General features: G+C 41.0%; 4 protein-coding genes, 2 long non-coding RNA genes and 1 other non-coding gene across 11 annotated transcripts; 2 read left to right on the forward strand and 5 right to left on the reverse strand.

Moving 5' to 3' along the window:
- Nucleotides 1-8,073: 8,073 nt before the first annotated feature.
- Nucleotides 8,074-20,508, forward strand: LOC134615952 (protein NLRC3-like). Its single transcript, XM_063460638.1, has 6 exons — nucleotides 8,074-8,185; nucleotides 11,758-13,591; nucleotides 14,237-14,410; nucleotides 14,599-14,772; nucleotides 15,608-15,796; nucleotides 20,406-20,508. The coding sequence occupies exons 1-6, from the start codon at nucleotides 8,074-8,076 to the stop codon at nucleotides 20,506-20,508; spliced, it is 2,586 nt and encodes an 861-aa protein (XP_063316708.1).
- Nucleotides 20,509-33,018: 12,510 nt separating this feature from the next.
- On the reverse strand, nucleotides 33,019-82,227 carry lrp6 (low density lipoprotein receptor-related protein 6). 4 transcript variants are annotated; one of them, XM_063460209.1, is made up of 23 exons: nucleotides 81,952-82,227; nucleotides 76,513-76,909; nucleotides 57,002-57,199; nucleotides 56,724-56,920; nucleotides 55,544-55,675; nucleotides 53,254-53,650; nucleotides 52,802-52,973; nucleotides 48,023-48,239; nucleotides 47,645-47,934; nucleotides 46,377-46,603; nucleotides 46,118-46,302; nucleotides 45,660-45,986; nucleotides 45,213-45,415; nucleotides 43,186-43,397; nucleotides 41,934-42,124; nucleotides 41,096-41,305; nucleotides 40,892-41,017; nucleotides 38,721-38,957; nucleotides 38,364-38,474; nucleotides 37,748-37,978; nucleotides 37,482-37,618; nucleotides 36,985-37,082; nucleotides 33,019-35,665 (listed from the first exon to the last, which is right to left on the reverse strand). In XM_063460209.1, the coding sequence occupies exons 1-23, from the start codon at nucleotides 82,004-82,006 to the stop codon at nucleotides 35,365-35,367; spliced, it is 4,851 nt and encodes a 1,616-aa protein (XP_063316279.1). In that variant the 5' UTR covers nucleotides 82,007-82,227; the 3' UTR covers nucleotides 33,019-35,364. The 4 variants fall into 4 exon arrangements, with proteins under 4 accessions (XP_063316279.1, XP_063316277.1, XP_063316278.1 ...); XM_063460207.1 differs by having other exon boundaries at nucleotides 38,712-38,957; XM_063460208.1 differs by having other exon boundaries at nucleotides 55,544-55,678.
- Nucleotides 82,228-85,713: 3,486 nt separating this feature from the next.
- Nucleotides 85,714-97,093, reverse strand: mansc1 (MANSC domain containing 1). Of its 2 annotated transcripts, none has more exons than XM_063460239.1 (4): nucleotides 96,610-97,093; nucleotides 92,028-92,354; nucleotides 91,004-91,144; nucleotides 85,714-88,685 (listed from the first exon to the last, which is right to left on the reverse strand). In XM_063460239.1, exons 2-4 carry the CDS (start codon nucleotides 92,278-92,280, stop codon nucleotides 87,655-87,657), a joined length of 1,425 nt encoding a protein of 474 aa, XP_063316309.1. In that variant the 5' UTR covers nucleotides 92,281-92,354; nucleotides 96,610-97,093; the 3' UTR covers nucleotides 85,714-87,654. The 2 variants fall into 2 exon arrangements, with proteins under 2 accessions (XP_063316309.1, XP_063316308.1); XM_063460238.1 differs by having other exon boundaries at nucleotides 96,582-97,093.
- On the forward strand, nucleotides 88,928-89,000 carry trnat-ugu (transfer RNA threonine (anticodon UGU)). The gene has a single exon. It is a non-coding gene; the product is annotated as a tRNA-Thr (tRNA).
- An 835-nt stretch (nucleotides 97,094-97,928) lies between the features above and the next one.
- On the reverse strand, nucleotides 97,929-106,964 carry lg17h11orf98 (linkage group 17 C11orf98 homolog). The gene is made up of 4 exons (XM_063460260.1): nucleotides 106,888-106,964; nucleotides 100,430-100,554; nucleotides 100,255-100,352; nucleotides 97,929-99,408 (listed from the first exon to the last, which is right to left on the reverse strand). The coding sequence occupies exons 1-4, from the start codon at nucleotides 106,921-106,923 to the stop codon at nucleotides 99,293-99,295; spliced, it is 375 nt and encodes a 124-aa protein (XP_063316330.1). The 5' UTR covers nucleotides 106,924-106,964; the 3' UTR covers nucleotides 97,929-99,292.
- Nucleotides 106,965-134,960: 27,996 nt separating this feature from the next.
- Nucleotides 134,961-136,289, reverse strand: LOC134615677 (uncharacterized). The gene is made up of 3 exons (XR_010091313.1): nucleotides 136,148-136,289; nucleotides 136,013-136,069; nucleotides 134,961-135,188 (listed from the first exon to the last, which is right to left on the reverse strand). It is a non-coding gene; the product is annotated as an uncharacterized LOC134615677 (long non-coding RNA).
- A 2,388-nt stretch (nucleotides 136,290-138,677) lies between these two features.
- On the reverse strand, nucleotides 138,678-140,364 carry LOC134615680 (uncharacterized). The gene is made up of 2 exons (XR_010091317.1): nucleotides 140,273-140,364; nucleotides 138,678-138,748 (listed from the first exon to the last, which is right to left on the reverse strand). It is a non-coding gene; the product is annotated as an uncharacterized LOC134615680 (long non-coding RNA).
- Nucleotides 140,365-144,179: the final 3,815 nt, after the last annotated feature.

Raw genomic sequence — 144,179 nt, forward strand, 5'->3', positions numbered from 1 at the left:
CCCAGTACCATGCGTTCTTTTTGGAAAGAAGATCTCACAGGGCTTTGTCTTTTTCAGCTAAATGGGGGATGAACTTGCCCACTTGATTCACCATGCCCAGAAAACTGCGCAACTCTGACACATTAGTTGGCTCTGTCATTTCTGTAATTGCCTCCATTTTCTTTGGGTCAGGACTGATTCCTGTATCCGCTATGATGTGACCCAAGAAAGCAACCTTGCTCTGGGAGAGCTCGCATTTTTCAACATTCAGCGTTATGCCTGCTTTTTCCAATCTTTGCAGTGTAGCATGGAGACGGGAATCATGCTCCTGATAGTTACGTCCCCACACCAACACATCATCAATGTGACACACCACTCCTTCGAGACCCTCGATGACCTCCGCCATCATGCACTGAAAGTGTTCGGGCGCTGAGTTGATCCCAAATGGTAGGCGGTTAAAATGGAACCGCCCAAAGGGTGTGATGAAGGTGGTGAGTTTGGCAGACTCATCGGACAGGGGAATCTGCCAGAAGCCCATGTTGGCATCCAGTTTGCTAAACACTTTGGCTCCTGCGAGCATTCCGAGACTTTGTTCAACTGATGGCAGCACATATTTTTCTCTGCACACATAGTCATTTAGTCCGGTAAAGTCTACGCAAAGTCTCAGCCTAGGGCTGTTTTTCTTTGGAACAACAACCATGCCGGCACACCAATCCGTTGGTTCCTCAACTCAGGTAATGACACCAAGCTCTTCCATTCGTTGGAGTTCCTCCTTTACTCTTCCCATTAGAGGCAGAGGAAGCCTTCGCGGAGTTTTGAGCGAGTACGGCACAGCGTTCGGTTTGAGTTTAATGTGATAGGCCCGCTGCACTTTCCCTAGACCATTGCAAAGTTTAGGGTAAGTAGTCTTCAGAGTGTCCATTGAAACCGTGTCAACTCGCACCAGCAGGCCAAGAGCCGTGATTGCGGGCAGGCCTAGCAGTGGAGTGCTCAGGCTTCTTACAACATAGACCTTCTCTGTTGTCTGTTTTGCTCCGTAGTTGAGCTGTAGCTTTGTAAAACCTGCAACGTCCAGTGGTGTTTTTCCAGGGCCTAACAAAGGTTTTTCTGGCTGCTGGAGAACTGGTCTGTGTTCGTTAGCAAAAATCTTTGATAAGTCCGAGTCAGCTATTACAGTCACATCTGCTCCAGTATCCAGTTTGAAAGTGATTTTTGCATCTTTCACTTGTATGATGGCTGTCCACGCCTGGCCGTCACTGGAAACTGAGCCTAGGAAGAAACCTTGCTCCTCTTTCTCCTCAATACTCTGCACTGTCTTGCTTTGTCTGCAGACGCGCTGGTAGTGACCTTTTTTTCCGCATAAATGACATTTTGCATCATTTGCTGGGCACTCAGGTTTCGGATGTGGAGAGCCTCCGCACTTGTAGCATTTATTACTTTGTCTCTTGCTATATTGCTGTTGTGTTTTGACAGTTTTATTTTTGAACATGTTGAACTTTGTTTTGTCGTGCTTTTGTATCACTCTGTCAACTGTTTTCGCATTTACTTGCATTACATTTGTTTCACTTCTCAAAGCTGACTGTTGCTTTTTGATTTCTTCTGACTGCCTGGCCATATTTATAGCTTTATCCAAGTCCAAGTCTTTTTCCATCTGCATGCGCTCAGACAGCCTCGTGCCGGCCAAGCCCACTACTATTCTGTCTCTTATCAGCTCGTCGTGGAGCAGTCCGTAGTTACAGTGCTCTGCTAATGCATGCAAGGCAGTCACGAATGCATCAACAGTCTCATTCGGCTCTTGTTTGCGCATATTGAAACGTGCGCGCTCATAAACAACATTTTTCCTGACAATGAAAAAGTTGTGGAAGCTATCTCTCACTTTAGCATAGTCCCGCTGGTCTACATCACTTAACTTTAGTCCTCTCAGGACGTCATCAGCTTCGTCTCCCATACAATATATGAGAGTGTTCACTTGATTTTCCTCCGAGCTCGCAGACAGATTACTTGCCTGACGGAATCTCTCGAAGCGACGGACCCATCTTGTCCATTCGTGTGGTTTGGAAAAATCAAAGGGCTCCGGTGGTTGGCTGCTAAACGTAGCGCTGGGAGTGCTAGCCGCAGTGCTAACTCCTGCCCTCGGACGATCGTCTGCGTCGTCATTCGGCATTTCGTTTCCACCTTCCCCTTCTCCTCACACTCGGCAGATGTATGGAGTCTCACAAGTCACACAGCACTTCTGACACCATGTGTGATTCTTACTCTGAATCTGAATAAGTACGCCGGGGTACTGTGTGCGGTAAGACCAACTCTTTACTCACTGTATTACCGTCTCCCGGCATGCATTGCCAGTGCGTAACACGTAATTACACAATCAAACAATGAACACATACTGCCCATACAACAAATGTACCAGAGACAATTATGAATACACCACAGTTTGTACTGAAGAGTAAATCAGAAAGATGATGATTTTAACCAAGAGCAACATTTTTTTTTAAATATACACAAAACCTACACAGATCTTAGAAACATTTTTATTATCAATTGAATTGTATGACAACATTACAGTTACATGAGGAACTCTTAGCTGTATTTGTCAAACTTAGAAAAACAGAACGCAATTATTTTAAATTTCATGAACCCACAGTTTAATTACAACAGAGAAAGCATCAAATGTTTAAACTTAGAAAATGTTTACTTTAAGAATAAAATGAGGTAATTTTGAATTTCCTCATAGCAACACATCTCAAAACAGGGCAACTGTGTCGTATCGCCTCTTCTTAACAGCAGTCCATGAATCAGTCTGGGAGCTGAGGAGAACAGCTCTCAGACTGAATTTTAGGAGAGGATTGTTGTCCCATTCTTGTCTGATGGAGGATTCTAGCCACTCAATCATCCTGGGTGGACGGGGGCAACAACAAGCATGTGTTTAATGCACTCCAACAGCTATCTGAGTTCGTTCTGCCACTGGAAAGTAGGGGTCTGAAACGGTGAGATAAAAGTGACACTCGTGACTATGCAGCTTCACTTTTATCTCGCTACCTTTAATTGCCATCACAACAGCAAATTTACCCCAGACCACAAACATCAGCTTGGAGAGAACAAGGTGTTCAACCATGCAAGCAATTTTTTATGCTGAAGCTGGTACTCCAGGTAAGAATGAGTCTGGTAGTACCAGTCACCGTCAGGCATCAGGTCAGAGTAACTGACGTCCGTGGTCTGTTTTTTAATGTAAAACGTTCTGTGTGTTCACAGCATTACAATTACATTCAACATTTCATTTAAAAATTTAACAAGTCTCTTACATACGGATTGGATAAGGTCTAACATGGTCGTACACAACAGTTTCCTTTCAGCTGCTCTTGTTAGTGCATCAAAGGAATCTTTGTTCCGCCATTTTGCTGCTTCAGTTGAATATGCTGTGAATCCCGTAGAGTAGACTCTTGTGCTGTTGTATTCCATCATCAAGTTCTTATTTAAAAAGTTAATTAGTGTATATTCTGCATATATATTCCTAAGCATAATGTAGAACATGCTCTTACTTGGTCGTCTGAGAGAACTGAAATAAAAGGAAAGAAGTGTATTGATGTCAACAATAATAATTAAAGGTTAATTAATTAATAATTAACCACAACACACTGTTGTTTTCAAACAGAAGACTTTTGAAGCTCACCTGGACTGAAAAGAGAGGAAGCCACATACAGTTTCATGTGTCATATACTGCAAAACAGGAAAAAAAAAACTTGATCGGCAGCATTTATATGTTCGCAGAGGCAGCAATGATGACGTGTCAGCAAAATACTCAGTTAAATCGCCTTCTGTCCATTGCATTTCTTACAATAACTGATTCTGCTTATAACAATTTTTTAAAAAATTAATTCAAAGTAATGCAGTACATTACTTAATTACTGCCAGGAAAAGGAATTAGTTACACTGCTTGTTACATTCTTTTTCATGTTTCTCCGTAAAACAACCTGAAGCACATCATCAGTCATCAGTATAAACCTACAGGCTATAGTCCCACAAACCAACACAAATTCCAAACCTAATGAGGATACACACATGGTCTTTGTATTTAGGTATGAACACAACACAAAACAAAGAGGAAAACCAATGCAAAATGACTTTAGAAGTAATCGCCACTGGATTCTACAGTAGAACCATGAACAGGTGGAAACATAGGCTGCAGCCTGACTGCTTATCCATTTGTTACATTTTGAAGTTCAGGCTCTGGCTGCTGGGCTGGGGCATGCACTCAGCTTAATACCGTAGTTTCTGTTCTGAATGCAGCTTGCACTTTACTTTTATTATTATTACTATTATTATATTACTATTACCATTACTTATTATTACTTATTATTATTACTATTCTTCCCTCGGTTCTGAAGGACAAGCTGGAGAACTCTGGAGTGGACCATCACCTCACTACCTGGATTCTGGACTACCTCACCGACCGACCACAGTATGTGAGGACTCAGGGCTGTGTGTCGGACAGGGTCGTCTGCAGTACGGGGGCCCCACAGGGAACGGTTCTGGCTCCGTTCCTCTTCACCATCTACACTGCAGACTTCTCCCACAACTCCACCCAGTGCTTCCTGCAGAAGTTCTCTGATGACTCTGCTATAGTCGGCCTCATCACTGATGGGGACGACAAGGAGTACAGAGGACTGACTCAGGACTTTGTGGACTGGTGCCAGCTGAACTACCTCCAGATCAATGCCAGTAAAACAAAGGAGCTGGTGGTAGACTTCCGCAGGCACAAACATCCTCCACTGCAACCACTGAACATCCAAGGTATGGACATTGAGGCTGTGGACAGCTACAGGTACCTTGGTGTTCATCTGAACAGCAAACTGGACTGGACTCATAACTCAGACGCCCTCTACAGAAAAGGGCAGAGCAGGCTGTACCTGCTGCGGAGACTCAGGTCGTTTGGAGTGGAGGGCCCACTCCTGAAGACCTTCTATGACTCTGTGGTGGCCTCAGCCATCTTTTATGGTGTGGTCTGCTGGGGTGGCAGCATCTCTTCTGGGGACAGGAAGAGACTGAACAGGCTGATCCGCAGGGCCAGCTCTGTTCTAGGATGCCCTCTGGACCCAGTGGAGGTGGTGAGTGACAGGAGAATGGTGGCTAAGCTGTCATCCCTGTTGGACAACATCTCCCACCCCATGCATGAAACTGTGACAGCACTGAGCAGCTCCTTCAGTGGGAGACTGCGGCACCCACGGTGTGGGACGGAGAGATTTCGCAGGTCTTTCCTCCCCACTGCTGTCAGACTCCACAACAAAGACTTTAACTGATCATACACACACATCCACAAATGTGCAATAACACTAATGTGCAATAATCTTTTCTGGCATCGTTGTATTTTTACTGAGTTGTATATAGCACTTCTATTCTATTTTTATCTTATTGCATATTTTATTCTATTTTATTCTACTGTATATAGTATTCTATTTTTATTCTATTCTGTACAGCTGTATACTGTATTTATTCTTATTTTATTTTATTCTAATTTTTGCTTCATAACTTTTGCACTGTCCACTTCCTGCTGTGACAAAACAAATTTCCCACGTGTGGGACTAATAAATAATCTTATCTTATCTTATCTTATCTTATTTTTATTGCACAAAAGGATGATAGCACAATGGTAATGTCCTATTCATTCTGTAAGTGGAACCAATAAGCAGGATTGACAGAAGCAGATTAGCAGTTTCAAGCAACTGAACTACTGGAATCTGGTACTCTACAAGAACCGGTTCTTGAGTCCCATCCCTAATCAAATCACAAAGGCAGTCACCTCAAGGCACTACAATAATAAAGAGAAAACCCCAACAATTAGACGAGCCTATATGTTCATGCACTTGAGAATAGCGGGAAGGAAGAAGTCCCTTTAAACTAGAGGAGGATCAGGATCAGAGAGGGGTGGACAGGACATAAGACACACTTTGAGAGAGATAGACAGAGATGAATAATAACTAATGACTAAAATGCTCATTTGGGGTGATATAATACTACAAGGTCTTTAAGATAAGATAAGGCCTAAATGACTTTAAATTTGATTCTGGATTTAAAAGGTTAACTGTGTAGAGAAGATAATATGGGAGAAATATGCTCTCTCTCTGTCTCTCTCTTGTTCCTGTCAGTACTCTCTGATGTCATATATAAATTATTCATTTTATGTTTAAATTATTTTGGATACTGAGGTTTTTACATGCTTGTTTTATCTGTAAATGTGTACATATGTACAACCCAGATTGTAACTGCTGTTCAAAATAACATCCACTCATTGCTAATTAGAGACTTTGAGATGAACTAATTAGATGAACTCTGTAGTCTGATTTGTTCTTTGTGAGCTTCACTGTGTTTATCATGTCTCTCCCTGCTCCTTTTAGTGTTGCTTAGCTTGCTCATCCATCATCTATTAATTTCACATTGACTCTAATTTTGTTTGATCAGAGAGAGTCACATAAAATAAAAATGTTATTTTAAGAAGGAGAAACTAATGTGAAAGACAACAGTAAAGATTCTCACTGCGAGCTGAAATACAAATAGTGTTTTTTACATTTTTCACTGTATCGATCTTCATCATTTGTTATTTGTCATGGCTATTGGATCTGGGAGCTGTCACCATATTTCAGTGTCTCATCCTCTCTGTCTTCATGTTTAGTTTCCTTGTGCCACATTCAGCTTGTCATCTGGTCACACTTATTTAGTATCCTTACTGCCTATGTCTGCTTCCTTGTAGCTATGTCCTGTTTATACTTTGAAAGGCTTGTTTCCTCTATGCCACGTGAAGCTTTACTTACTTTCCTTGCTCTCACTGATTTGCTGTTTAGTTCACCACTTGTTTCCTCCTCGTTTGTTATCCCTTGTATATATTGTGTCCAACTTCCTTTGCCCTTGTCGCCTTCTCTACTTATCTATGCCTTTAAGCTGTGTTCTCCATGTTTCCAGAGTTTGTATTTCCTGTGCGTCTGCAAAACTAGTTTACCATCTATAGAGCCTATTATGACATTACTAGTAATGTTAGATTACTGCATCCCTATCCCGAATTACAAGCGATGCGAAAAGCTGTTGGATAAATTATTATATAAAAATCAAATAGATCACCAAAAATATGAGGTATAAACAGTTAAAACACGAAGAAATATAAAATGCCACAAAACTTTAACAATGTGAATAATATGGCACATACACTAAATCAATAACATAAAATAATTAAACAAGTCGAAGAACTGATAGATGGGACTTTTTTTTTAATTACCATAAAATATGAAGTTTTGAGGAATGATTTCAAAGTCCTGGGCCAAAGATCACATCCAGATTGCAGAAATACTTGGGGGTTAGGGTCTTAGATGTGGGAACACTGAGCTTAGGGAAACATCATAGTGACAAGCCGCAAAATTAAAGTCGGTATTCATGTCACTACCCCTTTATCATTCACATTGTAATGGAAATGAATTCTGTGTTTACAGATGATCTGACGCAAGAGACGCATATAGGAAAATCTTGTAGCTCTGAAAGAAGCTGATCTGTATCTCAACACCTGTAATTTAGTCAAATGACTGAATGGATGGAGGGGCTGCCCTGCTCAAGCAAGGACAGACTTCATTTTACAGTCACAGAGCAGAAGGAGGAAAACAAGGTGAGTGTTACTGTGCATTTCTGTGGTGTCAGAATTTATCAGCAGAATAATGTTCACAGGAGAAAAAGTCACATGACTGTCTTTCATTTTGGAACAATAATTTGGAAGTCTATGAAAAAAAGAGGGACAGAAATTGGCAACAAACGTTGATGTGTTTTAGACAGAAAAATAGTGGATGAAAGTAAATGTTTGGGTGATGGTCAGTCCAACATTTTCCTTCTTCTGCTGAGTCAGCTGTCTCTCTGTGGACTGTAAGAGATCTGTTCATTTATGAGGTACAGGGGCAACTGGGTTTATTACAGGCGAGACTGTGTGTTGTTGTGTGTGTGAGTGTGTGTTGTATTTCCTGTCCTGCTAGTCTTCAGGGTAATTATTGAACAAACGTGTTTGTCATGATTCTTCCTCTGTGCACACACTTAGTGTTGCTTGTTTCTCTCTCAGACTGAAAAATGAGTGATCTGAAGAAGGACAAGGATCGACCAGGATCCTCATCCTTCACTGGACCCAGGCTTTTGTCTATAAAGCGTGGCATTTCCAGAGATGTTCCTCTGGCATTCAGTGGTGAGTCTAGCCCTTCAGACAAAAAGTAAGAGACTGTTTCTACTGGCAGTTGTGATGAGATGTTTGCATTTATTCATCTTTGGCATTTATGTCATGGTTACTGAGTTTTTAAAGATATCTTTGAACTGTTATTTTTCTAACGTGGGATCGCTGTTGGGTTGCCAACTTTTTAACTATCAAATAAGGGATACTTGCGTGCCAGAAGCACAATGCACCAATTTTGCTCATTATATGAGATGTCTCAGCTAAAACAGGACAGTTTGCAACCGTAACTGTAAACAACATACATCTTTAATAACTTTCTAAACATAAATCCACTAAATCTGCTTGTTGGTTGTCATTAACATGTGGGCCCTCGGGTCCGAGGTTATTACAGCCTCTCAACCTCATTACGAAGCACATTTGTGAAAAAGACACACACAGAGACACTCACACACAAAAGCAACACAGTTGTTGATTTGTGTTTGTGTTTTTCTTCCCATATTTTTCCTCTTCCAGGTGCTGTTTGTTTTTTGTATGTTTTTTCTTTCTTCCAAGGGCAGCAGTTGTTGTCCCATTGTGCTTTTCTACTTTTGCTCTATTCTTTTTTATTATATTATCTTTCTGATTTTCTTTTTCTCCTATAGTTCTGGATATTTGACTATTATTTTTGGCAGAATTGCTAGTTAATTCAAAATCCTGGCATGGGCCTATTGTTCTGTTGGAACAGCCAACTGTGTCCATGTTTCCAAGGTCAAGCTGACAAATTTAAATGTAGTCCTCCTTCATTATTTCATTCACTTTATGCAATCTACAAATCTATCTAAATTTGATTCTGAATTTAACAGAGAGGCAATGAAGAGAAACTAGTAGGGGAGAATTATGCTCTCTTTCTAGTCCCTGAGTACTCTCAGTGCAGCATTTTGAAACATCTGAAGGCTTTCAGTGAGTTTTAAAGACAACCTGAACAGTCTAGTCTAGTGTAACAAATGCATGAACAAGCTTTTCAGCATTACTCTGAGACAGGATGTCTGAATGATATATCCTGGTCAAAAACGACTCTAAAATTCCTCACAGTGTTACTGGGGTTCACAGAAATGCAATCCACAATATGGATCTAGTTAGATACCATATTGCAAACATTTTTAGGGGAGAGTACAATGTAGAAGCAGGAAATTTGAGACATTCCTGCAGTTTTACCAATTGCTATGTGTCATCTGGCTTCATGGATAGATAAACCAGGTATCCATACCTGTAAAACCTAAAGCGTGCTCCCATCTCTGTAATAAAATATTACAGTCAGCAGTATTGAACACTTCACTGAGGTCTAGCAGGACAAGCGCAGAGATGAGTCCACTGCCAGAGGCCATAAGATCATTTGTAACCTTCAACAAAGCTGTTTCTGTGCTTTGATGAGCTCTGAAACCCAACTGAAACCATTCCTCTGCAGATGATCTGTTAGCTGTTTGACAACTACTCTTTCAAGAATTTCTGAAATAAAAGGAAGGCTGGAGATTGACATATAATTAACTAAGACAGCAGGGTGTGGCTTTTTAACTGAAAGTGGAACAGGCCAAGAGCATGATGTTATCACCACCATGCTCGACAGTTCCAACATGTTCTCACTCCCAAAGCGTAACATTTTACACTAGGTGACAAATCTTCGGTATGTTATGCTTTCGGCCACCCATATAAGCATACACGTCCCTATATTATGACGTCGGAAAAATGAGGAAACATGAGAAGCATTTGGAATGAATCTACACATTTATTTTACTGTAATTGCTTTGGAAAACACTATCTAACACAATTAAGGTGGTGGTTAAGGATAGGGATAAGGTTAGGGTTAGGATTACGGCTAGTTAACACAGTTAACACAGATTCACTTTTCACATTCACTCTGTTATCTCAAGATAGCTCTTCACTCTCAGACTGCAGGCTTACTTGTTGTTCCTAGAGTATTTAAAAGTAGAGCGGGAGGCAGAGCCTTCAGCTTTCAGGCCCCTCTTGAGTGGAACCAACTTGTAGTTTGGATTCAGGAGACAGACACCCTCTTAAGATCGGGCTTAAAATGTCAGTTTTTGGCCATGAACCATATCTTAGCTTCTCTGTGCTTCTAATGATAAAATTGGCTTTTCTTTTTAGCTCATTTTTTCCGCTGTGTTTATCCCCACTTTGCATTTAACCATTAGTAATTTTTGAACTCTGTGTCCTCTCCCATAGTTTCCATTTTGTCCTGTCTCTCTCTCCACTCTCCCTGTGCCATACTGAGCCTGGTTCTGCTGGATGTTTCTTCTTGTTAAAAGGGAGTTTCTTTCTGTCTAATGTTGCCAATTGCTTTCTCCGGGGGAGTTGTTTGATTTTGGGGTTTCTTCCTAATATTATATAGACTATGATATTAGAATATATAGAGCCTTTACTCCATAATATAAAACACCTTGAGGTGAATGTTGTTGTGAATTAGTGCAAAATCTAAATTGAATTGAGCTGAATAGCATTTACTCCTCCAGACATAGCTGTTGTCATTGTACCGTAATGGCTCAGTCTTTTTTTTACCTGACAATAAAATATTTCTGCAGAAAGCATTTGGCTTGTCCATGTGGGCAACTACAAATTTTTAGTTAATCTTGAAAACCTAGATTTTAGAGAAAGTTACGACACTCTTACTCCATGACGGTGTAAAATTTGGTTCTCAGGGGACAGTAAACCAGTTCATGGCAGGCTCATTCCTGAATATCCTTTAATTTTCTCTCATCTGAGGGTGACAGTTCAGGTCTTCTTCCAAACCATGGCAAAATAGTGACATATCCAAATAACTTGTACTTATGTACAATTGTTTGAACTGATGATTTAATTAGAAATGGTTCTAAAAAACTTACCAACCTGTGTACAATTCTACAAATCTACAATTCTTTGTCTGAATTCCTTGGACATCAGTGGACCCAGAACCGGAGCTGAACTCCAGACTACCGGTAAGAGCAGCAGTGCATAAAGTAAGACTTAACATATATCTGCTGATGGTCTCATTTCTGAAAAATGGACTTCTTATTGTGATATTTGTTTTCTTTCACTATATTTTGTTAGGCTGGGTCTCATTTACAACAATGCATACACAGAAATCACAAAAAAACCCATGACTTATCGATATTTTTGTACCGGAATTTGTTCGCACTTCCCTCTGACCACTCCCTACATCAGTTGTAATGCTGTTTTTACCTGATCTCCTTGCTTGTGATCCCTTTATTTATATAAACTATAAGAACAAAACGCACCCAGTCATATGTCGACAATATAAATTTAACACTACACTCTTTTTTTCACTGCATTGAGCTTCTCACATGGGGTTGATAGATTACGGTTCGTGGTTCTTACTCTTCTTTTTTCTTCTTTTTCTTGTATTGTGTTAGTCTGTTGTTTCTGAACAACTCTGATGTACTAACAAACGCACAGTGGTAAGAACAAAAGAGGCCAGTAATCATGTTTCATAAATCTGGCATGCTGATTTTGCATGGGAACACTTTATTTTTTCGAAGGGTAACAATGATTGCATGCAAATATTAGTTAATAAGGCCAATGATTATTGTTTCTTTTAGCAGATGCTGGCCTGCAGGAGGTATTAGATGAACATAAGATCAGTCTGAGGAGGAGATGTGAACGTGTGACTGAAGGAACTGATGAAACAGGAAGTAGAACCCTCCTCAACAGGATCTACACTGAGCTCTGTATCACAGAGGGACAGAGTGAAGAGGTTCATACCCAACATGAGGTGAGGCAGCTGGAGACAGCTTCCAAGATCCTCTATGACACTCCAATCAGGTGCCAGGACATCTTTAAAGCCTTACCTGAACAACAGAGACCCATCAGACTGGTTCTGACAAATGGCATCGCTGGTGTTGGAAAAACCTTCTTAGTGCAGAAGTTCACTCTGGACTGGGCAGAAGGTTTGAAGAACCAACATGTCAGTGTGGTGATTCTGCTTTCATTCAGGGAGCTGAACCTGATCCGAGATGAGCAGTACAGTCTTCTGGAGCTGCTCCATGTTTTCCATCCAGCATTGCAGAAGGTCAAAGCAGAGAAGCTCGCTGTCTGTAAACTTTTGCTCATCTTTGACGGCCTGGATGAAAGCAGACTTTCATTGGATTTCACCGACAGGAAGCTCGTGTCTGATATCACACAGAAGTCATCAGTTAGTGAGCTGCTGACAAACCTAATTGAGGGGAATCTGCTTCCCTCGGCTCTCATCTGGATAACTTCCCGACCTGCAGCTTCCAATCAGATCCCTCCCATATATGTTGACAGGGTAACAGAAGCACAAGGCTTCACTGACGCCCAGAAGGAGGAGTACTTCAGGAGGAGATTCAGTGATGAAGAGCTGTCCAGTGGAATCATCTCACACATGAGGGCATCCAGGAGCCTCCACATCATGTGTAGAATCCCAGTCTTCTGCTGGATCACTGCTACAGTTCTGGAGCACATGTTGACTACAGAGCAGAGAGGAGAGCTGCCCAAGACCCTGACTGACATGTACTCACACTTCCTGCTGGTTCAGACAAAGAGGAAGAAGAACAAGTACCTCGAGGGACATGAGATGAGTCCACAGGAGCTGATGAAGGCTGACAGGGAAGTTCTCCTGAAGCTGGGGAGGCTGGCCCTTGAACATCTGGAGAAAGGAAACATCCTGTTCTACCAAGAAGACCTGGAGCTGTGTGGTCTGGATGTCACAGAGACCTTAGTGTACTCAGGAGTTTGTACAGAGATCTTCAAAAGAGAGTGTGTGATCTTCCAGAAACCAGTCTACTCCTTTGTTCATCTGAGCATTCAGGAGTTTCTGGCTGCTGTCTACATGTTCCACTGTTACACTGAAAGGAAGACACAGGTGGTGGAGGACTTCCTGATAAATATTTTTCCTCATTTATTCGGTGGTGATGGTGATGATTATAATGATGATGACATGAAAAGCTCCTCTTTGGATGTGTTTCTCTGGAGAATCACGGAAAAATCCCTCCAAAGTAAAAATGGCCACCTCGACCTCTTTGTTCGTTTCCTTCATGGCCTCTCTCTGGAGTCCAACCAGACACTGCTACAAGGCCTCTTGGGTCAGACAGAGAACAAACCAGAAATCATCCAGAGAGTCATCAAGAACCTCAAAAAAATGAATAGTTATGAAATCTCTCCTGTCAGGAGCATAAACATCTTCCACTGTCTGATGGAGATGAATGACCTCTCAGTGCATCAGGAGATCCAAGAGTACCTGAAGTCAGAAAACAGATCAAAGCAGAAACTCTCTGAGATCCACTGCTCAGGTCTGGCCTACATGCTGGAGATGTCCGAAGAGGTTCTGGATGAGTTGGACCTTGGGAAATACAACACATCACCCGAGGGACAGCGGAGATTGATTCCAGCTGTGAGGAATTGCAGAAAGTTTCGGTGAGCCCAGATGTGATAATAATTGTGCTTATGCTTATCCTGTCCCAGATCATGGGGGGCACTCTCGGATAAGACTCCCAATCCTCTCTTTAAAGCTTCCTTCCAGTTGGACATCACCTCACCTAGGAGGCATTCAACAGTCATTTTAATCAGATGCTGAACCACCTAAATTGGATCTTTTTAATGTGCAGGAGCAGCAGGTTATTTACAGTTGTCTCAAGGCACTTTACATTTTAAGGTCAAGACCCTAAAATAATACAGAGAAAGCCCTAACTAGCAGACGACCCCCTATGAGCAAGCATTTGGCAACATTAGGAAGGAAAAACACCCTTTGAACAGGAAAAAAAACTCTTGTAGAACCAGATTCAGGATTTATCATGAAGGTTTTTAGATGTTAAAAATCCACATCCACATATTTAATTGTTATCATATTTAATCAGGTTCAGATCTGGTACTGTCAAATGTTTGGTTTAATTTCTTTACTGCTTGACAACAGGCAAAGAGATCATCTTTCCAAGTGGAACTGATGAACCACTGATATGAATAACAAAATGCCAAACAGCAAGACTCCAACTCAAATGTACAAAATAAATATAAAATGTCCTATTTATAATAACATGTTTTCTAATATTTTTGCCATTACAGACTTTCTAACTGTTGGCTCTCAGCAACTCACTATGAAATTGTGGCCTCAGCTCTGAAGTCCAGCCCTTCCCATCTGACAGAGCTGGATCTGAGTGGAAACCACCTGAAGGATTCAGCATTGAAGCAGCTATGTGCTGCTCTGGAGAGTTCAAACTGTAGACTGGAGACTCTAAGGTCATTTCAATGGGATTGCTTTTTTTTCTGGAGATATCTCAGTTGTTTGACTTGTGAATTAAATTAATCTCCTTACAAAGGAGTCCATTGCTGTCCAATATAGGTCATCAATGGTCGTGGAAATGAAATGATAGGCAGCTATTTGAATTATTAATGACTTTATCTGTTTTTTTTTTTCCTTTATTCAGATTGAAAAACTGCAGGTTGTCAGAGATCAGCTGTGCTGCGCTTGTCTCTGCTTTGAAGTCCAACCCCTCTCACTTGAAACATCTAGACCTGAGTGACAACAATCTGCAGGATTCAGGGATCATACAGCTCTGTGGTTTTCTGGAGAGTCCAAAGTGTACACTTGAGACTCTGATGTGAGTTCATTTAGAGTCTGTTACTTATAATTACAATTATGTTACAGAAGTCCAATGTGCCTGCTCAAACTTGGGTAAAGAAAAACATGAAATTCAGTATGAAATATCTCATGATGAAGTCCTGACTTGTATCTTATTGGAAGCTTTGGGATATAGTGGAATCAAATTTGGAAACAGCTAGAAACTATCTGGAACTCCCTAACAAAAGAGACTGTTAAAAGGTGCAGGAAAAGAATGCCAGCAGGAATGCCAAAACAAGAAATACAAAATATTAAGTTCTTTAGTTATTATTTGTATGCAAATACTGAGTATTTAATCATTTAGTTTATTTGCCTAATAAACAATATAATGCTTTGTTTTAAACAAGTTTTTACACATCTATTTCTTTCCCAAGCACTCTACTTCCATCCATAAAGCTGTAAATTTTCTTTTAATTATATTTTCATTTTTCTTTTCCAAAATTTAGTTTGTTTTCAAAGAAGGAAAATTTGATTTATTTAAGATAATGAAGGAGACACACACACACAAAGAAAGCGAGATTAAAATACATATTTTTATATGTTTAACATATTTATATTGTACTGATCCTGTAATCCTGTAAGAGACTTGACTGAGGTCACCAGCATGATATCTGTTGATATGAATATGTGTTTGAATGTCATGCTGACCTTTGCATGTGTGTAGCTGAGATGATTATGATGATAACAGAATGAACAGTCACTACTCATTTCACAGAAGCCGATTGATTTTGAATGCAGTAATCCTGAGCTGCACATTTAAAAAGTGAAATCATCTGAATGAATTATCAGTGATTTTATCTGCTTGCTTTATTCAGATTGGAGAGCTGTAATTTGTCAAATATCAGCTGTGCTACTCTGGTCTCTGCTCTGAAGGCCAACCCTTCTCACCTGACACATCTAGACCTGTGTAAAAACAACCTGCAGGATTCAGATGAGAAGCAGCTGTCTGATCTCGTGAAGAGCCCACAGTACAAACTACAGTTTTTTAAGGTCAGTAGAGAAGAGTTAGTCCATGGTGCTCTTAGCAATATTATTCTACACACATTTAGTGTAGGTATATTTTGTCAGCATTTTTGCCACAAAGAAAAGTGGAGGAGGAAGTGATTTGGATGAAGGTGTCTGCAGATGAGCAGCAAGATTTAAAGTATGTAAAGTGGAGGTTGTTTGGGTTGAAGATGATTGGACTAGTCTAATGTTGTCAGTAATCATGATGTCATGATGTCAATGAGCTTGAGAGTGTGAGAAAGTGAAAGTGAAAAGCATAGATAGCCACTAAACATCTGGGAAGCAGGGAGGATTATTATAGAGCATCCTTATTGAACTTAAGCCGGGGTTTTTTTCAAGGTTGCAATCAGTTTTCTAAGAATTTCAAGTGATCACAAGGAAGACCAGACAGGATGAATAAAACATGTCCATAGATTGCTCTTGTAAGAGTTTCTGTCTTCAGAAATGTTCAAATGTTCTAATATGAGCTGTGATATTAACTGTATTACTTCTCCTCAAGAGAGGAGAAGTAATAGAGAAGCAGAAGCAGTAGTATGGCATCACATTTATTAGTAACAAGTGAGATTTAAAAACAAAATCAAAATAATGTTTTTAAAAAGATGTTTTTGTTCACAAACTAATAATACTATTTTATCGGTGCAGTCAGTATTATGATTAGGCGATTGATTGATGGCATTACCTTTAGCTCCCTCAGTTGAGCTCTGTATTCATTTGCATAATGAATGCAACGCATAATGTGTAGGGATGGGGTGATCCGATATTACGTATCGGTATCGGTCCGATCCTGACCTAAATTACTGGATCGGATATCGGAGAGAAATAAAAAAATGTAATGCGATCCATTAAATATCACAAAAGCACCTGACAAAACTTGCGACATGGCGTAACCCAGCTCATGACCTTAGCACGTCGGAGCAGTATGCGTCACGTGATAGAGCGGCTGTGGCGTGTGAGACCTGTTCGCAGTCTAGTTGAGCATTTGGAGCCTCGCTATCAAACCAGCATTTCATCTCCGAGAAAGATATCCATGAGAAGTAAACCAAGTGTTACAGGCATGGCCCTTTAAGGGTGAAGCCTGATGGGAAATGTATTCAGGATGTGTGTAGCGGAACTGCCCGGGTGTGTGTGTGTGAAGAGAGAGAGGAGAAGGGAAAAAGTAACGGTTAGCAACAGAAGAGACGGAAAGAAAATTAGTAAAAGGAATATAATAACTCCCTCGGCAGCCAGAGTTGTGTCGGCGATGCTCGCTGTGAGTAAACTGTTTCAGCCCACTGTATGCGGTGTTCGTGCCTTGGAGAAGAAATAAAGTTCGGTGAAGCAGTTTTCCTACGCCTCCTTCGATCTTTTTACTAGCGGAGTTGACCTGTACAGTAAGCTAGTTGCCGGCTACGAGCCAGTCACGGAACCTTCAAGTAACTGCCAGAGGTTTCCTTACTACGGTTCGGGGCCGCGGATCTGGCGCGGTAACACAAGTGTGTAAGTTCATCACTGAATGTTTGTAAAGCATTCCCATGGTAAGCTTAACAACCTTCTCTCCCCTCCTGTTGCTACTTCAATCATGAAACTGATCAATGACTAGCTGATTGGCTTTTCTGTCGCGAGTCCCATCTCTCTTGTTTGTTTATCGCCCACTTTGCACCAGAAACGTTTAAGCTTGATAAGCTGTTGTTAGAATTTATTCAATATTACTTTCTATATACCTGGCAGTTGGTAACTGTGCAGGTGTGGGTGTAGCAAAGTTTTGCCAGTAGGGCATTAACAGGGAAACGGGGGCTCAAAGAAATACTTTTCTTTGTTATTCTCATATAAAGTGTCTAGTTTTTAAGAAATAATTATTTGAATTGTATTGTTTTGTTTTGTTTGTTTGTTTGCTGTTCTGTTTGTTGTTGAATCTTACCACCAAAGTTTTCATCTGATGTAAAATGTATAGAAGTCCATTAGTGTATATAGTAACTATTAAGTCTAATACATACCCTAGTAAGCTATATTACTTTTTCCTTTGGGAAGGTACCATCTGTGCAGTCTGCAATTCTGTTGAAGAAAGATGTTGAATCTATTTAATTATTTTTACAAAAATATTTGATTTCTGTGCTTTTATTTTACACGTGCATTAAATTAAAGTCAAATTTGACCCCATTGGTTTTCTAGGGAAACCATGGGTTCAAATTTGACCCCATGGGTTCTCCAGGGTTAAGCATCATGAGGCGGAGGGTGGGGGGTGGTTCCCTATTTTTTTGGCAACCCTATTAGTAAGTAAGTAAGGTTTATTTATTAAGTGCTTTTCGTAGACAGGCGTCACAAAGCGCTGTACACAAAGGTTAAAATAAAGAAAACATTAAGTAATAAAATAGACAATATGAATAATGCAAATTCAAAACAATTCAAAAAAGTGTTGATTAACGGAAGGCCTGTTTAAATAATAAAGTTTTTAACTGCTTTTTAAAGGATTCCACAGAGTCAACCAAACGTAATTGTAGTGGAAGACTGTTCCACAGCCTTGGTGCCACAGACTGAAAGGCTCTGTCCCCTTTCGTCTTCAGTCGTGTACGGGGAACAACCAACAAACTCTGAGCCTGTGAGCGAAGACAACGAGCAGCAGTGGATTTTATAAGAAGCTTGGATAAATAATCTGGGGCCTGGCCATTTAGTGCTCTGTATGTTAAAACAAGAATTTTAAAACTAATTCTAAAATCTTTTGGGAGCCAATGTAAAGAATATAAAATGGGAGTAATGTGAGCACGCTTGCTAGAATGAGTTAGTAGCCTGGCCACTGCATTTTGTATAGCTTGGAGGCGAGAAAGAGATGATTTATCCAAGCTGGTAAACAGGGCATTACAATAATCTAAACTCGATGACACAAATGCATGAACAATTTTTTCTAATTCAGCTGAGGAAACCATATGTCTGAGTTTTAGAGATGTTCCTTAAATGAAAGAAGCAGGAACGAGACAGGCCCAGAGAAGAGGGCCTGTTAGTTTGTTTGTTTAATATTTCTGCTAAGTAGAGGTATAACAGAATAGCTTTAGTGTTTTGTTTTTTAAAAACTCGAGTATGAACTTATACAAAATGCAGATATTTTTTAAAAAAAAAAGTTTTATTGATTATAAAATACACTATATCGGCTTCATATCGGTATCGGCAGATATCCAAATTTATCATATCGGTAACGGAATCGGACGTTAAAAAGTGGTATCATGCCATCTCTAATAATGTGTTCATCATTATGCTGGAATTTTAGATAAAAAAAAAAAAGAAATTAATGACTGAATATTAGTTCACATTCTGAAGCTGCTAAAATTAAACTAATTCCCAGTAAGGAAATTTGTGCTTGATGGTGTAGTGCAGTCATGCTGGCCTACTAGCAGCCCTATAAGACCTGAGATTGGCTGTGTGCAGTCTGTTTAGACTGTGAAAATCTGTAGAAAACCACCTATGGTTCTTAAGTGCTTAGGAAATGGTTATCTTTTTTGGAACAACCATTTTGTGTTTCTGACATCCCCCATTATATGAAACTTGGCCTTCAATTTGGAGACGGTACTCCAAAATAATGGCTCACTCAAAATAATGCTGCAACGCCAGTAGGGTGCATGCTACTATAGCAAAATGGAATTCCTCATGTTTTAATTATAAAATAATGTAATATTTAATGACAAATAAAAGGTTTTACAGTGAGTATTAAATTTGAGTTTTGAACCTTAAAGCTTTAACTTTGATGTTTTCTCTCTCAGACCAACTGACGATGTGGATGAAAAGGAGGACAGAGCAGAATCTCCAGGATCTAGTCTGTCTAGGAACTCTAAAAATCTTCCTCCACACTTCAGGAATGAACACGGACCCTCAGAAACAGAGAGGTGAAGACGACTGTGAGAATCTGTAAAGTTAACAGTAGGGTGGGGGAACCCTACATTCAGGAGTGGTGTCAGGAAATGACTCACTTACAAATAAGTCATGTAATAGTTTCTTTTCTAAGCTCCAGAATATTTTCTCTATTAACAACTCTTTGTTTAGTTTCCCAGTTACAGTAGATAGATCTTAATCTACCAATTGAGTCCATAATTTCATCAAAGAGAAATTAAAGAGTCAACAAGGTCTGCATTTGGAAAAACCTGTATCCAAAATGTAAATTGTTCTCACACATGAAACTGTAATACTTCATAAATTGGGTTCATTTATTTTCACTAAGAATGTTGCTGCTTTAGTTTTTTTCACTGTATACACTGATAATGTGAGAATGCTGTAACCAGTTTGATGTTGTAATAAACAAAATGACATCATCAACAAATAATTTAGTTTATTCACTGTCTGTCTCATTGTTTTTCTACAAATGGGTGTGTTACAGACCAATCTTTTGAACATGTTGGGCATGTTACTGCCCAACAACAGTAACATGCACAAGAGACCGAGAAAATTTCCTGACTGGACCTGTTGCACAGGTGACATCCTATCACGGTACCACACTGGAGTTCACTGAGCACCTGAGAGTGAGTCGTTCTTTCACAGATGTTTGTAGCAGCAGTCTGCATGCCCGGGTGCTGATTTTATACACCTGTGGCCACAGAAGTGATTCACCTAAATATTGTATTCTTCATTCAGACCATGGGACTTCAGGTTTTCAGATATCAGCTGTGCTGCTCTGGTCTCAGCTCTAAAGTCCAGCCCCTCCCATCTGGAACATCTGGACCTGCAGTCCAGATATAAAGCAGCTGTCTGATTTTGTGAAAAATCCACACTAGAGGATTTGAGGTCAGTATAGGGTTCAATTTAGTCCATGCGAATTTCAGCAGTATTGTGCTAAATACATTTGGTATTAAAGTAAAGCTCCTCCTTACTGGCTGTTTTTCACAGTGAAGCAATGAATGGAGACTGATGACAAACAATAGTCAGCCAGTTAGATCAGCCAGAAGCTTCTGGTAACCATGTGTCTGCATTGATGTGAAGATAACTGCTGTTGTTGGTAGTTTCATTGAGATATAGCATGACAGCATCCATGTTATTTATTTATTTTATTTTTTTTTGCCTGTCCCGTTTGGCTCTTTTGCCATCAGAATTATTGTCTAAAGGCGAAGAAAGATGCCCAACGGATTTACTTTACCAAATTGACCATCCCAGCCTTGCCGTAATGGTCTATTTGATTAACCTTTTATTGTTTATTTTATTTTTTATTTTCACTTGCTAGATACGGGACAGACTTGAATGAGGAGAAGAAAAGGGAGAAAGAAAGAGGGGGAAAAAACCAGCGGAGAAGAGGGACGGGGATAAAGGGCAAAAAACAAAAACCAACAAAATAAGCAGACAAAAAATACATATATCAATCACCTGGATCACCTGTTGAGAAAGAAAAAAGAAAACAAGCAGAAGAAAACGAGAGCAATAGAATAAACAACATCACGATGATATGTGGGAATATAACACTAAATACTAAATATTAAACATTATTGTGCAGCACGTAAGAACAACAGCGCACAGTGTGCTTTGAGGTAGGAGCCAAAAAGGGTGTAGTTTGTGTGTGTGAGCACCCGTGTGTACAACTGTGAGCATGAGCGCACTTGTTTTTAAAAGGTTCCTTCATGTAATGATCTGCTAGAGGGTGTGGGGGGCCACTGCCCCGTCCTCCAGGGCATGAAGCAGGTATGGAGGAGATCAAAACTCCAGACATCCAGAGGCCCTCAGAACACAAGAGACCAAGGAAGACCAACAGAGGGGCAGCCGCGCCACTGTCCCAGAAAGAGCTGAGGAGAGCCCCAGATGAGGGGTCACTCAGCAGCCGCGGAGCAGAAGCCAGGGGGGGTTGCAGTGACGTGCCCGTGAGCTCCGCCGGCAGCCAGCTGTGCCTGAGTGACCGAGCCCCAGGCCGAGAGGCCGAGGGCACCCCATCCCCGAAGTGGCCCGAGCGAGCCCCAGGCTCCAGGCCCCGATAAGCAGCCACCAAGGAGTGAGCCGGTGGGTACCCGGACGTCCATCCCCGGACACAAAGAACCACCAACGCACCGATGTCTGAGGGCGTCTGCCACTGGCAGGGGAAGTGGTGGGGGGAGATAGGCCTCCATACCTTGGAGGGCTTGAGACGTCCCCAGAGAGGTGGCGTCTGATACCCGACCTGACATATAGACACAGACACACAGGCACACACCGATACAAACATCCATTCCCACCCTCATGCTCTCATATGCAATTACTCAACACTCACCCAACGTGGAGACAGACATAGAGAGACACTGTACACACAATCACACTCCCCAAGCGTACGCTAAGCCCCGGGTCTGGGTACCCTTGCCCCTGGAGGGGGAAACTGCGCCCAGACCCAGGTGGTGTTACCCTTTTCCCTGCGGTGGGGAGAAGCAGACCGCCCCGACTCCGCAGCAGCAGGGAGGCCCCACATTCCAGACCCCAGTCGGACGGCCAACTCCTCCTCCTAGCCCCCCGGCTCCAGCAGGCCGCAGAGAACGGGGGTGTGAGAAGACTCCAAACCTCCCTCCACCCGCTCATATGTAGTGTTGATGTATGTGTGTTCTAAGGTGCATTTAAAACCCAGGAGGGCATGGAGCTACCTGCCAAAGAGCAGCAGGTAAGCGCATAGCCCCTCCTGCTAGCCCTCAATGTATACATGTCAAGAGATTTATTTCTAAAGACACTTCTTCAGCTAAGAGTCTAAGAGGAGAAACACACACAGACGTTGTGGTTTTAACTTGCAAGGGCGTTTCACAGAGCGCTCATATCAGAGTGGGGACCCTGTGAAGTGCGCGCTCTGCTCTTGCACTTGCCTTTATTTATACACAAGAAAAATGAATACATTTGTTCAGTGACGTGAGCATGTGTGTATGTGATTGTGTGTGTGTGTGTGTGTGTGTGTGTGTGTGTGTGTGTGTGTGTGTGTGTGTGTGTGTGTGTGCGAGGTCAGAACTGCTTGTTTGACTTCTTACTATCGCTGTGGGAAGGTTCAGATACAAATATCAGAACACGTTTTATAAAGAACAATCAGTCCAAAACAATGAAAAGTACAATCAGTTCTAAGCTAGGAAATGATCATCATGCAGCATTCTATCACAAGTAAACTTATATCATTAAAAGCTTATACTGACTAAAAAATACAATTTTCTATTGACAGTCCCTCCTGTTGTCAGTATAACCTTTAAGTGAGATATCAGTATGTAACATCTTGTTGTACATTTTCTGTCACATCATCATTAATCACACAAAGTCTTCACATTCCAACAGGTCGGGGTCATCATCATCATCATTTGTCACGGCAATGTATGCAGCTACAGTGGAAATGATTATGCGGTTAATCATGAGCTTTAGACATGGCAGGATACATGTTACAAAACACAAAATAAAAGTAAAAATACTCCAACTCCGATGAGTAAGATAAGATAAGATAAGATAGAACTGTATTAATCCTATTAACTGTAAAATTCGGTTTCCAAATAGCACAGCACCAACAGAAGTTACAGAATGTGAGCAGAATACTACATATACACATATATAAATACAGAGACATATATATAAATAAGAGTATACAAAAGGGATAAATAGAATAAATACGAATACAAAGGAATTGCAAGTATTTCAAGTATTGAAGTCTATTGCACCGTTGGTTATTAACAAAAAGTATTGCACAGTGAAAAGGCAGTAGTAGTCTTTTAGCACCTGTAGCCAGGAGCCAGTGTAAAGCCAAGAAAACCAGTCACTTGTATTACTCACATAGTCCTGATTTTGGGCCTGCTGGATCTGTCTCAAGGCGTTCAGGGCGTCAGTCATGTTTGTTGAGTGTACATTGTCTGGTATGTAAGTGCAGCAGGTGTTGTTGAAGAGGACGCAAAGTCCCCCTTTCTCTGCCAGTATCATGTCCAAAGCTACTCGATGTTGCATCACTGCGATCCATAATGCATTGATTTCCTGATTCTGCTGTTCGTTGATCTTGCACGAAGCGTTCAAGAAGAGTCCAAAGCGGTAGTCCAGAGTTTCAATCCTCAGCATGTTCTTTCCGGTTCCCACCCAGGGGAACAATGCGTGGAGTACTTTCTGTCCGGTAGTCCACAGTTTGAATTCCTTGGGTACGTTGCTTCCCCATATCGGGTCATGTGGTTGAAGTTTAGGGAACGTTGATCTTCTTTTCCGGCGTGCTGTAGAAGTGATGTTTACTGCGGTCATCCTGAAAGTGTGGTCTGACAGGAATATAGGAGCACATGTTCCTGTCCAGCCTGGGGGCAGTATGAAATATGCCCGTTGTCCACATAGCCAGGCCATTCCTTGCACCCAGTACGTGCCGTTAGAAAGTCCACTCATATTCACAGGGGCGCCCTCTCCGTGGCCTGCAGTTTGGAGACAGTTTGTTGTGTTTCCAATGGGTGTGTTACCTTTCTCTTGTTGATAACACATGGAGTGGTTCTTCCCTGGGAGTTGGTCCAGAAACACTGGGAAGTGGATGGAAGTATTCCGCTTTGTCACGTTGAAATCGATCCAGAAGAGTTGATCACATGTTCCATTACTAAGTTCAACAGCATGTGGGATTGTGTCGTTAGTGATGATTCGGCTGTGTTGGAATCCAATGCCAGCGAAGCTAGCTGCACACTTTGCTTGAGTCTTGTTCATATATTCACCATATAGTGTGGGGTGTGTCGATGTGCTGGGCATATAAGAACTGTATTTGCCGATTCCGCCTTGGTCCTGTCGTGGATATAACGGTACCAGGCATTGTTCATCCAAGGGTGTATGTGGTCTTGTGTCATGTCTCTTAGGTGGGAGTTGTCGTGTGTCCATCTTTTCTGTCTGCCTCATGGTTCAGCTGTTGTTGGCGTCAGCTGGGGTCCTGTAAGGGTGAACATCGTAGTCAAGGTAACCAAGAGGGTCCACCTTCCCATGGTTGTACACACCTGCACCTGGCTGCCCTAAAGTTGATCGGATGGAGATTGGAGTGCGGGCTTACCCTACGGGGGCCCAATCGGCACTGCCCCCCCTCACCCCCGAAGCAACCAAGCGCGAGTGAGACTTTCCTTTCCTTTGTGAAGGAAGTGGAATCCTTGGGGACCTCAACTTTTTTGCAGTGGCTCTGATGTATCCAGGAGGGTCTCCGCTATTTTGCAGGCAGTTGGAGTGGTCAGAAGCACTTGGTATGGACCCTCCCACCGTGGCGAGCTCCAATTTTTTCTTTGGAGTACTCGGACAAGGATCCAATCACCTGGCTTCAACCTGCAAGAAATAGGTGAAGAAGAGTCTTGCGGCAGTTTATTGTTCAAAACAACTTCTCTGTTTTTCAACAATTGAGTCATCCAATTTGCCAGAGTGGTTTCACGGATTGATTTATCTAGTGGCTCGCTAATAACTGGCAATGGAAAAGGTCGCCCATGTATGATTTCAAATGAGGACAGTTTGTTATTTCCTTGTATTATTCTCATCCACATTTTGACTATGCCTACACTTTCTAGCCACGTTCTGCCAGTTTCTTTCATTGTTTTCCTGAGCCTTTGTTTTATAGTGCCATTTGTTCTCTCCACTAATCCTGCACTCTGTGGATGGTAGGCACAATGGTGTTTTAAACTGAAACCTAGTGCTTCAGATACTTTGCTGATCACATCATTTACAAAATGGGTTCCATTATCTGATCTTATCAGAGTAGGAATACCATATGTTGGAATGAAATGGTTGCATAGACACTTTGCAACTGAGATTGCGCCTGCTTTTTTAACTGGGTAGATTTCTGGCCATTTTGAGAAAACAGCTATGATTACTAGAGCGTATTTTGAGTCCTGACACTCATTCAATTCAATGAAGTCCATGTGAATTGTATGAAATGGGTGAAGTGGTGTAGGAAAATGTCCTCTTTTTGGCCTTAAGTTACCTTGGGTATTGTGTTTTTGGCAGGTCATACATGTTCTCACATATTCTTTTGCTGAAGTTTCAAAATTAATAGTGTAAAACTGTTGGTCTATTATAAGGACCATTCCTCCCGTTGAAACATGGCTTAAGCCATGTCTCACTAGAGCGGCTGTTTTGTGCAATGATTTGGGAAGAATGGGTTTTCCTGTTACTTTCATTATGTCATCAGTGTCTAGTACTGCTCCGTGTTTTAGCCATTGCTTCTGTTCTTTGGGTGGTGCTGCTTTTTGTTCGTCCTGCAGTACAGATAGTGGAATGGTGTGGTGTTCATGAGTTGTTAACAAGACTGTGGTTGCTATAGCTGCTGCTTTTGCAGCTTTGTCAGCAAAATTGTTTCCCTTTGTAATTTCAGAGTCATTCTTCTGATGTGCTGAACATCTGCAAATTGCTAAATGTCATCTCACATAAGGAGTTTCCTCCCATGTAAACAGATGTGTGCCATGATAAAACCTTCTCCACACACTAGAAATAAGAAACTAATTTCAACCCTCTGTTACATTTTATTCATTTATTTTATAATCCAGTCATTTTTTCAAATCTAGTATCAATCAACTAATTTGCATATCAGCTCATAATGCGCTAAGTTGATAGGTCAACAGAAATGCACGTTCAAAATATTATCACAAAGAGAATTTCCTTCATACAGTAAATTACTTGTGTTGCATGAATCAAACAGAAAGCATCTCACAATTTATTGTATTACCGACTAAATTTATTGTCTGATTACTGCTTGGTCATACCAGACTCTCTTTGTATTTATTTTTCCTTTTCTTCTCTGTTTTCACAAACGTTTCACCTATTGTCCTGCAAGCTGGAGAGTTAAATGTCAGCAGTGGATAAATTCAGCATTTGATAACAAAACTCTGTTAAGTTTTTCCTGCTTTAACACCAATGAGAGATATAGAGGCGCATGTATATAGTGTGTGCTATAGTGTAAGCTGTTCTTCATTGTTCTTCATGTGTGTTAGTACGCTTGCATGCAGGGCCTCTGGGCCTGTCTCAACCAAAAGGGCATTTTCTTAACAGCTGCCTTTCTCTCATGTGTGTTAAGAAAGGCAAATGTGCTATTAGCAGCTGTGAGATTATTATGCTGCTATATATTACATTATACCTGTAATCAAAATGAGTGAATCATGATACTGCTGTAGGCCACATCATACTTCTTGTGTAATCAGTATGTAGTTTTAGTTCGCATCATACTTCTGAGTTAAAAGAATGTGAAAATCATTAGATTTATTAGATAAGGTTTGTATTATCCTATACTGCTGATTTACTGTGAGTGAGTTAAACTATTTCATGACATTTCATACTGCTGAGTTATAAAGAGACTATTGTGTTCAGAGAGTCAGGGCCCTTTTTTATTTTTTCATTGTAGAGACAACAGAGCACATTGCACGGGAGCAGAAAAACAGGGAGCCAAGGTCATAACTCAGGCTCACTGACAGTTAGAAAGAATGTAAATGCTTAGTTTTGTGGCTGTGGCGCATTTTGTATAGCTTCTTTTCTTTTGTTTAGTATATTTCTGCCTTCACCTGAGAGGGTGTGCCCTAAGTATGTGCCTTCAGGTCTCCACAATTAGAGTTTATTTAAAGATACCTTGTGGCCTTAACTCAGCCAAGTGACGTGACACAGCCATAGTATTTTGCTTACACCCTTCCTCTGTGTGGCCAGTCACTAAAATGTCATCTATGTAGAGTAGAAACTGTCTCTGCCCCTCAAAAGTGAAGCCAGACACTGAGAAAAAAACAAAAACAAAAAAGCGTTTGATAAGTCTATCACTGAGAACCATTGTTCTTTTGGAGTGACCTGATTCAGTATAATGTGGGGATTTGCTACTACTCGTGGCATCATTTCAGTGATTTCATTTATTGCTCGCAGATCATGCACTAGATGGTATTTTGTAGTATTAGCTTTCTTCACCATTTAAACAAACCATCACTCTTTGTTTGTTTTATTATTATTATTATTATTTTAAATTCTCCTTTCTCAAAAACAGAAAATGAAATTGTAGTTGTTCTTGGCTGAGGAACACAAAATCTCCTTCTTTTTTTTTTTCTCAAGACAAGAAACTAAGTTTTAACTTTTCTGCCTTATCACCTAAAGCAAAGCAGACAACCCAGCTCTCATCTGGCTCTGAACTTATCATCATCAAGGTCGCATGGTGAGAGCTACTACAGAAGTCACAGTACTCCTCACTCAAGCAACACGTCAAAACAAAAAAAACAAAAAACAAAAATCAGCACACTACACAGAGAACAACAGCCAAGACACAACTGAAGATGTTGTTCTTGTTTGTTCTCCTTGAATTTTAGAATAAACTTATTACATCTGCATTAGTAAATCATATGCCTAATCATTATGTGTCACTGTGATCCACGAGTGTGATCACAAATTTAATTAATTTTCAAACCAACAAAACAAAAAAAACCAAAAAAAAAAACAAAACAAAACAAAAACAAGTTGCTGATGGTATCAACGTCAGCAACTGATGGTATCATCCGACATGAGTCAGGATGCAAAAAAGGCTGCTGCCAAAGACAAATCAGAAGTGTGAGGGAAAAAAACTGAGCCCACAGACAGCTGCATGTTTGAGCCTTAATAGCTGTTTCCCTCCCTCTGATGTGTTCCTATGTAGCTCCTGCTGTAAAAAATGTGTAACCTGCTCATTAGCTTAGCAGTGACCACATATTTAATTCAGCTTCTCAATTTTGTAGCTTTAGCTGTTGTATACAGGTTTTAGCTTATTAGTTGTTAGTATAGGTGTGCTCTATATTTCAGCAATGTCTCATCTAGGATGACAGGTTTTCAAGCAGGTCAAGTGCCTCTATGCACTTAATTAGTTTAGATATTTTCTTTATTTTCTTCATCTCATATGTCATTGTACTGAATTTGAGCAATCTTAAGCTTGATGTAGACTACTTCTAACAATTATCCACCTCACATCATAACTGACTAAGTTGCCTCTTCATATTAATATTATTTCATTATTAATGTTATTATCTCTTTATATAACAGCAATAATATATCACAATATTTATTTATATTTTATTTGTATCCACCAGGGGCTGAGGGTGATCTGCAGTTTCACCCTTTCCCAAGCTGGAGACATTTTCCTTTTCACACACTTTCCTTGGCTGAACAATGACACAACCTTATGCATCTCTCTATTTCATTTAATATGTGTTTGTGTGAATCATTCTGTTCATTCTGGGCATGGTCTTCATCCCAACTATGTGTAATTGTTAATACCAGTTCACAGGTTGTTATCCTTGCTATCATCAACATTACAGTTAAGTTCTAATTCAATTTAGCCTTTTGTTTATTTTATTTTATTCCTCTTGTATTTATATGTATTCAGTCAGGTCTGTTTCCAGCCCTTTTTAAACTTCTACTTTGATCTTGAATTTTTCACTTGGTGAGGGGTTATTATGTTCTTCCTGATCTGAACTATTCTCTTCACCTGAGCTGCTATCCTGTTCTGAGTCACTGTCTTCTTTGTTTGTTAATGCTTTTACTCTTTTTCGCCTGTCTGCCTCTCCATTCCTCTCCCCTTCTTTTGGATTAGTCCTGCTCCGGCTTGTTGTTTTTCTAAGCATTCCTCATCAGGTGTTAATTTTGCTTGTTTATTCTCCATGTTCAAAGATTTTGCTGGGCCGTCACTGGCACGCTTGACTTCAGAGTGGTTTACTGATACGGCCTTTGACTTGACCCTAGAGGTCAAGCGGTATCAGTTTTATGAGACGAAGCTCAACCGTTCTCCTCTGTCACCAGTAAGTGACAACGTACTTCTAGACACATACACACATAGACATTTGCGCGCTAATTTGTCACGAAGTATTTTTACGGCTACCTCTAAAACCAGTCTAAACACAGTTCCTTTTGGCGAACTTAAACCTATTTTATCTCAGTTCCTTTTGGCCTTTTGGCAAACTTAAACCTATTTTACTTTGTCAAAATATTTCAATTTGTCGAAACGTACTTTAATTTGTCACGAAGTAATTTTGGCTACTTCTAAAACCAGTCTAAACGTATTTTAATTTGTCATGAAGTAATTTTGGCTACTAAAACCAGTCTAAGCGTATTTTACGTTTCTTTAAACAAAATAGTGTTTCTCACCCTCAGACGTCTCACTGGTGGTTCGGATCGCCAGACTGAATCCCACCGCCGTGGACCAGACTAAAAACACCGGCCTGGACCCGAATTTAACGTCCCAGGTCTTTCGGCCTCGTGTAAGAGGGCTGTGCACAGACTTCGGTGCTGGCTTCCCACGGCGTCAGGAGTCAGTGCTGGATCCTGGAACAGAGTCACAGATAACAGTTCTGATGTTTCTGCCTCGGCTACGTAGGACCAAAATAAATGTCAAGAGATTTATTTCTAAAGACACTTCTTCAGCTAAGAGTCTAAGAGGAGAAACACACACAGACGTTGTGGTTTTAACTTGCAAGGGCGTGTCACAGAGCGCTCATATCAGAGTGGGGGCCCTGTGAAGTGCGCGCTCTGCTCTTGCACTTGCCTTTATTTATACACAAGAAAAATGAATACATTTGTTCAGTGACGTGAGCATGTGCGTATGTGATTGTGTGTGTGTGTGTGCGAGGTCAGAACTGCTTGTTTGACTTCTTACTATCGCTGTGGGAAGGTTCAGATACAAATATCAGAACACGTTTTATAAAGAACAATCAGTCCAAAACAATGAAAAGTACAATCAGTTCTAAGCTAGGAAATGATCATCATGCAGCATTCTATCACAAGTAAACTTATATCATTAAAAGCTTATACTAACTAGAAAATACAATTTTCTTTTGACAATACATGTATTTAAAATTGAGAGGTGGGCAATGACGCCAGGGGTGAGGTGTACACCCTGATGGTCTTTTGGAGTCCATGTAGCGTGCCCACCCCCAAGATCCTATATGTATGTGTTATGAGAGTGTGAGTAATGCGAATGTCTAAGTTGTGAGATAAAATTGAGGCATAGGCAGCCCGAAGGGGACAGACGGGGGGGAGCATCCATGTTATAAGTCATCTGATATTTCAGAAATACATGAATGTTCATCAATACACAGAGACTCTTGTTTCAGCAGGGATTCAACATTCTTTTTTACTTTAGTATTCAGGATTGTCAGCGATTTATTCCACTGTGGACTTGAAATGTACTCAATACTAAAAGTTATCATGTCCGTTCTATCTTCTCTCCACAACTGACTTGGTGTTCCCATTAGTTCACTGCTTCAGTGACTGTGAACTATAGGAAGTGGTTATGTGGGTGTTTTGTGCCACAGCTCCACCCTGTGGAATGATGAAGAGCTGCAGTTGATGTTTCAAACTTCAAAAGTTGATGTCACACAGCCTACAGCCTAATTGGCATACACAGATTATCATTTCTTACAGTAGACAGTTGTATTCCCATTTTCTTTTAAACACAACAAAAGTTTTTGTTTTGTAAACATGGTTTTATTTCTGTTCTTAATGATCAGGCTAAGGATGCAAAAAAATACTACAACTAAAGACAAATGCCTTATGTCTGTGATTTATTGGTACCTTTTCATATTTTGATGTGTTGTCAAATCTAAAGAACCACGTTTTTGGCATTTCTGCCTATTAAACATGAATCAGGACACAGATGCAGAGTTCACTCACTTTATATTTAACAAAAAGAGAAAAAAAAAATCAGCATTTGATGAGTTACAACAGCTTATGGTGGCAGCTGGATGGGCTGTACAGGTCCATCTGGTTTACAGGTAAAGCAGTCATCGTATAAAAACAAAAACAAAAACGTACAGTTAGTGGAAATTAAACAAACATGACGAACCAAATGTTGGTCGTCTCCATGAAGCACCACAAGATCAAAACAGATCCCGACAGTTTTCCTGTCGACCCGCCAATAAACTAACAAAAGTGCTTTTAATGGGTTTTTTTGTTTTTTTTAAAAACACCTTTTTACATTTCTACTTCCTGGAACCATTTTCATCCACATTCCTCGCAATCTGCACAGAAACGTCCCTGGATCTGCAAAGCCTGACGGTAGTCAGAAGGGACGTTTTCTTGGTAAATTCCTCCCAAATACAACAAGCAAACTAGAGCTCCTACATCTCTTTAAACCCAGATTTATCCAAATTATTTTATTTACCAAGTGGAATTCCATGTAATATTAATCAGGACAAATGACTCATCCAATCAGTAAACTCATCATTTATTCCCTCAAATGTTTCTTTTGTACCTTTTAAATCCTTAAACCTGCCATCATATGAAAAGGTTTTGACTCCAATTTCAGTCAAGCTTTTAGATTTAGTAATTCTTAACAGTATTTTCTTCACATTTGACTTCCCAGATCACAGACTTGACACAAAGACTTTAATAAGCTCAAAAAACTCTTCATGGAAGCAAATGCCGATCAGAGGAGAACACAGAGGACCGAGCCGTTGCAGATTATCGAATCAAGGGTTCATGCTATGAGTTCTTGATTCGTGTCAGTCAACTTTTCTTTATCTGTCTTCACACAGTGTAGGTCAGCTACAACAGTTTGTACAGAAAAAGGTTTGATAAAGCTCAGAGAGCAAATGAGAACCTCTCCCAGAGCAGATCATTGTAACTAAAGAACAAAGAAGCTCTCGCACAGATGTGGACACATATCGAGACTGTTGTGGGGGAAGTGGGCAGCTAAAAATACTAGGATAGGACAAAACCGGAGTTTAAAGAGCAGCAAACAGGCAAAGGGGCCACAAGTCCTAGAGGGGGAAGAAAAAAAAATCTGAGATTAAAGTACTGTATGTTATTGCATTGATAAGAATATAATCCACCCCCGCCAATGCTAATATGCAGATGATGTGATTATGTTCATTTATCAAGTTCCTTATACCCAGAAAAGCTGCTTTTGTCTGTGGCAGCTAAGCATCTGTACAAATATCTTAAACATAAAACATATTGCAGGGGTGTTTATTAGGAAGAAAACAATTCTCACAGATTAATATATTGAAAGTCATTAAACTGTAACATGTCTCTGAACTTCACTGGCTCCGTAGAAGTTTGACCCCAGAATATCTTTCTACTTTCTACTGTCTGCAGATCATAAAGACAGTTTCTAGAAAATCCAGTGATGAAATGAGAAAACTTCAGTGGAAATATGAAATTCAGCTAGTCTCAACAGGACGCGTCAGAATAAAATCACTTTATCGCTACATGATATGTGCGGAATTTTGTCAGTGACTGAAAATTTGCCCTCAGTTTCAGACTCCTGAATCTCAAAGTCCTGGCTTTCTCTCTTTTTTTTTTTTTTAAATACAAACTCTATGATTAAATACTTTTTTGTTTTTGTTTTAATGAATAAAGGATGGGGGGGGGGGGGGGGGGGGGACAACACAAAACAATTATCAAGCAAAAAAGTATCAAGACGAACTGAAGTTTCTGCTTGCCAGTGGTTTGGGGTTCTGATTAAAATGTTAAAATGTCACGTTTTCACTTGCACCCTGTATGTGGATCCTGACGACAATAAGGTGAATAAAAAGCCAGAAAAATGTCTTAAAGACAGACACTAAAAAAAAAAATATGTGTAAAACATCAGATTGTCTTCAAATTCATGCTGGTGTTATTCATCTCCCTCAAAAGCAGGAAGGGAAACAAAACTTCTCTGACGATTCATGAAAAAAAGATTGAAGTTAACTCAGAGCGCAAAGACACGAATAGACTAACAGATGCAAGCGTCTCATGTTTCTCCTCTGGTCCCAACATCTGCCTCCACGTTGTTTGACAGAGAAAAAAAAAAAAAAAAAAAAAAAAAAAAAGATTTGGCACAACAGTCCTTCAAACATCAGAGCAACTTTAAACAGACAAGAAAACCTGGATATGTTCTTCGACTGGACTGATGGGAGATTGTCACCGTAAGTTTGGAGTGATTTTCTGTAGAAAAATATAATGAGGCAATATAAAAAAAGACGGAATGAAAAGTACTGCAAGAATTCAATGGATAGATTTACAATGATTTTCTATATAGCTTATAAATACGTTATCTACACAATATGTGGTACAAAAATACTATATAGCATTTAGTGGGCACTGGATTTCATTTGTGTGTTTTTCCTCAAAGTAACAACAACATAAAAAAAAAAAAAAAAAAAAGGATATGAAGCTGGTCAGGCACAACATCGTGTTCTTGAAGGGGAACGCTGCTTCCTCCACACGTGAGGAAAAAAACACAACAAAAAAAACAAAACAGAAGTGGAAACTGAAGAGCGCCTCCTGCGTCCACTGTGCAGCTTTGGCTCGCGTCAGTTGCAGTCGGGCATGAGAACGTTTCGATGAGAACATAAAACACAAGCGTACGTTTTGGTTTAAATCCTGTCTGAACATCAACGGAGGGGTTTGAGGATGTGAGTCATGCTGCCTCAACGCGTTTGTGTCGTGTCTACAGAGGCTCCGGAGAGACACGAGCGCACACGTGAAAATAAGAAAAAAAAAGAAAAGAAAAAAAAGATTATTTTTTTTGTCAAGCACTGCGTGGAGGTCAGTGTGAGCACAGGTGCCAGTGGAAGTGTGTTATAAATAAAATGTAACAGGGGCTCACACCTGTAGTTTACAATGCACTGCATGTAGTTAATGGTGCAGCACCAAGCAGTTTGCAGTGAGAGCCGTGGAGCTGAAATTTGCTGAATATAATATGCAGAACCTTACACGAAGTTTGCAGAGCGCAAAATATAGCAGGTATTGCGCTGCGGTGTCCGTGTAGTTTGTGGAGGGCAAATATGGAGCTGCAGTAACTCACAAGGACATCCAAGTCAAATCCTTGTCATGACTGTAGTTTTCCCATTGAAGCTTGTATTTGGCCTCATGCAGTACTTTGCAGTGCGTTAGAGTTTGTGCCAAAACTCTCTGCAGTGTTTGATACTTAAAAAAAAAAAAGTTCCTTGTGACAAACAGAAACATAGCCAAAGGGCAAAAAACAAACAAACAAACAAAACAGAAAAAAAAAATCCACGCTCGTGTCGTCTCTGGGGCTCTCAGAGACTGGACCACAGTTGTTTGAACCCCTGCAGCGTCGTCGATACTCAGAGTGGCTTCTGGTTTGATTTATTGGTAAATATGTGCCTTATTGCTCAGACAGAGTGTCCTGGATTCGCGATCCAGCACATGACTCACACCCACACAGACGAACCGTTCAGTAAAAGAAGGAGAGGTAAGTTCAAATCAAAGACCCAGTACCACATTCTCTCCAGCCGCTCCTCATCCAGTTTACATGGTAACTACAGAGCAGCGCGGCGATGGGAGGAGCCTCCGGGCAGAGCTCTTCTCGTCCCTGTAGCTGTCGATGTTTTTTATATTTGGCATCATAAGTTAAACGTCCCATTGATTTGTGTGCTTTGTGTCCTTCAGCCTCTTTTCTCCTGGTTTAAGGCAACTTATATTTGTGATGATTTTAATAAAACCTTTTCATAAAAAATGTACAAATTTCTTAATACAAACCTCTATGGCATTATCAGTAAACACTGTATAGAAAATATATAAATATGCTTTTCTCTTTTCAATGTACAAATGTTCTGCAGCTCCCGGTTCACTTTTCCCTTTTTCGTCCTGCATCTCGCTCCTCCTGTTACATCAGTCTCTCTTTCCCGTTTTTTACCTCATATATGCACAATTGCTATTTACAGTGAGGGGGCGGAGCTGTGAGGAGGGGGTGGGGGATCACAGGGGATTTGGCTCACGAGGAGTCCGTGCAGGGCGACGGTGGCGGCGGATAGAGGTGATGGGAGTAGCTGCGCTCGGTGTAAGGCGACGGCGGGCAGCTCTCACAGTTCTCCTCCGCCGACAGGTACTGGCTGCGGGGCGTCGGCGGTGGCGGGAAAGGCTCTGAGTCGTAGTTGAGGTCGCTGGTGTAGCCCTTGGCGGCGGCGCTGGACTTGAGCGGCGCCCGGCGTCCCGGAGTGTAGTCGCTGTCGCACACGTCAGTGCTGCAGGGGGTGGTGGGAGGGGCAAAGTGGCGGTAGGTGTAGGGCCGGTAGCTGAAAAAGAGAAATGGCAAAGTGAGAACAAAAAACATTTTCTTTTTTCTGCTTCTTTCACACTGTGGTGTAGAGAGGTCAAAGGTCACATGTGTTTTACATGCTTGAAAACCAGAGCAACAGCTCCAACTTGTGGAGAAAGAGTCAAATGCCCCCATGAGGCATTCAAGAAGGATGGAACTTCAGAGACGAGACGCAGACTGAGCTGTTGGGCCACAATGACAAGGTGTGTTTGGAGGAGTGAAGAACATCGGACCAACGGTCAAGCATAGTGGCGGTTCTGGAAATCATGAAGGAGGCTAACACCTCCACCCTTTGTGTACTGTGCTTAAAAGACGGGCCTGGAAACCAACCAATCTACCAAGAAGAGTTGCTGAATATCAGCCAGAATTATGCCAAATGCTTGTTAATGGCCACCAAATGCACCTGATTAAATGTTAAAATTTGCACCTGAACCAAATATTTGTGAGGGGTGTACACATATAGCTGAGCCTGTGTGAATTAGAGAAAAACAAAAATAGATTTAAAATTCAAACTTGTTTCTTAAAGTCCTTAAAGGTTTATGCTGTGCAATCATTCTACTGGGGAGAAAGAACTCCATGAAGTCATTAATGCCAGGACATAAGTGGCATCTCTTTACTTTATATGAATTCTTAACTTGAAGATGTCTGACTCTGTTCGTCTTCTGAATTATTGTGGCAACAAAGCAAACAGACAAAGTCACTTCTAGGATGTTTGTAACTGATTAAACTTCTAATGAAAAGCCAACATTCAATCATAATTTAGTTTTGCAACACAGAGGAAAGTCAGGTTGGGACTGACTATAAGGAAAAAGTTTCTGTTAGCTGCTGCAGTCGGTAAGAATCTGCTTGTTCAGTTGGATTTAAGAGGAAAATGGAAAAATGGTTTCACAATTTAGTTTCTTTGTGGCTCTGATCTGACAAACATTTAAAGCTGCTACTAAAATTTACTGTCATTATCAATTTGGTTTGTGGCCCAAAAACAAAACAAATATTTACAGCAGGCTGAGAAAAAGCAGCAGACGCAGCTTCTTTCCACAAGAATCTAAATGTCCTCCTACATTAACACACGCTCGGTCTCACGTGAAGAAACTGACAAACAAAAAGAGGCCGAGGGTCCCTGAAGGCATCTCCGAGGGGTAAACGTTCGCATCTGTGGCAGGAATTCTGATTACATTTCCAAACCAGCTCCATTACTCTGGAATCCTCTGAATACACAACCAGAGCACTTCAGGGATTTCAGGAATTCACTGCAGCAGACGCTGTTTGGAAGTTCCTGACAGACAGAAGCATACAGACCTGTAGGATCTGTGCGTGGAGGGGCTGTTGGAGGAGTAGCCGAACTCCACGGTGTACTGGGAGCGGACCGTGGCAGGAGACGGAGGAGGGTTCAGGATCTGCGAACCAAAAAAATAAGAGAAATTTACCAATGTGACCCAGGACCAGAGAGTCCACAAGGAGAGAGGCTTAACGTGCAGCGTTAAAAAGAGAAAGCTCAAATAACTCAGACACTGTAACGTTAGCTGCTTTTTTATCAGCGTGAATCCAAATCTACATTCAGCTCAAACTGAAAACAAAAAAATAAACAAATAACAGTTAATAACTTCACTGTTTCATTCTTTAACAAAAACTAAAACAAAGAGTTGTTCCTCAGACAAACAGTGGGGGGCAGTGTTTGCTAGTTTAGGCTCATTTACAGCACAGTCACGCTTCCAATCAATCAATGGATCCAGCTAAGGACAGCAGGTAGAGTCTTATAGAAGGAAGCGGGGAGAGTAAGCGTGTTTGTCTCTCACCGGTGGGAAGTACGTTCCCTTTGTGCTGGATGAGCTGCTGGATGAAGCCCCGGTGACGTGAGCGCGATCATAGGGCGGGCCGCTGCTCCCACCCATGATACTGAGGGAGCCAATCACAGACTTCCCCCTGGACATACCTGTCGATGGGTTTATACACAAAAATCAGCAGCTATTTATTAAATAAAACATGAACTTCAGATTTTCGGTCAGTTTGAGAAGAGCAGCGGGGAAAATTTGCCATGTGTGACCCAGGATGACATCATCACCTGGCAGCGAGCTGGACAGTGAGCTCGGATGCGGCACGTATCCCAGCGGCACAGACGACGGCCCGTGAACCACGAAGTCGTTGGTGACCGTCTCGCCGTCGTCCTTCATCTGAGGACAGAGGACCCTCTGACACACAAAGTAGATGGCGCCCACCACAAACAATGCCATGACCACGGCCACGATGGAGCCGATGGTGTTGTGAGGAGGCGGCGGTGGCTCCTCAGTTGGATCTGAAATCACAGAAGATTTTTTTTTAAATTTTTACTTTATATGGAAATATAAGTTCTAGTTATTATTTTACTTATATAAGATGGAGACAAAGAACTGATTCAGCTTTGGTGTCACACACAGGTACACACACACACACACACACACACACTAACTCTTGGTGTACAGTAAACCCGCGTGGGTATGTGTGTACCCCAACTCTTGGTGTAGTACACGTACGTATTTATTCATAACTGTTAGATGTTTTTCTGTTTCAGTGATTTGAAGTCTGACAGAAGCACCACAGCTAAGATGTTCCCGCAGGTCAGAACATAAGTGATCAGATTAAAAAAGATAAACCGGATCAAACTGCTCGGATGTTTTGGATGTTTGTGTTTGCAGACTCACAGCAGCCCGTCTCGTCTGAGTTGTCCATGCAGTCCATGTTGTGGTCGCACTTCTTGTGCTTCCCAATACACTGGCCGTTGAAGCAGGTGAACTGATCGGCGGGACACCGAACTGCAGACAAACATTTAGTCAAAAGACGCTCAACAGACTTGTTACAGCTGCCGTTTGTGGTCGGGCCACTGATATTTAAACACCGTGGGCTCCTTTGTCTTTTATTTCAGGAGTGAACCATTTAGAAACAAATGTTGTACACTCTCACAGGTACACACACACAAGCTTTAAAAATTAAATCGCTGAGGAATTAAAGTTTTACTTTGCGGCGTTCCCGCCTCAAAGATTCCGTCTTACCCGGCTCACCTTCACACTTGTTCTCGTCAGATTTGTCCTGGCAGTTGATCTCTCCATTGCAGCGAAGGCTCAGTTCGATGCACTGCCGGCTATCGCACTGGAACTCTGAGTCGGAGCAGACCGGACAGTCCTCCTCATCGCTGCCGTCGTCGCACTCGGCATAACCATCGCAGCGCCAGGCCTGCGGGATGCAGTCTACCTCGCCCGACGTGCAGGAGAACTGCTCCGGCGAACAGGTGGGCGGCTCTGAGGACGACACGGACACTGGTCAAACCTTATATTAACGTTGAAACTGTATTCAAATATATGAATATATATCTATATCATAGAGCTGGGCGATATAAGATTTTTTCATATCACGATATGTTTTTTTCATTTCAGGCGATAACGATATTTATCACGATATAAGCCAAATAACTATATTTGTAAGATTTAAATGTGCCGTTGCTCACAAGTAAAATGTGAAATAATCAGCAGCTTGTCTTGATTTTAATATTTATTTCCCATAATAAGTTCAACAGGGTAGATGTACTTAAGGAACATGAGACTTTTTCAGATAAATAAAGGCAAATATTGCAAACTACACAAAAAGGCAGCCGCTAAAGCGTTTAAGTTTCAAAATAGAACAAACAAAACAGACTACTAAATTGTCAATTCCACTTGTGTGGAAATGTTAATTCTAAAAATAAATCTTAGTTTGTTTTACAGAAGAACAGACAAAATTGACTAACCTTTGTCAATATCAAATAAACTGAGAACTAAAAGGAAATTTTCAATCTCTCCTTGTTGTATAGCTTTCTGAACTTTCAGAATCCTTTATCATTCGCAACTGAAAATAGTTGTGGATGATTACTATACCTTTCTAATGTGACGTTGTTGTCCCTGGCTCTCTTTCTCTCTCTCTCTCCCTCCCGCTCTGTTCCTGTGCTACTGCGAGTGTAACTACCGCCCCTCCCCCCTCTTCCCAGCGCAAAGCACAAGGCTCGCGTGCGGAGTGAAGCGGAAAAAAAGTGCGAGAGAGAGAGAGGGTGAGAGAAAGAAAGAAAAAAACCCACGGCTCGCGATAAGGAGCCGGCTCGCGTCGTTCACGTCAAAAATCCGGCTCTAAGAGCCATTTTGTTCGCGACCGATACATCACTACGAAACACACTCATTTCCTCCATTACCAGCGGCTGGCTGCTTCCCAAACCACACATGCGCGGCTTGGCACTTGTGCTGTACGTAACAAGTCACGTGACGTGATGCTGCGGCTGTGATTGGTTCGGCTCTGCGCTACTTAATTTGGATTGGCTGTTCTTCTTTTCTTTTTTTTTTAAGAGAACAAGAGAGAGATGAGGTCTATCGCAATAGTTTAATTTTTCTATCGAGAAAAAGTTATTTCGCAATACATATCGTTATCGTTTTATTGCCCAGCTCTACTATATCACATATCTATCTATATCTACATTAGGGCTGTGCGATATGACCAAAATTTCATATCCCGATATAAGACATTTATCGTCCTGACAGCGATATTTATCACAAAAATGTTACATTTTCTGAAAAATTCTGTGACTCTCAGGCAACTCGACTTGCGTGAAGTGTTTTCAGCTGAGCGTCGTGCACCTGGAGTTGAGTGTTACATAAGCTCAAACAGCTGCAATTTTTATTACACGGCGTGCTGCGGGGGAAAACCTGTTCTTATGTTTACTTTTTAGCACATGACGGCTCTTTTTAGCTTCTCGTCCGTAAACACTCTGCGTACTCTTTCACGTGATTCGGTTTATTTTGAAAAACCTCAACAGGATCTACAGCTTTATTGTGAAAGGTTTATGTGGAAAATAAACATGCGGACGGCGGAGCCACGCAGTGCATTTATCATCGTTGCTGCTAATGACAACGCATAAAAACAGTCTCTTGTCCGTCCGTAGTGTGGTTATATTAAATATAAGAGAAAGAGAGAACTTTAAGAAATTAATTCTACAGTAACCATCAAAACGACGAAAAAATATTGCCGTAAACAGTTTATTTTGTGTCACCACAAAACAAACAATAGGCTAATATGAAATGATAGACATTTTCATATCCGATATATATATCGTTATCTGAACAGCCCTTATCTATCTATTTTATTTTACTGAGAGGAGGGTTGCTCAAATCTTTGAGCAATCTTTATTAATGCTGATGATTTTATGCTTCACCTCCACATGAAAGCTCGTCGGGCAGCAGCACCAGGTGAACAGGACATGAGCAGCGCGTCGTCCCATCTCCTTTCACGATGCAGATGTGGGAGCAGCCGCCGTTCTCCCACGTACACGGATGTTTACCTGGAAATCACAGAGCTCAGGTGAGCGTGGTTTCAGTTTGAGGAAATCGGTTAAAGCGTGCATGTAAAGCGGACTCACTGTACTCCCTCATGTCGAGCTCGTGGACTGCGTGGATGTCACTTAGGTAGGCGATGCGGGCCTGGATCTTGGTCCGTCCCTCCCTCGTCGTCTTGTCGATGCGTTCGATCATCTGCTGCTGTTTGTCGATCCAGTACAAGTGGTTCCCGAAAACAGTCAGGCCCACGGGCTGCAGGATGTTCGAGTCCGCAATCACGATGCGATTGGCTCCTAAATCATTTCAAAAAAGTGCCGGGAACAAAAGAAAAAAAAAAAAAAAAAAAAAAAAAGAACAAGGTTGTAGGGCAAAAACTTCAGGAGCAAAGAAACGGGAGAGAAACTGAGGGGTGAGGCAGAGGGGAGGTGGGAGGATGGAGAGCGATACACCGAGGTCAACAGCCAGAAAATCTGCTCATCAAGGCGGAGTCCCAGAGGCACAAAATTCACAAGAGAAAAAGGATTCACAGCCTCCTGCAGCTAAAATCTGCAGGGCCGAGTTTCCTTTAGGAGGAAACATTTGAGGAACTGAACAGGCCGGCACGCGGCGCCGGAGAATCACAGGAATGCCGGTCTCCACACCAACCCCCACCTCCGCTGATTTCTGACATTCATGGAGGTTTGTTTACTTCCTGTTTAGGTTCGTACTGCTGAGCATTAGTTCAGAATCCACAGGAACAGATTTGATTTGAATGTGCAGCAGGCCGAACTCCAGTTTTAAATAAATTCCTTTAATATCTTCTAAGCAGAAAAACACCAAACTCAGTTTTTAAGATGAACTCTGAGCCTCTGGTCGATCTGCAGTAAACAGTAAAATATTTGGACAGGTGACACTGAAGTGCACCCGACGGCCCCAACTCACCCGAGAGGTCACTGCTCTCGATGCGCCGCAGGTCTGAGTCGACCCAAAACAGCTTCCCCACCTCGTTATCAATGGCCAAAGCGACGGGCTTCCCCAGGCCGCTGAAGAAGAGCACCTCACGCTCTGTACCGTCCAGCGCCGCCCGCTCGATCTTCGGGGAGCGCTCCATTAGATTGGTGAAGTACATGTACCTGCGGGGACATAACGTACCGGCTGTGAGGACAAAGACTGGAGGTTTGTACACGTTCTCCCTCTCGCCGCTCTGAAGTTAACCAGAACATCTGCAGACTTCATCTCTCGACCGCAAGGCCTGAAACTAACCTACAATTATGGCTCAGAGCGAGCGAGTCAGAGCCGGCGAACTGCAGCAGCCCGACAGAACAAACATGGAGGACAAATTAGAGAGCGATTAAAGGCAGAGTGCACACACACCGCCATACAGACGACCTGCAGGTGGGTCAGGTGACATTTTCTGGATCTAAATCAGATTAACTACAGAAACACAGGAGGATGAAAGAGCTGATTTACAACCAGGAATCATGTTAATGTTTATCATTCAAGTGTTTCTCAGCTGTTTAATGTTGAATCCCGAACAGATTTCAGTTTCCATAACGATTTTTTTCTGGCCTGGGATGGTGTAAACACAGAAGATGAAGTACCCCACAGTATTTGTTCCAGTTTATTACCATTACATGCCCATGCTACAAATACTGGGTGTTTTTGCCTGTTGTTAGGTGGTTGCTAGGCAGGATGATAACATCATAATATTTGATCCAGAGACAAACGTTCAGGGTTTGATTTATACTTCTGTGTTAAACCTACAGCACAGGTCCATCACACCGCGACCTGATGCTTTCCAGAAACAAAAATTCAACTCATACACAAAGAAAAACACAAGAATCTGAAGAAATCTAAAAGATTTGAACAAAAAATTTATTTATCGTCACTTATATTCATATATGAATATACTGTTATTTGTAAAGGATTTAATAATATTTCTTACGTTGTGTTTTTGAGCCTATGCGGCCATTCTGACAGGGATGTGCATTTACATTTGTTTTTGTTTTGTCATTTTTGTTTTGATTGGAAAAAAAATTAAAAATGGAAAATGCATCACTGTGTTTAAGAAAATGTTCAGTAAAAAGAGGAAAACAATTCCTGTGATTTTTCTGTGCTCTGGCCTGAAAAAAGTGCCCTGACGATGATGATGTAATGATGGTGATTACTGGTGTGAGGCCTCAGCGGTACTGACCCTCTCTCCGGGTTGACGACAATGGCCCGCGGCTTGTCGTGCTCCCCCCGCAGCACCACACCGACTCTACTGCCATCGATGCGGGTGACGTTGATGACGTTGGTGACCTCGCTGGTCCAGTAGATGAAGCGGCTGTAGATGTCGATGCTGAGATCGTACAGCTGCAGACCCTGACTGTGTCCGCCCAGCGAGCCCGACACCACTGTCATGCTCTGGAAAAACAAACCAGAAACGGGCAGTTTGAAATGTTTAATCTGTAAGAGACAAATGAAGGTTGTTTTTACTGCCCACACGCACGCACGCACGCACGCACAAAATGTCCAAAACGACACCAGAAACACCCTCCATCAAGAACGACATCAAAGCGGCAACATATCGTTTGCACATGCTCACACATGGCCCTCCTCTCTATAGATGCTGTCACTAAGGTCGTTTGTGATGTTTATTTAGGAATGACTTGAACTCCCCCTGAGAAAACTGCAGGTTTAAGGTTTCTGTCTCATCTCTCTGTTTACGTTCAAAGTCTAAGATTCATGAAAAATGTCAAGACATTAAACTGTTGCAGTTTACTGAAACTACAATATATCCCATGATGCTCAGAGCTGATTATACAAAAAAATAATGCTTAACAAAAGCCAGATTTAGTCATTAGCTTGTTTCTCGTAGTGGATGTAAACTGTCTCCATTTCTGTTTAAATGTGGTGAACTTATCAGGTTATGAAGAATCGTAAATGTTAAAATGAAATTGATAATATTAAAAGGAAATAAATCTTGACTTTTCTGGGCCTGAAACAGCGCTTAAAACAGTATGAAGGTCAAACTGACTTCTGCACATTTACTACAATTATTGCAGTGAAAAATGCTCATGGGGCTCAGACGGGACCTCATTTTATATCCAGTGAGCCCATCGTTTTCTTTTATGGCACAGGTTATCCGGTCTTTAAGTCTGACGTCCAAACTCCGCTTCAGGTCCTGAAGTCAAACGAACACTGCGACATCACTGAGAGTTACAAACTGATTAAATTCTTTCTTCTTTGATAAAATGATCAGTGTGCTGCTCTACCAGGGGTGTAAAAGTGTAAAATCCAGGCATCCATGAAAACAGAATGTATTAAATTTAACAGAGTTAGAAGTTAGCAGGGAGTTGGCTCGCTAGTTTCCACCTAAACATGATATACCATGTTCTGACTGAGAGTTTTGTGAAAAAATCAAAATGTACAGCTCTGCTATCACTTCCAACATAATTGAAGCCAGAAAACTAAACAGCAGTGACGTTACTGAAGTTGAGCTAGCTGGTATATAATGATGTGGTGGCTAGCGACACAGCTATGTTAGCATAACATAAACACAGTGAAGCTGGAGGATGAACGCTAACTTTTTTCCACTCGATAAAAGTTAACGTGAGAGTTCCCGATGGTTAGAGACAAATGCAATCGCATGGCAGGATGCTGTAAACGGACCAAACTTCAGTCAGGAGAACAACTGAGATAATCCATCCACAATATGAGGTTAGTCATTAATATACTGCTGCATGGGCTGGGCTGTAGCTATATCATAAGGTTTTAAAAACTGTGCTTTAAAATGAGTAGTGGTACACAGTGATCACTGACTTTTTCCTTTTTCTTTTTTCTTTTTAGGGGCTTGTTTAGATTAAATAGAACAACATACAAAACATTAAAACACATTAAAAACAAAACAGCCTTAATAAACAGAGCAGTTTGGACCCGGAAGCAGGGTTCATACTCCGTCACTTAAAGACCGATTCATGTGTGTGTGCGGTGATTGGCGTATTTGTAGCAAATTTATGGTAGTGGTTACTCAACATTAGCAACACTCTTATTTGAATATCTTTCATGTGAATGTAGGAGACAAATTTAAGTTTGTTATAGAAACCGACTCTCCACCTGTCCAAAAACACTTTCAGTTCCTCTGGCAGTTTTGATCTGACTGTTAACTAAAACCACCAGAATCTGGATTTTCTCCCCAGGGACCGGCAGTGGTTCCAGTTTTTCTAATGGATGCAGTACCTGGTTCCCGTCCTCCTGAGCACGGCGGATGACATTTTGCTTGGAGTCGATCCAGTACAGCTGCTTGTCCAGTGGGTCGTAGTCGATGGCGCGGACGTTTCTCAGGTTGTGGATGGGCAGGATGATGTCGGGGCTCTGCTGCTCGTCAATCACCATGCGGTTGATCGCTGTCTTCTGGCTGAAGAGCAGGAAGGATGTGGGAGCTGAAAGACAGAAACACGTCAGACAAAATTCTTAGAGGTTCTGTGGGGCAGAAACAGTAAACAAAGATAACTCAAGGTATCAAGCTCAAACTTCAGCTGAGTCTGAGATGTCCCATAAAGGCCACCATACAGAAGTCAAAGATGACGCTTGCCGTTTCAGTTATTTTATTTCTCTCTCAATCTAGGTGTTAAAATAACTCTGTATGATGTTTGTATACGTGCGGGGGTGTAAGCGTCTTCTCACCACTGCAGGTCTTGTTGTCATAGTTGAGGGAGAAGTGGGCGGGGCAGCCACAGACGAAGCTGCTGACAGGGACAGCAAGGCAGAGGTGGGAGCAGTGACCGTTGGTGGAGGCACAGGCGTTCCAGCCACCCTGTCTGGACGAGTGAAACACCAGGATGTCCATGACGTAATCCAGGTGACCTTGGATGACGGTGCGGTTCTGCCCGCTGGTCTTGTTGGCACGCTCAATGCTGCGCTGGCTCCAGTCCGTCCAATAGATGTAGTCTTGATACTGGGTGAGACCGAACGGGTGAGGGAGGTCGTCGGCAATCACCTCACGGTCGAGACCTAAAGGGGACAAACAAAGAAGTAAAAACTTTGATGCTTTCTATCGTTTATGTCACACAACACGAAGTGCGCTCTGCTGCTCTAACATGAGCTGAATGGTTAGGTTGGCAGTTATGAGGTTGAGAGATTACCCAGCATGTTGGAGGACTCGATCAGCGTTGTGTCCAGGTCAGTCCAGTACAGGCGGCGCTCTGCGTAGTCAATGGTGAGTCCGTTAGCTCGTCCCACGTCGGCCACCAGCGTGATCCGTCCCGTCCCGTCCATGGCCGCTCGGTCGATCTTCGGCTTCCCGCCCCACTCTGTCCAGTACATGTACCTGCAGAGAGGAGACAGGTCAGCACAGACCACACCCACCATCATTACCTGCAGACCGCTTCCTGCGGTTCTCACCCTTCGGCCGGATCCAGAGCCAGAGCTCGGGGACTGTCCAGATCCTTCCAGACCAGAACCTGCCGGTGCTGCCCGTCCAGTTTGGCTACCTCGATGCGGTTCGTGCCAGTGTCAGCCCAGTACAGGTTCTTCCCCAGCCAGTCCACCGCCATCCCCTCCGGATAATCCAGACCAAACTCCACCACATGCTCCAGAGCGCTGCCGTTCATGAAGGCCCGGCTGATGGTCTGCACAGGTCAAAGGTCAAAGTAAAGACTGGATAAACAACAGCAGTTCACAATAGGGCTGGGTATCCTCACTGATTTCTAGAATTGATTTGATTTGATTCAATTTTGACTCAGACAGTCAGAAATATCATCATTTATCAGTACTGACACTTGTGAGACTTCATCAGAGGTGTGAGCATCACAGCAGATGCCTTTGTGTCAAAGTAAATGAGGATAAAACACAGAAAATCATGAAGGAGATTTTTCCTGGCCTGGCTTTTTATAGCTGATAACCTTAAAAATATTCTGCTGTAGATCAAAAACTGAAGAAAACCATGAATCAACATATGGACATTACCTGATGCTACTGAAGCAGAGCAAAGTTACAGAGGTTTTATTAAGAGACACGGCCAAGCGTTTTGCAGTTTGGCAGAATTTGTAAAAGTTTTAATTTCTTTGGTATTAAAAAGCAGAAATGAGGCTTTCTTGTTGGAGGTCATTTTTGGAAAACAAAACAAAGAAGTGACCGACAGCACTGTAAACAACGGTAGACTAGTGCGTAATAAGCAAGCAAATAATACAGAAAACCGTGATTTGAGATGGGAAACTGTTCTTGAAGTACAATTAGAGAGAACTGGGCAGGAAGTGTGATTTTTATCATGATGGAAGAAAAACAGGAATAGTAAGAGGGAATTTATGACAATGTTCATTAAATGTGATGCGTAGTTTTGATCTTCGTTTGCTGCTGGTTCAGTGAATTTTGGTTGGAGTGACAAAACCTGCAGCTTCAGAATCAGTGAGCTGTCTTTTTTTTAGCACCGACAGCGTGTCCATGTACATGCCGTCGGGCGAGAAAGCCGACATCTCACACATTCTGATGCGCAGGGTCCGAGCTTTTTGTTTACATCTTTACCACCCCTAGGTTCACAACCAAGGTTTTGCTCACACCAGGAAGTGTTAGAGAGACTGAAGAAAAAAAAACTGACAGAAGAAAAGATTCAGACGACGTGAGGAAGAAAAACTGAGAACGACTAAAAACAAGTATGTGAAAATGAGTCCCACCTTCAGAGTGATGTCGGTCCAGTAGATGCGATTGTCGGTGACGTCAAAGTCGAGTGCTGAAGCCTCCTTGACACCAGTGAGCGGGATGGCCACATTGTTGCTGTTGGTTTCCAGGGAGATCCGGCGGATGTCTGTGTGACGAGAGAAGAGCAGGAAGGCCTCGGGGACGATGCAGGTCTTCATGTCGGCAATAAGCTCCAGGCCGATGGGACAGCCACACTGCACGCCCTGAGGCTTGTACAGACAGAGGTGACTGCAGCCGCCATTATCATCCGCACACGGGTTCGTACCTGAGCGTGTGAAGCAGAAAGTTAGCATCTGGGGAGAAAATGGGGAGGTTTATTTGCTGCAGACCAGACCATCATCAGCTGGACTCACCAAAGGCTTCATGTACATTCGTGGCCTTGAGGCCCATGAGGTCGGGTAGCTGGTCGATGATGAATTCTCTCACTGCGGTGCGTTTGTGCACGCGCTCGATGCTGCGCCGCTGCCAGTCTGTCCAATAGATGTAGTCTCCAAGCAGGGTGAAGCCAAAGATGTGAGGAAGCTTGTCCTCCACCAGCACCCGTCGCCCAGTCCCATCCATGTTCATCACCTGAAAACACAAGGTAAGAAATTTTAGTCTGAAAGAATGGAGAAGAAGGAAGACATCAGGGGAAGAGGAAGAGCATAATAAAGAGGAAATATAAAGGAAGAGTATGAAAACAAAGCCAATAAGTGGAAAAATGGAATAAGAATGTAAAGACAAAGAGGAAGAAGTGAGAATAAAAAGAGGAAGCCAACCTCCAAATCAGAAGATAAGAAAGAGTAAAGAATAAAATGAAGACAAACAAAATAAGGAGAAGATGAAAAGGAGGAAGAAAAGAAAAAAGGGGATAAAATTTAAAAAATTAAATGTTATGGTTTGAATAAGAGTTTGATGTTTGCTGTATTAAAGTGCTGACACCAGCAGGAAGAGTTTATAAACCTGCTTCCAACGCAGGTTGCCGTATTTCCAGCATGTTTAAACCAGCATCAAACTATAAACTGAAAGTCCATGCAGTCGCCAAGTTCCTGTAAAACAAAGGGATGAACAGAGAACAGACCAGGTCCCATCACAGAACATTTCCTCCAGCCAGTGCTACACAGATGGGGGGCTGGGCAGACTCACTGTGGATACCGAGCACGCTCATAAGGGCTCAGGCGTCCTGGCAGCACATCGCAGAGCCACTAATTAGAAGCAACAGCCGGAGCAAACAAACAACGGGAGCATATGGGCGCCACATTTCCTCCTCTTCTTCTTCTGCTCTCACACAAAATTTGACATCTCACTTCAACAAACAGCAGGACAGAGCGCTGTAAAGACCCACTCCACGGGACACAAGCACAGAAAAACTCACACATGAAGCTGCAATCGATTAAAACAAAGACTGAATTCACGTTACAACCTCCACACACTGACGCACCATCAGAGGAGCTCCAACACGCCTCCATCAGCACCACCAAACATGATGCATAAGGACTGAGTCACTGCAGCAACCATGTGGACCCTCAACACCGCTCATTTTAGCCATTAATTACACTTAGCCAACAACCTAAATGACTTTATTACTTTTAGCTTAACATTTCAACCATCTGTGACTTTAACGATTCATCTGTTCATGTATACATCAATATTTTTAACTTTTTAATAATAACAATATTTATAAAGTGCTTTCAAACAAAGTGCTGTACAGCTATTTGAAAATAAAAAGATCTACACTAAGCCACTTGTCTTCAGCTCCTGACTAGCTCACTTTAAGCTAGTCATTTGTTAAATTAGATAAATTAAACTTTTTATCCAGCACGTTTAACATTCAAAAGCCAACTATTTGTTACTATCAGTTAAATATTTATGTTCTTCGACTGTTTCTAATCGTTTCTCTTTTACTTTTAAATCACTAATTTAACCTACATACTCATAACTTAGCTGTTTCAAGTGTTTATCCTTCAGCTAAATATTTTATCAGAGAAAATTTAACCTAACCCAGTTATTGTTTTTTTTAATATCATTAAACTTCTGAGTAGAGCTGGGCGATATAAGATTTTTTCATATGACAATATGTTTTTTTCATTTCAGGCGATAACGATATATATCACGATATAAGCCAAATAACTATATTTGTAAGATTTAAATGTGCCATTGCTCACAAGTAAAATGTGAAATAATCTGCAGCTTGTTTTGATTTAAATATTTATTTCCCATAATAAGTTCAACAGGGTAGATGTACTTAAGGAACATGAGACTTCAGTTTCAGATAAATAAAGGTAAATATTGCAAACTACACAAAAGGCAGCCACTAAAGCGTTTAAGTTTCAAAATAGAACAAACAAAACAGACTACTAAATTGTCAATTCTACTTAGAAACAAAATATTAATTCTAAAAATAAATCTTAGTTCGGTTTTACAGAAGAACAGACAAAATTGACTAACTTTTGTCAATATCAAATAAACTGAGAACTAAAAGGAAATTCTCAGTCTCTCCTTGTTGTATAGCTTAGCTTTTCAAACTGTTTTAACAGTTACTTTAGTCTGACAAAAGCCGAATGACGAATTAGCGCTTTCAGTCAGAGATTGAGCATGCACCGGTTTATTGTATTTCCAGACTTGCTTTCGGCACAATTTACAGTGCGCGCTACTCTGTTTTTTGTCAGACTTGAAATAGCCGAAATACCTTCACACTACGGAACTTCTATGGCCCTTCCGTTCGACAATCTCTCCGGCATTGGAACCATCATTGTTTTTTTCTTGGGTAACCTTCGCTCACGCTCTCGGTTGATTTTTCTCTAGTCGGCAAACTCATTTCCTTCATTACCCGGGCAGCCCGGCTGCAAAAACAAATACACATGTGCGCCTTGGCACTTGTGCTGTACGTAACAAGTCACGTGACGTGACGCTGCGGCTGTGATTGGTTCGGCTCTGCGCTACTTAATTTGGATTGGCTGTTCTTTTTTTTCTTTTTCTTTTTTTTTTTAAGAGGACAAGAGAGATGAGGCCTATCGCAATAGTTTAATTTTTCTATCGAGAAAAAGTTATTTCGCAATACATATCGTTATCGTTCTATCGCCCAGCTCTACTTCTGAGGTATAAGTGAAGGTTAATGCAGTTTTTTCCTGTATTCTCTTATATACACTCTTAAAAGTTCTTTGTGTAATTAAATCATGAAAAATAAAAGCTTTACATTTTCCTGAGCCAGCAGACCAAAGCACAAAGATTAAAGTGAGAGGAAGAAAAACAAAACATCGAACCCAAGACTCATTTTTAAAGGCGATTCTTTTTTAACTGCAGCAGTGTTGGTGAAACAGGCGAACACATGAAGAGGAGTTCACCTCGATAAGATCATTTCTGAAACATGCAGAGAGGCTCAAAGTGTCAACAGAGACAAATATGTGAGGAATTTGCAGAAAAGAAAAAACAGTGAGGCCTGTAATCTGTATAGCGTCCTTCCACCTATCAGCGCAGCGTGGAGCAACGCGATTCGCTGCTCCCAGAACAGCCCCTGCGTGGCCGGCTGCCATCTTTCAAAAACATCTCCACACACTGGGCCTCGGAGGAACGTGGTGTATAAATATAAGACGAAGTTTCCATCCTCAGCCCGATGGCCTCAGCCAAAAGGTCTCCGCTGGTTTGGGAGTTGAGACCGCAGCGCGGCGACGGTTTCAGATTCTGGGTCTATTCTAAACAGAGCCGACCGCAGCTGGAGTGCAGGCCGCAATCGGAACCAGATGTGGGATCTCACCGCAAAAGCTGGGTCCTCGGAGAAACCCGGGAGGGGGGGGGGCAGAGGCCCCTCTGCCGGGGCACTGCCATCAACACGATCTCTGAGGGGGTTTAAGAAGGGGTTCAGGTGGGGTCAGATAAAAACCAGAGACATAAAATCAGCTACAAACATGACAGCATGGCGTGAGGATGCAAACCGCAGAGGGAAAGAGATCAGACTTTTACTTTCAGACCCAGCTGGACGGTCGACACCGAGCACAGCTGCCATGAGCACAAAGTTTCACAGCTCTGCGACGACCAGAGAGCTGAAGAGACCGTCCAGTTGCAACGTTTCCTCTCACAGGAAAAAAAAACAAAAAAACAAAAAAGAAAAAACAATAAAACATCAGCAAACCTTCAGGCAGCCATTTGAAAATAAAACTGTAAACCATTTTAATGCTCATTGTTCACTCTAGTGCTTTTTTTATGCTCTGAATGTTTTAGTAGAAAATAACGTCAGCACCAGATTATTTAAAAGGGCAATCAGTGAACGTTATTCTGAACGTTATATATTTGCTTGTACTGTTCCTTGAACGAGTCGCTCACCGTCACAAGTTTAGGGTGATTTCATGTTCAGTTCAGCTCTGGTGGTTTGAATATTGGGCCTCATCAGCACAAAAGTTACTAAACTATCACGAAAAATCAGGCTTAATGGCAGAATCTGAGGTTAGATTTTTTTGACAGGTTGAAATTATTGAAATTCTCAATTTCTATAAATTTATAATGATGCTCAAAAAAATAAATAAATAAAACAATAAAAAAAAAAAACCCCAGCCCAAAATGAGTGTTGAGTCAGGAGAAGAACGACTTCATTGTCATTTTATGTTCAGGTCTACAACATCACAAACAGGAATCATAATTTCATCATAATTTCACAATAATTGAAATATTTATGCAACTGTTTAACCTGAAGTCCATGTTCCTCATGTTTTACCTGTGCCTGCATGTAAAGCACCATTACCACCAACAGAAAGCAGTAATGTACCTAAAAGCTGTTTACCAGCTAAGATTAACCAACAGAACAGAAGAACAACGCACTGCTAACTACAAGGCTGGATTGATCTAACAGTCCATAGTCAATCTCCTTGTCTTTCACATATTTGCTTGACATGCCTGCCTCCAACACACAGATTATTTTACATACAGGACAGCTGGTGGCGTTTCGAGTGACCCTATAAGAAGACTTGAGGCTCTGTGCTGACAAAAACTAAAAGAGAACCTGTCTGAAAACGGTTCCCACCACCCTGTTTAAAATAGACAAAAGATTGAAATCATAAAAGCTGACTTTTAAGAACAGCAGATCAGAGAACCATCAGGACACCAAGACTAAAGAAATCTATTCTGGACATCAGAGTAAAATCTGGAGCTCAAACACAAACCTCGATCTTGTCCGTCTTGGCGTCTCCCCAGTAGATTTTGCGTTCTTCGTAGTCGAGTGCGAGGCCGTTGGGCCAACCCAAAGACGTGTTCACCATCACCACTCTCTCCATCCCATCGAGGTCGGCCCGCTCGATCTTCGGCACATCACCCCAGTCGGTCCAGTACATGTACCTGAAAAACAGGAAGGGAAAAAAACTTTAACCTGACCTTGTTGGTTTAAAGGAGTCAAAAACACCTGAATTTCTACAAAGAACGTTTTAAAATGATTTCACAGAATTAAACTCTGAAGTTTTGTTTGCAATCACTCCAAATATGAGATTCAGATCTTTGAAATCTTTGATTGAAGCCTCATCTGAGAATTTTGGAAATCCTGACATATGTTTATAAATATTTTGTGCCTTTATTCAGATCACAAAACTCTCCTTTATTTTCTTCCAGATGTTAGACTCACCCAGCCACGGGGTCTAGAACGATGGCTCTGGGCTCATCCAGGTCCTCGGAGATCAGGATCTTGCGCATGGTACCATTGAGCCGGGTCACCTCGATGCGGTCGGTCCCAGTGTCGGTCCAGTAGAGGTTCCGGGCGATCCAGTCGACGGCGATGCCGTCAGGGTGGTCCACCTGAGATGTGACCACGAACTGAGCGTCGCTGCCATCCAGAAGGGAGCGGCGGATGGCCTTCACATCGTCATCGGTCCAGTAGACATATCCCTCCACCGGGTCATAATCGATGGCAATGGCGTGACGGATGTTGTCCACCTGCAGGATGATGTCAGTGAAGTCTGGCATGTCAAGAGAGATTCGCCTCAGGTCGGTTCGCCGGGCCAGCAGCAGCATCTCCGTCGCACCTGAGGAGGAACACATAGGTAGAAACAGGGTCAGAACATCATCACTCAAAGTTTATTTACAAAATTTTAATTTATCCTTTTAGAAGACGTCTCACTGGGATTAAAAATCCCGAGTTATCCTGACAAGATGGCCACAGACATCAACACAAATACAGCTGTCACACACTCTGAACAGAAATGGTCGTAACAACTCAGTGGTTCATCCCTCTGAATCCTTTCCTGCTTCCTGCTCCTATAATTTACCTCAGATATCCAGAAATGAGTCTGCAGTGGTCCTTTTTACAGATTTACAGACCTTTAAAAAAGGTGCGGATTCAAAGTAATGAAGATATCACAGCATTAGAGTTTCACCTAGGCTAGTACAGTATTCATAAAAATTGAGATCAGCAATTGATACATACTTAATTCAACATACTTACTGATAATTTTATAGACCATCTATGGTGTCGTAACAATAACACATTACAGTGGCAGCCTGAACCATTTTTCCATCTCAGCTTTCAACAAGTATGAAGCTGTTTGGTAATCTGCCCACAGCTGAAAATATGACCCATGCAAAATTCATCCACTCTGGACCAAGTTTAGACCTCGAATACTGCAGAGAACTAAAACTAAGTGTGATCATTTTGGCCTTGAGTAAAACTGAAATGTAAAAACTGTCCAGTGAAAGTCTTTAGCCTTGTTTGAGACCATTATGTCTGCCTTCTTTAAAGTTAAAAGAAATATCAAAACCTTCAAATATCTTTTACATCTTACATATAAAGAGCTTTGTAAACCCTGAAGGGGAATGACTGCAGGTCTGAATCCACCTGGTGAAGATTTTCTTTCTGTTAGCACACAGCTAATTAAAAACATGCACAGCAGAAATTAACCCTGGGGCTCTGTGTGAAGGACTTTTACTCGCAGTCCTGATATAACACCTGACTTCATTTCTTTAACATTCAGAGAAGTAACAAACATCGACCCTTCAGCTCACCCCCCTTGGCTGAAATGGTTAAACCCCAGCAGTGAAAGGGGGCATTGTCTGCAGGGGGATCATGTGATCCTGTCTCTCACAAAGGCCTCCCCGCCTTCAAAACTCCCATTGCTCTGCAGGCGAGGGTTACTGAACCCGAAAATGTAAATAAAAGGAGGCAAAGGGTGGGGAAACGTCGGGCTGCCGTTCAAACGGCCGGCCCCGCTCATGGAGACGGATTACCATAGCAACAACAGGTCAGCCCAGCACTACCTTCTGCTTGTACATGACTACGATGAAGAAGAGAAGGAGGAGGAGGAGGTGGAGAGTGGGAGCGAGCACGTTATCAGGAGTTTTTAAATTAGAGGAAAAGCTAATGAGGTTTGGCAGCAGAGAATCTGCCGGCTTCTCTTCAAGCAGAAACACAAAGCTCAAACACACTAATGAATCCAATCTGCCTGCTCGGCCTGGATCCTTGTAAACAGTTATACAAGCGCGCGTTTTGTGCCTTTTCCATTTTTTCTTGGTGAAAATAAAAGATAATCTGCAAGCGTCGACGTTGCTCACTGACGCACTTCAGGAAATATTTGGACTCTTTTTCTGTTTCCATTCGAGTGTTTCTGAAGCCAAACTGCACATTCGGCAAGTTTAATCTGACTCTCTGGATTATATAGACCTTAATATACACCAACCACCTCATTAGGAACACCTTTGCAATCTAAGGTAGCTGAGCTCTACCACAACGTCTTTGTCCTTATGTTTGTCTGCAGTTTTTGTTTTATTATTAGTCAAAGTCCAACTTTTGACTTTACTATTAAACCCAGACTAAAATGCTTCAGGTAAAAAACAAACAAAAAAAACCCCTGAAAAACAAACGACTAAAAATTGACAGACTGCGTCGGGAACCGACAGACAATGAAGGCGGAGAGCGTTCTTACCGTCTCTGCAGGTCTTGCCGTCCTCCAGCAGTTGGACCCCGGTGGGGCAGGCACAGCGATAGAAAGGCCTGACAGGTGAGAGGAGGCAGAGGTGGGAGCATCCTCCATTGTTCAGGGAGCAAGGAGTGTTCACTGCTGCCACGAAAGGAAAAGAAACAAGAAAAAAAATCCAGTTACCTTCAAGTTACAGCCTCAAAACTGCACTTTACCCTCAGCACGACACTCAGGAAATCATTCATGTGTTCCAGCTGACAGCTCTTACATCAGACACTAAAGGATAAACATCAGGCAGAGAACTGTGTTAGGGTGGTCTGCATGTCGCTACAGCAATGTGTCCGAGTTATTTCACATAACAGAAGCAATTTTTTGGCATTTGTAATCATTTAAAAGTAAAAATGTGTTTTTCATTTTGAATACGTAAAAGTCCACTTTAAAAATTTTTTTTTAAAAATGGACATATAGAGACCTCGCTTGTTTTAAATGATCTTTTTATGTTTTAATAAGATCATCTTCACTGAAAATGGTTTTAAGGACTCTAACAAGGTTCCTGAGCACTTTTCAACAACAAATCAAGGACTTTTTAGGAACAAAACACAGAAGACTAAACAGCATTTTCACAGCACAGTGATACCAAATCTGTCAGTGTTTGGCTTTTTAATTAGTGCCACATGTTCTCAGTGAGGAAACTTTGCTGTTGTTTGCCTTGAATTAACACGGCCAAGCTATTGTTTGCACAAACCACAACACCTCAACCCTCATTGGGATTTTTAAAAGATTTTCTAGAGCTTTTTTTTCCTGTGAATAATTTAACCCCAAGTATAAAAATACACAAGACGAGGAATCTGATTGTGCTTCAGATTCTTTATCAGAGAGCCAACAAAAACATTTGTGCATCAATCTGATGAGGTTTGCCACAGCTGGAGCTTCACAGACTCCACATGTTGGATATTCTCACATCTGGATGGAAGGATGTGCCTCTGTTCAACACCTGAAGGGCTCTGTGCTCTCCACAGCCTGAAAGAGGACTGTCTGATCACAGATGAGGACAAGTGAAGACTGAGGAAACATGCAGCTGTTAAATACATCTGCAGAGAGGCCTGGTTTGTCCTTTTCAAAGCTCAGATTCTTACCCGAGTGAGTCAGTGAACATGTCGGAGGGGATGAAACTGTCTGGACTCACCGGTGGGTTGTCTCTTGGTGCTGAAGACGTGGATGTCCATGGGAGAGAAGATGTTGGAGTGGACGACACGCTGGCCACCTCCCGTCTGCTTCCTGCATGAGTGGATGGAGTGGGTGGTCCAGTCCGTCCAGAAGAGCGTGTCCTCAAACAGAGTGAGGGCAAACGGGTGAGGCAGCTCACCTTTAACCACCACCTCCCTGAAAACACACAGCATGTTAGGGTTTTGAAAAAAACTCATCACCCAGCTTCAGAAAACCTAAAGGTGGCGCTGCATGTACCTGAAGGAGCCGTCCAGGTTGGAGCGGTGGATGAAGCTGTGCTTGGCGTCGGCCCAGTACAGTTTCTGCTGGCTGTAGTCCAGCGTCAACCCGTTGGGCCAGTAGATCTCTTTATCGATGATCATGGAGCGATTTGTCCCGTCCATCCCCGCCCGCTCAATCTTTGGGATCTCGCCCCAGTCCGTCCAGTACATGAAGCTGAAGACACAGAAAAACAACCATCACAAACACAGAAACACTAATCACTCCACACTAAACAGCGTGCCCACACATGGAGAGACAAGTGAAATTCACACATCACACATGCACCTCATTGTTTTCCACAAACTACTGCAGAACCAGCACAGCTCTCAGCTGTGCAGTAAAAGATGGGTTTTTACACACAGCAACATAACCTACAAGTTTTGACTTTTTCACTTTAAACCATCATTTTCATGAAATGAGACAATGATGGTCAGGCAGTACAAAGTTTAGAGAACCTAAACATCATCTTCCCTCCCTCCCTGCATTACATCATTCTCCACTGCTGTCCGCAAACTACTGGCTGTTATCTGTTATTAATCTGTGCAGCGGTTTCTAAATAAACTACAGGATCATCATAATAAAGAGACAGCGCAGCTCACCGATTTCTAATAAACAACACCAGTCACAGAACTCGACAGTAAACTGAGTCAAAATAAACTCTGTTTAATTATTATTCCTGCTCTGACTTATCAGCGGCCAATAAGGATGTATGACGAGCCAGCAGGAGCTAAAAGCTGCCATGTGCAGGAAGCAACTCATTTAAACTATGAAAGTTAAAATTTAAAAAACAAACAAAACAAAACAAAAACCCCAAACATCTCAGCTCCAGATAAATGCTATTATCTAGAAACCACCGAAGATACGTCCTTCAGATGTTTTATTGTAAATATCTGGTAGTGCGGCTGAGTGAACGCAGGCTCTTGGGAGTGGAGCTCACATTAACAGAATGATGGATGCTGGATGTCCCTGAAATATTTGGATGTGTGATCTCTGTCAGCAGACCTGAAGGCCTGTAGAAACCACAGTTTGCAGGCAGGGGGCTGGTATTTGATTTCTAGCCTCTCAGACATACAAACACAGAATATTCTTCATCAGTCCAAATAAGCTGAACTTTTTCACTCTCTCTCTTTGGTAAAGCCTCAATATGATGAAAAAGGGATACCCAGGGGTGACACCATGTACCAAATCTAAATATACTACTTTTTAGAAAGTTTCTGGTAATATAATATAATGCAGTGTGTGATTGTATCCTCTGTTATTTTTAGGTAGCTGTTGTCATCATTAAAGTTTTCCACTCGTCAGGTTTAGTCCAGGTCGTCTCACCTATGAGCAATGTTGGGCTGAAGACTGAGAGCAGATAAACTCTACCAAAGCCGATTAAATCACGAACAATACCATCAAACCCTGATTAAACAGTTTCTTTTTTTGAATAATCAGTGGGTTTTTGCGGTTTCAGGCTGCTTTGTGAAAGAAAAACTGTTTTAATGTGCTCTCCCAGAGTCCGACAGCTCTAAAAACCATGTCTTCCTCACATGAAGCACACATGTGGAGGTGTTATGAGGAAGGCGGGGCTTCCTGCTGTGCAGCTAATTCTCCTCTTTGTTTGCCTTAATTACCATCACAGCTGGACAGCCTTTTTCCTCCACCCAGATCCCACACCTCAATCTCAAACCACCTCCCCCCACAGCCCAGGCGGGGATGGAGAGCAGAACAGACCCCTTTATCCCGAGACTCAGGGCCAAACTGAAATCGAACATCAGCAGATCCAAAGAGGCTGATGGAAAACTCACAGCTGGAGTTAGAACCTCTGAAGTTTGAAAACTGTAACCGGACCCTGAAAGTCTTCACAGAGGGAGCTCACTCAGACATTACTTTGAGTTCGTGAGCAGCTCAATTTTCCAGGAAACAAATTGTAGGTGTGAGTGATCGTACAGCAAAGGGGCTGTGATAAGAAGAAGCTAGAACAAAGCCGAAAGAAAGGAAAGTGGGATTATTCTTGCAGCTTCATATTTATTCCTGGAATCTCTGGTTGCCTCGAACACCCTGTTGACCAATTTCTATGTGACGGACTTGTGTATAGTACAGTGTACAGTACTTACAGTGCATAAATTCACACTTTGATGTGATTTAATTGACTGAAAGATGAAAAGAAGCCCACTGATCACACACTAGCCTAGCTGATTTTTCGCCCTCAGCTTTAAGGCTTATACATTAATTCCCATCAATTAACTGGATATTTGGGATAACACTTTCACTGTGAGTCAGTCTGATGAGTAAACTGACACACAGGTGAGCCATAAAAGGAAAGTACCGTCACATCCTGTAACTTCATGTTTCTGAATGAAAAACTGACCCAAAAACGGAGCTGCTGGGGCTCTCCACGTAATCCCATTCAGACAAGACAAAAGCTTGAACTGATAGCCTGCCCAGCAGCCTTTAAACGCAGCAGCTGGTTGGGTTTCACTGCGAACAAAGCAAAGCGGCAGCGGCCAGATGAGCCGTTGGCTGTGACAGGCCGGCACCGAAGGGTTTCAGTATCTCTTCAAATGAAGAGCTGCGTCCTGAGACGGCACGAGCAGCAGCAGCAGCAGCAGCAGCAGCAGCAGGTAGGACTTCAGAGCTCTGAAACATTCAGGGTGTGTTTTTCCCTCCCTGAACAATGAGGCCCCGGCCAGGCAGAGAGGGGAGAGAAAAGCTGCAGTGAAATGCCGAGCACACAACACATCCCCTCACCACAAGAGCTGCATTGTGTTTGGTACCTGATGCATTAATCATCCCGGTTGAACCGAGTCCAGCTCTGCGTTCCAACGTGGATTTGAAGAACCAGTTTTCCTCAAAGACTGTGCTGCTGCAACACAATGAACCCGACTGCAGAAACACTCGCTGCTTCACTTCACCAGAAAAACTTTATTACAAACACTAAAAATGTCCCTCTTTGAAGCTTCTTACAAGCAGCTGTGAACTGAATTCCTGCAGGGTACAGGACTAGCTTTTGTTATCAATTTTTAGCATTACAGAGTAACAAAGACAACTGCAACATCTTCAGACTGTAAGGAAGTCAATCTTTAATGCCCCAAAACTGTAAATAAAAGACGGATGCAGGCAGAATAACATTGCCAGGTAAAGCGTTTCAAGAATATCACCAATCTGGAGCCCAGACTTCTTGCGCCCTTTTCTTCAATGCGAACTTTAGTCTTTTTCACAGATATTTTTTAAAAAAAAGGACCCGCCTGTCGCCTGTCTGACTTGTTTAAAGATGAGATGATGGTTTCAAATCCTCTTTGAGGGGCTTCAGACTGGGGTGTAAAAGCACAAAACTGAAATAACCTTAAGAGTTCCTTGGAAAGTTCACATTTATTCTCTGGAAGTCAAAGTTCTGCGTTTCTTAGAAATATAGATCATGTGATGGAGGAACTATGAATAGAGAAAAAGGTTATACAACTTGATTCACTTCCTTTTCGTTACCAAAAACTAGTTCAAGGTTAGGCACCAGTTTTAAAGTGCTTCTCAGGAAAATTACAGATGAAACAACAAACAAGTCCAGCTACAATCCAACACCATCCACTTCAAAATTACAGTGTGCCCAACATCATTTAGCATTTGCCTCATGACATTAACATACAGAAACAGCTTTCTAAGGCATCAGCTGACTAATGTCTTCTAGGCTTTAAACTGAGATAGAATCACAGATAAACAAGTGTCTCAAAGAGCCTTTTGGTTCCTTGGAAACTTTCCATCTTTAGTCTATGGAAGTACAAGATCTGACTTTTTCCTGCTTTAGAAACAAAGGTCACTGTGCTGGAGGACATGTTTAAACCCAAAAAGGTTTCTGGAACTTTATTCTTTTTTTTTTTAATACTTGACACTAGTGGTGCAACGGATCAAAAATCTCACGGTTCGGATCGGATCACGGTTTTAAAGTCACGGATCGGATCAATTTTCGGATCAGCAAAAATAGAAAAAAAAGACAAAAATTCTACTTGCCGTTTACTTATTTAAGTATGTTTTGCCTATTAAAAAACATTCAACTTTAGACTGATTCCACGCACTTATATAAAAACAAATTAAGGTGCAATATGGACATTATGGACCATGCTGGGCAGCCTCTGCATCCGGCCATAAACAACCAGAGGAGTCTGTTCAGTGACAGGTTGCTTCTCCCAAAGTCAAGGACCAGCAGACTTAAAAAGTCCTTTGTCCCACAAGCCATCAAACTGTTTAACTCCTCGCTGGAGGGGAAACGGGGACAGAGGAGGGGGGAACAAGTAGCTGTAGTGCCTTTTCACTGTGCAATAGTTTTTGTTAATATCCAACGGTGCAATAGACTCACAATACTTGAAGTGTGCCGTTCCCGTGTATTCTTATTCCTATTTATTCTATTTATCCCTTTTGTATACTCTGTATTTATATATGTGTAAACATGGTATATTTCTGCTCACATTCTGCAACTTCTGTGGGTGCTGTGCTACTGGAAACTGAATTTCGCGGAGGAACCCACCCGAGGGATAAATAAAGTTTCATCTAATCTAATGTAATCTATAGGGCAGTACAGGGCTTTGTATCTACCACTCCGCTGTGATATGATGAGCGGTCACGGTCACGTGGCTTTCCGTTGCCCTGGAGGTCCACCCATTTGTAGTTAGAGCAACAGAAGATGCCTGGGACAGTTCAGCCATAACTTTAAACTTCTCCTGCTCATACATGCTTGGAACGATCTTGTCACTGAAGTGGACGCGCAACGAGATATCATAGCGTGGCCCAAGCACGTTCATCACAGTTTAAACCTTGTTTTGCACAACAGACGACGGCCTCCCGTCTGCAGCTAAACACCCCATTAGCTTTTAGCTTTAGCCCGGTCGGACTGGGCAGCAAAGGGCTGCTTAAATGCCGCAAACTCCTCTGCTCCGCTGCTTGGACCGCTAGCGCTGACCATAACTACCGCTTGACAGACTGACCACGCGCACCATACGCATTCTTTTTTTTCTTTTTCGAATCTTCGGATCACGTGCGTACCGAACCGTAGAGTGGGATCGGTTCGGATTTCGGATGAACCGTGATCCGTTGCACCCCTACTTGACACCAAAAACTAGTTCAAGTTTAAGTATTGGCTTTGGACCACAAACTAAAACTGCCTCAGGGGAAACTTAAATATGGGCCAATGAACAATTCCAGCTGAAGTTTAAAAGCTTCTACCTTAATATTTTGTTGGTGTTGTCATGAACTGGTACTGTCACAAAATTGGGGATAAAACAAGTCCAACTAGAACCTAAAATGGTCCACTGAACTTTAGTGCGGCCCTCATCCTTAACACATCCAACTTTTAGTTCCTTGGAAAGTTCCCAAACTTCAAGCTGCTTGAGACGTCATCATGTTAGGAAGTTTAAAGAAGGTTTCCCAGACTTTATTCTGTCCTTAGCCAAAAACTAAAAGATGTACAAGTCCAGCTAGATTTTAATGTGTCAGTTCGTATTTTGGCACAAGATAACTCGACAACAGGTTTTAATGCATCTTTGCATACCTTCAGACTGAGGCAGAAATACCGATAACAAAGAGCTGAAGGTTTGCTGGAACATTCCTAAACTACGGTCCCAGGAAATGAAAGTTCTGGCAATTTTAGGAAAAAAAGATCATAGAGGTTGCTTAAAAGACGTTGGACATTGGAAAATTAAAAGATCCTGGAACACTTTTCATATTCTTTAAATCTTCAGAATTACTATAATCATTTTTATAATGCAGTCATCAGCCCATCACATGTGGAGGGAGTTTATCTGTCCACAAGCTCACGGCTGAGGAGTCTACCTCCTCTCTGCAGAAACAACATTTTCTCCCCTCATCCATGACTGAGTGGAGCTGGCGTGTTGCTGCTGCAGTACCTTCGTCTGGCTTAGTAACCGCTGGAAAAACAAAACAGCTGCTGCGGCAACAATGGGCCTTTGTGAAACGCACGCAACCAAACAAAACAAGAGAAAACAGGGACGACTGCATTGGAGAAGGAGCCTCAGAGTGCGCTGCTGCCGAGCTAATGAGACGCACAGTGGGGACTGCGGCTGATTAAATCAGAAGCTGCTGTCGTTGTTTTACTGGAGCGTAATCACAGCTTTGTTCGACACTGCTCTTCATCCTGCCAAGTGTTCCTCACTCATGTTGGGAGCGTCATCAATCAGATCACATCCATGTTTAACATTTAAAAACATGTTTCCTCCATGTTTCAGCCTCTGTCTGGACCAAATTCTGCCACTTTCTCTCCAAACACAAGACAGTAAAGCTGAAAAAACGACCTTCAGCTGATCCTCACTTCCTCTGATTAAATGTTTGTTTGTCTGCACTTGGCCATTTACCCTGAGCCGTTTGATTTAATAATAAGATATTTTTTATGTTCACAAGACGTGGACACAGGACACACTAGCTTGGCTCAAAGATTCAGTCGGTGTGTGCTGCCATTTACCTGTTTTTAACCCGGCTTTGGTTATCAAATCTTGACATGATCAGTATTCTCAACATGTGGCTGTCTGTGTTCACAGCAGCAGAAAGAGGATGAAGGAAAATATTCAGTTTTAGTCACAAAACCAGCCGATTACTATCTGTAAACGAGGTGTACCGACTTTAAAATAATCACCTGTCCTGTTCACTGGATTCTGCCAAGTCTTTTATAAATTACTCTGGGTTTTAAACATGCTGGGTAACTTTTTCCCAGATTAAATGCTTTTTTATATTCAATGTTTGAACTAGAGCTGGGCGATAAAACGATAACGATATGTATTGCGAAATAACTTTTTCTCGATAGAAAAATTAAACTATTGCGATAGACCTCATCTCTCTCTTGCTCTCTTAAAAAAAAAAAAAAAAAAAAAAAAAAAGAAGAACAGTCAATCCAAATTAAGTAGCGCAGAGCCGAACCAATCACAGCCGCAGCGTCACGTCACGTGACTTGTTACGTACAGCACAAGTGCCAAGCCGCGCATGGGTGGTTTGGGAAGCAGCCAGCCGCTGGTAATGGAGGAAATGAGTGTGTTTCGTAGTGATGTGTCGGTCGCGAACGAAATGGCTCTTAGAGCCGGATTTTTGACGTGAACGACGCGAGCCGGCTCCTTATCGCGAGCCGTGGGTTTTTTTCTTACTTTCTTTCTTTCTTTCACCTTCTCTCTCGCACTTTTTTTCCGCTTCACTCCGCATGAGCCTTGTGCTTTGCGCTGGGAAGAGGGGGGAGGGGCGGTAGTTACACTCGCAGTAGCACAGGAACAGAGCGGGAGGGAGAGAGAGAGAAAGAGAGCCAGGGACAACAACCTCACATTAGAAAGGTATAGTAATCATCCACAACTATTTTCAGTTGCGGATGATAAAGGATTCAGAAAGTTCAGAAAGCTATACAACAAGGAGAGATTGAAAATTTCCTTTTAGTTCTCAGTTTATTTGATATTGACAAAAGTTAATCAATTTTGTCTGTTCTTCTGTAAAACAAACTTAAGATTTATTTTTAGAATTAACATTTTGTTTCTAAGTGGAATTGACAATTTAGTAGTCTGTTTTGTTTGTTCTATTTTGAAACTTAAACGCTTTAGCGGCTGCCTTTTGTGTAGTTTGCAATATTTGCCTTTATTTATCTGAAAAAGTCTCATGTTCCTTAAGTACATCTACCCTGTTGAACTTATTATGGGAAATAAATATTAAAATCAAGACAAGCTGCTGATTATTTCACATTTTACTTGTGAGCAACAGCACATTTAAATCTTACAAATATAGTTATTTGGCTTATATCGTGATATATATCGTTATCGCCTGAAATGAAAAAAACATATCGTGATATGAAAAAATCTTATATCGCCCAGCTCTAGTTTGAACAGACTGTAGCATAACTTAAAAACTGAGATGTTCCTCGACTCTCTGGAGGCCTCAAACAGCCTGCAGACTTTTATGTGAAAGACTCTGGATGAATTTAAAATCCAAAGGATGCCTCTCCAACAACAGCATCCAATACACAATCAACACAAGGCTCCAGCCTGTCTCTCTCAACCACCCAGGTTAGGAGGGAACTGAGGAGGATTAATGGCAAGAAGGCAGCGGGTCCAGATGGCATCAGCTCGAGGGTCGTCAGGTCCTGCGCGGACCAACTGTGTGGTGTGATGGAGCACCTCTTCAACCTGAGCCTGAGGCTGGGAAGAGTCCCACAGCTCTGGAAAACCTCCTGTGTTGTACCAGTGCCAAAGACTTCACGCCCCAAGGACCTCAACAGCTACAGGCCAGTGGCTCTGACATCCCACCTGATGAAGACCCTGGAGCGGCTGGTCCTGGCTCAGCTTCGGCGCCTTGTGAGCTCATCACTGGACCCACTTCAGTTTGCCTACCAGCCTGGCATTGGAGCGGATGATGCCGTCATTCACCTCCTACATCGCTCCCTCGCTCACCTGGAGACCGCTGGGAGCACTGTGAGAATCATGTTCTTTGATTTCTCCAGTGCCTTCAACACTATTCTTCCCTCGGTTCTGAAGGACAAGCTGGAGAACTCTGGAGTGGACCATCACCTCACTACCTGGATTTTGGACTACCTCACCGACCGACCACAGTATGTGAGGACTCAGGGCTGTGTGTCGGACAGGGTCGTCTGCAGTACGGGGGCCCCACAGGGAACGGTTCTGGCTCCGTTCCTCTTCACCATCTACACTGCAGACTTCTCTCACAACTCCACCCAGTGCTTCCTGCAGAAGTTCTCTGATGACTCTGCTATAGTCGGCCTCATCACTGATGGGGACGACAAGGAGTACAGAGGACTGACTCAGGACTTTGTGGACTGGTGCCAGCTGAACTACCTCCAGATCAATGCCAGTAAAACCAAGGAGCTGGTGGTAGACTTCCGCAGGCACAAACATCCTCCACTGCAACCACTGAACATCCAAGGTATGGACATTGAGACTGTGGACAGCTACAGGTACCTTGGTGTTCATCTGAACAACAAACTGGACTGGACTCATAACTCAGACGCCCTCTACAGAAAAGGGCAGAGCAGGCTGTACCTGCTGCGGAGACTCAGGTCGTTTGGAGTGGAGGGCCCACTCCTGAAGACCTTCTATGACTCTGTGGTGGCCTCAGCCATCTTTTATGGTGTGGTCTGCTGGGGTGGCAGCATCTCTGCTGGGGACAGGAAGAGACTGAACAGGCTGATCCGAAGGGCCAGCTCTGTTCTAGGATGCCCTCTGGACCCAGTGGAGGTTGTGAGTGACAGGAGAATGGTGGCTAAGCTGTCATCCCTGCTGGACAACATCTCCCACCCCATGCATGAGACTGTGACAGCACTGAGCAGCTCCTTCAGTGGGAGACTGCGGCACCCACGGTGTGGGACGGAGAGATTTCGCAGGTCTTTCCTCCCCACTGCTGTCAGACTCCACAACAAAGACTTTAACTGATCATACACACACATCCACAAATGTGCAATAACACAAATGTGCAATAATCTTTCTGGCACCGTTGTATTTTTCACTCTGTTGTATATAGCATTTGTATTCTATTTTTATCCTATTGTATATTTTATTCTATTTTATTCTACTGTATATAGTATTCTATTTTTATTCTATTCTGTACAGTTGTGTACTGTATTTATTCTTATTTTATTTTATTCTAATTGTCCTTCATAACTTTTGCACTGTCCACTTCCTGCTGTGACAAAACAAATTTCCCACATGTGGGACTAATAAAGGTTATCTTATCTTATCTTATCTCCTCTACTGCTAGCATCATCAGTGAGCAACACTAGCTAACCTTAGAAATGGAGGTCTCTAAACATCAGCGAGTGAAGAGCTCTGAGCACAACACAAACTTCACTCATGGTCAGAACTAACAGTCAGCACGTGGGTCGTTACAGTAACGGCCGGTTAGCTGTAACTGGGTGGCACAGCATGTTTCTGACACTGTTAGCTTCATCATATCCAGGTCATCTTCCCTAACATTACTCTGAATCTCAGGTACACAGTGTAAACTCTGCTCTGGAGAATCTTGAAATGCTCTGACACCGCTGAAAATAAACAGATGAACACTCGTAGTTTTCTGTTAATATCCAGGTGAGGCTTCGGAGCCAAAGGCAAAGTGAACAGTTGTTGGCAGAGTACTCCAATAACCCGGTTTCATCAGACAATCATCAGACAAACAACTCAAAAACAAACCAGACAAAAACAAGAGTGGAGCTCAGAGTGAAGTATCATAGAGGGATCAGCCTCCTGCATGTGCCAGCGGCTCGGTGAGACTTTTATCTCCAACACAGCGGTGGATCAAACAGCGAGCGGGAAGAGTTTCCATGAATAGAAACCCAAGAGAGAAGAGAAGGGAAGACGGTGAGAGGCAGCGCGACGGGCCCGAATTTAAATAAAACTAATGAATACATTACAGGCCTCTTTTATCTGCACCCTAATGGATTTACATCGTAATCCAACCTCTCCCAAGAGGAAAACGCTGGCAGCACTGGGAGAGGAAGAGAGCTGATGAAGGACAGGAAGAGGAGTGAGTGCTGGCCATGACAGTGTAGAGGCCGCGAGCTTCAGCGGTGGATTAGGATCAGCAGGTGGAAGATGCTCAGGCAGAAACATCAAACTTCAGGAACACAGGAGTTTGAAAGAGCCGTAAAACCCATTTTAACAATTTAAATCAATAAAAATCACCTTTCAAGCAAGAAACTGCTAATTGTTGTCTGTTATAAACCGTAAAGTGGGAATTATTTCCAAACAAGCTTTTGTTAAATTATTTTTTATTATTTTCTATTTTTATTAAATTCTGCAGTAAACTCACACAGGCACATCAGCCTGAAGACCACAGTCTGTGTCCCGTTTGGACCTTTGTGTTTTACACTTCATCTTTTTGTACTTCCACTTTCAGTTGTTGGTTAGGTTTAGGAAAGGCTTGTGGTTTGGGTTTAGGCCACAGCCGTAATCTTGTACATTGCAAAATGAGACGGTCCAAGGGCAACAGCCCCGTCTCACCGACGCCAACGCAGGACACTTTGTGGGTAAATGAAACTTTCAGAAAACTGCATTATTTCACACCCTGGGAGTAGCCGAGTCCTTCCTGGCTCAAATGGGGCTCTGATGCTTAACATATTTAACAGAAATCTGCTTCATCCTGCCACGACTGACTACCTGATAAACAAAATGTCAATTACATTTAAGCAAATAACTATACAATTAACAAACCAGCAGATTATTAGTATTTTTCATTTTCCTTTTGCTCTTTAGTGGGTGCCAAAAATAGAAATACACAGGAAAAAAAACTCACATCCACCAGTTTTTAAGTGATCCTTAAAAAGAAAATACTTAAAAAGAAAAAAAAAAAGTGTCCTGACAAAAGGTTTGCGCACTACTAATCTTTCCACCATTTACAACAGTGTCTTAAAGTGCAGTATGAAGAGTGTGTGAAACTGCGTGCTGTATACCAGAGCGCAAAGTCTTCCCAGCCTCTTGCCCGGAAACAAACCACCTTACAAAACTCATATACTTGTGCTGTGCCATACGAGAAGTAAGAAGAAGAAAGTAAGAAGTAGGATGACTAAAGCAGGGGCCTATAATATCGCTAAAGACAAGGTCGCCATTCCATTTTTTGCACAAAGTACTAGACGATTGTACAGGAATACACACAAAGTACTACTTCAGAAAACTTTACTTCAACGGAAACCTTTTTAAAGACCTTTGTTATTTTTGCTCTGCATCTTTTGAGTTTACATTTTAACTGCACAATTGTGAGCTTTTTGGTTACGTACGAAAACATTTTTTAATTTCATTCATTCGTGCATTATTATTTAATAAATGCTGACAATTTATTTCTGAGTAATTTTTTATGTACATCTACAGCTGTATGTTAATAAAAGTCCCTTTGTGATATCTGGGACACATAGCTTTCAGGGCTCTAGAGCGCGACCAATTTGATTTGATCACACATGGGACCTAATTTCTCAATGGTGCGACTAAAAAAAAAAAAAAAAAAAAAAAAATCCTAGGTGCAACCAGCCATTCGAGAAAAAAAAAAAAAATTCAGTCTCCGTGTGTGTTCAACAACAGACACAGATTATGCACATATTGTGGTCTAAACCAATCAGAGATAGTCGTGGGAGACCTCTCTGATTGGCCGTGGTCCAGATATCCTGTCAGCCGGTGCAGGGGGATAGACAGAGGTGACTGGGTGCTGCAGGTTTTGTCACTCTCCAGCAAAAATTCACTGAACCAGCAACAAAAGATCAAAACTACACTTCACATTTGATAAACATCGTCATCAATTCCCTCTTACTTTTGCTGTTTTGCTTCCACCACGATAAAGCTCACACTTCCTGCACAGCTCTCTCTCTCTCTCACTCTCTCTCAGTGTACTTCAAGAACACTTTCCCATCTCAAATCTCTGTTTTCTGCATTATTTGTTTGCTTATTACCCACCAGTCTAACGTTTACAGCAATGTTTGCCGCTGTTTTTATTTTCCTTTCCAAAAATGACCTCTGACAAGAAAGTCTCAATTCTGCTGTTCAATGCGGAAGAAATGTAAACTTTTTAAAATTAAGCTAAATTGCAAAACGCTCAGCTGTGTCTCTAATAGGGATGGGTACCGGTATCCGGTGCCATTATGGCACCGGTTCTGACATAAACGGTAGTAACCAGACCGAAAAGCAGCGCACATTTCGGTGCTTTTTTTTTTTCCTGAGATGTCATACACTTTGGATTCTAGCCAATCATTTTACCTTTCCGGGGATAGTAGGCGGGCCCAGGTACGTACGCTCTTTTAGAGCAGAGCTACAGATTAAAGATGCCCAAGGCGAAGCAGTCAGAAGTCTGGCTGTACTTCACAGCAAAAGATGCAAACTCAGCAGCCTGCAGCAAGTGCTTTAAGGTGATACTGTGCAAAGGAGGTAAAACCTCGAATCTGATGAAACACCTGGCGACGCATAGCATTGTTTTAAAAGCCGAGAAATGCACTGTATTTGATAGCTTGCTGCGAGACCTCACACCGAGCACATCTACTGCGGGTGTGGTGCCTGTTATCGGACCCGGAGTTAGCAACATCCCCCAAGAACCCGAAGAGTAGAGTCCTGGCCCCTAGCCCTGCCAGTGTAGCAGAAATGATGACGGATGATGATGGCAGCAGCCGCCGTTCTTCTCTGGGCGAGTAGCTTAATGTTGTTCATGTGTAATTTACGTTGAGTACGCTAACCACGTTATTAAATTAATGCATGTAAGGTGAACTAGCAAACACCGTCGTAGTTACATGCGGCTGTCTTCTTGTTTGATGGCAGATGCTCCCTTCACCCTGGCAAAAAAGGCTAAAATGACCAAAGAAAAAGTGGAAAACAGCTAAACATGAGAGGTTTTTGGACAAAGTTTGTGGTTTTTTTTCCATTGTTTAAGCACTGCTTCCAGCCAAGAGTGATACCATATATGCCCTATAGCTGCAGAGAAGACTAACATTGTTATCTTTTTACAAAAAAAACAGCTAAACATGAGAGGTTTTAGGACAAAGTTTGTGTTTTCCATTGTTTAAGCACCGGTTCGAGCACCGTTTAAGCACCGGCACCGTTTCAAAAGTACCGGTTTGGCACCGGTATCGGATAAAACCTAAACGATACCCATCCCTAGTCTCTAATAAAGCCTCTGTAACTTTGCTTTGGTTTACTTCAGCAAAATCAGGTAATGTTCAAAGTTTATGGTTTTCTTTCGTTTTTGTTCTACTGCACAATACTTTCAAGGCAGTTATCTGCTATAAAAGCCAGGCTAGGAAAATCTCCTTCATGTTTATCTGTGTTTTATCCTCATTACTTTGACAAAAAGGCATCTGCTGTGATGCTTACACTTCTGATGAAGTCTCACAAGTGTCAGTACTGATCAGTGATCAGAATTATAATATTTCTGACTCAAAACTGAATCGAATTGAACAGGGAATCGAATCGGGGCCCGAATCGAATTGGGATCTTATGAATCAGAATCGAATGGATTATAGAAATCAGTGACGATACCCAGCCCTAGTGAGTAGCCTAGGCCCGAGAGAAATGGATGTAGCTGTGGGTAATGAGAAAAGATGAAAAGAAAGATTGATAACTTTTTTGTGAACTAAAGCCTGATCCATCTGAAATTCATATCCAGTCCTCTGACACGGAGCCATAAACCTCTCAGGTTATGTCTAACACTGGTCCGGAGACGGCATCAGATAATGAGCCACAAACGATCGACTCTGAGCCAGAGCGCACTGAAAGTAAAAGGGGGAAAGTGTATACATTTCGAAGACAGTGGCTTGACCAGTTTCCCTGGCTAAGATAGAGTAAAGCTGAGAATATGATGCACTGCATTTACTGTCGTGAGTGTGGAAAGACCATGGCCAGCAATACTGCATTTGTGACTTTGAATTGAAATACTTAAAAAACACAGTGTATCCAGAAAACACATTATATGCCACGATAAATGCACTGCCCAACTGTCCCCTCTCTCCACTGCCTTTCAGGGGCAGGCAGCAGCAAGCAGGTCATTAAGTTTAACATTGCCTACAATATTGCCAAAGCACTTTAAGCACAAGCACTTTTTCAGTAACTTATCTTTCTTGTAGAACTGTGCTCCAAATAAAGAAATTTGTTTTGACAAGATTCTTAGTTAATCATTTACAAATCAATATTGTCTGTATGGACAGCAATTTTCAAAAAAAAAAAAAAAAAAAAAAGTGAACATGTGAAAGTGCGATGTTAAGCGATGCAGCTGAAAAATTTGGGTGCGCCTAACTCTTGTGCTGGTGCACATAAGAAAAAAAAAAAAGTTAGGTGCACCAGTGCAACCATGGAAAAAAGTTAGTCTAGAGCCCTGGGTTTGACTAAGAACTGTCTTTTTTACCCCTTACTTATGGGGTAAAAAAAAAAAAAAAAAAAAAAAAAATCGAGATACATAATAAGGTTGGGCGACTATTGACAATAGGCTGAGGCTATCGTCAGCCTATGGTCGATCACGGTTTTGACTACGTTAAAAAAAAAGAGAACAAAAACATTTTAATTAAATAAAAAACCACAATGGTGAGGAGGGAAACAAAGAGCAACTGGCATCTTTTTTCCACTATACAGTGGTCCCTCGTTTATAGCAGGAGTTACATTCTAAAAATAACCCGCGATAGGTGAAATCTGTGAAGTAGCCAACTTTATTTTTTACAATTATTATACATGTTTTAAGGCTGTAAAACCCCTCACTACACTCTTTATACACTTTTCTCAGACAGGCATGAACAATTTCACACTTTTCTCTCTTTTTTAAACACTCTCAAAGTTCAAACCTTCATAGAAAAATAAGTCCAGTATTATAGGATGAAACCAAAGTCATCCGCAGGCGCCTTTGACGGTGCAAAACGTTTTGTCGACATTGTTTTCTTTGTTGGGAAGAAAACATTACAAACATACAGCACAGCACTTCAGAGTCACACTGCTAGCGACCAAAGATTTATGTAAATTTGACAAGCTGGATGCATTCTGTGCTGTACAACAGACACGGCACAAGATTGATTGACAATGGTCTACAGCCAATCAGGACACAGAACACAATGTGCTGTAAGAAAAAAAAAAAGCATGCAAAAGCACAAAAAAAAAAAAATCTGCGAAACAGCGAGGCCGCAAAAGGTGAACCGCATTATAGCACGGGACAACTGTAGCCGTGTTAACAGGCCGGTCCAGTGTTTTTCTGTCAACCTCAACCAAACAACACATAAGTCAAAAATCAAAACGTCTCTTCCAGGGAACATGAAAAAAATAAATAAATAAAAAATCTCTGGTGTAAAGTTAAGTCTTTTCTGCTATTTGGTGCATCTCAAATAAATAAACCTCCTCACTGAGGTAATAATCCATTTCTATCTGCGCCTTCTCCTCCAGTGTGCAATTTGGCAATTAGTTCATCCATGTTTGGACTTTTTCTGTGCTCTAAATGCACAAATCAGTCCGTGCATTATTACATTGCTCCGCCCATCAAAAAGCTTGCGCATTCGCGAGTATATCGCATATCGTTAGTTATTGGACTGACGATTGTTGGTTGTAAAATTTTTACATACCGCCCAACCTTAATACATATTACATATAGGGCTGCCACGATTAGTCGACTAGTCACGATTACATCGACTATCAAAATCGTCAACGACAAATTTAATAGTCAACGTGCCGTTTAAAGCCTTGTAAGATCCTGAAAGATGCAGGAATAAGTAGTAGGATTTAAGAGTGTAATAACAGACTGAAACAGAAGATGGCAGCACTGCATGTACAAGGATGCCAGCTGCCGTCCTTGTGTCCAAATTCAGGGGCCGCATCCCTTCGGAGGACGCATTTGAAGGTCGATTACGTTACAGCGACGCAACGAAGGCTTTCCAAATTCGAAGACTTCTGCAAATGCAGCCGACAAATGCGTCCTACTTTCCCCCAGATTTGAAGGATGGGTCGGGTGAATCCTTTGTGGCCCAACTTATCCCAGAATTCATAGCACAGCTCAGCCAATTTCAGTTTCCAACAATAGCGGCAGCTACTTAGTTTTAATATTACTCTTTCTGGGTCACAAAATAAACTTTTACCATATTTTCAGGCAAGAATGTAGTTGTGTAAACTTCAAATATCTGCTCGGTTTATCAAGATATCACATATTTGTAAAAGTGCTCCGACGTTTTCGGAGACATCTGTTACCCACCAGCCCGATAGCTAGCCGGGGTTCAAGGCTCACTAGAGCTGGCAAGAACAGTGGACTCCCGGCAAATCGTTTTCAAACCCCCCACGGTCTTTTGCTAATCAGGTTAAACATGATATATAAGTCACTTAGATAACTTAAAACTGTTATTGTTTGGCTTTTTTCAGTGTTTTATTTGTTCCTGAGTAAATCCGTTTGGCTGAGATTAAAGTTACAGTTTTTACACAGCTGAATAAACGTCAAACAGAAAACTGATTGAACCGAAGTGTGAGATGGTCGAGAATTTACTCCAGTGTCCTGTTATATTCTAGATAGCAAGGAGCAGACGGCTGAGTTCATTAAACTCCACTGAGACAATCTGCAAATTTCATTAAAAGTTTAATAAACTATCATCTGCTCTTTATTTTTAGTTAGCACATACCTTAAACACTTCAAGCTGTAAGCTAATGATAGTTAAATAAGCGCAGATGCATGCTGATGCAATAAGCTGTACGTTTTACATCCAATAGATGCATGATCTGATTAGTCGACTAATCGCAAAAATAACCGGTGACTAGTCGACTATCAAAATAATCGTTTGTGGCAGCCCTAATTATATATCACCATCCAGCTAAAAAATATCGAGATATGAATTTTGGTCTATATCACCCAGCCCTAGATCAGCATGTCCCACCAGATATCCTGCATTTTATTTGTATTTTTTAATCCATCTGAGACAAAGCAATGTAAATATTACTGGACAATCTCCTTGCTCTTATTTTCAAAGCTCAGCTACCAACCAGCTAGCACTGCCACTCCCTGCATGTTGTTCCCTTACCTTTAGACTGTAGTGGGGGCGCCTCTTAATTTATTGTCTTAGTCGCATTGTCTTAAATACAATAAGAAAAGTACAATAAGTAATTAGTAACACACTAACAACTAAGAGCATCACTACGATGCATCATTCTGTTAGGATGTATGTAACCTACTGCGCAAGTGTCCTGGGAGAGGCATGGCTACGCACAGGCGAGAAAAGGGAGAAAAGGGGGCAGAAGTTTTGTGTGTGGGCTTTTCGGTTGTTGTAAAAGGAAGCCGTCCATTAAAGGTGGAATTCTAATGTCAATTGTGTGATTATTGGACTATCAACTAGGGATGGACCGATCCGATATTACATATCGCTATCGGTCCGATACGATATTACGTATCGGTCCGATACGATATTACGTATCGGTATCGGTCCGATACTGACCTAAATTACTGGATCGGATATCGGAGAGAAATAAAAAAATGTAATCCAATCCATTAAATATCACGAAAGCACCTCACAAAACTTGCGACATGGCATAACTCAGCTCATAACCTTAGCACGTCCGAGCAGTATGCGTCATGTGATAGAGCGGCTGTGGCGTGCGAGCCCTGTCGCCGGTCTGGTTAAGCATTTGGAGCCTCGCTACCAAACCAGCATTTCATCTCCGAGAAAGTTATCCCAGAGAGAAGTAAAGCAAGTGTGTAAGTTCATCTCAGAATGTTTGTAAAGCATTCCCACGTTAAGCTTAACAACCAATATATGGAGCGACTGCCTCTTCTCTCCCCCTCTCCTGTTGCTACTTCAATCATGAAACTGATCAATGATTGGCTGATCGGCTTTTCTGTCGCGACTCCCGTCTCTCTTGTTTGTTTTTGGCCCATTTTGCACCAGAAAGAGGAAACCAGCGGCTAAACAACAGAAACAACAATTAGAATTTATTTAATATTACTTTCTACACCAGGATCCTTTTTTACGTAGCTGACGGCTGGTAACTGTGCAGGGGCGGGTCTAGCAAAGTTTTGCCAGGGGGGCAGGTAGGGCATTAACAGGGAAAAGGGGGGTACAAAGTAAGAAAGAAAATACTTTTCTTTCTTATTCTCATTTAAAATGTCTAGCTTTTAATAAATAATTATCTGAATCTTACACCCAAAGTTTTAATCCGATGTAAAATGTATAGAAGTCCATTACTGTATATAGTAACTATTAAGTCTAATATACCCTAGTAAGCTATAGTATTTTTTCCTTTGGGACGGTACCATCTGTGTAGTCTGCAATTCTGTTTTTTTTACACATGCATTGAATTTAAGTTGATTGCGTCGATTAAGCATCACAAGGCGGAGGGTAGGGGGGTGGTTGCCTATTTTTTTTGGTGGTAGTTTACAACCCTATTAGTTAGGTTGTTTAATATTTCTGCTAAGTACTCTTTAAAATACCAGAATAGGGATGATGGTGTAGGTAGGTTTAAGTAAATTAGATAGATCAGTATTGCTGAACTATGAAATATTTTGGGTGCAGTGTATTTTTTGCATACAGGTATAACAGAATAGCTTTAGTGTTTTGTTTTTTAAAACTTGAGTGTGAACTTATACAAAATGCAGCACGATATAAAAACGATATTCATTAAAAAATACACTATATCGAATTCATATCGGTATCGGCAGATATCCAAATTTATGATATCGGTATCGGTCATAAAAAAGTGGTATCGTGCCATCTCTACTATCAACATGTCCTCCCCAAGAGGACAATGAACCACCCCCCCACAAAAAACTGTTGAGAGATAACAACAGACCAGCTGCTAACATTTTGGCCTAAAGGGGAAGGACCAAAAAATGCCTTTTTCAAACAGAAGAAATGATTATTAGTTTGAACTAGGAATCATACAAAGCTCCAAGAACAAAAACAGAGCTGGAAACGAGCAGATCAGAGTAGTGTAACATCATCTGCCAAACCTCTCAGTAACCTTCAGATGGATCAAGGATCAACTCGGAACCAAACCACCAGCTACATCCTGACATTCTTCTCCTGCAGACCTGAAACCAGCCAGACTCACCCTCGTTCTGGATCCAGGGCGATGGCTCTCGGCTGGTCCAGCTCCTGCCAGAACAGAACCTTCCTCAACGATCCGTCCAGCTCAGCCACTTCAATCCGATTGGTTTCTGAGTCTGTCCAGTAAAGTTTACTCCCTAACCAATCGCACGCCAGTCCATCTGGGGAGGCCAGACCCGAAACCACCGTCTCCACTGCGCTAGCCCCCGACTGGTTGAAGAAGGTGCGTTTGATGGCCTCCTCGCTCACATCACTCCAGTAGATGAGGCCCTTGGAGAAGACGTAGTCCACAGCTGCGGCGTCCTCCAACCCTCCAACCACCACTGTGGCGTTAGCCTTCTCATGCGCCGCATCCACGAGCCGAAGATCTCGCCTATTCGCATATAGTAATAGAGGCTCACCTGGAAGACACGGAAATATCATTAGGATTGCAAAAATCAAAAAAACAAAGATATAAACATAGTTTTACAACATAATGCCTCATGAAACTGCCCTGAACCTCCACCGTTTGGATGTAAACAACAGATGTTTCAGAAAGCAGCAGCCATGCTGTATTCCTAGAATATTTAAAGGTAGAATGGGAGGGAGAGCCTTCAGTTTTCAGGCACCTCTTCTGTGAAACCAGCTTCTAGTTTGAATTTGGGAGACAGACACTATCTCTACTTTTAAGATTAGGCTTAAAACTTTCCTTTTTGCTAAAGCATATAGTTAGGGCTGGACCAGGTGACCCTGAATTCTCCCTTAGTTATGCTGCAATAGGTGTAGGCTGCTGGGGGATTCCCATGACGCATTGAGTATTTCCTTTTCAGTCACCTTTCTCACTCAACATGTGTTAATAGACCTCTCTGCTGAATCACACTTGTTATTAATCTCTGGCTCTCTTCCACAGCATGTCCTTCATCCTGTCTTCTTTCTCTCACTACAACCGGTCGCAGCAGATGGCCGCCCCTCCCTGAGCCTCGTTCTGCCGGAGGTTTCATCCGGTTAAAAGGGAGTTTTTCCTTCCCACTGCGCCAACGTGCTTGCTCACAGGGGGTCATAATTGTTGGGGGGTTTTTTCTCTGAATGTATTATTTTAGGGTCTACTTTACAATATGAAGTGCCTTGAGGCGACTGTTGTTGTGATTTGGCGCCATATAAATAAATAAAATAAACTGAATTGAAAATTGAATTGAATCATGCTTCTTTTCCTTTAACACAATGCTGGTGCTTAATCTAGAACTGGTTCTGATTGATCCCAGTGCCAACAGTCAGGTGCTACCTGAGCATGAGGTTAGAGCCACTAGAATCAGTGATTTCAGGAGAAATACATCAGTCATCTCCACTATGATTTGCTTTCCATGGAAATTATCCAAACTTCATCTAGAATTGTTATATAATCCTTTTTAAACTGTCAAAATGTAGACTGGACTCTGGACCCTTAAGCAGCACCAGCAGCACTACAGATCTGCATTTGGGAAAAGATGCAGATAAGTGCCAAACGTGGGACTGTCTCTGCATGTCTCCACCAAAAACGGTTGGTGTTTGTGCAAAGAAAATGCAACACCAGCAGAACACGGCTATGGAAGATCTCCTTTAAGAACGTCACCAGTGACTGCAGACCTAGCCCACACATTGTGTCCACCATGACATCTGAGACAGCACTGCTCTGTGATAGTCATCTCTTAAACCTCTTGAAATGCGGACTGGTTCCCAACAAACACTAATGCAGAACCAGCTCTGTCCCAGCAGCAGAAAAAGTGTTACCCACTCTGTGGAAATACGGTCCAACAAGAGGCCCGCCATCTTCTCAGCAGCCATGCCTCCCCCTTTAGCCTTGATGTTTTCTGTTCAACAACCTGACTGAAGCAGAACGAGCTCTGAAAGCGAGCAGCGCAGTCCAAGCACGACACGGCGTGCTGACGAGCAGCCGGAGACTCTCAGCGGCATCCTGGCTCTGAGCCCAACCCACAATCTGACACATCGAGGCGACCATGAGCCCCACGGCACCCGCTGCCTGCTGGCCTGTTTTCACTCCACTCGAAGGGGGTAGGGGTGGAGGGGGGTTTCCTTCTCCAAATATTTACTGAACCAAGACATCAAAACTTCAATTTCAGGTCCCTCCAGGCTGCTTACAAGCCAAACCGTGCCAGGAGGAAACATGAGGAAATCCGACTCTCGGGACTCACTGACTGCACACAGAGCTGATGTTTACCTCCATTAATCTGCTGAGCGCGTCTTCACTGACTGACTGACTGCTCTACAAATAGAGACAAATGTCCAACATCAGAGCCCAAAATAATCAAGACACTGCGGACACAGCTGAAAGCTGCAGGTAGTACACGGACTGTGAGCAACCACGTGTGAGGTAAAGACAAAACTGTCAGCCTCAAATTTCAATCTGATAAGTTTACTTCTAAAAAAGAAACTGAGCGAATGGGGTTTAATACTATTACTTACTATTAGTCTTACTTTTCTGAGTTGCTTTTGAGCCTGAACCCATCTTATATCGCAACATCAGTTGGAAAGAACTTAATTTGGAAAGTAAAGTGACTTTCTGCCGTCTCTTATTCATAAGAGGTTGAGAGCGTGTAGCTCAACATGTTTGATCTGGCAGACTTTTTGAAAAATAATCAGAAGATCAAAATGAATCAATGAAAGAACAAACAAAATCCTTCATTTTCAGTGCATGTGATGATCTGAGCTGTGATTGAAGGTTTGGGAGAACCACAAAGATTTTTAAACTCAAACTGGGCGGTCTGAAGTTTGGGAATGTCTGGTTTACAGTGAGGTGGCAAAAAACTGCACATAAATTATCCTTGGCAGAAAAAGTTAAACAGACAACCTGAACTACGACATCTCAGCCGCTTGGTGAGGTCATGATCCACACAGTGAACAGACACTCGTCTGATCAGTTCATGGGTTTGACCGTGAAACGTTACTGTATGATCATTTTAACTCTTCTAACTCAGCAAAGAGCTGGACTTATTTACAGGATCTGTACCCATATGTGTTGCCATATTTTCACAATAGTGGAGATTTGCACACGAGTCACCTGCAAGAATTTTACTTACCCCGTTTTTCTTTCATTCATACTCACATTTAAATATAAAGTTTAAATGAAGCTGAAACCTAAACAAAACTCATGAATAATCAAAAAGGGGATTGATGGAGAAACTGTGCTTCAGGCAGAATATATAATGACTCCGGTATGTGTATGATCTGATCAATAACCACCCAATCACCAGGCTGCCTTACCACCGCGTCCCATTTAAGTCGTGAGTCAGATAAATAAACTCGAGCATGCAGGTGGTGGGATTAGTTAAACCCAGCTTTTTTAAACTTGGCTCTAGTGCTGAACCGCAGCACAGCAGAGAGCAACGTGAACACTCTGAAGCCTCTGTGATCTACATACGTCATTGCTTTATTAATATTTTTAATCTTGGACTTAAACTCATTTTATAACGAGTTTAGGTTCTTTTTAAAGTTTTATTCTGTTCATAATGTTTTAAAGATGTTATTAAAAAAAAACCATTAATATTAAATTCGTGTCCTTTATAGTGAGTGCTGGCCTAGAACTTGCGCAGAAAATTGTCTTTCTAGCAATTTTTTCTATAATTCCTCGCTCATTATCAATTGCTTTTAATCACATTTTTTTATATATAGCCTTTATTAATAATCTGAGTTTAAATGAGTGTTTTCCGTTGCGTTGGTACAACTTGCTTATTTCAAATAAATATATTTTAATTCCCACTTTTTCTGTCTTTTATATTCCTGATGTACAGTGAATCAATGTTCATTCATCCCAGATGCAGAGTCTATAGAAACAAGTCATAGAAGACAAGAAACAAGATAAAAACTAATCAAATACACCCCAATCACCATCCCACAAAGTGATAACAACACCAGTGTCTCCACAACAAAGACTGACAACATGCAGCTCCAAATCTTATATCTGTTAATCCCACTCAGTGTTGGACTTTGAATTCTTGCTGCAATCTGAATTTAACCAACTGTTAAGCATTTGTTCTGGTACTGAAGATCCAGAAATGTTTGTTTAAAAGACACTTACACCTTACATTCATGCTATGGTCTCATTTTATCCTTAATGTATAATTTATTATATATTAAGGACATTATTATCATCACCGTTTTTTAAACTGTTGCAACAAAAGAAATTACCAAATATAGGATAAAGAAAGCATTTTGTATATTTATCTGATTGTCCATAGTTACGCCCATATTTCTGGTGTAATTTGATCACAAAAATATGGGGAAAATAACTAAATACATAGCAGATAAACCTGATATTTAAAAATATTTGATTTCCAAATGTTTAACACACCTAATTATTGGGTAACAGTTTGACACTGAAACCTGTGTAATGAATATGTGATATGATAAATGAAAATAAATCAGAGGAGGCAGGCTTAAGTTATCACGCTGTATTTCCGTTTTTAACACTTATCTGTTTAAAAAAAAATATCATCTCTCACTGACCTATAAACTTTCTTTACATAAGATGGCTTTATGGGTTTTATTTTTCATCCTCTAGTGTTTACTGGATATTATCAGGAGCTCCTCAGGCCAAGATGATGATCTGTATGATATCGTAAGTGTGAGATGTGCTACACAAATAAAGTTAGCCCTGCTCAGTTGCTGTGATATAGTACTTCTGCTCTACTGCACAGCTGTGTTGTGTAGCAAACACTAAACTAAATTTAACGGAGCATTTTTAATGGCGATAACACCTTCATAAATTTACTTTTCTAAAGAGATCCGCCTCGGTCTCATGTCCTGGTCTCATTCTTTACATCCTTTAGATCCAGCTGGCAGTTCGCTTTCATTGTAATCCGAGTTTAGAGGGTTTTTTTTTCTTTTTTTTGCAGTTTTATTGTTTCTTTACTGTCAGATTTATACAAATAAATTCATTTCTCACACGTGTCCAGCCGTGTAGCTGCTGTTTTGTGTGTAATACTGTACATTTATTGGCCTTGCTTTTCTTTATTCTGTTCATTGTTATCAATAAAGTTATTTTTCCATGTAGATGGTTTATTAGCTATTAGCTCCCTGATGCTAACCAGCTCGCTCCCTAGCATTTGTTATGCTAACTGCTGTTGAGCCCGATCCAGCCTGTTTTTAAGTTACAAAACACAACCAGGAGCGACCAACTGCGCCAAATACATACTCCCGGGACAAAGGGGTGCGCTGGAAGGGAAGCTGGCGGTGCTGTGAGTAGTCTCTGGTGGGGTATTTTCCAGCTAACAGGGCTGTTTGTGGTTTCTCCTCCAGCAGCAGCAGGCTAAGCTAGCTCGCTCCACTCGGGAGAAATCCGACCCGGAGGCCGAGCTCCAAACATCCACAGAGAAGGGGAAAAGCTCCCCTGGGCTGCTAACAGCACTTTTTCGCGTCTTTTACGCGAGGGGACGTGTGGGTAAAAGTCACAGTGTGGACACAAACTCACCTCGTATGAGAAAACAAAAACTACACAACAACAGACTCCGCAGCGCGACACCCATCTTTCTCCCGATTCTCGGCCCAGCCGCGGCGGCTCCTCAGCGGAGTATTCCCATTGCTGCGGCCGCTACCTTGGCTAAAAAAAAAGCGGATTTCCCAGAATATTCAGGTCGATGTTCGGCTCCGGTTCGCATTACACCGTGCCCGCTTCCATCCCGGCTGGCTGCTCGCTAACTGCGTTGGATAAACTCTCGGTGTCTCACATTGTCCTGCAGGAGCTCCGTCGTCTCCTTCCGCTGTGAGGAAGCTGCCCCCCCTCTCCAGCCTCCACCTCCACCGCCACCTCGCTGCCCGGCTCTCTATTGTTGTTCCGCCTCACAGCCGCAGGTACGCTCACAGCACGGAAACGTCCCGCAGAACCGACTTCGAACCCCCACAGAACCCCACCCCCCAACACAGACGTTAACCCCACATTCCCGCGGGACTACTTTATCACACAGACAGGGGCCCCACAAAACAGGGCCCCAATATCATCCAACGGCAGGGGCGTTTCCAGGGGTTTTACATCAGGTGGCACAAGGCAAGGGGGGCTCAGGAAATCATTATATACTATATCTGCTTTTTTAAGCCAAATTCAGTCATTTGGTAAAAAGCTTTTAATCACCGTTGTTTGTTTAATCGCTGCATCACAACATATCTTAAAAATCTAAGTCTATGTAATGCCATAAAACATCAGAAGAAACACATTTTTACCAGAAACCCACCATAATCACGGATATAGATGAATCTGACACTTTTATTTGATTTTCACACAAAAAACCCATTATGTGGATTATTAAAAAGTGTGAAATCTGATATTGTAAATAAACCCACATAATGTGATAGATTTTACAGCACTTTTGATTCTAAATTTTCTTTCTAAATTTTGGATTTTTACACGTTTTTACGTATAACATCTGATTTCAGGTTTTCTCAGTTTCTTCACACCCTATAAAGTTTACATGTTGCATTTTTCTATTTTGGATTTGCATTTTAATGTTTTATGCCTTAGAGAGGCAAGGTTGAGATGGGCAACAGCAGACAAGAAACAGTGGATAGACATGGAGCTGCCAGGCAGGATGTAGTACATGAAGAGGTGATGAAGAAAAATGATGGGGATAGGCTAAGATGGAGGCAGATAACCTGTGGTCACCCCAAAAGTGACCTTTGAATTTTATTAATTTCATGAAAGTAGCAGCAGTAGCATATAAACAAGCAAATTACTCTGGGATTTATCATTTTTACATCTCAGTGTTCTGTTGATAATCACTTTTTACAATATTATTATTGCTTTATCATTATTATCATTATTATTATTATTAAGATTTTATTCATGAAACATCAGCCCCAGTTTCAGGTTTCAAACATCAGAAAATGCAAGATTTCTCAAAAGCTTTCAGAAGGAGAAAGTTCACTGAGGATGTGAGGCCTCAGATTACAGAGTACACTTCCTATTTCAGAGTAACAGCTTTTCTAAAATCTCTTGCTGATTTAATAAAGTGTGGATCACTCTCGTCTTATGTAATGAATGTATCTGTGGGAGATGTGGAAGTGAAAGCAGAACTGTAAAATTACAAGCAAGGTGGACGTGACGCAAATGTCTAGCTAAGAGGAAAGGAAAGCATCTCATTTAAAAAATTTCAGAGTTTAATCACCAGGTCAGCAAAACTGCCTCACAGTCTCAGGAATATGAAGTAACTTCTTAACACATTAACTACCACATACCTGATCATGTGCCTGTCATAAGTTCAACCACAATATACATCACACTATTTGATCAGTGACTGAGTTCATAGGATTGGGTTTAGACTTGATGATACTTTTGTAAGTATGGCGAATATCCACATGAGATTTCAAGTGCTGAAAAACTCATTTAAGCTCTGTTAAAAACTTGAATCATTTGAGCTTCAGTATCATGAGATAAATCATTACTTGAATAAACTGCACCAATTTATTGTTATTATGTAGATTTAGAGCAACAGGAACAAGGTTTGAAACCATGGATGTTTGATCTGTTTAATGATAATTCACTGAATAAAACTTTAAAAAGTGCATTCTGGGTAAACTTTCAAGACTCACGTCAGCATGTGTGATCAGTGGCTGCTCCCTGAAGTCAGAGCAAAGGTCTCTTTTTTACCTACATTTGATGCTAGGCTCATCTTTTAGCCATGATTCTTTAGGAGTCAAAATCATTCCTGAAACAGAGCAGATGATCACTTTCTGCCAAGCGGCGTTGAGAGCAGCTCTGAAGCACCTGTTGCATAATAAACAGCTTTACTACAAATGTTGAGGTTGTGGACTTCATCAGGGTCATCATGAAACACATTACAGGCAACATTTCAAAGGGTAAGAAGGTAAGTATGTTTCTGGTTAGATGTATATGATGTTTGTTATATTTATGATGGCCCCGATGAAGGCCGCAAGCAAAAACACATTAGAGTATTAAAGTTTATTTTTATGCAGTCATGACCAAAGGTTTTGGCAGTGCCACATATTTAGTGTTTTATACATTTTGCTGTTTCAGTTTTTATCTAGCTTTTTTTCATACGTGTTTGTGATCTAGTGAAGAACAATGGTAAGAAATCCAGTTTCAAACACTTATAGGAGAGTCAGTATAATATATGATTTAAGTCCACTATAGTAAATATTACACTGCTGAGCAAAGATTCTTGATGTGAAGTTTGGGAAGCTTCCTGGCCAAGGATCCAAAATGTTTATTTGATGATCTCGAAGCCTCTTAGTTACCACGTTTATCTTGCCACACAAGACAAAAGACATCCTGCTGGAAGATCATCAGTCTGAGGATGGTTTTATGCTAGTTTTTGAGTCGAATAGTGATAATCTTGGAACTGTGATAAAGCAGGAGGATCACCATCTGGGGCCCAGAAACTGACAGACAGAAGGGTCGACACTGTAAACGTTAACTTTTTGCATACATATTAGCCCTGTGCCATATTTATGGACAATAAAAGTCTTTGAAACTTGTGAAATGCTTATGATTGTTCTTCACTAAATCATAAAAAAAACATTTAACCTTCTTCAAAATAATTTTTGTGCAGCATACATAAATATATCTGGAAAAGTGAAAATATAAAAACTTGAAATTTTGAGGAATTGTCAAACAATTCCCAACTGTTGAACCTGCACCAGGAATTTGTCCAAAGATGGAGCTCAGCTGGACACGATAGAGAAGAAGCTTGATCAAGAACAGCATCGACCAAAAACTCAAGTTTAGGAGAAATCTGCACTAACATAAGACTGAGACTTTTGGGAGTTTGTTTGCAGTTTTTAACAGAGATTAAATGTGTTTTTTTCAGCCCTGAAAGAAGTAAAAATACTCAAAAACTTATAATACAAGTTAGATAAATCTTAACTTTGACAGCAAGTTACTCTGAAAATACACATTATATGAAGGTAGAAGCATGCATGGCTCCATGACATATATTTAAGTTGTTGTAGATTTAGAAAACAGATGGGTCAGGTGGAAACTTTTCTCAGACTCAGGCTGATTATTTTTGTTGCTGTAATGAACCTGCTCCCAGTTTGGTTAATACAGAAGAGTAATAAATGTGATGGTGTGATAAATGTGAAATTTTATTTAATTTGGAGCAACTTTACAAGATTAATTTTGATTATTTGCTGGTGGATCACCCAGACGATAAAAAAATCACAGTGGTTCTATTTAAAATCAAACACACTCAGGCAAAAATAAATCTGCAGACTCAGAAACTTTTCAAAAATCAACAGTTTTTTAATCCTTACAAGAACAAAACATCAAAGTTCAAACTTATGCAAAAGCATCACTTCACAAAACAAGACCAAACTATTACCATCCATGTAATTATTAATTAGACAATCAAAGTAAAAATCAGAGCAGTATCAGTGAAAACGCCTTATTGGTGCAGCTTCAGTTTATCGGACTGCTGCTGCTGCCACCTGGTGGTGAAGTGACGCTATAGCAGTCTCGTTTCTGCACATCCAGTACAATACAAACGTCATTATAGGAAAATAGTGCGCAGCAAGTGTCCTCTTACTTATGAAAAACAATCAGCAGATCATAATCATTAAAAAAAAACACAGGATACAATAGTGCATCGATTTTCAAAGGATTGCATCCATCGTTTGAATATTTATCCACATGTGAAATACAAAATACAAAAACACCACAGTGAGAGAGTGAGTCTGACATCTACACCGGTCAGGTGATTTAAGAAGCAATCACAGGCTCGTATGGCTGAAGCGTGTGGGAGGAAGAAGACATGCAGGTGTATACACAAAGGGCCCTGCGACCCCGCGGCAAATCAGAAGAAGGCCAGAATCTGAATCAGAGTCCACTCGTATAGAGTTTCTTCTCGCCAGTCCACTTCAGAAGCTTCCTGAGTTTCTACGAGTAAAAATATTGCTGTTTGTTCTTTGTTCCATCGTCAGCTGAAGTTTTGGACCAATGAGCTTCTCAGCAGGACTCTGAGCTCATCATGTGATCTGAGAGGCCACAGAAGGGCAGTGTTACCGCCTAAAGTCTGAAGGCTGCTTCAAAGTTGCACTATCACTTAATAAGACTTAAAAAGATCGAGTAACAACTGAGGAATTTGTCTCATGAGAAGTCAAATAATCTAAAAAAATAAAAGCCAGAAAAATATCTCAAAGTTTGATTTTTTTTTCACAAAACAAAAACACCTCAAATAAATTCTAAGAATAGTTTTTAAATTAAGAGATATTTTGTCTTCATTGTGAGAACTTTTCAATATAAGTCTACCATTTTTTCTTTTGTTAACACCAATAACAGAAAAATTAAGGTATGAAGTCCATGATTGGTCTGTGATGAGTTTAAGGAGGCGGAGTCTGAAATGGAATGAGGTTGTCATCTTTGTACTTTACCTACAGACTGTATATAAAAGATGGACATGATCACTTAAGGTGAATAAAGCTGAAATAATCAACAGTGAAGACTTTAAAAATCATGTGACTGGTGAGTTTGTTAGAAAATCTGGAATGGGCGGAGTTTGTTCACTATTGTTATAAACATAAAGTTCAGCTAGCTAAGCCAGCTTAGCTTAGCTTTTACAGGGTTTTTCTTTCCTCAAAATTGGTCTTATGACCAATTTTTTAGAATAACAAAAGCGGTGATCTCTTTCAAAACCCAAACATATGCAGGAAATTTTGTTTTCATATGTTAATTGAAATGGCACTCATGAGTTTTTGATAGTGCTAGCTGAAACAGCATGGAGGCCACAATTTCTCTACTCAGAAAAAAAGTTACTAAAGTATGAACACACAGGACCCCTTGGTTTCTCTTTCAGCTTGCATCCAGTTTTAAAATAGCAACATGGCAATGGTCACAAACCAACAGGTAATATCAGTATCTGTGTCTATCTTTTACTTAACATTGGTGGTTTGGGTGTTAAAAACAACAGAAAAAAATGTTGCTAGCAAAGCAGTGCGCTATTTTTTAGAAGATCAAAAAGTGACAGCTGTTTTAAATGCAAAGAAACTAAATATTATGTGCACTCTCTGGCCAATCACAATCCAGTGTTCTCCACAGTATGACAAACCTTTCAGGAGGTGATGTAGGTGCTCCATTATTATGTAACTTTGTGCTATTAAACTAATTGAATAAATTCAATAAATCTCACTGCCCCTCTGGACTTCCGTCCTTGAAACATTTTCCTTGTCACACCTCGTAGTGCAGATCATTGAGTTCCAGTCTCGTGTAGTGGCGTCTGTCGAAGGACTCCATTGCTTTGCGGCCTCCAATGGCGAGGGCCATTGTGAGGATGGCAAGCACCAGCACCACAAATGCCACCATGCCGCTTTTCATTGCTCCATGTGCTGCTATCCCTTTGCCCCTGGCAGCACTTGAGTTCTGGAGGATGTGGTCAGACTGAGCAGCACCTTTGGGGACAATTAAAAGAGTCGCCGCGGGCGTTGTCCTGGTGGTGGGCGCCTCAGTGGTGGTGGTGGTAGTTGTAGTTGTTGTTGTGGTAGTGGTGGGAGTGGTTGTTGAAGGAGGAGGAGGGGGGTTTGTGGTGGTAGTTGAAGGAATAGTAGTGGTGGTGGTTGAAGGCGTGGTTGTGGTTGTTGTGGTAGTTGTGGTAGTTGAAAGTGTGGTGGTTGGAGGTGTTGTGGTGGTTGGAAGTGTTGTAGTCGTGGTCGTGGTGGTTTCAGTGTTTGGCTGAAGTTTTTCAGTAGTTCTGTATTTGGCCTCCTTGTTCATTGTTACAACAGGAAATGAGGTGGTGGGGGTGGTGTTTGGGGTGGGGGTAGGGGTTGTGGTGGGGGTGGAAGTATGAGTTGGCTGGGTGGTGGTGATGCTGATAGGATGAATTTTTCCTTTTCTGGAGGTTTTAGTTTGCTTTTTGGTGGTTTTGTTAGGCTTTTTCATGGAGGTGGTGGAAAGAGGTGATGCTTTTGCAGTGGTGGATGATGAGGTCACTGCTGCCATTGTGGCAATTATGATGATGGGTGGAGGTGTGGGGGTGGGGGTGGAGGTAGGGGTTGAGGTTGTGGTTGATGGTAAGGTAGTGGTAGTCGGTTGTGTTGTGGTAGTGGTTGTTGTCATTGTGATAGTGGTTGGTGGCATTGTTGTTGTTATACTTTTTGGGGTTGTTGGTTGTGCAGTTGTTGGCGTAGTTGGTGCCAGTGTGGTGCTGGTTGTGGTGGTGGTAGTGGTGGGAGGTCTCACAGTGGTTGGATGAAGTAAACCTGTGCAGGAAAGAAAACACAAAGACATAAACTTAAAGATTTGTATAGAATTGTTTGGTCAGCAGGGGGCAGCAAAAATCCACAATCATCCAAAATTCAACACAAACAAGAAAATGTGAGTTTTAGAAGGCTGAAAAAAAATTATACTGACATTTGATCCAATTTAGTAACAACCATCCATGAATGGTTTGGGTTTAGTGGTATGTCACATATCACAGGTGTGTCTCAAGCTGCCATATATAGGCTCCATAGCTCAGGGGTTAGAGCACTGGTCTTGTAAACCAGGGGTCGTGAGTTCAAATCTCACTAGGGCCTTAACTACATGCTTTCTGTGAAAGAAGCATACTGTCCGTTAACTCTCTGGGGGAAAAAACTCCATGACAATAAAATATATCCCATCATTTAAAATGTTCAGGTGCTTGTTAATTATCTTTCATGAAACAGGAAATTTGACACATCAATATTTAAAATTATTATTCTTTTATATACAGGTGAAGGTATTCATGATAACTATGATATTTGAAAATAGGACATCAATAATGCACATATATGATAACATTGTATATTATTTGCTAATGTTATGGTTATGGACCTCTATGTAGTTGTATTTTGAGTTTAATTATTCATCCATTCCCTTCCACTTATCGAGTTCAGGGTTGCAGGGGGAGGGGCTGGATCCCAGACATGCACAGGGCTAACACAGAGAGACAGTCAACCAGTCGTGATCACATTTGCACCTAAAGGCAATCCGGTCTTTAAGTCTGCCGTCATTAGCTATGTCTGGGCCCAAACTACGCTGCAGGTCCCTAAGGCAAACGATCACTGCGGCATTACTGAGAGTTGAAAAAATTCTAAATTCTAATTCTGTCTAAATTCTTTCATCTGTAATAAAATGATCAACATTGCTGCTCTACTAGGGGTAACAATTAAGTTTAACATCCAGGCATTCATGAAAATAGAATTTATGAAAATTAATGGAGTTAGAAGTTAGCAGTGAGTTAGCATCTAAATAGAATATACCATGTTCCGACTGAGAGATTTCTGAAAACAAATTAAGACGTACAGCTCTGTTATCACCTTTACTATCACAGGAAAGTAAACAGCAGGGACGTTTTGTTGGGTTACTGAAGCTTGGCTAGCTGGTATATAATGATGTACTAGGTGATCGCTAGCGACACAGCTATGTTAGCATAATATAAACAGTGACGCTGGAGGACGAACGCTAACTTTTTTCCACTCGATAAAAGGTAACGTGAGGGTTCCCGATGGTTAGGGATAAATGCAATCGCATGGCAGGATGCTGTAAATGGACCAAACTTCAGTCAGGAGAACAACTGAGATAATCCATCCACAATATGAGGTTAGTAATTGATATACTGCTGCATTGCCTGGGTTGTAGTTACATCGCAAGGTTTTAAAAACTGTGCTTTAAAATTAATAGCAGTAATAAAAACTGAGAGGCTGACAGTGATCACTGACTGTTTTTAGGGGCTTTTTGAGATTAGATAGAACAAGATGAAAGCATTAAAACTAGTGCTGTCAGCATTAATCTCGTTAAAATGACTCTAACGCCATAACCGCATTAACGCAGCAAATCTCTGTTAGCGAGTTAACGCGGATCGCCCTGTGTGTGGGGCTGCACGGCGACAATGCATTAACACGTTTAGCTCGTTAACGTGTTAGCGCCGTGCAACCCCACGCACGGGGCGATCCGTGCTAACTCGCTAACAGAGATTTGCTGCGTTAATGCGGTTATGGCGTTAACGTCATTTTAACGAGATTAATGCTGACAGCACTAATTAAAACGTTAAAAACACAACAGCCTTATTAAACGCAGAGTAGTTTGGGCCCGGAAGCAGGATTCATTACAACATGACTTAAAGAGCGGATTTAGAATCACTGATTAACCTAACCCCACTAATTGCATGTCTTTGGACTGTGGGAGGAAGCCAGAGTACCTGGAGAAAACCCATACAAACTCCACACAGAAAGCACAGCCAAAAATGTGTGTGGGGAGGGTAATTGATGAACGTGACTGATCTTCCACAGGTATCAAGATAATATCATTATCATTAATTTTGCTTGTGTTCTTTTTTTAAAAATAATAATGAAGTGAAGATCCTACAGTGAAAAATGAAAACTATTTTCTAAACTAATCAATAATACTTCTAGTTTTGGCTTAAATTTACTTATTAAAAATCTTCAAGAATCCGAAGCTGAATGTATGCAAAGCTGGGTCACTCATGTCTTTGTTCATCATGCATTTAATCATCATTATTAAAGTCATTTTCTGTGTTTACAATGAGTATCTGATGTACCTTTGTAGATGTCATAGGTGTTGATGCCCTCCTGAGCCTTCGTTAAAGGACAGTCCTGCTCCATCTGACAGTGGAACAGGAAGCAGTTCTCATCACCAGCGTGTTTGTTCCCATTGAAAACCACCATGTTGCATTTAGCACCTTCAGAAACACAAAGTTAGTTTTTTCCTTTCACTTTTTTGAGTCACAGTTTTTGGCTTATAGTGTCTGCTGTGATCTTTGAGACTGATGAGCCTACCATAGAGAAACTGTGATATATCCCACAGTAGCGATGGTTACAGAAAAAAAAAACAAACCACTGACCAAAAACCAGATGTAGTCTTTAGATGGTGACATGTGGCCGTCAAAGCCAGTAACCTGGGTTATACTTTCTCTGACTGAATTAGGTATACATGATGAAACAAGAAGAGCAGCTCCCCTTTAATGAAGCTTTGATTTTTCTTCTGTCTGGTTTTGAAGGTAAATTTTTAAATTTACAATCTGCACAATTTACCTAAAACTTTCACCACCAGGGGCAGCGAGACCTCAGTTCTCAGGCTTTCCTCAGCACTATACAAAGGTATCTTGGACATACAGTCATTGCTGTTGTTTCTATAGATCCTGGTGATGATTTTGCAGGGGTGTAAATGGATGGAATGAGCATAGGGTGGCACCAGCCCACCCTGATTTATAATTGGTCCCCACAGATGCCGCTGGCTTGGAGTAGTGTCAAAATTGGAATGTAACCTTTTGTACATTTCCTTAAGTAATACTTTTTAAAACTGTACTTCTTACTGAAGTACAGTATTTCTATTTTATGCTGCTTCCACTTCTACCAGACTTTAGATGCCAGTATATTACTTTATACTCCATACCATTTATTTTAAAGCTTTAACTGGATTAGTATTATCCAATAATATTATGGATAGACTAATGAGTGCTTTTACTTTAGCTACATGCTTCATGGTTCAGACACAGTTTTTTTAAACATATCTTTAAAAAACCATAACCTTTGACCCCCATGTTCCCCATTCACTCTGCTCACCTGGTTTGACTTCCTCTGAGCAGCAGGCGAGGACGCAATCCCGCTCAGAGTGGACCACCCGGGCATCCATGGCTGTTGTCGGTCTGTTTAGCGCCAGCCTGACGTCGACTATGGCGCTCTGGTGCTGCCTGGAGAAACACGTCTCCGGTTCCAGTGCTGACACGGGAAGTGATATCATCACTATGAGCGTGAAGGCAGCGTAAACGAACAGCATGAGCGTCCCCGAGGGTCGTCCAGAGGTGGGAGGGGTCATGGCTGCAGTGGGCGTACTCAGATCAGAAAGGCCTCAGTGTGCAGAGCAGGACAGCAGAAATCCACAGAGATGAACTGCAGAGAACAAACACACTGTTATTAAAGTTTAATCAATGATATCATCACTTTAAGTGTATCACAGCAAACACTCAGAACAACAGAGGCAAGATGACACTCTGAACGAGAAAAAAGGGCAGGAAACGTCAGGTGGATTTTTTTGGAACCATTGTTTTAAGTCAAACCTTTTAGTACATCTTATTAAGTCTTTCTTGGACTTTGTCTGAGACTTCAAACCCTTGTCAGGATGTCTCAGAGTCCCAGATCTGTCTTGGACCACAAAGAGAGCAAAATTAGATCTGTGGAGAGAAAATAGAAACCTAAAAATGGAAGCTGTTCCTGAAGGAGGTGGCGGGGCAGCTTCTTTTTTTAGATTCCTACTGAACGAGGTCAGAAAGATGTTTGAATCAGAGAGAAAAATGTGGTGGAAGAAGCATTCAGACCGCTAATCTAAAGATATTCCAGCGCTGCATCAAAATTAAGGAAAAGGAAAAGAGGCCACGCCTCTAATAATGGAAACTTTAAACCTACAGAGACCACAGCAGGCTGTACATTTAATATGAGAGTCTTTGGGGATTGACGCACTGTTGGGGCCTGAGCTAAACATTAGAGGAATCGTGCTTTCAGTGTTTCATTTTTCCACTCCGGTGGTTGACGCTTACAGACAGAAGTGCAAAAATCTTTTACATAAATTGTTGTGACTGAAAATCTGACATAGATCCTTAAAGAGGGCCCATTCTGCTTCACCTGACATCCTGCATATATATTTCCTGTTCCAGCAATGGCACATGTTCATGAGGCTATATCAAGTCACCACATGGTTGTAGCTCAGGTTCATTCAGCTGTGTATTTCAAAGGTGGATGCTTACAGAACAGGTCAAATACATAATGCACCTGTCGCACCACATCACATTCTTTAAGGGTATAACCGATCCATCTCCACTGAGTGGTTTTAAAGTGCATCCTGCATCCAATACTGTATGTCACATTCATCTACAGTTAATGTTTAACCAGACCAGTGTGAGCGATGGTTTAGCTCACTGGGTAGAGCAGGTGATCCATGTCCTGTGGGGCTAATGCAAAGACCTGGGTTTAAATGTGCCCCAAGGCTTTTTGCTGCATGTCTTGTAGTTGTCGTAGCTTTCCTGTCTTTTCGCCATTGTTTTACTGCAATAAAAGCTATGGTGTCTAACATCTAGTTAGACACCATTTTTCCAAGATAGAGTCGAGTACCATAACCTCAGTTTTGTCATCCAGGCCTTTAAGTCATGCCTGTAATTTAACTAGTTGATTTGTTTCATAGTTAAATACAGCTGGGTGTCAGCTGCATAGCACTAAAAATGTTAGCAGCACTTTTTAAAATAATATTGCACAAGAGAATCAAAGGATCTACGAATCGATGAAGTCATCAAAACTTAGAGAGCCCCTGATTAGACTGATGAGGACATCAGAAGCCCCTTAAAGGTGGATTTCACCATATTTAAGTTTTTCTATACTGCTAAGATGGTAGAGAAGAGGACTGTGATTACATATTACTCCTTACAGCTCTTATTAGCTCAGGTGTTATCTGTGGTGAGGTAAACGTTAACCTCACATTACAAAGTGTTCTATATCCTGATTATCGCGTTTACTCACGGAGGGTGTAATCAAAAGATTCTGAGAACACGTCCATTACCACTTACACTGTGCACTCCAACCTCAACCTCTGTTTCAAACTGCCTTGATGTTCATGTGAAAGATCATCACAGGTGAGGAGGTTTAGAATTAGACTCTATACAGTATGATACTGTGTGCACTTTTCCTGTAGCATCCTGAGGCGTTATTTCTAAAACACATCAAATCCACTTTGTAATTCCTGTTTGTCACTTCCTGCCCACTTCTGCTCCGTGCAGCCTGATGCAGAGCCTATTAAAAAGTACACCTGGTGTGACTTTAGGCTGCTGCTGGGATGCTTCTCTGTGGTGTGTCTGCTAAGCACATTAAAAACGCAGTGTTTTTGGCTACATAAGCAAAATTTACACTCATCTTTTTTACCACATTTGCTTTACTGTGATCTCATCCACGTCCTCAAAAATTTAAATATAGTTGAAAGATCATCGTTTGGATTTGGTGGAATAAATCCAGCTCCCATTGCACAAGTACAGAAGATGAAGAGGACCTTGTTTCCATGTACAGCCTACTTAACACGTTAGTTTGTCTAAAGAGTTTTGAGTATTTAATAATTAAGAGCAGAAACTCACCGTGTGAACAGTCCTCCTTTAGATGCTCAGCAGCTCTGTGGGTCCACAGTCCACAGAGCAGGACTTTAGCCTGTTTTTCTGCTACGGCTGCTCTCCTATCAGCTTTACAGCTGCTGCTATCTGAGCCACTATCAGATAGATTAGTGCTCCTTATTCACGACGACGTGATGACCCTGTTTTTATGTCAGCATCGTCCTCTACCCAACAGGAACCCTCAACATGAACTTTTACTCACAGCAGTTTAACCCTCATTCTCCATCTTCCCTGTGCTAATGTGTTATATTAGCTTAACCATGAGTCTGTAAGTAGCCACCAGGCATCACATCATTATATGTCAACTAACTCGACTTCACTAACCCCAAATATGATTTCATCTTTTTAGAAATCCACATCAGAACGTGGTATATAATCTCGCTAGTCCTCGTTTTAATGGGTGCTTGGATGAACCTTTCCTGTAACATCTGGGAGGACTGTCATGGTGATCATTTTATTAGGGTTTTTTTTTTTAGAAAGAGAAATTCTAACAAACCAGAGTTAGAGGTGAGTTTAATCTTTATTTTATTTGTTTTTTTATTTAGTCTTTAATTTCGTAAAATCTGCAACAAAGTTAATTAAAAACATAAGAATGTCACAGGGTGTATTCTTCCATGTCATATACAGCCTCCTCACATACTATTATGTCCACATAAAAGCCTAAAGAAATCAACAACAATTTCACAACCTGTCGCGTTATCTTACCACTAAATCAGGAAAATAACTCACTATGTTTATAGTGTACAATAAGGCTGTAATAAGCCTCATCAACTAAAACTAGCACAGAGCTTAACAAAATGCATCATTGATGTAAAAGCAGAATAGTGATGTAATAACCTCACAGAGCCGGTTTCATGACTCTGACAACATGACAACTCAGGGGCTGTTCAGGCACGTTCATTAAAAAAAGTGAAAGGAGAAGAAGTAGTTTTAATTTTTAACTAATGTCTTCTTAGTCTTAGTTCACTGTAATAAACTTTAGTCTGACATTAAACTTCAACAGAGTTTAAATAAGTGAGTTCAGGGCTAAGCGTAAATTACCTGCATGGCTAAATGTTGAAACAAGCTTTCTGTTGACCAATGCTTTTTACATTTTTATATATTTTTTAAATTTACATTTAAACTCTATATTGTGTATATTGTGCATTTTGCTATTTATCGTACTGTTTATTTTAATCTCTGTGTGCAGCGCTTTGTGACTACCTGTCTATGAAAAGCGCTTAATAAATAAACTTTACTTACTTACTTACTACCTGAAAAATGAATAAATAAAAAAGTTCAATTATAGAGATCTAAAACCTGAACCTTATTAACAGTATAAAAAGCCAAAACTGTGACTTCTGTGATACTTTTCTGATTTCAGACTATAGTTTCAAGTTTAACTAAATAAAACTCAAAGATCTTTTTGTAAATTTTGCCTGTTATTAGAATCAGACTTGCCAATCACAAGTCATTAGCCCATGAGCCAAAAACTGCGACAGTGAAAAAGCTCAAGCTCCAGCAGCTATTCCATCTTTTATATAAACTCTATGATTGAGGCACTGACTCCATCCATACATCACATCAACAGCAGAACACAGGATGACGTCACACAGATATCCCAGCTGTTATGAAGAGAGGAAATAAACGTCAATTTATAACATGGGAGTCTATGGGGACTGACTCTGTGGAGCCCCTGCTGGACGTCAGAAGAACTGCAGCTGTTGTTCTCTCAGCTCCTTTTGGATAATAAGAACTTGAGAGCACCTGCCCGGGCTGAGCCTGAGCTCAAGGCCAAAAATCATCTGTAATAAAGTGTGTAATAAATGAAATGCGCTGCACACATGACCGCATCTATAAGCTGGAGTCTTAGCACGAAGCTAATGTGTTGCTGCACACAGCACCTGCCCTTCAAACCTGCCCTGTACTGGTTTTACTGGTGCGGTAATGGAGCCTAATTGAGACACGAAGCGGCCGAAATGCGTTTTGTTACCTGAGCGGTCAGCGGGGACACAGATTACCTCGGCGCCGCCTCCATCGTCCCTCCGGCGGTCAGTGCGATGTGATGAGTCGGTGTTTGTTCAAACCAGCTTTGGTTCCAGTAAGAAGCCTCAGCCGTCCCGACAGGACATGATGCTCAAACAAAAAGAAGGCAGAGGACGCGTTTCTGTTGTCTTAATAACGAACCCGGCTGTTCTCCGCCTGCAGAGGATGGAGGACGTTACATGATGGCTGGTGCGGAGGATCTGCTGCTTGTCTCCTGAGTCTGACCCATTTTAGTCTTTGTCCTCTGGTAGGGGGAGGGAAGGAGCCTGCATCCCCAATCTGAGGCTCACTACCGTCTGATGTTCCTCCAAAAAGCCCGAAAAATATCAGAGAAACAGCCGGAGAAACGGGAAACAAAGAGCTTCAGATGTTTCAATAAAGACACAGTTTATATAAGAGCTCCATACGGAGCCTCATCAATAATTAAATCTGATCATGAACAAAACATCTGAGAGAAAGGACGCCAGCGTGAAGCGGATCAATAGTTTATAAAGCCTCCAACACGTATGGAAGACCATTAACGCCTCTAAAACATTACAAAAACAACATAGGTCTAAATTCGACTGCATGTATGGAAGCCCATAAAGACATTAGAGCTTAAATAATACATAAAACAATTACAGTAAGTCAAAATCTGGACAACAAATTTTGAAACATACGGAAGCCCAATATAGCCCCCTGAAAAAATACAAATAATGGGATGTATAAATAATAAATAAAAATAGATAACGTACGCTTATTTAAACCCTTCAAATAAAATGAAAAAGTAAAACAAAACTGAACCTAATTTATCAAAAGTATGGAAGCGCATTTAAGATCAGAAATACAAAAAATAGATAAAAGAAAAAAAATACCTGGTCTTGGAGACTAGTGCCAGTTACAGCTGTTATGGGGTCTGGTACGCAATGGATGGATCAATGGACTTAAATGGAAGCGCAATGCAACCCTATAAGTAAAAAATAAAAACAAATAAATAATGAGAACTCCCTGGAGCTTTCTGAAAACATTTTATCTATCTATCTATCTATCTATCTAAAGAATATGGAGACCTATTAATATTTAAAACAATATTATTTAATTTTTAATAAGTTTGGAAACCCATTAAAGCCCTTTGATAATAATTGAATCGCAATGATGAACACAAACATCTAGAATTAACTGGACTAAATGTTTGGACTTACTAAAAAGTCAAAACGTTTATAAACAACTCTCCAATAAATAAATAAAGTATATCAGAACTATGGAAGCTCATTAATTCTGAAAACATTTAATTATATATATTTTTATACACAGTTCATAAAAATCATAAGAGAACATATTTCTTAAAATAAACCCAAATTAACCACCTATAAAAATGTAATAAAGCATGACTTGACATATGGAAGCTCATCAAAGTATGTAAGAAAACACAAATGGTGACATACATTAAAAAAAATCCCCCCAAAACAAAACAAATGCAAAATACTTTTATGCATGGAACCCTATGATTTTATTTCCCAATAAAATGTCATTTTTTTGCAAATGAATGAAACTAAAAATAAAATTAGGAGTTGGTGAAAATCTGTAATCAAAAAATAAACAAAAGGAAAATTATACACATATCTATATCTCAACTTCATATATTACACTTACAGTGACTCCCCAACTGAAGTCAGCAAAAATTAAATAAGGATTTATCAGGTCCTTATTTGAATAACGTGTCAGAAGTGAACAGTTTATGTTAAACTGTAACAAAATTTTCTTTCAACATAAACTGCTGAAAAGCCAAAATTACAGTTTTAATGTGTATTTTACATTTGAACCAGCGTGTTCCCATCAAGCACAAATGTTTACCAAACTGTGTCAGGAAAATAATAAGTAAAATATTTATGAATCAACAACCAAAGAAGGTTAAAAAAAAAATCAGAATTATTATATAATCTAAATTATGAATAGAAACTTCTGATGATGTATAAAATTTTAATGAACTAGGTGAAACAGAAGGTTAAAGGTCAAAGCTCATGACCCATTTAATTAAACAAGCTTACAAGATGAATGCTGTAACAACCACGGGTCCAAATGTTGCCCTCAAACTCTGCAGGTGCTGCGACACTAACAGAGATATAAAATAAAAACCCAATCACATATTGAAACCCATTTCTGCCAAACAACAAAACGAAACAGTGTAAAATGCCTTTGGTTAGTCAAAAATTACAAAAATATCTTCAGACAGTAAATTTAAAACAATTTCAGATTTCTTCACATTTTTGCCAGTGAAGTTACATTTTTAATTCTCACAAAACTTTTACATCATAGAAAGACATTTGGTCTTTTCACTAACATACTAATGTAACTTAGAATAACCTCAGGGTTTTTTAAAATAATCGATTAAAGCTGTTTTGGTTAAAAATCTGCAAAAAATGAAATAAAAATCAAACAGCGTGAGCCTCAAACAAATTCAGATTTATTTACAACCAAAATAAAAGCAGCTCAATTAATATTTAAGGGGAAACATCTTTTTTTCTGCATTTTTGGCAGAAAGGGGCTTCCATGTCAACTGTTGTAGTTTTTTCTTCTGCAGAAACAAACTACAGGACCGACGTCCTGATTGTCCATAAGTCTCAAAGTTGAGGCGCCGGCCTGGACGTCTGAGCAGGGACTCATAATGCAGACATGTCTTCATTCAACATCCACCATCTCTACATCGTCCTGGCATCCGGACGCCTTCTTGTTCTTCTTCTTGGTCTGAGCTGATGAGGTGTCGTGCTTCTTCTGTGGTGCTGCTGTTGATCCCACTACAGAGAGTCAAATGATGAGCAATTTTATTTTTGTGTCATAAAAAAGTATCAATAAAACACCAGAAGCTGAAAAACAACACAAAATCCAACATGCAAATGTGTTTTCCCTCCCATCAGTGCAACTGATGATCAGTCCACTTTGATGCAGAACTTGTGGAATCTAATTGGCTGATGGACAAACACGTCATTTCCTGTGTCCACTATGTGGTTTTTTTAAAAAAACAAACCCTTCACCGTCTAATCATCTGTCATGTGTCAGTATGTAATGTGTAGAACACACAGTGATAATGTTATATCAATCAGCTAAAACTGATGTCTTGCTGCCATTAGGTGGTGCTATGACTAGCATTAAATGTTGCCATGTGGATGTCTTTAAGCCTTTGAGGCAGACTGAACAATGTGCATTTGAGTTTCAATGAAAAGTCAAAACTGTCATAATTTTGCATTGTCACAGTCTGCAGTTTTCCAAGAAGAGTTAAATTACAAAGGCTGGAAATAATAAAAACAATGCATCCCAATTTTAAAATGCTTTACGTCTTGTTGGGGTTATCTTATGACTGCATGAGAGTTTTTGTTCTGGAGATGTTACATTTTTCCAATTTTTCCACAAACACCTAGAGCGTATGTAAATTTTCAGGCATGTTTGGCTCTTCAAAATAAGATTAATTAACATAAAGTAATAAATGGAGCAATCCCAACTGGTCCTTCATATGTTCAGGTCTAAAGCTTAGAGGACCACACAGGTCTGGAAACCAGAGCCGCAAACCAACACCGACTGAAGTACCCCGGAGAAGCTGAAAACACTTAAGGAGAGAGTCAGTCAGAAGGTTTGGCACTCTTTACCTTCCATAGAGGCCTTCTCCTTCTGCTGGTGTCGCAGCTGTTTGATCAGCTTCCTCTTCTTCTTCCCCGACAGCGTGATGTTGGCTCTTGGACTCGTCCTGGTGGGACAGAAAATGTCACAACGTGCTGCGGCCATGAGAAGGTGGAGGAAGGAGGGGGGTCAGCTGACACTCACCTTCTCTTCTTCAGGTGATGGATGGTGATGAGACCTTCATCCACCACAGCTCCCACGATCTGATGCCGCTTCCTCTTCTCGCGGCTCAGAACTCGCCGGCGCTTGAAAAGCTTCTTCCCCAACTCCTGCAAGAGAACCATGACACATTCAAGGAAGGCAGAAACACTTGAGTGTTTAGAGCTCCTCATCAGATATGAAGGAACAAACAACAGCTGAAACATATCCAGGCTTTCTTTGAATTAGCTGACACAAACAACTTAAACTCAGAGACAATGCAGATCTGAAACAGACGGTTAGAATCTAAATCAGGGGTAGATGAGAACTGGGCGAAAAATGCTCTGTGGGATATTTTGTTCTGAAAGTTGGAGTTGAGATTCAGAGGACATGTGAGATCAACATTAATATGGTAATAAGTGTTTCTTTTCACTGAGCTCCGTCTACTTCAGTGACACTTTATCACACAAGAAAAGCTACAGAGACACAACCCAACAGGCTGTGTTTATGAAACATCTGCAGCAGAGAGTGATGTATCTTGTGGCTTGATGTCATCTTGGTGGCTGTTTATGTTCCTCCCTCTGCTAACCCCACAGCTGCATGTGACACTATTCACTCTGCCATAGCCCAGTTACAGACTCAGCACCCGAGTGCCTTTATTGTGATCTCGGGTGACTTCAACCATGTATCACTGGACAATACACTTCCAACATTCAGACAATACGTGGACTGTCCGACCAGGGGAGAAAAAATTCTAGACCTACTGTATGCTAATGTCAAGGATGCATACAGCTCCTCCTCCCTCCCCCCACTTGGTAGGTCAGATCATAACCTGATTCACCTCACCCCCCGCTATGTGCCAATTGTGAGGAGGGAACCTGTGACCACGAGAAGCGTTAGGAGGTGGTCAGAGGAGGCCTTAGCGGAACTACAGGACTGTTTCGAGGTGACCAACTGGGAGACACTCTGTGAGCCTCACGCTGAGGACATTAATGGGCTAACTGAGTGTATTACAGACTACATAACTTTCTGCACCGACTCTATTGTTCCAGCTCAGACTGTTCATTGTTACCCAAATAACAAGCCGTGGGTGACTAAGGACATCAAAGCCCTCCTCAACAACAAGAAGAGGGCTTTCAGAGGGGGCAATAAAGAGGAGGTGAGGAAGGTCCAGGTGTTACTAAAGGACAAGATCAGAGAGGCTAAGGACAATTACAGGAGGAAGCTGGAGTGGAAACTCCAGCAGAACAGCATGAGAGAGGTGTGGAGGGGCATGAAGACCATCACTGGATTCAGGCCAACCAACAGCAGGGGAGCTGAGGGAGGTGAAAACAGAGCAAACGAGTTGAATCTGTTTTTCAATAGATTCGACACCACAGTGTCTGCTCACACCCCCACAACCTCACCTGTGGTCAGCCTGGAACCCAGAGCCACACCACTGTGCCAGCCTCTCTCTTCCCATAGCACTGTCGCCTCCTGTGAGATTCCTGACACCCCTCCCCCACCCATCACCTTCACTCAATAGGGCTTTGGAGCGTGATGTCACGGGAGCGGGGCCACGCCCCCTCCCGCCATGACAGTAGGCCAAGGAAAGCACACGGAAGCGTCAGCTATGGTTCGTACGTGCTGTGTTGCAACGTTAGATCACACGATAAGGAAGGCAAGAAGCTGGAAAACTGGCTCTCTTTTCATCGTTTCCCCTCCTGGAGGCAACGGGAGGGATCTCATTTATCCGATATTACTAAACGAAGACGTCAGGCTTGGATTGCAGCAGTCAGACGAGCGGATATCGAGTTCTCTGCCATCCCCAATTTTTTGTTGGTTTGCTCGCGGCATTTTCTTTCCGGTGAGTTCTAAATAAATTCATATCTCTCTTAATAAGCTTTTAGTGTTATTTTGAATGCGCTGAGGTCATAGATAATTAGATAAAACATCCTAATGTGTGATGCTGCAGAACCAGATCATGTTGACGGAGTAGCGTATTATTTGGCATTATTGCAGGCAAACCAGCATATGAAATATGAAACAGAAAAGAAAAGTATGTTTATTTTTTTTATTCAAGATCTGTTGACATGTACTTAGCAAGTACATACACATGAAATGCAAACTATTTACATGGCAACGCACAGCTGGCAACCTCTGGCTGTATCTTGGTCATATGGTCAACGTACTCACAACGTGGAGGCTTAAAAACGGCCAAATCTTGTACCCAACCGTTTGTGAATTAGATGTGCGCCTCTAGGAATTTATAATTCCGAAAATGATTCGCCGTGTATGCGCTGACTCCACAGACAAGGTACGCGATGATATCGGGATAGGACAACGGCGGTAGGCTGTCTGGGTTTCCGCTCCACTGCCTTTTTTCATACGGGTCCACATTACCGATGCACGCAATTTTTTCCATGTACCGTTTCTTGGCGTCTGGGCGCAGTCGGTCGCGATACAGCCCTTTGTCTTTTGCGTTGATTTTAAACGTGGTTCTGGCAGTCCTGCTTCCAACACAGTGTGTTTGTTTTGATTTGTGGCCTTCTGACATGGCGCCGCGATCCCACAATGCACTGCGGCGTGACGTCAACTCCAAAGCCCTATACCAGGTTGAGATGCAAATGAGGAGACTTCACTCAGGCAAGTCTGCTGGACCAGATGGAGTGAGTCCCCGCGTCCTCAAGGCCTGTGCCCCCCAGCTGTGTGGAGTCTTTCATAAACTGTTTATGCTGAGTTTGAGTCTGCAGAGGGTCCCAGTGATGTGGAAGACATCATGCCTCGTCCCTATTCCAAAGACGCCACGTCCCAGTGGCCCCCAGGATTACAGGCCCGTGGCACTGACCTCCCACATCATGAAGACCCTGGAAAGACTCATCCTGGACCAGCTGTGACCCATTGTCAGACCACATCTGGATCCCCTTCAATTTGCCTATCAGCCTCGTCTCGGAACAGAGGACGCCATCATCTATCCGCTCAATAGTGTCTACACCCATCTGGACCAGCCAGCGAGCACTGCGAGGGTCATGTTTTTTGACTTTTCCAGTGCTTTCAACACCATCAGGCCGACCCTGCTGGGTGATAAGTTAGCAGCGATGCAGGTGGATGCTTCTCTGGTGTCCTGGATTGTTGATTACCTGACAGGAAGACCACAATATGTACATCTCCCACAGTGTGTGTCTGACAAGGTGATCAGCAACACAGGGGCACCACAGGGGACTGTCCTCTCCCCCTTCCTCTTCACCCTCTACACCACAGACTTCAGCCACTGCACAGAGACCTGCCATCTTCAGAAGTTTTCTGATGACTCTGCGGTGGTTGGATACATCAGCAGGGATGATGAGACGGAGTACCGGGCTGTGGTCGACTCCTTTGTCACGTGGTGTGAGCAGAATCATCTGCAGCTCAACGTGGCAAAGACCAAGGAATTAATAGTGGACTTCAGGAAGACCAGGAAACACTTGACCCCTGTTTCAATCCAGGGGGTCAGTGTTGACATTGTGGAGGACTATAAATACCTTGGAGTTAGGGCTGGGCGATATGGCCTAAAATTCATATCGCGATATAATTTGAAGCATGTGCGATAACGATATATATCACGATATATTCTTTTCTTCTGTATAACGTATTTTCCACACTATAAGGCACACTTAAAATCCTTTAATTTTCTCAAAAATCTAGAGTGTGCCTTATGTATGAATTCTGGTTGTGCTTACTGACCTTGAACCGATTTTGGCGTGTAGAAATCTGTTAAAAAATGTTTTAGTACAACTTTGGTAAGCCTGCTGATGGACTGCTTGATGGATTGTCAGAGCATTACGGCTGCCGTAGTGAGGAGTAATCTGGGTCCAAAACTCCGTCCCCTTCAGGTCCCAAAGTCAAACGAACACTGAGAGTTAAAAACAGTCTAAATTCTTTCATCCTTAATTAAATCATCAGCGTTGCTGCTTTATCGGGTGAAACAATTAAGTTTAACATCCATGCATCCGTGAAAACAGAATTTATTAAATTTAACGGAGTTAGAAGTTAACAGGAAGTTAGTTCGCTAGTTTATACCTAAACATTTCATACCATGTTCTGACTGAGAGATTTTTGAAACTAATTAAAACGTACAGCTCTGCTACCACTCCCAACATAAATGAAGACAGAAAACTAAACAGCAGTGGCGTTTGCAGGGTTACCGAAGTTAGACTACCTGGTATATAATGTTGTGCTACGCGATTGCTAGCGACACAGCTATGTTAGCATAACATTAGCACAGTGAAGCTGGAGGATGAACGGCAACTTTTTTTCCACTCAATAAAAGTTAACGTGAGGGATTCTGGTGGTTAGGGACACATGCAATCGCATAGCATGATGCTATACACGGGCCAAACTTCAGTCAGGAGAACATAATTTACTGATGATAATGGTTGTAGCCGCTGTGATACTTTCTACCAAAACAGGCCCAGCTTGATGACATCATCAACATGCGCTATCGCGATAGAGCGATATAGTCAAAATCGCTATCGTTGGCCAAATCTATCGTTTCTATCGTTTATATCGCCCACCCCTACTTGGAGTCCACATTGACAATAAACTGAACTGGGCTAAAAACACCACAGCACTTTACAGAAAGGGCCAGAGTCGTCTCTATTTTTTGAGGCGACTGAGGTCCTTCAACATCTGTCAGAAAATGCTGAGGATTTTCTATGAGTCTGTTGTGGCCAGTGCGATCCTCTATGCTGTTGCATGCTGGGGGAGCAGGCTGAGGGTCGCAGATGCCAACAGACTCGATAAACTGATCCGTAAGGCCAGTAGTGTTGTGGGGATGGAGCTGGACTCCCTCAAGGTGGTGTCGGAGAGGCGGATGTTGTCCAAGATAAAGGCAATGTTGGATAACACCTCCCACCCACTCCATGACATGCTGGCCAGTCACAGGAGCGCGTTCAGTGAGAGTCTGAGAGTACCGAAAAGCACCACTGAACGACACAGGAAATCATTCCTGCCTGTGGCCATCTCCCTGTATAACATATCCACTTAACACACACATTTCTTTTTTCTTTTTAGCTATTTATTAATAAACGACTTATGTATATATATGCCTGTATATATTGTACTATTCTTAGTTAGTGTATTGTCTGTCTTGTTAATGTCTGCTTATTATGGAGCACTGTAACAAAAAAATAATTTCCCCTAGGGATCAATAAAGTATTCTGATTCTGATGTACATAACCGACTGTAATCAAGACACAGCCACAGTTTGTTATTGATGCATGTAATGTAATCACACTTGAAGCAGATGGTAAATAAATCAGTGTGTGTCTTGCAGCCGATTTAAACTGAAACCACAAAGTTAGGTTTAAAGTGTTAGCAGCTACACTGGAAACCAACAGAGTTTTAAAAAGTTTCCATGTTCCTGTAAATGGGGACTGCTGATCTTGATCATAGACACTGGACATGGTTGCCACAGTAGAGTGAGTTTTCCACAAGTCATTTGTGGTTTTATCACATTTAATATGGCAGACAATTCTCAAGTAACATGCATGTGAAGCCTTAAACAGATGATCAGTTCTTTTTCTTCAGTGCGAGAACTGCAAACTGCAGATGAAGTAATCAAACTACCACACAGTAACAACAGCACTTATCTAATTCCAGGTCGTGGGGTTGGAAGGGGGGCTGGAGCCAATCACAGCTACCATAGGGTGAGAGGTGAGGTACACCTGGAATAGTTGCCAGCCTGTGGCAGGGCTCACTTTTCTGGCAGTTTAGCTTAAATAATCTTAACATGTTTTTTTTTTACTGCATCCGTTTCCTGTCTTCACAGACTGATTGTAACACCAGCGTCAGTTTATAAAGAGATAAAAGTACCATTGAGCAGAACTGAGTTTAGCTCCACAACAGTCACGGTTTCCCACGTGACCCGCTTGGAAAACGTAACTGTCCATTGATGGCTTAAAAGGATTTCTCCACCAGGCTGTGGAAGAGAGACCTGAACATACTAATGATTACTTCAAAGTTTAAAACCCGCAGCTGTGCATCTGCCATGTTAGAAATAAACAGCCATAAAAATAATACTTTAAGAGCACCTTTGCTGGTTCTGGTTATTGTATAATCTATTCTTCTTAGAGCTGTAGCTGTTGTTTGTCTCCTGACGTTTCGATCGATGCAGTTTACTTGCCGTCCACAGGGTGTCCCAGTTTCCTGAAGTTACAATGCGCTCCACTAACAAAGGGACTGCACATTTTCACCAACACATTTAAAGCAATTCCTTAAAATGTTTTTAAGGCTATATTCGACTTCTCGTACCTGACAATACTGGAGAGGAAACTGTCTCAAAGGACTGATCCATTATTATAACTGTAGTGGGCTGTGAACAAAACTTTAACATCTCATGACCTGACGAACACTCCTCTGTCTGACTCATTATTGTTGTTGTTATTGTTTCCTGAATGTGCCCTCGGCTCCAACCGACTAACAGAAGGAAAAACAGGATTTCTTACAGTTTTCGGTTTGTTTATTCCTCCCGGAGGCGCCATGCTGACCAGCTCACATGGAACACAGATTTCTTCTTCTGCGCTCTAAATCCTGGCTGTCCTCAGGCCACACGGCTCCTCACTGCCCCCCGCAGTCGTGACGAAACATTACAACGAAGCCCGGAGTTCAACGTCATAACACCGTCACGTAAAAACAAGAAATTACAACTTTTAACTCAGACATAGTTTACATACAACGATAAAAATATGAACGTATAAATTATTCTTCTTGTTAGTATTAATAGTAGTAGTTACAATAGCATTACTGTGCATAACTTATTGTTTCAGAATTATTCTTAAACTACATTTTTTATAGCATTTAAAATATATTCACAATTTTTAATTGGACAGGTCAAATGTAGTTTATTTATTTATTTAGTGCTAATCAATTTTGCAACATTTTACTAAGCAACAACGAAGTACACAAAGGACTACAAAAAGTTTGACACATTTACAGACAAATGAATAAATGAATGAAACAAATAAAAATAATTGATTTTTTTTCTTAAATAAAAGTTTCACGCAGCCAGTTTTTAACATTTAGTAGCTCAACACTCACATGGCTACATCGCTATAATACAACCCCACACGTACACATGGATCATAATTAAAAATATATAAATTTCTTATATGTTGCCATTAAAATGTAGATCAATAACCACAAACATTCACATATTTTAGAGCAATTCTGTTGACTTTTACAAAAAAGTTTTTAATTTTTTTTAAAAAAAAATTAAAAATCTTTTTTAATTGTTTATTAAAAAAAACATTCATTTAAAATTTAAGAATTCATAAGAAAAATATTTACTAAAGGCTGTACTTATGACTACTTCTCTTTACTTTTAAGTAAAAAAATGTGTTGGCTCTGCAACAGGCTGGCGACCACTCCCGACGTGCCACAGTTCTCCATTATTCCACTGTGTGGCGCTCAAATTCAAAACAACACAGTGATGAGCACAGACTTTACACCAGTTCAAACTGAGGCATACATAACTGCAAGCGTCTTAGTGTCATACACAGAAAAAATCTGCAGAGTTGTTGTGGTTCAGAATATGCAAATGAAAAAGAAGCAGCTGTGAGATGCTCACCTCAGCAGGTGATCCATCTGCATGTTTGATTTAACAGATTTTTATGCTGTGATTTTTGTGACTATGCGTTTATGATGTTGTCCCTCACAAAAAGGGATTTGTGTCTCCTCTCAGAAAACAGACGTGTAAATGAAAATGCATGAATCCCTACACTCTGAAGCTGCTAGAAGATGTGAAGAAATGAAAAGATGAAGTCAAATGCAAGTAAACGAGGTGTGTGTGTGTGTGTGTGTGTGTGTGTGTGTGTGTGTGTGTGTGTGTACTGAGATTCTCCATAGAAGGACAGAGCAGTTTCGATCTAGAGGGACAGGCAGGGATGATGGTGTACTCTACATTATGTCTGATAGTGGAGCTGTTCTCAGAGTTCACCTTACATCACTGGAGGAAGCTCTCCTCTCCACCTCCCAGTAACATGGCCCAGTCAGAGCACCTCTACACACAAGCTGCTGCTGGTTTAATCTCTCTGTATCATCAGGACACAACTCATCCTCTCAGCACACACATCACACTTTCTACTCCCACTGTGAGAAAGATCATCACTCCCAGAACAGAAATGACCTCCACCTGCAGAAAGAAAAAGGAGAGCGAGAGGGTGTTTTTAGCTGAGTGTTTCCAGCGACCTTCTGCGTCAGCTGTCAATCCATGGTGGAGTACATTCAGCATAAAGAACAGTGTACAATGGAAATAAACTGCTGACCTGAACCTATGAAGGTAAAAATGTGAGACGTAGAATAGAATAAAATGTGAATATGTCTATAAAATATCTAAAGTCGCAAAAAATATTTTGCACACTTCTTCTCTGTGGCTGAACTTACTCACAGAGCAATATGTATGGCAGTTAAATAGTTATTAAATTTAGCAACTAAATAGTTATTAAATGTAATACTTATTCCTTAAAATAACAGCCAGTGATTTGCAACACTCGGTCTTATCTCAGAGCTATCACAAAGGTGAAACTGCCGTTTATTGTTAAAATGAGAGGACATCATGAGATGAAATTAAATGCTCACGGGTTGATAAATGAGGAACAGTGTCTTTGTACAACTTGTAAGGCTGTCAGCTAGAAGTCAACTTTATTTCGTTTAGATATGAACGCAACAATATTAGTCATTTTCACATCAACTCAAATACACAATCACCTTTGACTGATCTGATTGGTGAGAGTCAGCCATTTTCTTTTCACACCTATTCTGAAGAAAATGTCCACTGAGAAGGCTGCAGGTTTACAGGAAACACCAGATCTTTGCTTTCATGTGATCATAACAGTACAACTGAAAGCAGCATGGACTGACCCCAACTCAGTAATTACCTCAGATGTTCCAGAATGCAGTGTGGACTCTTCACAAGATCAGACAGCTGATTCACATCTGAATCCTGTAGGTTGTTTCCCCGCAAGTACAGATGTTTCAGATGGGAAGGGTTGGAGGTCAGAGCAGACGCCAGAGCAGCACAGCTGATCTCTGACAAATTGCAGTAATCCAGACTGAATAAAGAAGAAAATATAGATTTTAAAAAAGTCACAATTTTTGACTTTATCAACCTTTCTCATTGCAAAAACATTTATTTATTTATTATTTCAGATATTTGGTAGCAATGCACAGTAAGTGAACTGACTTCAGAGTCTCCAGTCTACAGTGTGGACTCTCCAGAAAATTACACAGCTGTCCCACTCCTATATCTTGCAGCTTTTTTCTACTCAGGTCCAAATGTTTCAGATGGGAGGGGTTTGACTTCAGAGCAGAGACGAGAGCAGCACAGCTGATCTCTGTCAACCTGCAGACCTTCAGTCTAAATCAATAATAAAACATTCAATCAATTCAATTCTGTGTATATAGCACAATAAAGTAAATCACAATAGCAGATGGCTAGAGGTCCTTGATATTATATATAAAACATGCAGATTATAATCTTTCATAACCCAATTGGATGTGTTTAGATTTTAAATGTGGAGCACAACATTACAACGTCCCAGTCACTGAGCTTTCCTCGAAAAAGGAAAAAGTCAGTTGTATCCTTCTGTTACTGTGGACCACCATCATCTCAGCTTTCTACACACTTGAAACACAAGGACATACTACCATGCTGCTGATCCCAAATCGAGTCTTGCACTTTAGAATCAATACATGATTTTAACACTATTTCAGACAACATGTTTCTATCAATTATCACATATAAACATTGTACATGTACAACATTTACATTGTAAAGCTACAATGAAATTTCCAGAAACCAAACTAATATTTTTGGCTTACATTTTCAAATGTATTCTGTGACAACTAATAAAAAAAATTAAATTATTATCAAAAGAAAATGTAACAATTTATTGATGGATGTTGTGTATATTCATAAATTATATGAGTTAAAATTGTGAGATCAAGGAAGTAAACTGACTTAAGAGTCTCCAGTCTACAGTGTGGACTCTCCAAAAAAACACACACATCTGTTTAATTCCTGAATTCTGCAGACTGTTTTCACTCAAGTCCAGAAGCTCCAGATGGTAAGGATTGGACTTCAGAGCAGACACCAGAGCAGCACAACTGATCTCTGACAAACTGCAGTCCACCAGTCTGATTCAAGGGGGGGAAAGAGATAAAAACAATGATGATCCTATCAGATGTGTTCAGGTTTTAAACATGTAGCTCACTTTACTATGTCCTAACCAATGAGCAAATAGCTCTATTTCTATGTTTTCTGTGCATTCATGTATATGTGTGTCTTTGTGTCTATTCAGAAAGATCAGTATTAACGATCAAACAGTGGATTAAATGGACAAAAAATATTTCTTCCTCATCAAAATAAAACAAATATTTGTGCGTGTGTGTGTGTATATATATCCCCACAAACTGCATGTCTTTGGACGGTGGGAGGAAGCCGGAGTACCCATGCATACTTCACACAGAAAGACACCGGCCTGATGGTGGAACTGAACTAAGGGCCTTCTTGCTGTGTGGCAACAGTGCTAACCACCGTGCCTCTACACCAGGGGTGCCCAATCCCAGTCCTCGAGAGCTACTGTTCTGCAGCTTTTAGATGCATCCCTACTCCAACACAGCTGAATCAAATGGTTTGATTGCCTCTTCAGCATGCCATCAAGTTTGGCAAATGCCTGATAACAAGCCATTCATTTGATTCAGGTGTGTCGGAACAAGGATCCATCTAAAAGCTGCAGGACGGTAGCTCTCGAGGACTGGGATTGGGCACCCCTGCTCTACACACACACACACACACACACACACACATATATACAGTGGTCCCTCGCTATAACGCGGTTCACCTTTCGTGGCCTCGCTGTTTACCGGATTTTTTTTGCATCTTGCATGCTTTTTTTTTGTCTTACAGCGCATTGTGTTCTGCGTCCTGATTGGCTGTAGACCATTGTCAGTCAATCTTGTGCCGTGTCTCCTGTACAGTACAGAATGTGTTCAGCTTGTCAAATTTACATAAATCTTTGATCGCTAGCAGTGTGACTCTGAAGTGCTGTAGTGTTTTGCCCAGCAAACACAACAATGTTGATGAAATGTTTTGCACCATCAAAGGCAACCGCGGATGCCTTTGGTTTCATTCTATAATACTGGACTTATTTTTCTATGAAGGTTTGAACTTTGAGAGTGTTTAAACAAGAGAGAAAAGGGTGAAAATATTCATGCCTGTCTGAGAAAAGTGTATAAAGTGTGTACTGAGGGGTTTTACAGCCTTAAAACATCTATAATAATTGTAAAAAAATTAAGTTGGGTACTTCGCGGATTTCACCTATCGCAGGTTATTTCTAGAATGCAACTACCGCGATAAATGAGGGACCACTGTATATATATGCCTTCACCATCCACTTCTTCTCAAGCTTCTCATGTTACTTCATTCTGATGTTGTTATCACTCGGTATAGCTACATCTATCACTATGGCTGTGTAGACACTAATATATATAATCTATATATATTGGTTTATTGTCACTAAAAATATTAGACTTATTTATATTTAGAAAGTTAAAGGAGAAAAGTATTTTTACCCCATTTTTGTTTATTTCTGTGTGATTTCATAGATATGTTTGATCCTTAATAGTAAAATTAAGCAACAAGTAAACTTACCTCAGAGTCTACAGTGTGAACTCGCTAGAAAATCACACAGCAGGGTCACTCCAGAATTCTTCAGCTTGTTTCTGCTTAAGTTGAGATGTCTCATAGGGGAGGGGTTAGACTTCAGAGCACAGACCAGTGCATCACAACTGATCTCTGACAAACTGCAGCTTTCAAGACTGAATAAATGATAATACAATAAAATAATTGATATTTCAATGAGATGTGATTAGCTTTTAAATGCAGAGCTGAACATTACAGTCTAAAATGAGTACACACTAACTTTGCTCTCTTGTAAGTGAAGATCATCATCATGTCAGCCTTCTATACACATCATTGAAATATCAGAACAATATTGAAATGCTTATTCATGTCAACAATGATGAATAACATACTTGATACAGCATCATAAAGTACAGATAATTTAAACATGGCATCTCACAACATGCCTTAATCTTTGTGTGTGGTGTGGAAGTGTGTGTGTTCTGAAGGATCAGACATTTTTGTGAAGTCTTACTGAAAAAAATATAAAGCAAAGAAAGTCTTCATCAAATGTACTATTAAAAATGTTGTCTTTTTGACAACAAAAAGGAAAACAGAAGACAACAAAAAAGAAACCTTTATGCTTTCAGGAATACAGTGATAAAATTTACAGTAGTAACAGCCAGCCGAACTGACCTCAGAGTCTCCAATTCACAGTTTGTACTCTCCTGAAAAATACACAGAATCCTGTAGCCTGTTTCCAGCCAGGTCCAGATGTTTCAGATGGGAGGAGTTGGACTTGAGAAGAAAGACCAAAGCAGCACAGCTGATCTCTGACAAACTGCAGTGCTCCAATCTAAGTCAAGAATAAAAGATAGAGATAAAATAATTCATAATCCAGTCAGATGTTTTCAGGTGTTAAATGTGCAGCTCAACATTACTGTGTCCTGTACAATAGGCAAATCACCTAATCTGTATTTATTTATATGGTAACATGTGTGTATGTGGATTGTTTGTGTATAAGATTCAATATTAATGCACAGTGACATAAAAAGAAGCTAAAACATTTCTCTTTCATCAAACTTCCATATTTCGTATATTAAATCTAATGTCTCTTGCAACAACATATCAAATTATTAAAAGCAAATTTACAGCTGTTTTGAATGAAAGTTATGTAGAAACATAACTTCCATAATAATAAACGTAAATATAACATTTTATGTTAATAATTATTATTATAACATTTTCAGTGATAAGAGCCAGTAAGTGAACTGACCTCAGGGTTTCTAGTTTGCAGTACGGACTGTCCAAAAAAACATGCAGCTCTTTCACTCCTGAATTCTGCAGTTTGTTTTTACTTAGGTCAAGATGTTTCAGATGAGAGGGCTTGAACTTCAGCGCACAGACCAGAGAAGCACAGCTGATCTCGGACAAACTGCAGCTTTCCAAACTGAATAAATAAAAAAAAGGTGGATTCAATAACTGATAATCCAATTAGATGTGTTTAGATTGTTAATGTGCTGTTCAGCACAATATTCAAACACGTTCAGTGATAAATGCCATGCTAATAAGCTTAATGAAGCCTCTTATTACAGAATCAATACACTATAGATACTTCAAACACTGCAGCTAAAAACAGACGCACAATCTGTGTGTGTGCGTGTGTGTCTGTATGTGTTCTGAACCAAAAACAGAAAGCAAAGAATGTTTCTTTTTCATTAATCATCCTAATTGCAAACAAATTTAATGTGTTTTATGACGGCAAAACAAGTTTAGGAAAAGAAAACAGAAAAGAACATTCACAGCTATATGCACGAATATTATATAGATACATAAACTATAAGATTTACAGTAGTAGCTGACAGTAAGGGAACTGACTTCAGAGTCTCCAGTCTACAGTGTGGACTCTCCAGATAAATACAAAGCTGTTTTACTCCTGAATCCTGTAGGTTGTTGAAACCCAGGTCCAGATGTTGCAGGTGGGATGGGTTGGATTTCAGAGCAGAAAACAGAGCAGTACAGAAGCTCTCTGACAGATTGCAGAGCCTAAGTCTGAAGAAAGAATAAAACATGGAAATAAATTATTGATAATCCATTAGGATGCATTCTGTTTTTGAATGTGCAGCTCAGTACTACTATATCCTAATCAACTATTTTCTATCTAAAATGCCTAAAGTAATTTTTTTACTACTTTTATGGATCATCATCATGTTAACCTTCACAGATCATCCAAATGATAACAAAAAGTTGCTCTATGTGCTTTTGTATACACTTCAGTTATTTTTATTTTTTATTTTTTTGTCACCTGCTGACTTAGTGCTCATGCATTTATATCATTCAGGCTTGAATACTAGTCTTTATTTTGATATTAGCCATTCATCAAACAGAATGTAATATTAGACAAAGATAACCTGAGTAAATACAAAACACAGTTTTGAAATGATTTTAAACGAAAAAGGTCTCCTAACCTACCTGGCCCTATGTTAAAAAAATTATTTCCCACCTTGTAAAATCATGAATTAACTGTGATTAACCACATTTTAGAAAGCTGAGTTCGATTTCACTACCCACACCTAGGCTGGATTTTAACTCAAGAAGTCACCTAAAAAGAACCTCTCTGACAAATGAAGTAGGTTAAAAGATTTTGAAAAGCAAAACTAAGGAAAGAAATCTAAAGAAACAAAGCCATTGGCATCTATCTATCTGCAAAAGGTTACAAAGCCATTTCTAAGGCTTTGGGTCTCCAGGAAAGGAGGTTTGAATTGAGATGCTTTGAAAGGCCATTTATGCTGGAAAAACCTCCAGTGTGGCTGAATTGAAACAATTCTGCAATGAAGAGTTTGCCGAAATGTGAAAGACTTCTTGCAAGTGCTTGATTTTTTTTATTTGCTGCCAGAGATAGCAGAACCATAACCAAGGTTTTCTGTTTGGCTCATTAGTCTCCACTATTAGATACAATGTATTCTAGCTGTCAAAATACACACCTCAAGCACATCATTTTTAGTTAGACTATGGTCTACAACAAACCCAATTATAATCATTACTATTGTTTTGATGTTTGCCCGGCCCTAAACTTTTTTTTTCTACATTTGAAGTTTTTACAATAAAACAGTTTTATTATTGATTTGTTTCAATTCCTCCAAAAACACTCTAAAGTTTCTAGATCCTTTAAACAAGAACAGTTTGTGTAAACATCCATTTATTGCAAAGGTTAAATTTTAACCTCCTAGGACCTGGCGTCCACATATGTGGACATCACATTTTGGGTTATTTAGACCAAAATACTAAATTTTGCTCTACAAGGGCCTGATATCCACTTATGAGGACATTATACTGCTACTGTTCTTGTGCTGTGTTCTTGTGCTACTGTTGTTCGAATTTTTAAATGAATATCCTCATATGTGGCTCTTATTTTTCTTAGAAACAAAAATTAGGTAAAAAAAAAATCTAGTAATCCTTCGTTTTTACATTCATCAGGACCCAATCAGCCCAAATATCAAAGAGAAATTAAAAATGCATGCAGTGGAAGAGTTCGGGTCTTAGGAGGTTAAAGGAAAAAGAGCATTTAGACATATTTACTAACGTTTGTACTGCCATCTTTTGATGTTAAAAAGCTACTGGATTTACATTTGTATTTGTAAGAGTTTCGTTTTCAGAAGAATATTTAAATGTCTCATGCAAATGTGAATTACAGAGTCTGTGGCACACAGTGTACTGAAAATTGCACAAACTTTAACACAGAAAGAAAATGTGTCTTATGCCAATGGTTGTGATAGCTGCTAACAGAGTTTATTTTAAGGAAACAAAGATATTATGTATGTGAATCTGTGATGTTGAAATGTGCTATTAAAGCAAAAAAGCGACGCACGCTTCATTTTCAGCCACCTTCTTGGTAGTATGTTGGTTATCTCAATGAGACCGCACGCTTGAAGTACGCATTTTGAGTGCGATTACGTCACCGCCACGCGACGACGGCTGTCCCAATTTGAAGTGTACTTCAAATGTGTATTCCAAATGCGCCGTCAATTTCCCAAATATCAAGCGTGGTCCAGTGCACGCTTCGTGGTCCCATATATTCCACAATTCATAGCGCGGCGGTGGGTGTGGATAAGTTTGCCGCAAAATACGGCAGGGAGCGGCCGAAGAGTGAACTGTCAAAAGTAAGTACTGAATATCATGTCACTTATTTATGTGCGAATGTTTAATAACGAAGAACATTAAAACATTACTGTTGGCTACATGTCGGCAAAGTTATGTGACATTAGTGATGTTTGTACTTTCAGCGTTAACTTGGTTTTAAAGCCTCTACTTCTAAATATATATATCTAGTTGACCTTAATCTTACAGAGAATGTGATGATTTTATGGATAATTAAAGTCAGTCATATATCCACAAACACAACAAGCTGAAAGTCAGTGAATGCTGCTCGGTTTGCAGTCCTGAATATCACGGCACAAGCAGGATTCACTGCACTGTTAATGTTAGCTATGTTATATTGCTGCCTCTGTTCGGTGGTGTCGAGCCAAATGGACTTTAACGTGTGTTTGAACGAGCTGACGGTTCACTCGTTAAACTGAAAGAAAGATGCTTTAATCACAGGAGTCACACATGTGTCCACTGTACCATCTGGGAACTCTTCTTGTTTAGCACTCGTAATAACACAAACAATAAATCCTCCTTCTCTTGTGCTGTTTTGTAGCAGTGTATACACCTGAGACTGTCACCTGTCTGTCTGTCCTGCACTCTCTCTCTTTTTCCTTCTCTCTGATTGTGGAATAAAAGTATGAACATGTATTTATAAGTTACACTTGTGTTTGAATCCTGCAGCTTATCACACATTTGATTTCCATGTGTGACAACTGCAAGTGTCCAGAGTGAGGACAGACTGAGGGACCCACTGCTGCACATCATCTGTGAGGCTTTGCACCCCTGATGATCCACCAGGACAAACTCAGCAGTGTGTGAGGAAGAGGAGGAGGAAGAGCCAGCAGCAGCTGACAGATGGAGAGAATAGACAGACTGTTCCCTGTTTGTGAGGGACTTCTAGAAAAGTTTAAAATAACTAATTGTCTGTCCTGAATCAGTCTTATTAGGTAATGTTCAAATAATTATATCATTCCAGTGTTTTCAGTGTGGGAGAAAGTACTCAGGGCCTTCAGGTTACACACTATGAAAGGCAGCAACAAGTTTAATGTTCAGAAACCTAAAGTATGTATCAGCAGCAGAATGGAGCTAAAAATAAATGTTTGTTTCAGTTCTATGAAGCTTTGAGTATTTTGGATTAGTAGTACTGCTGTGTTTGTTGTATCATATTGCTGTAATTGTTTATATGCTTTATATATTCTGAGGTAAGTTGATCTATAGTGTTACATCATATTCTATAAGGATGTTATGTGTTTGTATACTTTCTGCCCAGTTTGACCCATTTAGCAGAAGTCAGCCTGTTTAAGGCTCTGATATCTATTCTGTATGACTTAAAGCAGTTATGACATGGTATGATTTTCTCACCCAATAAAGGAATATTTAATATATCAGTCTACTCTTCATTCTATCAGAAACAGTTTTCACAGCTCGTACATTTTCCTTTTTACACATGTATGTAAGCATTGAGCCAAATGTAATAATGCCAACATATTAAACGAACAATATTTGTCTCTTATGCATAATACATCTATATATACACTGTCAAAGATACTTGCCTTTGAGTGAAGATTTAAGGTGATAGGAAATATAAATAACTGCTACTTGAATCTTTGACCCAGAGTTCAAGCTCACTGCTGTAATATATATATATATATATATATATATATATATATATATATATATATATATATATATATATATATATATATATATATATATATATATATAAAACACCCAGCATGCCCCTGCGGGCGGTTTATCCTTCAAGCTCGGGTCCTCTACCAGAGGCCTGGGAGCTTGAGGGTCCTGCGCAGTATCTTAGCTGTTCTCAGGACTGCGCTCTTCTGGACAGAGATCTCCGATGTTGTTCCCGGGATCTGCTGGAGCCACTCACCTAGCCTGGGAGTCACCACACCTAGTGCTCCGATTACCACGGGGACCACCGTTACCTTCACCCTCCACATCCACTCGAGCTCTTCTCTGAGCCCTTGGTATTTCTCAAGCTTCTCGTGTTCCTTCTTTCTGATATTGCTGTCATTCGGAACCGCTACATCGATCACTACAGCCGTCTTCTTCTGTTTGTCTACCACCACTATGTCCGGTTGGTTAGCCACCACCATTTTGTCCGTCTGTATCTGGAAGTCCCACAGGATCTTAGCTCGGTCATTCTCCACCACCCTTGGGGGTGTCTCCCATTTTGACCTCGGAACTTCCAGGCCATATTCGGCACAGATGTTTCTGTATACCATGCCGGCCACTTGGTTATGGCGTTCCATGTATGCCCTGCCTGCTAGCATCTTGCACCCTGCTGTTATGTGCTGGATTGTCTCTGGGGCATCTTTACACAGCCTGCACCTGGGGTCTTGCCTGGTGTGATAGACCCCAGCCTCTATGGATCTTGTACTCAGAGCTTGTTCTTGTGCTGCCATGATTAGTGCCTCTGTGCTGTCTTTCAGTCCAGCTTTGTCCAGCCACTGGTAGGATTTCTGGATATCAGCCACCTCCTCTATCTGCCGGTGGTACATACCGTGCAGGAGCCTGTCCTTCCATGATGGTTCCTCGTCTCCCTCCTCTTTCTTGGGTTTCTGCTGCCTGAGGTATTCACTGAGCACGCTGTCAGTTGGGGCCATCTTCGTGATGTATTTGTGGATGTTTCTTGTCTCATCCTGGACTGTGGTGCTGACACTCACCAGTCCCCGGCCTCCTTCCTTCCGCTTAGCGTACAGCCTTAGAGTGCTGGACTTGGGGTGAAACCCTCCATGCTCGGTAAGGAGCTTTCTTGTCTTTATGTCAGTGGCTTCTATCTCCTCCTTTGGCCAACTTATTATACCAGCTGGGTACCTGATCACGGGCAGGGCGAAGCTGTTGATAGCCCGGATCTTGTTCTTACCGTTCAGCTGACTCCTCAGGACTTGCCTGACCCTCTGCAGGTACTTGGTGGTTGCAGCTTTCCTAGCGGCCTCTTCATGGTTCCCATTTGCCTGCGGGATCCCCAGGTACTTGTAACTGTCCTCTATGTCTGCAATGTTGCCTTCTGGTAGTTCGATCCCCTCAGTTCTGACTACCTTCCCTCTCTTTGTTATCATCCGACTACACTTCTCCAGCCCCAATGACATCCCAATGTCATTGCTGTATATCCTGGTAGTGTGGATCAGTGAATCGATGTCTCGTTCACTCTTGGCATACAGTTTGATGTCATCCATGTACAGGAGGTGGCTGACAACTGCTCCGTTCCGTAGTCGGTATCCGTAGCCAGTCTTGTTAATGATCTCACTGAGGGGGTTCAGGCCTATGCAGAACAGCAGTGGGGACAGAGCATCTCCTTGGTAGATCCCGCACTTGATGGTGACTTGTGCTATGGGCTTGGAGTTGGCCTCTAGTGTTGTACGCCACATCCCCATTGAGTTCCTGATGAAGGCTCTTAGGGTCCTGTTGATTTTGTACAGTTCTAGGCATTCCAGTATCCAGCTGTGGGGCATTGAGTCATAGGGCTTCTTGTAATCAATCCAGGCTGTGCACATGTTGGTCAGTCTGGTCTTGCAGTCTCGGCTGACTGTTCTGTCTACCAGTAGCTGGTGTTTTGCGCCTCTGGTATTCTTGCCAATCCCTTTCTGTGCCCCGCTCATGTATTGACCCATGTGCCTGTTCATCTTAGCCGATATGATGCCTGACAGGAGCTTCCATGTAGTACTGAGGCAGGTTATTGGTCGATAGTTGGATGGGACCGGTCCCTTCTTGGGGTCCTTGGGGATCAGTGACCCTCCACCACCTCTGGCTTCCTTTGTCTGAACAAGCAGGAAGTGTAAGTACATGTCAGTCAGGGTCTTGGGCAGCTCTCCTCTCTGCTCTGTAGTCAACATGTGCTCCAGAACTGTAGCAGTGATCCAGCAGAAGACTGGGATTCTACACATGAGATGTGGGAGATGGTTCTGCTGGACAGCTCTTCATCACCGAATCTCCTCCTGAAGTACTCCTCCTTCTGGGTGTCAGTGAAGCCTCTTACTTCTGTCACTCTGCCAACACATGTAGGAGGGATCTGATTGGCTGCTGCAGGTCTAGAAGTTATCCAGATGAGAGCAGAGGTAAGCAGATTCCTCTCGATGAGGTTTGTCAGCAGCTCGCTGACTGATGACTTCTGTGTGACATCAGACACAAGCTTCCTGTTAGAGAAATCCAATTAAAGTCTGCTTTCATCCACACCGTCAAAGATGAACAAAAGTTTACAGACAGCGAGCTTCTCTGCTGTGACCTTCTGTAATGTTGGATGGAAACAATTCTGCTCATCTCTGATCAGGTTCAGATCCCTGAATGAAAGCAGAATCACTACACTGATGTCTTGGTTCTACAAACCTTCTGCCCAGTCCAGAGTGAACTTCTGCACTAAGAAGTTTTTTTCCAACAAAAGTGACAGCATTCTTCAGAACCACTCTGAGGGGTCTCTGTTGGTCAGGTAAGGCTTTAAAGACGTCCTGGCACTTGATTGGAGGATCATGGAGGATCTTGGAAGCCATCTCCAGCTGCCTCACCTCATGTTGGGTATGAACTCCCTCCCTCTGTTCCTCTGTGATGTAGAGCTCAGTGTAGATCCTGTTGAGGAGGTTTCTACTTCTTGTTTCATTAGTTTCTTCAGTCAGACATTCACATCTGCTCAGCCCAGCTGAAAGAGCAAAACCTGGATGTTTGTGGGGAGTGTTTCTCCGATTTCTGAAAAGCATCACTGAAAGGTCTCCCTCTCGCTTTTTGGCATCTCACATTAACTGGTCCAGATCTGGTTTGCCAGAGGTGGCCCACAGATGGGCCAGCACAAGGCCAGTTGCAGACACACTGGTGGTCCTGTGCTGGCTCATGTGTAGATTAGCTCTGGCAAACCTGATCTGGGCCACCAAAGGGCCGTCATTAGGGCTGGGTATCATCACTGATTTCTAGAATCGATTTGATTCCGATTCACAAAGTCCCGAATCGATTCGATCCACGATTCGATTCAATTCGATTCGATTCGATTTGATTCTGGGAAATTTTGACAGTCAGAAATATTATAATTCAGATCAGTACATTTACATATTTTTGTATCTATAAAAAGGAAGCTGACACACGCAAGACTTTATCAAAGGTGTGAGCGTCACAGCAGATGCCTTTGTGTCAAAGTAGCTGAAGATAAAACACAGAAAAACATGAGGGTGATTTTTCCTGGCCTGGGATTTTATAAAAAATATTCTGCAGTAGATCAAAAACGAAAGAAAACCATTAATCAACATATGAACATTACCTCTGACGTTACAGCGGTTTTATTAGAGACACGGCTGAGCCTTTTGCATTTTGCATAATTTTAAAAAGTTTAAATTTGTTCAGTATTGAACGGCAGAAATTAGGTTTTCTTTTCGGAAGTATGTAAAACGACAAAAACAAAACAAAACAAAAAAAAACAGCGGCCGACAGCGCTGTAAACAATGGTAGACTTGTAACAAGCGAATAATGCAGAAAACAGATTTTTAGACGGGAAACTGTTCTTGAAGTACAGAGAGAGAGAGAGAGAGAGCGAGCTGTGCATGAAGTGTGATTTTATCGTGGTGGAAGCAAAATATAAAAAGTCAGAGGGAATTCATGACGATGTTTATGTGAAGCGTAGTTTGGATCTTCTTTTACTGCTGGTTCGGTCAATATTGTTTGGAGAGAGATAAAACTAACAGCTGTAGAATCGGCTCAAAAAGGGCGTGAACACAAAGCTCGGACCCAGCGAGCTGTCGGCTTTCAGCCCCGACCGTGTCCGTGCCGTCAGGTGAGAAAGGTGACATCTCACTGATTCTTTTCAGCGGGTCCGCGCTGTGTTTACGTCCATGTTCCTGCTCTCATTTACTGTCTTAGCTGTTTAGTGGTTGTTGAAATTTTGAGGTTTCACCTGAGATTCTAGCATTTTGGGCAAAATAAATTTATATTGAAAAATCGATTCAGGATTTTAATGAATCGATTTCACGTTATCCAAGCCAGAATCGATTTTAATCGATGAATCGATTATAAAAACCCACCCCTAGCCGTCATTCTTTGTGGTATGTGGGCTATGTGCAAGTTGTGTGCAGCCACGGGCCAGCTGCAGACACAGTGCTGCCCTGTGCCTGTCCCTGTCCCAGAACTATTTCAGCTCCAGCCCCAGATGTAATGTGTACCTTAATCAAGCCATGTAATAACAACAATAACAACGTGCCGGAACATAATAGTGCAAAAGTAACAATACGAGTGTTACTCGTCGTACTCAGACAGTGAAGGGACTGATTCTTACAAAGCACTTTTCTACTCTCCCGGATTACTCAAAGTGCTCTATACAACATGCCACATTCACCCAATCAAACACTTTCTCTAAACTGAGTGGTTCCTAACTACATTCATACACATTCACACTCTTGACATGCAGACTGGAGGACCTGCTCTACCTCCTGAGCTACAGTCACCCGATGGCAACCATGAGTAAACCCTCACTAGGTTTTGGATAAAGTGTACACTCACAAACCTGCATCATTGCCAGGCCTGGCCAATATCTGGATGACACATCACTTACCATACCAGAAGTCAGCTAGCAGTGCCGGTTTGACACCAGATCCGGGCCAGACTTGTCAGCTATGTGGGTTGGTCCTTATGATTTCTTGGTAAAGTATCTAATTCCTTGTTAGCATGATATTAATATCCTTATTTATCTTTGCAAGCTGGAAAGATTTTTTTTAAAGTTTTCTTAGACTAAAACTAGATTTTGAAGGCTTTCATTCCACCTCACAGTGTTAGCAATAATGAAACAAAGACAAGAGCAGCTGAGAGGATGTTGTCAAATCGTCCGACCGTCCCAAGGTTTCCGTAACACAGGGATGGAGAAAAACAGGTGAATACATCAGGATTTATTTACAGAGCTCTAACTGTCAACAGTTAACAGTTCTTCAAACATCATCATCTCAGCTCCACAACACTAACACAGCACAGAGTCAGTGCACTGCTGCACTGTGCAGTATCTGCAGCTCTCTGATCACGTGATCATGTTCCAAAAACTATTCAGCTGTTTGGACTCACCTTCGTTACAGACTGACGGCGTTTTAATGCAGCGCCCTCTGCAGGCCGAGCAGAGAACTCCAGCCTCCAGCCTCCAGCTCCAAGACGATGGGGAATTTTAAAAATGTTGCAAAACGCTTATCCAAAGATGAAGCTCATTTAAACACTTGTGTTAACAAAAGTTAAGAGATTCTGGAAGATCACCTGATTGACCAGCAGAGGGCAGCACAAGCAAGCAGCTTCAAATGGAGCAGCAGAAGAAACCTTTTCTTAAATCCAGGTTTCAATGCAGATGAAAATAAAAGCGCATAACTGCATTTATTTCATTAGTATTTGTCTTAGCTTTACATCTCTCAGCTGTTTTACTTTTGAAAGGGAGAAAAGTTTGAGAGATTTTGTGATCAAGTCAGTGAAACATCTGAGAATGAGATCACTTCCAGATGAAAAAACTCTGCCCATGGACACAATCGCACACTAAATCACAACAAATAAGATGACAGAGCTATATGATCGTTCCTGATTGATGATTGTTCCTCGTTTCATGATCCAGTGTGACAAAGTCCATCCAGTCTGCATGTTCAGTCTGTCCCTCTTAGCTTTCAAAGAGAGAAGCTCAACTCTTTCTTAGATTTTCAAAGTTGTTCAGTTCATACAGGAACTGCAGCACTGTTGCTGTTTTCTAACCTAACAAAAAAAAAGCTCACTGTTAACCACCGTGATATCACAAGGATTTGACCTGACAGACAAGCTCCGAAGGTCAATATTATTTGGTGTAATTGTACATTGTGGTGCACGTTGTGGATTTGTGCCCCGTGGGTGTGAGGTGTTCTGTCTGAGGGCACTGACAAAGACCAAAGCTTCTGCACACTGCTCAACATTTCACACATGTTAAATGTGTCATATTCTGTGCACATTTTTTGGATGTCTCATTTTATTGTTGTATTAAATGAATTATTGTTGTTTAAATGAATTTAAAGATTGCTGCTGAGTTTCTGAGTATTTGTTTTGGTTACTGCGATTATGTTTATGAAGATAACATTATGTGAGCACTCTGACAGCTCGGCCCTATCACTGTGCATTTCTAATATTCACTTATTTCCTGACACTGTAAAATGCTGTCACTCACTCTGAACATGCACAGATGAAGGTTTACAGTTAAGTAAGTTAAGCAGAGGTAAAGTTCAGTTTGTGTGTATTTGTATAAACGGAGTGAACCTGATACTACATAGCTGATCATGCATATTATCGTTAATGTGTTTTTTTTTTTCCTTCAAACTGTGTAAATGGTAAATGGCCTGTATTTGTATAGCACTTTTCTAGTCCCTAAGGACCCCAAAGTGCTTTACACAACCAGTCATCCACCCATTCACACACTGGTGATGGCAAGCTACATTGTAGCCACAGCCACCCTGGGGCACACTGACAGAGGCGAGGCTGCCGGACACTGGCGCCACCGGGCCCTCTGACTACCACCAGTAGGCAACAGGTGAAGTGTCTTGCCCAAGGACACAACGACCGAGACTAGCCCCAAGCTGGGGCTCGAACCGGCAACCTTCCAATTACAAGGCGAACTCCCAACTCTTGAGCCACGATCACCCTGATTCAAACTGTGTAGTGCAAACAAAGGTTATTCTAATTATTGTAGTATTTATCCAGTAAAACATTTTTATTCTGTAAGTTCAGCACCATTAGTCTGAAATAAAGCATGGTTACTGCGCTGTGAAACAGTTAGATCCAGCCTGCAGGGCTGCAGTGGAAATGCTGTCACTGATTATCAAATGCTGTAAAACTGGTCAGTGAAGAATAATGAGGTATTCTTCAAACCCAATAGAACATGCTCATTCAGACAAAACTGCAGGTAAAGAGACCTGTCCAAGCATCTCAAGTGATGAAAGCAGCACTTTGTTATGTCCACAGCTTCTAGACTTCAAATTGTCCAACGACTTTGAAGCCTCTGAAAATCTGATACTCTATAAGAATATCAGTAACTCCTAAAAACTATGTACAGTACTCTGATTATACCCTTTGGATTAGAGCTGAAAAGCTACACATCCATCATTATTGAGCATTGGATTTAAAAGACATTTTTGTATTGCTGTACAAAAATTAGAATTGTGCAATTGTTTAAATACTATTGGACCAAACTGTATCTTTGTGTCTTTGCACATTAACACAGTGAGCATCATTTACTTCACACTGGAGATGCTGAAGCTCTGAAGTTAAAGAAAAACGTGTAACTGTCCAAATACTGAGAGCGTTTTTTTAGCATAAGAATGAATTACAAATGGATAAAATGAATAAAGTGATCACGCTCTGAAGTCATTCTGATTGGTTGCATCGGTCACAGTGTTTGAGTCAAAAACCTTTGTGATGATGTAAGGAGGCCAAATTACACAACCCATGTCACCGTCTAAATACTGACAGTATGTACCACCGGTATCGATGCTTTCTTCTGCTGTTAGAAGGCCTGAATGGCACGTGCACAATAATCAGCTTAACATTTACAGTCAGAATCAGATTATTAATCTTTCAACATCAACACAGACAGATCTACTTAGTAGTTACTCTACTTTCAAATATCCACTGTCAAGTTAGAGAACACCTAGTGGAAGTGGAAAAAAAGGAAAAAGTACAAAACAAGAAAACATAACTGATATGAGCTCTTAATTTCCCCAGGTGATCATTTACATTAATATTTTAATTTTTCTGTGCTTCTTATTCATCATAAAAACCCGTAATAATATCACATATGCACCAATTTGCATAAAGTACAACAAATAATGTAGCAAAAAATGAATATTTGAACTGTGAAAATAATTTCTATACAAATATATAATAAAAGTGCCACATGCTACAGTTATTGTTATGTAATAAAGAAGACCTGTTACAGAAGAAAAATCTCAATATAAAACCTGGTTTGGCAAATCAAAATCTACTAAACCATAAAAATAAAGATGTCTGACTGCAGGGGCTAGTTTGAATACTTTTAAAAGTCTTCAGACAGAAACAGGACCTCAGAGTAAAAACAAGACGGATTCATGCAAAGTCATTTATTTCAGCCTTTTCTGGTTTCCATGGGTGAAAGAGTCACACTGTGAAATATCCATCAAATGTTTTTAATTTCATACCATTCACAGAAACATTAGATAACACTGACAAGAGTGACGATGTCAGCACCAGATTCAAGTCAGCTTCACTTTGATAAAATGAATTTACAATGAATTCAAAACTGGTGAACGTAGATAGAAAACAAGACCGAGACGCTTGTCTGCTGCAGTTAACTTAGATTTACCTACTCGTTTTCTTTTGGAGGATCTGACACTGGTAGTGTCACAGTCAGTGTCACTATCAGTGCCAATAATGTTTGTAATATTTGTAATTTGCCTAAATTCATCTGCCACAAGTTTGCTATTAATGCACAGTGCACCACCAGGCCTTTCGAACTGGGATGGTTCTCTGTTTGAGTCACCAACACACATCCAATCTTTACTTTCAGAAACACACCATTTGGAATGATCACATCCACGACTCCAATTACCTGCAGCAGTTTTTACTGACATGATGTTGTAAAGTGTGTGGTTATTCTTAGTCCTAAAAGGTTTGCCAGGTTTGCTGCGCCAGGTCTGGATGTATAAATTGCTCCGTAGTGTGTCAGCAATGGTTACATAAAGATCTCCTTCAGGATCAGTTTTGTTGGAGATTTGTTTGACAAAGTGTTTAAACTGCTGACCACCGGCTGACAACAAGTCTTTGTCATAGGGCAGCGTTTGTTGTACGTTGGAAGAATCTTTGAGTTTTTCAGGATTGTGCTCTTTAAATATATGAGCATTGATATCTTTAAGATGCTGAGCTGAAAAACATTAAAATGAGGGATGTACATGTTACTGTGTTAAGACTTCACATACACTCTAGACATGAAGAAATAACTTGGACATGCTGCCTTACCTATTTGTGCAGACTCTGTAGATTTCAGTGTTACACACATAAATATCTGTGCGTTCCTTTCCCCATTTTTAGGATAGAAATTATTGCTTTCATCTCCCTCGGGGAATTTTGGTGTGCTGTGTAAAAGCCAGACTACATTATCCTTATCCATCATCACAACTCCTACAGAACAAGAACATGAAAGAGCACATGCAATTATTAAGAAGAGAACATCTGCTGAGTGATCTGAGAATAACAGCAGCTATGGTTCTGATGCTCAAACGTAAGCGTGAAGAAGGAGAGCACATTTAAATAAGGTTTGTTTTTTACTATTGTTACAGAACGTTATGATTGGACCTGCTGATGTCAAATCCTGCTTTCCATTAAAGACACAGAAAGTCACTCATGCATTTCCTTCCTAACAAGCTAGTTTCAGTGATCCAGTTTACAGCTGGTTTAAAATGCAGCAGTGAGGTGGGAAGCCTTAATATACTGAACATCTTTTGCCTGTCCTGGTATTCTTACATTGACAACCATGTTCAGATTAAACCCAGGGCGAAAGAGTCCATAGGAACAATTCATATTATAATTCATGTAGTCTGAGGGTGAACTCTGTGTTTTATTTCTCTTATATTACATTTAAATGTGCTAAATTAATAAACTAAACTGACTTGTACTCAGAAAATCAGAATGTTTTTTTATTGTGACACATCACAGGTTGGAGCTTTGCAGCAAACTCAATTTTTAATATTGAGAAAAAGTTCCTGCAGCTGAACTGAAGAAATTATTAAATATTTCGCTTTCCATAAAAGTTTACTTTCAGAAATAATTGTTTCTACCCACCTTTGCTGTGGCCATAGGTGGAACTTGCAGTATTTTGATTCGGTGGTTGATCATTGTATGCAACGAATGCAGAATTTGATGACTGCATATGAAAGAATTGACAAAAACATAATATAACTTACATATTGTCTCAAGGGGCATACACACTAATAACAGAAACTCATGGAGTTATTCTCACTCTTTCAAAGTAGGGCTTCAGGGTATGTGCCAGGACACCAGCTTGGTTGTTGACATCCTTGTTATTCTTTTTGAGGTTCTGGTCGGTTGAATCAATGTAAACATAATCAATCCCACAACGCACCTTGTACAAAATAAACCTGGTGATGTCAGAGACAAGTCAGTAAATTCAAAGATCACAATAAATGATGAGAAGCGTAACCGAGCATGGAAGAAGAAAATAACAAACCCTGTTATACCCGAGTCTCACAAGCACCTGTATGAGTAAGAAGAGATATGACTGAAAACCTTTAACTATGAATAACAGAGCCTTTTATGAATGCTATTTTCCACTGGCTTCCTCATGATGCTAAAATGTGATGAAGCTTGTGAAACTTTGCAAAGTGTTTTCTTTCCCTGTTTCCTCTTTTGATCAATAAAATGAGAATAATACGAGTGATTAAAATAGATGTGCAGGGCTGGAGAAAGGAGGCAAGTGCCACAGTATTGCATGTTGTCTTCATAGTTTTAGGTATTCGTAATGTCTTACTGCCCAAATGACGTTATTTATGAAATGGAAATATATAAAATAACTGATAATAACAGTGTAAAATAGTGTTACAGTGTCTGAACATCATCTATTACGATGTTGAAACACAGGTGCAAAAGGTACCATAGAGTAGCTTTGAAGCACTTGAAGACCAAAGTCACTGTGTAATTCAGTATACATGAATGAATAGCTCAGATGTTGTCTTACCAGTCTACATTATCTCCGTTTTCATTTTTACAGGATATAGCGCCCTCACAATGTGAGCCAAGCAGACCAACAGTGAGGACAATCATCCAAAGGACATCCTGAAAAAACAGAATAATAAAAAAAGTCATTTTAATACATCATCTTCCCTTTAGGAGAAAACAGAATTAGCTCACTATTACTGGCTGCAGTGTCTTTACAGGTAATAACATAATGCAGTATCACAGCATGACTTGAATTAACAGGTTATTCTGTGCTGCACCAAATGTGTCACCATCCTAATACAAACAGAAATTAACTTACCATCAGGCTGAGTGAAGAGTGTGTGGGTCCTCTGCTGAACTGACCCTTAGTTATAAAGCTCCGGAATATGATTTGTGTTGGGTCTAAACTCACAGACCTCGCTCTCTCAGAGACCGGTCCTTGTAAACAAAGCAAGACCACAGCGCTTTTGTCTTTTACTTGCTGGGAAGGGAGTTGTAAGCCCGAACTCAGCCGACTCCGAACCTGACTTCCCTTACTGCTCCTTTTATTTGGTGAAAGCAGTGATACATCCTAGGCAAGCATGTGTGCGCAACAACAGCATGTGTGTGTGTGTGCCATCTCCTGTCATACCATACATGGCGCGACCCTTTAACATCTTCAGTCACTCCATTTAGAGCATGAACTTTTAACAAACCAACATGTACAAAGCAGAAGAGAGCAATTCTGCTAAACTTATAAAAACAGGAACTTGTAGTTTCTTATGTGCAACAGAAAAATTACAGCGAAGAGACTGCTTACCACATGCAAAGGCTAAAACCTAATATGGAATAAACATTTTATCTGCATGTGACTTTGCACAAATGACAATTTTAAAAGAATCAACTCTAACAATTTGCACTGACGCATGGTCAAGAATTTTAAGATAACTCACACTGATATGAAAATGAATAAAACAGGAACTTCTTAATTTTGTACAGACATGGCAGCAAACTTATTTGCTTGCTGTCAAACTAAATACTTCATTAGATTTTTACCATCAATGTTTAACACAAGCACCAAAAAAACTAAAAGTCATTCTTCTATAAGTTATGCCTCACTGCTATGAAAGCTTTTTACTTTGATGAAAGCAACGTTATTTTTTCCTACACTGCAGGCAACTACAGTTGACCATTTTTTTTTCAGCAAATATTATTCCAAGAACTACAGAGCTTTATTCATTGCACAGAACACTGTGGAGCTTCATAATTACCCTCAGTGTGTGAAGAGGACTCTCCATTTAATAATAGCTGTACATCATCATATTTTTATTTACTTTTTCCTTTATACAAAATAGAACAAAAAAAGCAAAAAACAAACAAACAAAAAAACAAAAGACAAAAACAACTACCACAACAACAACAGAGAGAAAAAAAAAGCTGTAATAAAATGTTATGGTCAGCAGTATCAAACGCTGCACTTTGGTCTAGCAGGAAAGATTTCAACATTTCAATATGAATGAAGGCTTAAAACTGATTAGATTCACGTCTGATGATCTTTTCTGTGCTTCTTCAAGTTTGTAACACCGAACATATTTAAGGATGATTTACGGTTCACAGGAACAGTTTAATTAGACACATTTACTATTTTTCTTTATATTCTTGCTTCCATCACTGACATGTTCAAAATGATTACTATCAGAGGAGAAAATAAACCCTGTGTAGTTTAAAAACTTTAATTTAATCAAACTGAAATGTTGCGGAACTGTGATGGACAGGTCTTTAAATCTTGTCAACAAAATCCTTAATCATCTAAATCTGCCATTTATCACCTTGTAAAATGTTCCCTCTGCTTCTGTTGCACATCTACCCTGACACTCTCATCTTCACCTCTGCCTCCTTAAACTGGTGTGTTTAAATCTCTTTACCTCTGTTGTGAGCTTCACACAAAGTTTGTGGTAACAAAATCGAACTGATGAAGATCTCCTTTGAAAAATACACTCACGAGACAAAATAAAAACAGACTGCTCAAAGTAAAAGCAGAGCCTTCACAGCTGGTAGTACAAAACACAGTGACAACATGTGTATTAGATACCCTCACTCCAAAAGCATAAATATAAAACAAAATGGAATTTCCAAGAATATCATCCTAAAAATGGCATTCAGGGTTGTTGTTGGTTTTTTTTTACAGTAAATTTAAAAAAAAAAAAGCAGCCAAATTTTCATCTGAAAATGTTGAATTTTAGTAAAAACAATGCTCTATAGTTTGATACTGTCGTTACAGACAAAGTGGAAAGTTTTACCTTACGTACATAGATCTGACAGTACAGGATCTGAGGAGGTTCAGCAGCTTCTGAGGTAACTGTTTACAAGGTGTTGTATCCTATCCAAAAGTTCTTTGCAATTTTACATTGAGAAACATCATCCTTAACATATTTGACCCACATAAAGTACTATGGCCATCACACTGTCATTTATAATTGTTTAAATAACTCGTATCTTAAGTCATTCCATCATACAGAAAATAAAAAAGCTGCATGGTTCACTTTTACATCACAAAATGTTAGAAATATAAGTCGTTCATAACAACCTGAAAGGTTGGGAGTTTAAAATGCAAACCAATGGAAGCAGAAGTAGAAGATTATAATGTTACAGAGCTCACGGTGTCTATTATTGTGTAGACATTTATAAATAAAAGCTTAATAAAGACGCTTCATTTCTTACGAAATATGCAGATGGAGTGATGTTTATCAAAAGTAGAAGTTACATCTGTGGCTAAACCATTATACACAAGAACTTTAAAAATCTATAGTGTGTGAGGCTGTGTAAGTAGAGGGTGACTTGCCCTTCTCGCCCCACGTGTAACAAACCATCTGTTGGCAGTAGTGGATCTGACACCTCAGCATTGTGAAAGTGGGGAAACATGATTCTAGCTGAGCATAAGATTTCTGCTTACAATCTCAGTTCTAAATGAAATTAAAAATGTTTTTTGTAAGTATGGCTAATGTATTATTTGACTTCTAAGGCACACACACACACACACACACACACACACACACACACAAGAACAACAACAACACAGAGAAGAAGACGAGGGGGTAGTTTACTACACATCATACAAAATGCAGTCATTAATCTTCTAGCTGTATCTTTCTGTTCTGACTTTAGAGTCCTTGTTTGTTTACTGAGACGTACTTTGGGAGTCATACTGTTGTGATACTGGGGAGAAAAGAATAAGGTGTGAGAGACTAAACTGTTACACACAAAACTTCAAAAATCTAAAGAGTGTGTGAGCTGTGTCGTTCAGCAATAAACTTGTCTACAATGTGTTAGTAAAGAGTGACTTCTTGGTTTAACAAACTTCACTGCAAACTATAAAACGAATCTGGGTTTAAATAGAACACAGTAGTGTTCGATTAAGTGTAGGAAACACTAGTATATATATATATATATATATATATATATATATATATATATATATAGTCTATGGAACAAATCTCCTTCAACGTTCACAATGACCAAAGTGGATGACTACAGGCATTTCTCTCAGTCAGCTGATTGTGTTTAGGGAAAATGCAGCTAAATACACTGAGATTGCTCCACGATGTTAATGAGTTAACTCTGGATGTCTGTAGGTTTTGTCAAACTTGGAGTGAACAAAAGCAGAAAAACAGTAAAAGATTCGGACATTGAAATTCTGGTTTGTTTCATGAATACAATGAAACATTTTACAGTCCATAGAGCAAAGTAACATACATGATAAATAGATTAGAGATGGACCAATCCGATATTACGTATCGATATCGGTCCGATACTGACGTAAATTACTGGATCGGATATCGGAGAGAAATAAAAAATGTAATCCGATCCATTAAATATCAAAAAAAGCACCTCACAAAACTTGCGACATGGCGTAACTCGGCTCATAACCGTAGTACGTCGGAGCAGTGTGCTCACGATAGAGCGGCTGTGTGTATTTGGAGCCTCGATACCAAACGGCATTTCATCTCCGAGGAAGTGATCCCAGAGAGAAGTAAAGCCAGTGTGTAAGTTCATATCTGAATGTTAGTAAAGCATTCCCGCGTTAAGCTTAACAACTGATATATGGAGCGACTGCCTCTCTCTCTCTCTCTCTCTCTCCCTCTCCTGCTGCTACTTCAATCCTGAAACTGCTTAATGATCAGCTGATCGGCTTTTCTGTCGCAAGTCCGTCTCTCTTATGTTTTTGGCCCACTTTGCACCAGAAAGAGGAAACCAGTGGCTGAACAACAGCAGCACGTTTAAGCTTGATAAGCTGTTGTTAGAATGCATTTAATATTACTTTCTACACCAGGATCCTTTTTTACGTAGCTGACAGCTGGTAACTGTGCAGGGGCGGATCTAGCAAAGTTTAGCCATGGGGGCCGATAGGGCATTAACAGGGAAAAAGGGGGCACAAAGACATACTTTTCTTTCTTATTCTCATTTAAAATGTCTAGCTTTTAATAAATAATTATCTGAATCTTACACCCAAATTTTAATCTGATGTAAAATGTATATTATACTGACAAAATGCAGCAAGATATTAAAAAAACAGTTTTATTGATTAAAAAACACTATATCGGATTCATATCGGTATCGGCAGATATCCAAATTTATGATATCGGTATCGGACATAAAAAAGTGGTACCGTGCCATCTCTAAAATAGATACACATAACACGGACAGTGAGAAATAAAACTCATCGTCTTACCAGATGTTATATTGTTTAAACTTAAACCACTGAAATTAGAGTTTAGTGTTTTAAGTCATCTATTAAAAAACATGAGTCAACACTTCTTTCTCTCAGCAGCATTACTGAAGTGACACTTTAACGATGCTTCACATCACAGTCTTTATGATAAAAAACATGTTCTCTCATTAGCAGATGTCTGTGCTGTTACTTGTCATGAAAATGTCCAGAGCCTGGGTTCAATCTTCCTCTTCAATTACCACTGATCATTAATAGCGCGCACAAAAGATTTGTCACATTGTCCCCATGAACAACATGTTTTTATAGAAATCATTGTGACACAAAGATTTAGGTTCTCGTTTCACCATGTGCATTTCATATTCAGAAAGTATTGAAAAGAATACATTTATTCCAATGTATGAACTACACTTCTTGTAAAAAAGCTGATGGGAAATGCATTCAAAAAAAGCTCCTGCCATGACCTTACTTCTGCGAGCACGCACGCACACTCACTCACACACTCGCATAGTAGCACATGCAGCATTACACATACACACACACACACACACACACACACACGGGTGTATGTGGTATGGCGGGACTATACTACGTCAATCCGCCCGGCGGTGGTTTACGGGGACTACCGTTTCCAGAGGACTTAGAGCCAAGGGAGCGAGGTTAAAGTGTTCGAAAAAATCTGAAAAAAATTTGGGTCACTTCAGACCTAATACACTCCCTATAGAAGTCTAGATACACTGATACACACCAACCAGACTCTATTGTGTTTTGTGGAGACATTGTCCACTTGACAACGATGTGTTTTATGAGGTCCACAAAAACTAATATCGGGACTTTAAAGGGACAATGATGTCATTATTAAATAGCTCATCATTACCATGAATACACATCTGACAGGACACAGGATTACTGGGACATCATTTTATTAGTGTTCTTGGATCTGAACATTAATTTTAACCATAAAATTAATGGATCTGAACATTAATTTTAACCATAAATAAAAAAGAAATCTAACCCTAACCCTATGGACAAAAATGCCCACGCTAACCACAGAAATATAAAAATATAGAAGTTTAAAGGTAAATATTAAGGGGAGAAAATATGCATTTATATTTTTTTATTTTAAATATAACCTGTCAAAAAAAATATATTAAAATAAGAACCTGTCAAAAAAACTAAATAAATTAAATAAAAAAATTATGAAATACAAACTACTTCTGTAATTAACAAGAACTTTTTTTTAAACAGAACATCAGGCAGCCTGCTGCACAATAACTCAGTTTTAACAACAGTTTGGCCATCTGACCAAGATGTAAAACCACATCTGGCTAAACAGTTATTTTAATTCATTTTTTTCTGCCTTTTTGCAGTTAATCCTCTGTTTCTTACAAAATCTCTTATGTTTTGAACTGTTCTTCCTGCCAACATCGGATCTTCTACCAATTTGCAATGACTGCATTCATTTTTGGTGGCCAGTTTCCCTTCGTTTATGTGGTCTTTAAAATGCCTCATCACTGCAGCAACCTCAGCCTTGGACCACATGTTTTTGGGAGCTCTTCGGGAATTGTGGGATTGAGCAGCATTTTTATCTGGAAGATATATAAAGTAGTAGTAGTTAAAACAAACAAACCAAACAAAAAAAAAAACCCAAAAATCATTTGCTTGTAAAAAGAATGGATGCTACCCTGTCCTAACTTCTGAAATGTGTTGGTACCATCAATATCAAAACGAGCTAAAATTCTCTTTGAAAATTTATCAAATTTCTAAAATGAGACAACATTTAGTGTTCCACTGTGAATAAAAGACTGAATAAAAAGTTGAATAAAAGTCTCTTGATGCATGCTCAATCATCCAGGTAAGTAAATCCCAAAACGTTGATTCTGTTAACCTGGATGTAGCGTTTTCAGTGGGAGAAACATTTTGTCACTCATCCAAGTGACTTTTTGCCACCACTCTGCAGTTTGCCATATGTTGCAAAGTATGGAAACAATAGATGATGAACAATTCAAGAACCTTAAAGCACAAACATCTAAGTGACGAAACATTTCTCCCACTGAAAAAACTACGTTCAGATGAACAGAATCAACCTTTTTACTTACTTAACTGGATAATGAGAATGCATCATGCAAGCACCATAGTATGTCCCATGAAGTAGTCTGTAGACAGGCCTCACCCAGTCATTAAATTGTTTGTCAGCTATACAATTACCCTTGAGCTTCTGAGAATAGACTATGCATAATGGCTGTGATGTGATGATTCCGTCAAATCCCTAGAATTAAAGCAGGAAGTCTACTTTAACACATATGGATATTGTTTGATTTTAAAATCCATTGTGGTGGTGTACAGAGACAGAATTGCAACGCAATTACAAAGAACGTGTCCATAAGCTTAGAGAACCAACTGCACCCCTTACCTTCAGAGGGAGCAGCAGTCTCACTTGCTGCAGGCATTATGAGTGGTTCTTCATCTGCTGATTACACAATTTGATTAAGTTTTAATATTTGTAACAAACATTTTATCCACAGAAACCAAGCTAGTGGTAACTTACCACAATCTACAGTGTCTTGGAGCTGCGCTGTGTTTGTGGAATCAGCTACTGCATGTACAGGCTCACTGGTGCCACACGCCGACATTGTGAGTGCTGTGTCATCATCATCTGATTCACTCTCACTGTCCTTTGTTTCAGCATCACTTAATGCAATTTCATCTGAGAAATTGTGGGAAAAAAAACCCCAACACAAACACAAACCCCCCAAAAACCTCACATTAACAACGAGATGACAAAATACAGAACAAATACTGGAAATTATACTTTTTCCACAGTACATAGTTTTACTATTTAAGGCCACCACTCTGCAGTTTGCCAAATGTTGCAAAGTGATGAAACAACAGACTTCAAGAACCTTAAATCATGGACATTTAACAGAATGGTCTGTGCTTTTAGGTTTTAATTTTGTTGATAAAGCATAATATTCAACTACTGCCCTAATATTTGCTCCTTTCAATACAAACCTTCAATTTTGATCTCATCCAGTGATTTCCCCTGGATCTGGGAAAGATGTCCTTTTTCCAGTGTTAAAAGCAGTTTGGAAATCTTGGCCAGCTGTGTTGTGGGAACTGGTAATCTGTAGAATTCGCGGTGAACGCGGATATCATGACCCAGGAAATCTGCAACCTGATCAAGTTCATTGTTTTTCAAATTAAGGACTTGTGAGAGTGTGGCAACATGTTTTCTGAGCTGTGTCGATCTTAGATACTCAGGGTGCTTTGCTCCACACTGGTGTGCATGAACACGCAAGGAGTCCATTCCTCTGTAATGACTCATTGATCGGGGTCTTGCAAAGAGGTAGATATTAGTGGCACAAATACCACAGTCAGGCCTCCTACTAACCAGTAGTGACAGAGCATCCAGCATGCTTGGTGTTAGCAGAACTGGAACATTTGTCCCTTTTTCCCATTATTTCTATTCTACAGAAATAGTTACAGAGTCTCTGTTCCATTTCTGAGAGCCCCATGGAAACATCTGTGTGGAGTGCCGTTTTGTCTCTTTCAAGAAAACTTTTGAGGCGCATCTTTGAAACCTCTCCAGAACGTCTTCGATTGAACACAATGATTTGTGAGAGTGTAACTTGTGCAAGTTGGGCATAATTCTGAGCTGTGGCTTCGTTCTCCAAGCTGCAAAAGGCACTTTCTGCAGATTTTTGAAGGTAGTGATGGAGAATCCGAACATCTTCTGTAAAGGGCAATGTTGATGGCTTGTTAAACTTTGCCTCACTCAATGTGTTCAAGGCACGGTGAGACACCGTCTCGGACCATTTGGAGACATACAACTTCTTGAACGCATCAGTGGACTTGATTAGGGCTTCATCCTCTGTCATGAGGGCACGACAATGGATAATGTCAGACATTTTATGCAGTGTATGTCCCAGTTTCAGCGCAAGGCTTGGAGTTTTGTATGACAGTGTCTCTTCATCAAAACCTGAAACTTTCTTTACTGCTTGCACAACTCTCTGGAAGTTAGCAGGCTTAATAGCTTCTTCGATGTTATGCACTGAGAATTCTGTACGCAGACACAACAACAAACGTCCCGCTTCACGAAGCTTCTGTCGTATATAATCATACTTAGTAGGGTCTTGTCCATGTTTATTGTAGAGGGACTGGGCAAACTGAATAACAGTAAAGTCATTTCGCACAGCTGAGGCAATCTCATCTTGTTTCATAACAGCAAGAACCTTCCACACTCCACTTGACACCTGCGGATAACACTGAGACTCCAGAGTTAAAGCCAGGCCGAGTACTTTGGTTCTTCCAGGTTCTTTATCCGTGTCATCTTTTGGTTTGTTAGGACATCTGCGGACATGTCTCCAAAGATCCTTGCGAACATACATCCCTTGACAATAAAAGCAATGAGCAAACTTTCCCTCTACTGCTTTAATCTTGGGTCTTCTCTTCACTTTCAGTGGTCCCACTCCACCATGCAACACTGCAGCATTATGCTTAAAATTTCCCTTATTTCTCAATTTCTCTAACAGGCTTTTACGCTCGTTTGAGTCTCTAGGCAGGGAAAATGCATGCACAACATCAGGAGCTGTTTTGTGCGTTTTCAGGTGGCGGGAAATTTTAGCTTGTGGTTTGCCACAAAAATAGCAGTAATTTCTTTTACTTAAAGTCATTTTTTCTGATTCAGTTTCGCAAAGCTCACTTTTATCTTCTGGCTTGTCCTTTGTCAAGTTGTGGATTAAATTCGTTGAATCTGATTGTTCATGCGCTTTGGAGATGTCATCTTGGCATAGCAGACCTTTTGATGTGCTTGGCAATAATGAGATGTCTTCATCTGAATCTTCATCATATGACTCTGAATCTGGCACATATTCTTCTTCTGATATGCTGTGGTTGCCATCATCATCGCTTGATATTTGATCCAGATCTGAATGTGGCAATCCATCTTCCCCTGAATATTCAGAAATTTCTTTTTTCTGGAATGTAAGAATAAAAGTTATTTCAATTGATCAATACTTTAGACAGGTAAAAAAAATAAACTGAAAAAAAGTCAAGCCAAATATGAATGGGATACACACCTGTGTTGACTGGTGACAATTCTGATTTGACAATTTTGCAAGGCAGGATTTGTGCCAGACCCCTAAACAAACTGAAACACATTTTGATAGACTTCATTTAGCTTTGCAGTTCTATTTAAGTGAAGTAGTTTTTTGTCAAAGCATTGCAGTAATGTCAAATGCTGAAAAAAAAAACCCAAAAAACAAACTGTTCACACTTAAGGATATTTTAATGACTACACATACACTGCTAACCCCCTCCCCCCCCAAAAGGACATCCCAGATGTGAATGAATGAATTATTCTTATTAAATACTTTGTTCTTCAGGTAGTTGAATGGCATGAAAGTGTGTAGTTGAATGTGTGTGGCCTCCAGATGCCTGTATGACTTCCCTACAATGCCTGGGCATGCTCGGGATGAGGTGGCGGACGGTCTCCTGAAGGATCTCCTCCAAGACCCAGACTAAAGCATCCGCCAACCCCTGGACAGTTTGTGGTGGATGGAGTGAGACGCGATGTCCCAGATGTGCTCAATTGGATTCAGGTCTGGGGAACAGGCGGGCCAGTCCATAGCATCAATGCCTTTGTCATGGAGGAACTGCTGACATACTCCAGCCACATGAGGTCCAGTGTCATCTCGCATTAGGTGGACCCCAGGGCCAAACGCACTAGCATGTGGTCTCACAAAGTGTCCGAGGATCTCATCTTGTTACCTAATGACAGTCAGGCTCTCTGGCAGGCACAGAAATGCCACCCCACACCATTACTGACCCACTGCCAATATGATCATGCTGGAGGATGTTGCAGACAGCAGAACGTTCCCCACGGCATCTCCAGACTGTCACATGTGCTCAGTTTGAACCTCCTTTCAGCTGTGAGGAGCATAGGGTGCCAGTGCCAAAGTTGCCAAACTTTGTGTTTTCTGGCAAATGTCAAACGTCCTGCATGGTGTTGGGCTGCAAGCTCAATCCCCACCTGTGGACGCTGGACCCTCAAGCCATCTGACCATTTGAGCAGACAGATGCACATTTGTGGCCTGTTTGAGGTCATTTTGCAAGGCTCCTCTTGTTCCTCCTTGCACAAAGGTGGAGGTAGCGGTCCTGCTGCTGGGTTGTTGCCCTCCTATGGCCTACTCCACATCCAGGTAACACCTCCATGCTCTGGACACTACACTAACAGACACAGCAAACCTTCTTGCCACAGCTCACATTGATGTGCTACACTAGATGAGCTGCACTACCTGAGCCACTTGTGTGGGTTGTAGACTCTGTCTCATGCTACCACTAAAATGAAATCACCACCAGCATTCAAAAGTGACCATAACATCAGCCAGAAAGCATAGGTGCTGAGAAGTGGTCTGTGGAGTTACATCGCATTGTTTAAGTGTTCCCTTTATTATTTTGAGCAGTTTATGTTATGGAATGGGGAATTGAGGACAATCCCAAGTATACCATTTTTACAAGGTCCTGCACCAAAGAGGTAATACTACATTTCTTTAATTAGATGTGACCACCCACTGATTAAAAAGGGAGCAGTGTTCATTTCAGCTAGTCTTAACTTGTTGAACTCTATTAATGCTTTTTACTATATACTGTACCTATTCACTAAGTGTCTCACCTTTGCACTTATAGCCAAGCCACTTGAGGGAGGAAACCGGTCCCACACACTGAATGCACTTGTCCAAAGATGATATTGTTGTGCACACCAGACGATGACTGTGACACTGTTAGCAAAATATTGCAACATTTACAGTCAGGTCCATAAATATTGGGACATCGACACAATTCTAACATTTTTGGCTCTATACACAACCACAATGGATTCCAAATGAAACGAACAAGATGTGCTTTAACTGCAGACTGCCAGCTTTTATTTGAGGGTATTTACATCCAAATCAGGTGAACAGTATAGGAATTATGACAGTTTGTATATGTGCCTCCCACTTCTTAAGGGACCAAAAGTAATGGGACAATTGGCTTCTCAGCTGTTCCATGGCCAGGTGTGTGTTATTCCCTCATTACCCCAATTACAATGAACAAATAAAAGGTCCAGAGTTCATTTCAAGTGTGCTGTTTGCTTTTTGAACCTGTTGCTGTCAACTGCCAGGATGAGATCCAAAGAGCTGTCACTACCAGTGAAGCAAGCCATCATTAGGCTGAAAAAACAAAACAAACCCATCAGAGAGATTGCAAAAACATCAGGCGTGGCCAAAACAACTGTTTAGAACATTCCCAAAAAGAAGGAACGCACTGGTGAGCTCAGCAACACCAAAAGACCCGGAAGACCACGGAACACAACTGTGGTGGATGACCAAAGAATCCTTTCCCTGGTGAAGAAAACACCCTTCACAACAGTTGGCCAGATCAAGAACACTCTCTAGGAGGCAGGTGTATGTGCGTCAGAGTCAACAATCAAGAGAAGACTCCACCAGTGTGAATACAGAGGGTTCACCACAAGATGTAAACCTTTGGTGAGCCCCAAAAACAGGCAGGCCAGATTAGAGTTTGCCAAATGACATCTGAAAAAGCCATCGCAGTTCTGGAACAACATCCTATGGACAGATGAGACCAACATCAACTTGTACCAGAGTGATGGGAAGAGAAGAGTATGGAGAAGGAAAGGAACTGCTCATGATCCTAAGCATACCACCTCATCAGTGAAGCATTGTGGTGGAAGTGTCATGGCGTGGGCATGTATGGCTGCCAGTCGAACTGGTTCTCTTGTATTTATTGATGATGTGACTGCTGACAAAAGCAGCACAATGAATTCTGAAGTGTTTCGGGCAATATTATCTGCTCATATTCAGACAAATGCTTCAAAACTCATTGGACGGCGCTTCACAGTGCAGGTGGACAACAACCCAAAGCATACTGCAAAAGCAACCAAATAGTTTTTGAAGGGAAAGAAGTGGACTGTTTTGCAATGGCCAAGTCAATCACCTGACCTGAATCCGATTGAGCATGTATTTCACTTGCTGAAGACAAAACTGAAGGGAAAATGCCCCAAGAACAAGCAGGAACTGAAGACTGTTGCAGTAGAGGCCTGGCAGAGCATCACCAGGGATGAAACCCGGCGTCTGGTGATGTCTATGTGTTCCAGACTTCAGGCTGTGATTGACTATAAAGGATTTGCAACCAAGTATTAAAAAATGAATGTTTGATTTATGGTTCTTATTCTGTCCCATTACTTTTGGTCCCTCAAGAAGTGGGAGGCACATTTGCAAACTGTTGTAATTCCTACACCGTTCACCTGATTTGGATGTAAATACCCTCAAATAAAAGCTGACACTCTGCAGTTAAAGCATGTCTTGTTCGTTTCATTTGGAATCCATTGTGGTGGTGTATGGAGCCAAAAATGTTAGAATTGTGTCGATGTCCCAATATTTATGGACCTGACTGTATTTGTTTTGGACAGTTGGAAAGGTGAGGTGTTTTCAATTCAGTTGCAGATATCAACTAATACACTTCATCCCAGTATAAAATTTGAAGGCAATCAACCTCTTCACTTTTTTCTACTGGAACCATTTTACTGGGATTAGGGGAATTGATTCTTTCACTTTGTTGTTATCTAGAATAGTTAATTGAGTTAAAACACTGCAACTTCTTAAAAACGGCACATGCATTCTTATCTGTGTGGAGTGGGTCAGAGTAAAAAACAAAAAACCAAAAACAAAATTAAAAAAAACAATCCTTCCTTATTTGCTTATCCTTGCGGCTGGAACCTATTCCAAATATGATGGGTGTACAGTGCCTCTCACCCGAGTTGTATCTGGGAACTACAGATTCCGCCCAAAGACATGCAGTTAGTGGGGTTAGCTGGACTGGTAATTCTAAATTGCCCATAGGTGTGAGTGTGGTAGAGTCTGTCAGTGTGATACCCTGCGACAGCCTCTCACTCCAATTAACAACTGATTCCTTTGCAATCATCCATCCTCTTCCACTTATCCTTATCAGGATTGTGGGGTAGCAGGTTTGGGGCCTATACCAGCTACCATAGGGCAGTACAACCTGGACAGATCACCAGTTTAACATGGAAGGAGAAGCATTTGCATTCACACCAAAGGGCAGTTTTGAATCACCAGTTAACCTAACCCCATAAGCTACATCTTTGGACTGTGGGAAGAAGCCAGAGTACACAGCCAGAGAGAACCCATGCACTACAGCAGTAAAAAGTGCCTAAAACAAGTTAAGAAGTTGTATAGTACTATCTATCTTAATGTTCAAGCCTGAGTTTCAAACCATTTCAACATAGAAACAAAGCACATGCAGTCAGTTCTGCATGCTGTAGGTGAAACTGTCAAAAAATAAGAGAAGACCCCTCCTAAAACCAGAGTGATGTCACCATGAAGCAAACTTTGACGGAGTCCCCCAATAACAGTGTGGTCCTCCTAAGTCACATTTGGGTGGTTAACACACACACACACACACACACTCAGATGCTATCCAGACTTGCACTTTGAAACAATGAAAAGGACCTACAAGCCACGGTCCATGTAAATCACATTACACCCAGGTGACTGCCAAACACACACACACACAGCATCCATAAAGAATGATGATAGATTAAATTATTAGTTCATTAAGTGGTACACTGGATTATATTTACCCTTTCAGGCTCTGGATGTTTCAGGTCCAGATCATTGTTTGGAATGCAGTTTGGTTGCGGCTTTAGGCAGCTCACAGTCTTCTGAATCTGGCTGGTCTCAGTCTTCGTGTGTAACAGATAGAAAATGAAAATACAGTGCATTTTTGAAGAGGTTTTTGAAACATTAAAGAAACTATGAGAATGATAAGTTTCAAGCTAATGTCTTTAAAATATTCACTGTCATGTATAGAGAATATAGAGAAAAATAGTCTGTGTGATTTCTTTAATCTTTTTTAACCCATTGCTAAAGGAGTAAAACAATCACCTGTAGCAGCAACGAACTATCACTAGGGCCCATTTATCCCCGAGGGACAAAATTTAAACTGAATCTAACTAAAGAGGTTAGAATCACATTAAACATCAATCACTGTTAACATTTAGAAACCGAAAGCCATTTTTTATTTCTGCATACCTGCTGATATTTTTTTAGTGCTTTTAGAGGGCTCTGATGTGGCAGCAATCACAATTGCCTGTTTTCCATTAGTACCTACCCCGGTTTTTCCAGTGGGTTATAGTACCATGTAGTTTTTCAGTAACTACTGCACCAAGGTTCCAAGTGATCCAAAGTGATCAGAAAATTTGACATAGACAGACTGAATGCCAACAGGTGGCTGGTCAATGGTGTCACTCGATAAGTTATGAGTGCGCCTCCTTCATGAAAATCCAAGCCATCATTTTTGAAACTCTGAAATGTTTGAAATGGCTACCAAAATTAACAGCATGATCCCTGAATTGAACACTAAAGTATAGACTGAGCAGCAGGCATTGTGTCACCTTGACATCCATGCTTGCTGTGGCATTTATATCACTGGATGCTCGGCTGCATTGCTATAGTGACCCCAGGCACAGTAGGTGATACTCAATTTCAATGGAAAACTAG

This window comes from Pelmatolapia mariae, linkage group LG17 (genome assembly GCF_036321145.2).
Source record: "Pelmatolapia mariae isolate MD_Pm_ZW linkage group LG17, Pm_UMD_F_2, whole genome shotgun sequence".
Classification (NCBI taxonomy): domain Eukaryota; kingdom Metazoa; phylum Chordata; class Actinopteri; order Cichliformes; family Cichlidae; genus Pelmatolapia; species Pelmatolapia mariae.

What these genes read in the sequence shown, in the direction of transcription:
- LOC134615952 (XM_063460638.1), top strand. Translation starts at nt 8,074, where the DNA reads ATGAGTGATCTGAAGAAGGACAAGGATCGACCAGGATCCTCATCCTTC. An exon ending in TGTTCCTCTGGCATTCAGTG is followed by an intron (nt 8,186 to 11,757) that starts GTGAGTCTAGCC and finishes TGTTTCTTTTAG; the next exon opens with CAGATGCTGGCCTGCAGGAG. An exon ending in TTTAAGGTCAGTAGAGAAGA is followed by an intron (nt 15,797 to 20,405) that starts GTTAGTCCATGG and finishes ATGGGACTTCAG; the next exon opens with GTTTTCAGATATCAGCTGTG.
- lrp6 (XM_063460206.1), bottom strand. Translation starts at nt 82,006, where the DNA reads ATGGGTGTCGCGCTGCGGAGTCTGTTGTTGTGTAGTTTTTGTTTTCTC. An exon ending in GTTCTAGACCCCGTGGCTGG is followed by an intron (nt 52,974 to 53,253) that starts GTGAGTCTAACA and finishes CCTGTTTTTCAG; the next exon opens with GTACATGTACTGGACCGACT. An exon ending in AGGGAACGTACTTCCCACCG is followed by an intron (nt 37,083 to 37,481) that starts GTGAGAGACAAA and finishes TTTGGTTCGCAG; the next exon opens with ATCCTGAACCCTCCTCCGTC.
- mansc1 (XM_063460239.1), bottom strand. Translation starts at nt 92,280, where the DNA reads ATGACCCCTCCCACCTCTGGACGACCCTCGGGGACGCTCATGCTGTTC. An exon ending in CTCAGAGGAAGTCAAACCAG is followed by an intron (nt 91,145 to 92,027) that starts GTGAGCAGAGTG and finishes GTGTTTCTGAAG; the next exon opens with GTGCTAAATGCAACATGGTG. An exon ending in CACCTATGACATCTACAAAG is followed by an intron (nt 88,686 to 91,003) that starts GTACATCAGATA and finishes TTTCCTGCACAG; the next exon opens with GTTTACTTCATCCAACCACT.
- lg17h11orf98 (XM_063460260.1), bottom strand. Translation starts at nt 106,923, where the DNA reads ATGGCGCCTCCGGGAGGAATAAACAAACCGAAAACT. An exon ending in GAATAAACAAACCGAAAACT is followed by an intron (nt 100,555 to 106,887) that starts GTAAGAAATCCT and finishes GTTCTCTTGCAG; the next exon opens with GAGTTGGGGAAGAAGCTTTT. An exon ending in CATCACCTGAAGAAGAGAAG is followed by an intron (nt 100,353 to 100,429) that starts GTGAGTGTCAGC and finishes CTGTCCCACCAG; the next exon opens with GACGAGTCCAAGAGCCAACA.